A 144179-nucleotide genomic window follows, 5' to 3' on the forward strand; every position below is an offset into this window, starting at 1 on the left:
ACTGTTAATTACGGATGCTTTCTGTCATAATGGGCCAGATTTTCAAGAATCTCAACTGCAAAGCTCCCAAATGCCATGCACAAACCTGGCAATGGTCCATGCAAATTGAATACTTAGTGGGTCCGTGTGCATTCCATTCCAAGAACAGCCTTTGGAAATTTAGCCCCATAACTCCAAAGCATTTGTAGCATCGTAATCTGTCATCATTAGCAACAATGCTTGACTTGGTGCTCAACATTCTTATTAACCATGCAATTATGAATGCAGACAATGTTTAATCACTTTTACAAAAATACAGCTGTGTTGTTGGGGAGCTGTCATCTACTGCTCATTAATGATTGATTTCTTTAAATCTAGACTGTTAATTATAAAGAATTCATTATTGGTCATTAAGGGATATTAAAATAGTAAACCCTTACAAGATGCGTCTTGTCTTGCTGCATTCAGATGACTGAATCACTCCCGCCAATATGGGGGAGGAAACAAAAATATTCACTCTTCCAGACCTCTGACAAGGAGATGGGGTTGAAGAGAGGCAAGGTGAAGAAAGGAATTAAGAAAAAACATCTTTTTACTGCAATAAAACATGGATTATATTTTACAATGGCAATAATTTACCCCAAATAATTAGTTCAACTATTGTCTAGCTTGTTCAAGCACTGACTGAGCTGTAGATACCAATCAATTCCATTCAGATTGTTAATGATGGACTATTTTGAAAACTTATACCTGTTTCTCCATACCTCCCATACACTGGAAGACACTAATTCCTTTCCCACATTGCATACCTAATTAAGGATGAGTCAGGGCATTATTTTGTGGCCAAACTTCCCCTACACCTTGGATGCAGAGAGCTGCCCCATCAAATGTCTCCTGAACATACTGTGATAAAATGCACTTCTACTTCTCCACTGCCAACCTTACAAAGATAAGAAGTTTCAAAACCTGTTAAGACACTAGACAGATCAATGTCATGCCCTTCGTGGATTTCCAGTTCGGCTGCTCACTGTGCCCACACCTGGGGCTCTTTATTTCCTCACTTGCTCAACAGCTTCCAGGATCCAGACCCGAGGGAGAAGGTTTTAAAATTATAACTCCTCATTCTTTTGTTCTGGGGCACCATTACTCCAGATCTTCTCTAAAACATCTTCCTTAATTCTTTTCAATAACATTCTGCATTTTTTTTTCTGATAACAAGTATAATATGTATTTGTTTTAAAAAACTTTAAAAAGCACATAGAAGAAATTCAAAGCCATCTGTAGACCTACACCCAGAAATAAACACTGCTAACATTTTATATTCGCTTCCAATATTTCTCCTATGAGCATTTTTTATATTTGCAGGACCCTGGGTGAGTTACCTATCTTCCCTATGTTCAATTTCCTTCTCCATAAAATAGAGAAATAATAGTATCTACTTCATAAGGTGATTGTAAAGATTAAATAAGTTAATATTTGGAAAAAAGTTAGAAGAGTGTTCAACACAAATTAAGATTTATGTGCATTTTAGCTATCATAATTTTATAAATTGTTGAGTGAGAAACAATATTAGGAAAATTCAAAAGGAAACAAAGACATCATAATTAACTAGTAAAAATTTGTAAATGTTAAAATTCTCAGGTGATGCGATGCTGCAGGTCCAGGGAGCAACACTTTGAGAACCACTGCCTTGTGTTATATAATTAAGATAAAAACTTAATAAGAAATGGGAGTTTATATGGTCTAGTGAGCATCCCCCAGGGAAAAGGTTTCAGAGGGATTTGAGAGGGGTGTTGTGCCACCAGCAATGACGTGGTACACAGAAACGATGACTCATACTAAGTAAAGGAGCCACGAGGTACTGCTCACCTATCTCTTCTCCTTCTCTTGTCTGAGTCATTACTAGGTAGTAAATCTTTTAGTTACACATCCATATTATCTTGCCCAGGAAATTCCAGAATCATGCTTGAAAGAAGTCACTAGTAATAGAAAATGCAGGACTGAGAAAAGCAAATACTGAAACTCCCTGTGCCTAAGTAAGCATTCAGGACAACTGAGAAAATCTGCTGTTCTGTCTGATTTTGCCATCACCCCAAAGTGCCCAGAAGATAGAGAAAAACAGGGTCAACATGAATATTTACGCATTTTAAAAAGCTTCATACTATTGCTATTGTTTTATATTCAGCTTTTACTCTAAATAATATATTATTAGCATTTTCCAATTTTCTTTTAAAAAATTTAACCTTTAATCTGTTTTATAACATTCCGTCATATGAATGTACCATAACTTTTAAGTAACCCCTTTTGTTGTACTAGTCCATTTCTGTTGCTTGTAACAAAATCGATGAAACTAGGTAATTTATAAAGAAAACAAAATTTATTGCTTGGAGTTTTGGAAGCCGGGAAGTCCAAAGTCCATGGAATACATATGGCAAGGGTCTTGGTGGTGGTAACAGTGACCCAGGTTTCTCACATGGCAGAAAATGGCAGAGCAGAAACAGACTAACCTCTTCGTGTGCTATCCTTTTAAAGCCCTCAGAACCATGCCCATGGCCACCATTTTTAACCCATTCCTACAAACTAATCGCTTCTTCAAGGCCCCACCTTTCAATTTCCATAATAGGATTTCCCACCTTCAGTAGTTATGGTGGGGATTTAAGCTTCAATGAGGTTGGGGGGGTTATCCAATCTACAGCATTCTGCCCCAACCTCCCAAAACTCATGCCCTTTTCCTATACAAATACATTCATTTTGTCTCCAAAGTCTTAACTTGTTTCAACTAAAAAATTTAAAGTTCAAAGTCCCATCAGTGAAGTCAATACAAGTTATCTACTGCCAAGATACAATAGTGAGAGAATCATAGAGTACATATTCCCATTCAAAAATGGAGAAATAGGCCAAAAGAAAGGGGTAACAGATCTTAAACAAGTTCAAAACCCAGCAGGGCAGGCATTAAATCTCAAAGCTGGCAAATCATCTACCTTGACTCCGTGTTAGGCATCCTCTGCATGCTGGTATGTGGGTTGGGTCCCCTAGTCACTGGGCAGCTCCTCTTCTGTGAGTTTCCTAGTCTTAGATCATGCTTTAGCTCTCACAGGCTGGCAATGTACACTGGAAGCTTCACAATTCCAGGGTCTCCACGGCAGTTCCACTCTCACAGCTCCACTAGGCCTGGCGCTGTTGGGGTTTCTCTGCTGCAACTCCAAACCCACATTTCCTCTCAGCGTTGCTCTAATGAAGACTGTCTGCAGTGAATCCACCCCTGGGAATGATCTCTTTCTGGGCCCCCAGGCTTTTCCACACATCCTTTGAAATCAGGGTGGAGGCTTGCAAGCCTCCACTGCTCTGACATTCTGCAAGCCTGCAGACTTAACACCATATGGACACTGCCAAAGCTTCTAGCTTGTGTTCTCCAAAGCTACAGGTCCAACCACACTTGGGGCCAATTTAGCCATAGCTTGAACAGCCAGAGAAGCCAGGGTGCTGGTGCTAGAAGCAACTTCCCTAAGTGGCCTTGGACAGTGAACCCGTGGAGGACACCTCGGGCCTGTTCTTCAAGACCATTCTGTTCCCCTAGGCCTCTGTGCCTATAATGGAAGACATAGTCTCCAATATCTCTGAAATGCCTTCAGGGCCTTTCATTCTCTACCATATGGCCAGTCTGCTGTAAACTTCGCAAATCTTTACACTCTGCTTCCCTATCCTCTGTAGCAGTCTCCTTAAAAAAATGGTTGCTGGGCTACACCCTTACACTTTTCCTGAAAATGCTCTCTGCTTCTCTACCACATGGCCAGGCTGCAAATTTCCTAATCTTTATGTTCTGCCTTTGCTACCATAACTCAGCATAGGCTGTTACAAGTAGCCACGCAGCTTTCTGAATGTTTTGCTGCTTAGAAATTTCTTCTGCCAAATACCTTGGGTCAGCACCTTATGGCTCCACATTCCATAAAACTTTTGAGCATGAATAGAATGCAGCCAAGTTCCTTGCCAGTTCATTGCAAGGATGATCTTTTCCCCAGTATCCAATAAACTCCTTCTTATTTCTCTCTGAGACCTCCTAAGGAAATATGGTCTTTATAGTCCATATTTCCACGAGCATTCTGGTCACCACCATTTAACCAGTCTCTAAAACACTCCTAACTTTCTCTCATTTTCTTGTCTTCTATACTTTCACCAGCAAATAGGCTTTTTCTAGCCCATTCTGCCAAATTCTTCCAGTCTCTCCTTAACACACAGTTCCAAAGCTGCTTCTACGTTTTCAAGTATTCGTTATAAGGAACACCCCACTTTTCTGGTACCAATTTTCTGTATTAGTCCATTTCTGTTGCTTAAAAAAGGTACACAGAACTGGGTATTTTATAAAGATAACAAAATTGATTGCTTACAGTTTCTGAGGCTGGGAAGTCCAAAGTCCAGGGAACACAATCGAGTGAGGGTCTTACTGGTGGCAACAGTGGCCCAGGAGTCTCACATAGCAGAAAATGGTGGAACAGAAAGAAACTAACTTCCTCACTCACTCTCCTTTTAAAGCCCTCATAACCATGCCCTGACCATCATTTTTAATCCATTCACTACAGCATGGCCTACAATCTAATCCCCTCTTCAAGGCCCCACCTTTCAATTATCATAATGGGATTTCCCACCCTCAGTAGTTACAGTGGGGATTTAAGTTTCAATGAGGTTGGGGGTCATCCAATCTATAGCAGCATCATACTATTGCTATTGTTTTATATTCAGCTTTTTCTCTAAATAATATATTATTAGCATTTTCCTATTTTCTTTTAAAAACTTTTAATCTGTTTTATAATATTCCATCATATAGATGTACTGTCATAACTTTTAAGTAACCCCTTTTGTTGGGTGTTTTTACTTCTTTAGTTTTCTCTATTATAAATAACTCTGTACTTATTTTTTATCCATTGTTTATCTTTTATTCCTTTCATGGACACAATCAAAAATTCTGATTTGGAAGTTGAGTGTCATAAGTACAAAAAGTTTAGAATCAGTGCACTAGAGTTTGGTAATTATATTAAAAACTCTAGAGTCATTACAGTAGGTATTCTAATAACTTTTGTCCAACCAAAGTAAAAACCGGCAGACTTCCTTTGTTGGAAAAGCCATCCAATTGCCTATCACATAACATTGTAAAGCATTTGTCTCAAAGAGGTTGAGGTAACAACAGTAGTTCTACAAAATGATTTGTCTATTTCCACAGTAAATTTTGGTTGTGAAGATGTTGATATATTATTTTGTAAGACTATTCTGGTGCCTGATACATAAAAGGATAAATAAATACTTCGAATCAATGAATGATTAAATGCATACACTTATTAAAATAAGCAGAAGTCATGCTTAATATTGGTTAAATCTCACAGTAATGGAAGGAAATAAGTAAAAAACTTACCTCTCTGTGTAATGTGTGCATTGCTGGGACCTATTTGGTTTTCATATTTTCCCGTTGTCAGGTTACACATAAACTAAGTTAGAGTTAGTCTCCAGAGGTGAAAACAGAACATCTGAGTGATAGCACACATAGCTATCATATTGAGACCATCTGCAGTAAAACTGTCAGCTCAACTCTGTCCTCACTATGGCTCCTGGACTGCTCGATCATGGGTGATTTCTGATGAAAGGATCTCCTCTCATTAAACAAGGCTATAAAGGGGGCATCTCTTCTGATGAGTGATTCTCAATCCTTGCTGAATTACCTGGGGAGCTTTTAAAATGGGGAGCTTGCTAGAATTACATAAATTGCTATTAAAAATCATCAACGCCCAGGTTTCATCCCAGGATAATCAGGGCCACCAGTGTGCCAAGGGGTGGGCATTAGTCCTTCCTACAAGGTCCTCCTGTGATTCCAGGGTACTACCACAGTTAAGGAACACTGCTTTAGAAGATGTAGACAATCATCCTAACAGAATCTCAGGCACCCGATGACTTCAAGACAACTGTGACCTCAAAAAGTCCTCCAGGCATCACTTTGCTGCGTAGAGACAGATTCATTGTTCTTTCAAGCATTGATTACCTCTGTCAGAACTAGAAGTAATATACCTCTCTAGAGGCCATAAATAAAGCCTGTCAAGTTGCAAACCTGTGGAATAATCTGGCAAAGAGTGACGAAATGCCAAACAAGGGTAATTGGTGGTCATTCCTGGCACTAACGTATCATTGAGATAAATTAGAAATATAGTACCAGTTATTTTGGATTTTCAACATCTTTTTATAGTAACTACTAAATTGGAATGGAGACACTTGCAGTCAAATTGATAGTGCCCTTAAGTGGCAAGAAAATCTCTTCCCAGCTCCTTTGGACCCATTATCTGTGAAATTTCTGTGATGTAAATTGTACCTTATCCTGCAGAAAGCCACCATCCCTGAAGCCTGCCAGTTCATTCCACTGAGAGTCAAGTAAACTGGACATCACAACTGCTTTAATTCCGTAACTGAATAATGAAGGTGTGTAATTTTGATCTAGAAGTGAGTGAATTAATTATTTTATTTAATTTATTATATGCATATATAAGTAAATGTATATAATATTATATATGTTTATTTTTATATATGTAAATATATATGTTTTCTGATATATACATGTCATACATGTGTCTTCTAATAAGCTATGTGCTTTGGAAATTGTATATAGTAAGGCCCATATTTTGAACATAAATAGGTATGCATTTTTAAGAGTAAACAATTTTCATCACCTGGACTAATTAATTATTGAACAAATATCTAAAGAAAATTAATTTGAAGGGACACCACACAATTAACCTGCCTGGGATGTCCATGTGAATCATTCTACCCCAAGCCCTTGCCAAACAGTGTCATATGAATGAATACAGATTTGTGCACACTCATGGCAAAGTTACCCAATTCCCTGGCCTCTAAAACTAGTCTTTTGCTATCATGTGTCTTGAGTGTTAATTGTGAGTAAGGTATGGTGGCAGAGGAAATTGACTCTGCCATATTGTGCTTCCCCTTCCAAAATACATAGTTGTTACTGAGAAGCAGCGCCCCAGCCAAGAATGACATTCCTGCGTCTAGGGGGGGCGCCACATGACTCATTCTCACCAATGGCATGTGATGGAATTTGGATGTGTTGTCCCTTCCAAAACTCATGTGGAAATTTGATCTCCAATGTGGCAATGTTGGAAACTGATTGAGTCATGGGGGCAGATCCCTCATGAATGGATTAATGCTCTCCCTGGGGGAGGGGGGAGTAATGAGTGAGTTCTCGCTCTAGTAGTTCCTACGAGAGCTGATTGTTTAAAGGACCCTGGCACTTTCTCTCTCTCTCTCTCTTGCTTCCTCTCTCGCCATGTGATCTGCTTGTACCCCCTGGCTCCCTGCCACTTTTCCACCATGAGCAGAAGCAGCCTGAGGCCTGTGCCAGATGCAGCTGTCCCAGAATCATAAGCCAAATAAACCTCTCTTCTTTATAAATTACCCAGTTTCAGGTATTCTGTTATAGCCACACAAAACAGACTAAAACAACATCTGTGTGAGGATGATGGGGGATGTGGTTGGGACAGTGTGCCTTTCCCACCCACTCCCACAGTGTGAAAACAGAGGAACTGGAAACCACATGATGAGGATGACAGGGCCACAAGATGGAAAGAGACTGGGTTCCTGAATCACCACTTGGAAGAAAGCTACTCATAAACCAAGAATAGCTGTTTTGGAGATGCTGAGTAAATTTCTGTAACATCGGACCACTATATACTTAAGAGTTTGCTTCTACAGCAGCTAGCATCATGCTGATATGAATGCTGTATCTGGCCCTATCACACCTACTACCTAAAACCTTTTAGTAATGCTTTTTTTAAAAAGTTTGTTGTGACTGATATGAAACATTTGTAACTTCTATAAACTATAAATAAGTACTTAATGAGAAGGCATATTTTGTAATAGCTGAAGTTCATAAAGATAACTATGTTTAAAAAGAATAAAAGGTTTTTTTTGCTCAGCTTTTTAAATCTCCCATGAAAATAAATTTTGAGCTTAGTAATTAGAGTTAATTTGTTTCAAAAATGAAAATTTAGCTTCAGAACTTCTGTTAACTGGAGCTCAGCTCACCACTATAGTTCTAAATATGATGTGTGCCTCCCCTCACACATGTTCTCATGGGTTTTTTCACAGTATTGGTCTTATACAACATTTTTTTATATATATAAAACACAAGTAATTCATGTTCTATCTCCTCTTACCATGTGAAAAAAAATCTTTTTATGCAAAAATTTACAGATTAGAATTTAACATACCACCAGTGAGATTCCTTTTCTGGGAGACGGTTCTACCCTAGAACCAGAAAAAAAAAAAAAAAAAAAAAAAACCCAGGAAGTTTCATGGTAACACTACTATGCCAGAATTAAGGAAAGTCAGTAGCAGGGCAAAAGTATCTCTGATGGCCCTCAGATCTCTAAAAGCCACTAGAAAGGTCCCCAACCACTCAATAACAATGCAAACCACGCAGTTAGCAAAAAGAAACACTGCTAGGCCAGGCTAGATTCTTGTTCAGGGCATTTTGACTAACTAGATACAGGACTCTAGACAAGAACTCAACATTTTTTGATCTCATTTTTCCTGTTTGTAAGCCATAAATAAGCATAGGTAATTCATATGGTCCTTTCAAGTTCAAAACAAAACTTCTGTGAAAATTGATCACTTCCCTGGAAAGTGAGGTATAGGAAACCAATAGATCTATCTCTCAAGAATGATGCTGTTGTCCAGTCTTCTCGGACACGGCTATGGCAGCCACAGTTCTTCAGTTGTACCTGGGAAATGATGTAATGGTGTAAAAGCAGGGACCAGGGAATGTGATTAACCTACAGAACTGTTATTTGGCAAACAGATTTTTCAGGAATATAGTTGTAATGTGAGCTATAACCCTTAGAAGAACATTTTTCTTCAAAAGTATTTCCATTTACACTCATTCAGGAATTGACCAATATGGAAATTTCTCTCAGGACCACCTCATATTATAAATTAGGTACTTCTGGAATCTTTATTAATGTTTGAAGCATTAATATTAGAACAAACCTAATAATTAAATGGGAGGATGTATATCATATCAGATCTGCTCAGGCAGATTTCTAGGGTAACCAAGTCTCGCTTTCAAATATAAACAACAAATGAATAAAGGAGAGAAGTCATTTCCTCCAATAAAATTAGGCTTACATCTTTGTATGGGACTGAAGCTAGGCATTGTCATATGAACAAATGAGATCAATAATGGTGCAAACGAACAGTAACTTCTAGGGTTTTAGGGTCTTAAAAAAAATTTTTAAATACACACACACATACACACACATGTGCGCACACATACACAACTTTGAAAGAATTATGTAAGCCATGTCTACAAAGCCTTCAACAACAGAGTTTATAATGGAAACTCTGATAGACCTTTAATGATAGAAACGTTAGCACATCCTGTAACAATATTATAAATCATTTCTAAATAACAATATCGATAAGATGAGCATTTCAAAACCACCCAGGACACCTCTTTAGCTAATTAAAACTACAGAGTGGATGCGGCTCTTTTATCATTAACAATATTGTTGCTCTGATCATCCCACAGTGAATGGTTTTACTTTAGTAATAACCCCAATCCGATATTCAGTTAGCAATTACCACATCAGACTTTATCTACTGGTAACAACTGGTTCGGAAGATATTGCCCTGCATGCATTAACTTCATCGTGCTAATAAAGTTCCCTGTTATAAAATGCAAAAATATATTAACCTGTCTAATGCAATATAAAAACCATATACATCTTTCTTGCAAAATGACGATACACCAGCATTTCATTTCTATTTTAAAACTTAAGTGGGTAAAGTATATTAGAAGAACAGAAAGTAACAAGCTATAATCTGCAGTGAACACAATAACATAACTAAGTGCCAACAAATTTTCCTGCGAGTAATTGTGGCTATTGTAATTTATACACATCCCATTACCTAGGTGTCTGCATAACAATGAGAGACTGCTCATTTCCAAACACTGAACACTGTGATAGAAGCAGCAAACACACATTTCTTTTGCATAGAATTCAGAGAGGCCACTGATGACTCCAGTTAACTCTCCTAGAGCACCTCACACGCATGGATTGATGAAAACATTTAATAAAGATGTAGATGTGACTAATGATGACAAGCCAGTATCCCCAGGGCACAATCCCTGGCACAGAGTAAGCAATTCATAAAAATTTGTTTAATGAAAGAGAAAAGGAACTGTGTTAGTCTATTTCTGTTGCTTATAACAAAATACTCAGAACTAGATAATTTATAAAGAAACAATATTTATTGCTTACAGTTTCAAAGGCTGGGAAGTCCAAAGTCCAGGGAACATATCTGATGAGGGTCTTGTTGGTAATGACAGTGAGCCAGGGGTCTCACATGGCAAAAAAATGGCAAAGCAGAGAACAAGAGAAATATGTCCTCATGCATTCTCCTTTTGACATCCTCAGAACCATGCCCATGACCACCATTAAACCATCAATATAATCACCTCTTCAAGGCCCCATCTTTTAATTACTATAATAGGATTTCCCACTGTCAACTGTTACAGGGGGAATTAAGCTTATAATATATGGACTCTGGGGGACACAATTCAATCAATCCACAGCAGGAACTCTATTGTCTTGCTCAGGAGTAATAAGCATTCTGGTAATGGGTGCAGGATCTGTCCTGGAAATCCTTTTTCCCTTCCACCTTCCTCTTCCCCTCCTGAGCTTGCCCAACTACCATCTCCATTCCTAAGTGAGGAATCCAAAGCAGTAATGCCTCACTTTCCCTTTGTCAGTACCTATCACCCCACCATCACTAACTTCCCTGTCCTAAAATTTCCAACGTGACACATCATCCTTGCCTGAACTGGACTCGGCGCCTGGCTTGCTATATTTCTTCACCTTCTGACCTCAAGTTCCCTAGTGGCTTGTTCCTCTTCCGGCATTTTATTTTATTTATTTATTTATTTTTTTATGAATGATAAAGTGTGTATACATAGAGGCTGTGTGGTTTATCCAAGTCAGAGAAAATCAGAGCTAAAGCTAGAATGAAAGCTGACAACTTTCAGATCAGCTGGTTCATTCACACAACCATAACAACTCCATGAAGCCATTTCTAGGCTTTTAACAGAGTGGTTCTGAACTTTAAATGTGAAGATGTTACATTGTTAAAATCTCAGTGGAAAAATGAATCGTGTGATTAAAACTAATATACGTAACATTTTTCTCTCCTTTCTCCAAGGATTCATCCACAATAATCAACTCTTTATTAATGCAATGCTTTGACTGTCTACAGGAGATGACTTTGCTGCTGGTATAGTCAAGTTTGGGAAGCCCAAAAATCCTAGTGAAATGAAAAAGAAAAAAAATCGTCTACAACTTAATTAAACCTAAAGCAAAATAAACATGTTGTCAATTCCGTAGTTAAAGCAGAGCAGTCACACACCCACTGCCAGGGGCAGACGAGTGTATATGTACACAAAGCGCCTGGGCCCTGCCCTGGGATGTTGGTCAAAGGAGAGCATTGTGTGAGCTAGAGCCCATTCCTGTTCAGCAAATGGAGGTCTGTCCACACCGTCCAGGCAGGAGTGCTCAGCTCTCTCTCGGGAAAAGCAGCATTCACACATACCATAAGTACTGGCTGGAGGCCTAACCAACAGTCACGGGAATGTGGAGGATTTATAGACTGAAAATGTGCACACTGACAGCAGCACAGAGTTCTCTCAGGAAACATGTGTGCTGCGACTGCACTGTGGGAAGCCTCGGTGGGGCCCCTGGAGCTTGGCAGAAACCCTTGTGGAGACCCAGTGTGGACATGCACAGATCAGAGCTGTAAATCTGGTAACAAACACTCCTCTGTGACCTTACAAAGATTGTGAAAACATAGGGACTTTCAAGGCTGCTATGTGAGGAAAGAGGAAGGCCATTTGGAAGCTGACTCTGATATAGAATTGTTTCTAGGCTTCCAGATGTACCCAGGAAAAGCCAGAGCTGGGCTTCCCCTTCAGTCCCAAGAGCCAACTGTGTCCACAAGAGGTAACCTGGAGAGAGCAGTGCCTCTGAAAGTGAACACACTACTTTAATGACAATTTCTTGTCAGTCCAAAATGCTAGCCAAGGACATCTCTTTAAAATTTATAATGAAACTTTCTTTAAAAAAATTTATCCAGCCAAAATATTACTCCATTTCATTAAATTTTATATTCTCCATTAATTGCAGGGTCACATTCAGGAAGCAACAAGTGGGCTAAAAGAAGAAGGCAGAGGTTTCCTAGAAGAACGTCTAGTAAACAACTCACAACTGTACTTTGCAATTCAAGACAAAAAACTTTATTTACTCGGCCCCACACGTGCTTAGCCTGTGCTCTGGGCTTTCATAGTGCTTTCATTTTGGAATCCAATTCCAGAGTTTATGGCCTCCACAGTTTTACGGTCCTTCCCAAGGAAGCTTTCTTCACCTATTAGTATGCATTATGGTTCCTCCTCTTGGAACAGTTCTTGTGAAAGCCAAGCAATTTTTATGTAATACACACATAGCTTGAATGGAAACTTTTCAATGGATTTGGATACGACTTTTCTTTTGTTTTTTGATGTGTGTGTGAGAGAGACAAACCACACACAGTTCTAACAGTTCTACCTCCTCATTCTACCTGGTTTAAATAAGAAGTGGGAAGAAAGAGGTAAAAATACTCAAAATGTCATTTTTATTCCAAATAGAGTCCTGTATTGCTTGTCTTGTGATTTTTGAATAAACTATTAGTTTGAAATTACAGCCCATTAACAGTTCATTTGCCTCAACTTAATCCTACAGTGACACCAGAGAGAACGGCAAAAATACCAAAAAATCTCTCAGGCCAATGTTCTGTAATTAAAATGGCCAGTCACTTTATTTCCCAATATATCTCTTCTCAAGTCCATTTCTCCAATTTACTATCTAACAACTCACCCACCATCATCACAGAGAAATCTGATAACCCAAGAAAGCAAATGTTGTCATCCTGACTTTACCGCTCTGAAATGCTTATCAATTAATATTACCTCTAGGTCTCAGCTAGGAAGAATGACCAAATTCCATAAATCCGCCCTGCCTTTCCCAGAATGGAGTTGGAGCTCATTTTCTAGTTGTGTTTTTTGTTTACATTTCGCCACACTGCAACTTGTAGGCACAAGAGTTACTATCCACATATTAGAACCTGCCTATTTCCAGGTAAACCTCCCTAACTTTAAATGCTGAGATGGCCACTATATCGATTAAACTAACTCTAAGATATAAGATATATCTTGTACCTTGTATAAGGTATATCTGTATGTAAGTTGGGGATAACATTTCCTTCCTACCTCTTTATAAAAGAACTTGGCAATATGTGTTTTCTATGGACTACTGTTTCTAATAATAATAGGAGGTGGTGGAGGAATAATAGTAATAATGACAAATATTCCTCAAGTCCTCATAATGTACCAGGCATCACACTAAGCATTTCTCACTGTGTGCAATCTCATTTAATCCTTAAAACACCCCTATAGGAGATAGGTACTATTATTATTACCACTTTACAGAGGAGTAAACTGAGGCATATGCCTATGTCACAGGGGTAGTCAGGGATTCAGACTCACATCTTTCTTTCTGGTTTCAGCATCCAAGCTCTTAACAACTTAGCTTTGACTCAAACAAAAATGTGTTTATCATAAGTGTGACACACTTATTTAGACTATATAAATATAAATATTTTAAACTGCAAAAGTTTTTCCACTTCTCCAGTATAATATACACATAATTTGTGAATTATAGCTTAATTGAGCACACCATTATAGGAAAATTACAAAATACTCAAAACTTACATCAGCTCAGCCTCCGTTCCATTATCAAGAGAGAAGCTGCTTAAGCATTCTTATTCTGACAATTAAGGACAAGTATGTTTTCTAAAGTGAAGGTTATTTTGACTTTGATAAGTGTATTGCTCACTGTCTGATCATAAAGGGCCAGAGCTGGGGATTAATAACAGAATACTTTGTCCTTCACTTCAGGCCTGATGGCTGGACCTCCCTGGCTGTAAATTTCCCAATATTTGATGGCCCCAGTGTCAGCAGCAAAATGATGCATAATAAACACAACAATACATTGTTTGCCATTTCTTGATTTGGTGCCAAGTCAGAGAAGGAAACAGTACACTTTTATATGGATTTTCTGAAGTAATACACAGACAGAGCGTATTGGCACGATCTGAAGGGGAAAATTAAAGCTTGTTTTTCATCCCACAGTCTCCAAACTGTCCTTTGAAACTGACAATCGGGAGCGACATGAACCCCTGAACCACCATCGTTGGGTTGACATCAGGAACAGCAGAGTACACGGGCTTTCATCTAGTCAGGAAAAAGGAAACAGAGCTTATTTTGAACAGGAAGGAAAAAAAGATATTTGATGAAAGCCAAAGAAACAAGCTGCCTAAACTCTTTGACAAAGAAACAAAGGGAATGCGTTTGTGAAATAATGTGCAGACCTAAAAATAATGTTTCGATAATGTTTTTAATTGTACTATTTTATCAGAACATTTTTGCAAAGTCCAAAGCCTTGCTTTAGAATGAAAAGAGAAGGAGTTTCAAGATGGCGGCGGCTGCCGCGGCTGGCGCGGAGTAGCTGAGGTGGAAAAGGTGGCCACTGGGCCTCAGGCAGCCGGGAAACTTGTGGACCTTCCTCTGGCCATCTCTTAAGGGAGGACTGCTGCGGCTGGCCGGTCGTGGGGGCTCAACGCCACTTTGCCCCCGGCAGGAGAGGCTGCCTCATTTACAGGCAACAGCTTTGAAGTGTGGAGCAGGAAAAGAACTGATTCTTAGCTGCAAAAGTGAGTCTTGAAACAGGGAACACGGCGCCAGGGCTGCTGTGGATGCAGCCAGGATCCCGGAGGCTGGGGCCGCACTGAAGGCGGCCAGCTGCCCTATTCAGGATTCGAGGTTTCAGGCCGGCATTAAAGAAGATTCCTGGGAGCGCCCGAGCGGCGCCGCGACTGAACAGCCCGAGGCGGCAGCGCCGAGAACACGGAAGGCAACAAACCAGAGACAGAGCGAGCGCCCGACCTGGCACAGCACTGTGAGTGATCCCTGGCACAGCTCTGTTCGGGGGGGTGAATGCCCACGCGGCTTCCGCCTGCACCACCAGGCCACTCACTGCCCCGGTGCTGCCTCCATTTTCTCAGGTGCGGGCAGCTCCGCCCTGCTCGGCCATCACTGAGCCCATTTGCTTGGCCTGGCGCGGGGCTTTCCGGACCCTGCGGGCCGACCTCCTCTCCCACTCCCTCCGCGGTTCTCTGGCAGGACTGGGGGTGTGGGGCGTCCCGACCAGTTTTGGGAGGGCTAGGAAGTACGGGCGGGCCGACTGTCACTCCACCACACCCTGGACTCCGGCCCCGGTAAACTTCCTGTTACTGGGAGGCAGGTACCATCTCTGCGACCACCAGTTTGGAAAAAAGCCTAACGAATTTCTGGTTGGGAATAGTGCGGTAGGAGAGTTCCCAGGTCTGCTTGAACCTGCCGGAGAGCAGGCTGCAGGTGGGCACTAGACTCGGTTTATACCGGGGGGATACAAAGGTGAACAAGACCCGAGAAAGATCTACACAGTGCTACAAAGGCACCCAGAGAGACCGGTCGTCTGTGCCTAGCAGAAACCTGGTAGACTTCCTGGGCGAGGCGGTGCTGAGCAGGGTCTTGAAGGCCCAGCTGATAGACGAGGGGTGCAGAAGACACGCCCCAGCCCAGCACAGTGTGCACAGAGGGGGGAGACGTGCGGCCAGGGAGGCGGAGTCTCGACAGAAACCACACACCCGGTGGGGTCGCCACTGCACGATCTAACAGCCTGGGCCAGAGCACACGGAACGGGGAGAAGTCCTGTACAGAAAGTGAAAGCTCAACAGAGATCACACACCCTGTGGTACGTGATCCACCAGCCCAGCAGAGTACAAGCTGACCAGAAAGGTGGATCCCCGGAGAAGCCCAAGACCCGAGGCAACCACACACACAAGACACTAGAGGCCAACTGAGCAGTCACGGCGGGAGCCATACCAAATTGGCAACCACAGCAACATCCTAGTTAGTCATTAGTCTTAAACCGGTGGACTGTGAAACCCCCTGCAACAATGAATAAACACCAAAAAAAAGACACCAGAAATACAAAAAATCAAGAAAGTACGCCACCAAAAGTTAATAAATCTCATACTCTAGATCCTATAGAACAAGAAGCCCTTGAAATAACTGACAAGGAATTTCGAGTGATAATTCTAAGGAAACTGAATGAGATACAAGAAAACTCAGCTAGACATCATGATGAAATGAGGAAAAGTATACAGGATCTGAAAGAGGAAATATACAAGGAAATCAATGTCCTGAAAAAAAAAGTAGCAGAACTTGCTGAACTGAAGAAGTTATTCAGCGAAATAAAAAACACAACGGAGAGTTTAACCAGCAGGCTTGTCGAAGTTGAAGAGAGAACCTCTGAACTTGAAGATGGGCTGTTTGAAATAACACAAGCAGACAAAAAGAAAGAAAAAAGAATCAAGGACATGGAAGAAAATCTGAGAGAGATATCAGACAACCTCAAGCGCTCAAATATCCGAGTCATGGGTATTCCAGAAGGGGAGGAAAACGGAGATTCCATTGAAAACATATTCAAAAAAATAGTGGCAGAAAACTTCCCAGGTATAGGAAAAATCACAGATCTTCAGATCCAGGAAGCTCAACGATCTCCAAACGTATTCAACCCAAAAAGGCCTTCTCCAAGACATGTCATAGTCAAATTGGCAAAACTCAGAGACAAAGAGAGAATCTTAAAAGCTGCAAGAGAGAAGCGTCAAATCACCTATAAGGGAGCCCCAATCAGGTTAACATCAGACTTTTCATCACAAACCCTAAAAGCTAGAAAGGAATGGGATGATATTTTCAAAATACTAAAAGACAAAGATTGCCAGCCAAGAATACTCTACCCTGCAAGGCTATCCTTCCGAAATGAGGGGCAAATAGTATATTTCTCAGACAAACAAAAACTGCAGGAGTTCACTACCACAAGACCACCCTTACAAGAAATCCTCAAGGGAGTACTGGGTTTGGTTCCTGAAAAATAACTACCACTGCCATAAAAACCTAAGAAAAATCTAAACCCACTAGTACAATAAAAATGGCATTCATGAAGAGAAAACAAGCTAACAAAAACACTATCTACAACCTAAGGAACCAACAAACAAAGAAACCAAACAGTAAATCAGAAAGCAAGGAACAAAAGACACCTAAGACAACCAAACAACCAATAAAATGCTAGGAATAAATCAACACCTTTCAATAACAACTCTTAATGTTAAAGGCTTAAATTCCCCAATTAAAAGACACAGACTGGCTGACTGGATCAAAAAGCAGGACCCAACTATATGCTGCCTACAAGAGACCCACCTCACCCATAAAGATTCACACAGACTAAGAGTGAAAGGATGGAAAAAGATTTACCATGCAAACAGAAAAGAAAAACGAGCTGGAGTGGCTATTCTTATATCTGACAAAATAGACTTTAAACTAAAAACCATAAAAAGAGACAATGAGGGACACTACTTAATGATAAAAGGACTGATCCATCAAGAAGACATAACAATCATAAATATGTACGCACCCAATGTTGGAGCAGCCAGATTTATAAAACAAACTCTATTAGACCTAAAGAAGGAAATAGACACTAATACCATAATAGCAGGGGACCTGAACACCCCACTGTCAATATTAGACAGATCATCTAGGCAAAGAATCAGTAGAGAAACACAAGATCTAAACAAGACTCTAGACCAATTGGAATTGGCAGATATCTACAGAACATTCCACCCAACAACCTCAGAATATTCATTCTTCTCATCAGCACATGGATCATTCTCCAGGATAGATCACATATTAGGTCACAAATCAAGTCTCAGTAAATTCAAAAAAATTGGAATTATCCCATGTATCTTCTCAGACCACAATGGATTAAAACTAGAAATTAATAACAAACAAAACTCTGGAAACTATACAAACACATGGAAATTAAACAGCATTCTACTTAATGACATATGGGTCCAAGAAGAAATCAAGCAGGAAATCAAAAAGTTTATTGAAACTAATGAAAACAATGATACATCATACCAAAACCTGTGGGATACTGCAAAAGCAGTATTGAGGGGAAAATTTATTGCATTAAATGCTCACTTCAGAAGAATGGAAAGATGGCAAGTGAACAACCTAACACTTCACCTTAAAGAACTAGAAAAACAAGAACAATCCAATCCTAAAGTTAGCAGACGGAAAGAAATCATTAAGATCAGAGCAGAACTGAATGAAATTGAAAACCAAAAAACAATTCAAAAGATCAACGAATCAAAAAGTTGGTTTTTTGAAAAGATAAATAAAATTGACAAACCATTAGCATGGCTAACAAAAAAAAGAAGAGAGAAGACTCAAATAACAAAAATTAGAAATGAAAAAGGCGATATTACAACTGATTCATCTGAAATACAAGGAATCATTCGAGACTACTATAAACAACTGTACGCCAACAAATTTGAAAATCTGGAGGAAATGGATAAATTTCTGGACACACACAAGCTCCCAAAACTGAACCATGAAGACGTAGATAATCTGAACAGACCAATAACAATAAAGGAGATTGAAGCTGTTATCAGAAGGCTCCCAACAAAGAAAAGCCCAGGACCAGATGGATTCACAGCAGAATTTTACCAAACATTCAAAGAGGAATTGACACCGATTCTTTACAAACTATTCCAAAAGATTGAAACGGACGCAAATCTCCCAAACTCATTCTATGAAGCAAACATCATCCTGATACCAAAACCAGGTAAAGATATAACCAAAAAAGAAAACTACAGGCCGATATCCTTGATGAATATAGATGCAAAAATCCTCACTAAAATACTAGCAAACAGAATACAGCAACACATACGAAAAATTATTCATCACGATCAAGTGGGATTCATCCCAGGGATGCAAGGTTGGTTCAACATACGCAAATCAATAAATGTGATACACCATATTAATAAACTCAAACACAAGGACCATATGATCATCTCTATAGATGCTGAAAAAGCATTTGATAAAGTTCAGCACTCATTCATGACAAAGACCCTCTATAAGTTAGGTATAGAGGGAAAGTATCTCAACATAATTAAAGCCATATATGACAAACCCACTGCCAATATCATCCTGAATGGGGAAAAGCTGAAAGCTTTTCCTTTAAGAACAGGCACTAGACAAGGATGCCCACTCTCACCACTCCTATTCAACATAGTGTTGGAAGTACTAGCCAGAGCAATCAGAGAAGAGAAGGAAATAAAGGGCATCCAGATTGGAAAAGATGAAGTCAAACTGTCCCTGTTTGCAGATGACATGATCCTATATATCGAACAGCCTAAAACCTCTACAAAAAAACTCTTGGAATTGATAAATGATTTCAGCACAGTAGCAGGATACAAAATCAACACACAAAAATCAGTAGCATTTCTTTTCTCCAATAGTGAACATGCAGAAGGAGAAATCAAGAAAGCCTGCCCATTTACAATAGCCACCAAAAAAATAAAATACTTAGGAATTGAGTTAACCAAGGAGGTGAAAAATCTCTATAATGAGAACTACAAACCACTGCTGAGAGAAATTAGAGAGGATACAAGAAGATGGAAAGATATTCCATGCTCTTGGATTGGAAGAATCAACATAGTGAAAATGTCCATACTACCCAAAGTGATATACAAATTCAATGCAATCCCCATCAAAATTCCAAAGACATTTTTCTCAGAAATGGAAAAAACTATTCAGACATTTATATGGAACAATAAAAGACCACGAATAGCCAAAGCAATGCTCAGCAAAAAAAATAAAGCTGGAGGCATAACACTACCTGACTTTAAGCTATACTACAAAGCTATAATAACCAAAACAGTATGGTACTGGCATAAAAACAGACACACTGACCAATGGAATAGAATAGAGAATCCAGAAATCAACCCACACACTTACTGCCATCTGATCTTTGACAAAGGCACCAAACCTATTCACTGGGGAAGGGACTGCCTCTTCAGCAAGTGGTGCTGGGATAACTGGATATCGATATGCAGGAGAATGAAACTAGATCCATACCTCTCACCGTATACTAAAATCAACTCAAAATGGATTAAGGATTTAAATATACACCCTGAGACAATAAAACTTCTTAAAGAAAACATAGGGGAAACACTTCAGGAAATAGGACTGGGCACAGACTTCATGAATACGACCCCAAAAGCACGGGCAACCAAAGGAAAAATAAACAAATGGGATTATATCAAACTAAAAAGCTTCTGCACAGCAAAAGAAACAATTAAAAGAGTTAAAAGACAACCAACAGAGTGGGAGAAAATATTTGCAAAATATACATCTGACAAAGGATTAATATCCAGAATATATAAGGAACTCAAACAACTTTACAAGAAGAAAACAAGCAACCCAATTAAAAAATGGGCAAAAGAGCTAAGTAGGCATTTCTCTAAGGAAGATATCCAAATGGCCAACAGACATATGAAAAAATGCTCCACATCACTCAGCATCCGGGAAATGCAAATCAAAACCACATTGAGATACCATCTAACCCCAGTTAGGATGGCTAAAATCCAAAAGACTATGAACGATAAATGCTGGCGAGGCTGCGGAGAAAAAGGAACTCTCATACATTGTTGGTGGGACTGCAAAATGGTTCAGCCTCTATGGAAAATGGTATGGAGGTTCCTTAAACAATTGCAAATAGATCTACCATACGACCCAGCCATCCCACTGTTGGGAATATACCCAGAGGAATGGAAATCATCAAGTCGAAGGTATACCTGTTCCCCAATGTTCATCGCAGCACTCTTTACAATAGCCAAGAGTTGGAACCAGCCCAAATGCCCATCATCAGATGAGTGGATAAGGAAAATGTGGTACATCTACACAATGGAATACTACTCAGCTATAAAAACGAATGAAATACTGCCATTTGCAACAACATGGATGGACCTTGTGAGAATTATATTAAGTGAAACAAGTCAGGCACAGAAAGAGAAATACCACATGTTCTCACTTATTGGAGGGAGCTAAAAATTAATATATAAATTCACACACACACATACACACATACACACACAAACCGGGGGGCGGGGAGGAAGAAGATATAACAACCACAATTATTTGAAGTTGATACAACAAACAAACAGAAAGGACATTGTTGGGGGGGAGGGGGGGGAGGGAGAAGGGAGGGAGGTTTTGGTGATGGGGAGCATTAATCAGCTACAATGTATATCGACAAAATAAAATTTAAAAAAATAAAAAATAAAATAAAATAAAAAAATAATTAAAAAAAAAAAAAAAAAAAAGAATGAAAAGAGAAAACGCTATTCTAATGCATGCAAAAGAAATCATATTCTAAATTACCCAAAGACTTCCTATAAGGAAAATGGTGGTAATTATGGTTCCTAAATCCACTTATCTACCAAAGCATATTATCAGAAATCCAAGAAACACAGATACACAATGTTTCCTAAGGCAAGAATTACTTTTTAAAAAAATATGTTCTGCCCGATACACTTGCTTTATTCAGTATCAGGTTAAGTTTGCCCATTCAATTGTTCTTTCCAGAAAGGATAATGAAAAAATCCAGGAGTTCTTCTCAGGGAGCAGAAACAAAGCCAAACATTTGAGTCATAAAATACTTTTTTATATGAATCTCATGTCAGAAGCACTTACACATCAGTCAACTAAATTCTTACTGGCAAACTCAGATGTACAGAGCTTGCAGTAGAGAAATTTGGATACTTTCCAGTTTCTCTGAACTCTACATCTCACCCAATGAGCTCAAAAATGACCCTACACATTTCTGGGGGGAAAAAAAAAACAGAAATGAAAATCCTTCTGCCGTTTAGCTTTTCATATTCCCAGAACATGGGCAACACCTGAAAGTACCTGATAACATCTGCCCAGCCCTGGAGACCTGCTCCAGTTCCCAGGACAGTCAGCCCAAGACAACTCTCCATCTGCAAGGTCCCTTGGAAGAGGGGATGGACTCCAAACTCCAAAGGCTGCACATGCTCCCTTCAATCTTAGACCTTCACCCAGGAAACATTAAGGGGTGCATTCGAAATGGTAAAAAGACTTCTCTGGCCCAAACTTCACCTTACCTCCCGCCATCATAACTTAACCATAAGACCATCAGAATTCAAGGGATAATTTTTTCCCTCGGAATTTGCTGTGATTACCAACAATTGCAGGCCAATCCCAACCATGATCTTTATAAATGTTGTATTCATTCACATTTTCCAGAACTGAAGTCTGAGTCGCAGCCAACATTCAAACTGCTCTCCAGACCCTTCTCTCCCTTCTTACCTCCTACAGAATACTACTTGCAACCAGGACTCTCACCTAGGAATATAGTCCCTAAGACAAATCAAAATTACTCTTCTCTTTTTCCCCATCATCCTTTATCTTCATTTCATGCAGATAACAGATGTGGAAAGAGCATGAAAGGAGTGATAGTCATTGAAGAACAAACCAGGGCATGCATGTGGACTCAGGGCAAGGCATCCCTCCCAATTTCCCTTGCTGGGTGTGGGTGGTGTGTCATGTATGTATAAGCCTTGGATCTTTGTTGGCACCAGTAGCTGGAACACATCTCTCTCTCCAAATAGCAGCCTCCTGGAGTTTCTCAGTATCAACAGCAGGAAGACCCTTCAAAGCAGTGGGCCAGAGCCATCACCCTGATACTGATACGCAAGGCTGGTAAAAAAGAAAAGAAAATGCCTTTTCACTGCTAACCTGGTTTGAGTGATCCAGCACACACACTGGGGCTCAGTTATGTGTACAGGACTACCACACTGGCCAGACCCTATGGACACCTAACAGTGAATGAGGCCCAGCCCTTCCTCATGGATCTTACAATCTAGAGAGAAGGATTTAGACGAACGTATACATGATTAGACACAAATTCATAAGCCAACACTCAAATTAATGTACAAAGGGCAATAATAAAATGGAATGATTTTTTCTTTTTCCTTTAAATAAATATTCCAAATGAATGTTATCTCTTTCAAAACATTCACAGTAGTGGGGAGAACACATTCCAATTCACATTTCTATTGTTCAGGTTTTAAAAACTCTCTCTGTTTTCTGAAGAGTTGCATAAAGGGTTGGGGGAGTGGAAGCAGGGCAGGGAAGAGTATTTTTGTCCTTAACATTGTTTTGAATTGCAGATTTGTGGTGATAATAAAAATGACTGTATCTTAGTTCAATTATTTTAAATTTTTCTATAGATAATGCACCTTGTTATTGTCTGCCTCTGGGCAAACTACCTCCATATCCCCCACACCCACCCCAGCCTTTTTTTCCACTGCTTCTGAAGGGCACATTCATTCCAATAGGCTCAATGATGTTTCATCTGTTCTCTGCAGCAGATGCAGCCAGAGTCAAGTGTAATGAATACAGTGGGAGATCAAGCCTGGCAATACTGCTATAGGGAAGAAAACAAGTATGGCTTTACACCGACACTGTGGTTGTCATATGCTGCCTTTGAAAGCAATTCCACCAGAAGAATCACTGAAATGTTTTGAGCAAAATCAGAATTGATGGAATATGTGTGCAATCTCCTATATTAGTCTAGGCAGAACATGAACAAACAACTTCAAAACCTCAGTAGCATGATGCAGCAAAGCCAAGTTCTTACCCATGATGTATCTTTAACATATATTATCAGAGGGATCCCGCTCCTTGTAAATTCTCCTGGGTCTAGGCTGACACTAGCCTCATCTCAACATTTGCTTCCACAATAGAGGTGGCAGTGAGAGTGGATTCTTTTAAAGCTTCCACCTCAAGATGAAACAAATTACTTCTGCTCACATTTCATTAGCCAAAGAAAGTCTCATGGCATGTCTAACTTCCAATGGTATGAAGAAGTATAAACCTGCTCTGTTCCTGGAAGGAGAAAGGCCAGAATATTGGTGAACAGCCTATGACTACCACACCTGTCATACATGATCATTCTGTAAAGAAGACAAGAATCATTTGGACTTACAAATTATGAAAAGTTAGTTTCTAAAAACACATCTTCATTATTATATGGTCACTCCCCATGTATTAGATTTCTTTATACACAGAGCTGCAACACAGATGAAGAAGACATCTGAATGCTAGTGGCCACTTGTGCAGCACAGGCAGATTTATGAGAGGCATCTGTATGCCTGACAGGGGATGCAGCGTGGCATAAGAGAGGTGGGAGACTCACATGTGCCAGGCACTGTGCTAGACACTGTACATGTGGTATCTCATCTACTCAACCCAATAACCTACAAGGTAGTTGCCACTATTCTCATCTAGCAAATGAGAGAAATGGAGACTTGGGGAGCGTAAAATTCACCGTGCCAACCAATGTCAGGCAGGTAGATGTCAAAGCCAGTGTTCAAACTCAGATCTGCCTAAATCCAGAACCCATGGAGTGAACCATGTAAGGAAGTTCAGCCCATACAAACTCCCTTCTTACTTTATCTGTACCCCTTCTATAGTCCTTCCAATTAGGCGATTTACTTTTATTTGAGAATGCACTTAGCTACTTAAAGGCAGGAACTTAGCTTCATTCTTCTTTGTATGACTGGGAATGACTAGCAAATGCTCCCGCCTGGGGTAGGTGCTCAAGAAAACATTGGCTGTTAAATGCACGTTGAAAGTCAAGGCTGTTCTCTAAATAATATCCCCTTTCCTTTATCCTAACAGCACATGAAAGGAGATTGACAAGAAGAAATGTTTCCTTAGTGATTCTCAAAAAGGCAAAGCAGTCAACCTTTTCTCTTATCAAGAGTGTTCTCTAAGTGAAAAAATAGAGAGCAGCTTCCACAAGGCAGACCTGAATGTGAAGATAACAGTCAGCTGGCCTCCACGAGCCGTTCCCACTCCCAACAAGCTCTTGACAGGAACATGCCTGCCAGGGAAACAGAGAGAACCTCATTTTGCTAGGGAACAACACACAGCTGCACAGTTCCCTGCTCCACTTAATCCCAGAGACAAATTCACAAGTTGTCCTAAATATATCACTCTACTGGGGAATTTTTTTTTTATTTCCACCCAGTGTCTGCTGTTTGATGTATCACAAATAATTCATGTCTCTCTCTCCTCTCTCTCTCTCTCTCTCTCACACACACACAAACACAGACACACACGCGCGCACACACACACACGCACGCACACACACACACACACACACACTTTCTATCTTAAACAAGTTCCGTTCATTTTGAGTCTCCTTTAAAATGGCCATGCGGGACACTGGAGGTCACAACATGGTACTGTTTCTTCACAATGGCACCATGATTCTCTCCTGTATTGATGGATGGCTGCTGTCACTGCTCCTTCCCAGAATCCTTTCCCAGCCTTTCTTTAAAACACATGAGCTATGTTTTTAATTGGGCATTTCATTAGAGAAGAATGAGGCATAAAGGAAAACAAGGTGGCCTGTGGTCATTTGTTTTGCAGAGATCACTCCAGCCATCAGCGTCTGTACCCTGCTGAAGTAGTTTCAGTTTTCCTTCTCAACCGCAGGTGAAGTGATGCTGACAACACGTTTCTCTCTGTCACAACATTTCACTTACTCGGCAATCTGTAGACAGTCCAAGAGTCGTATCGCCAATGAGCGGTGCTGAAGCACTCTTCCCATTACTTTAAAATCAAAATGGCACATGTCTTATGAGAGGGGCTTAATGCAGGCCAAGATCCAAACTGAAAAGAAAAACGCTAGAAAAACGGAGTCAGGGAGAAAAGAAGGCACTGTAAATCACAGTCCTTGTTATTGGGCCACAGAGAAAGACAGGCTAGTCCATATCCCATTTCATCCTGAGGGCTCGGTCCCATTGCCCTTGGGTTTCAGTCTCCTGGAAGGTCACGCAGGGAATTCTGTGGGCTCTGTGAGCAGTCGAAGTATCGAGTTTTGGCTCAGATTACAGAAACATATTTCATACCATTGGACCTAATTAAATGATTATTTTGGCTGCAAGTGGGGAGAGGAGAAATTAAAGTGATCACTGATTAAAGAATTGTATCCAAGTACCAGGCAAAGATTGGCCCAATGTATGTGCCTCACATAGGAGAGTAAAAGAACAAAAGAATGAAACTAGACACATACTCATGAAAATGCTTATGGCTCCCACAGAAAGATGTTGACTATGGTATAATCATCACAAAATGGCCCATTTTCAGTGAAAGAAGTATTTAAAAGAAATTATACTCAAGGAAATGGAAATGCACTGCCCGATAATGGCCTCAGGCTGCAAGACAGATACTTCAGGGCATCCAGGCCGTGGCATTGGCAGAAAACAAACACTGAAGCAAAGCTGAAACACTTATTGTCAAGGCCAGGGAACATTTACAGTCACGAGGTTCAGATTCATGGGCAATACTGTGAAAGCTCGTGGGAAAAATACACCTCAAAACGGCAAATGTAGCCCATAAAGTGCCCTCCAAGCAATCACCAGTTCACCAATGGGCAGACACGCATCTCCCCAGGCTCTCAGGGGAGTCGGCAGTTTACCAATTACTGTTGATTGGCTGGTTAATAAAACTGCTCAAGCCGCCTACCATTCACCTCCAGCCTATATTTCAGTATATGTTGCAGGGTTTTGCTAAATTTATTTTCAACCCTTTAGAAAAGGTCAACTAGGCTGAGTATGGACTTGACAGCAGTAAGCGCTTTTGCTATACTCCCTGATGATATTAGTCTGGCTGGGTTTCACAGGAAGTGTACGGTTTATCTTTCTTATAAAATTCCTTGATTTGTCAAGTTGGTACCAGCTGTTACCACTTTCATAGAGATCACTGTATAATTTCAAAATATCTTATTCTCTCTACGATTATCCTGATGCTCAAAACTGTCTGGAGCTCTGAAATGTGCTTCTTGCTTCTGTCTCTTATCTGGATGGGTTAATTAACTTCACCCACGATGCTATTAAGCTGTGCTACAACCCGGGCGTCAAGCTTTGCCACAGCACTTGCTATCCACCACGTTTCTACAGACACAAACAGGTATGGCCAAGAGCGAATCTTCATGTTTTGCCTTGTTTTGTTTTTCTTTCTCTTATGAAGAGGAACAATTGTGCAGTAACTAACTGATGGGCCAGAAGGTGGTAACCACCCAAAATCCATTCCTATGATTTGGGGTAAGTCCTGTATTTAATGGCAAAGGCAAAGTTAGTTAAGGAAAGACAGTAAAAATGGAAAAGATTGTGCATATATAAAAAGTAATCGATAAACATTTCATAAAAGAATGTATAAAGAACCTCTTTCCTCATCCTTCACAAAATGCAAATATCTGCCTCTGTTACAACTTGAAGATGCATTTTAATTTTTAATTCCTAATATGCAAGTAATCCTGGTTGTCATCCCACCTTTAATATTGTCCAAGTTGTCCAGTCACAGCTGCTTTATCCTAGGATAGTGTCAAGGTCAAAATTCATAGCCACAACCTTTACCTCCTTTGCTTCTCAGATCTGGAGATCCAAGTTTTAGGAGGAGACTAAGTGAACCTGGTAATAAACAGAGCTAAATTCTCCAGTGAAAATCCCATTCACACTAGAGCAGGGTATCCTAGGTGTCCAGGAAAGGCAGGTGTGACAGTCACAGAGAAGTAGGCAAGGAGGGATTCCTGTGATGCAGCACCATTGGGGTGGGGCTCCAGGGGCTGAGGTCATTTTTGTTTCCGCGTGTCCTAGACTGTTGTCTAGAACAAAGCACATTGCCTCTAGAACAAGGTCCTATTATCCTCTGGTTTACTCTGCTTCTACTCTTCTTTCATGTTTAAATGAAATTGTGGGAGCAGATTTGCAAGTGACAACAACATATGGACAGACCATATATAGGTCTGGAGCTTTAAAAGTAGGGATGGTTTATTTTAAATGCTCAAATTTCTGTAATATTAAATGTGGACCTCTACATATAACAATGAACTTACTAAAAATCAGTTAATTTTTTGTTGCAGACATAAAATTTCAGATATGTAAATAGGCTTGGGATAACCTCTACTGGACTCCCAGCTTTAGGGTCACCGATTGGCAGTTATTAGGTATTTCTTTTTTTTTTTTTTAAGTTTTTTTTATTGAAACACAGTTGACTGTAGATATCTGTAGGGTCAGAGTTGAATATCAATAACTGTGTGCAATATGTGATGCTTAAGTCAGCATAATTAGGGGTCAACCCCGTGGCTCACTCGGGAGAGTGCGGCGCTGGGAGCACAGAGGCCGCGGGTTCAGATCCTATATAAGGATGGCCGGTGCAGGAGACACCAAGCCAAGGGTTATGATCCCCTTACTGGTCACAAAAAAAAATAAGTAAATAAATAAATCAGGATAATTAGTATATTCAATATTATACAATGTAATCATTGGTGGCCCTTTACCAATTCCTCCCTTACTCTTCCCCATTCCCCTTTCCCAACTCTGGTAACCTCAGTTCTGTTCTCTCCTTGTGAGAATTCAATGTATTATTGTGATTATTGTATTTTTCTTCTTTTTTTCTTTCTTTTGTTTATTTTTTTGCTCCCACTTATGAGTGAGGACATGGTTTTTCTCCTTTCGTGACTGGCTTATTTCACTTAACATAATTTTCTCTAAGTTCATCTATGTTGCTGCAAATGTCAGTATTTCATCCTTTTTATGGCAGAGTAGTATTCTACTATGCAAATACTTTCCTTATCTCACCTAACAATGGACATTTAGTTGGTTCCAACTTATTGCTATTGTAAATAGAGCTGCAATAAACATGGGGGGTGCAGGTGTCCCTTCCACGGGATGCTCTCCATTCCTTTGTGTGTATACCCAGCAGTGGATTGCTGGGTCATATGGCAGTTCTATCTGTAGTTGTTTGAGGAAACTCCACATCACTTTCCATAATGGCTACACCAGTTTACAGTCCCACCAACAATATTGGTGGGACTTTCTCCACATGCTCGCCAGTATTTGTTATCTCAATCTTTTTGATAATAGCCAGCCTAAATGGGGTAGGATGATATCTCAATGTGGTTTTAATTTGCATTTCCCTGATGCTGAGTGATGTTGAGCATTTTTTTCATGTGTCAGTTAGTCATTTGTATTTCTTCCTTTGAAAAATGCCTACTCAGATCCTTTGCCCACTTTTTAATTGGATTATTTGGTTTTTTACTGTTAAGTTGTTTGAGTTCCTTGTATATTCTAGATATTAATCCTTTGTGGCATGCGTAGCTTGCAAATATTTTCTCCCATTCCGTAGGTTGTCTTTTCTCTCTGTTGTTTCTTTTGATATGCAGAAGCTTTTTATTTTGATATAATCTCATTTGTTTATTTTTCCTTTTGTTGCCTATGCTTTGGGGGTCTTATACATAAAGTCTTTGCCCAGTCCTACTTCCTGAAGTGTTTCCCTTATGTTTTCTTTTAGGAGTTCTATAGTTTCAGGTCGTATATTTAAGTCTTTACTCTATTTTGGGTTGATATTGGTATATGGCAAGAGGGACAGTTCTAGTTTCATTCTTCTACATATGGATGTCCAGTTTTCTCAGAACAATTTGTTGAAGAGGCAGTCTTTTCCCCAATGTCTGTTCCTGTTGCCTTTGTCAAAGATTAGGTGGCTGTAAGTATGTGGATTGATTTCTGGCTTCTCTGTTCTGTTGCATTCATCCAAGTGTCTGTTTTTATGACAGTATCATGCTGTTTTGGTTACTATAGCTTTGTAGTATAATTTGAGGTCAAGTAGTGTTGTGCTTCTGACTTTGTTTTTTACCCAGGATTTCTTTGGCTATTTGGGATCTTTTGTTGTTCCATGTGATTGTCAGGATTGTTTTTTTTCTATTTCTATGAAGAATGTCATTGGTCTTTTGAAGGGGATTGCATTGAATCTGGAGATCACTTTGGTAGTATGTTTCCACCTTTTTGTGTCCTATTTAAATTCTTTCAATGGTGATTTGTAGTTCTCATTGTAGAGATCTTTCACCTTCTTGGTTAAATTTATTCCTAACTATTTTATTTTTTTGGTGATTTTCTTAAATGGGCTAACTTTATTTTTCTCTGCTAGTTCATTGTTAGAATACAAAAACACAACTGATTTTTGCATGTTGATTTTGTATTCTGAAACTTTACTGAAATCATTTATCAACTCTAAGAGATTTTTTGTAGAACCTTTAGGCTTTTCCATATATAGGACCATGTCATCTGCAAACAGGGACAATTTGACATCTTTTCCAGTCTGGATGCTCTTTATTTCTTTCTCTTGACTGATTGCTCTGGCTAGTACTTCCAATACTATGTTAAATAGGAGTGGTGAGCGTGGGCATCCTTGTCTTCTTACCATTCTTAAAGGAAAAGCTGAAAGATTTTCAGGATAATATTGATGGTGGATTTGTCATATATGACTTTTATTGTGTTGAGATACTTTCCTTCTCTACCTAATTTGCTGAGAGCCTTTATTATGAAGGGATGTTAAATTTTGTCAACCCAAAAAGGTCCTCTCTAAGGTACATTATAGTCAACCTGGCAAAACTCAAAGATGAAGAGAATCCTAAAATCAGAAAGAAAAGAATGTCAAGTCACCTATAAGGGAGTCCCTGCCATATTAACAGCAGATGTCTTAACAGAAACTCTACAGGCCAGTAGAGAATGGGGTGATATATTCATAAAATACTAAAAGAAAAAACTGCCAGCCTAGAATACTATATCCAGCAAGGCTATCCCTCAGAGATGAAGAGGAAATAGTGTATTTTCCTTCCAGAATACCCATGATTTGGATATTTGCATACTTAAGGTTGTCTGATATCTGTCTTAGATTTTCCTCATTTTTTAAATTCTTTTTTCTTTTTTTTTTTTTTTTTTTTTTGTCCACCTAGTTATTTCAAAGAGACTATCTTCAACATCAGAAATTCTTCTGCTTCCTCTAGCCTGCTGCTTAAGCTCTCAATTGTGTTTTTTATTTTGTTGAATGACTCCTCCAGTTCCATGTGTTCTGCTATGTTATTTTTTAAAGTATTAATCACATTGTAAATTTCCTCCTTCATATCCTGGTTAGTTTTGTTTGGTTCATTGTGTTGTCAAACTGCATCTTCTTGTATTTCATTGAATTTCCTTAAGATTTTTACTTGGAATTCCTTTTCAGTCTTTTCAATGCTTTTCTTTTCTTTTCTATGCGATCTGGCACTTGAGAGTTACTATGTTCCTTTGATGGACTCCTATTTTCTTGGGAGTTTTTTGTTTTGTTTTGTTTTGTTTTGTTTTGTATTTCTACTGTCTATACATTGATGTCTGGTCATCCAGTCGACCAGTTGCTTTTTCTATTATTCTCCTTCCCTGGATTCCACTGTGACCTTCTTTGTGTCAATGCAGTTGATTGGTCAGCAGTCTGCCTGTACAGCAGCAGTGACTGCTACAGCTGCTTCTGTGGTAGAAGGCTGCCCTTGCAGCAGTGGTGGCTGTGGCAGTGGCTTTAGCAGACTGCCCACATTGCAGCAGTGGCTTTAGCAGTGCCAGCCTGCTTGCACAACAATGGTGGCTGACTGGCAGTACTGTGGTAGCAGTGACTGCATCAATGGCAGTTGCAGCAGCCACCTGTTTGGATGTAGTGTCTGCGGTGGCAGCCCAGGCATCTATCATGTCCTCAGTGGCAGCAGGGTTACTTTGTGGCAGCAGCAGTAGTGGTGGTGACTGAAACTGCCTCTCTGACATTTGCAGTGTCCTTGGCAGCAGCAACGTTATCTCATGGGGGTGGCAGCAGCACTGGTGGCTGCCTCCCTCACATCTGCTGTTTCCACATTGACAGTGGGGTAACCTTGTGAAGGCAGCAGCAGCAGATGCAACTGCCTCCGTCATATCTATGATGTGTGCAGCGGCAGCAGGGTTACCTCGTGGGGGTGGCTGCAACTACCTCCATCACATCTGCAGTGTCCTTGGCAGCAGTGGGGTTAACTCACAATGGTGGCAATGGTGGAGATGGTTGCAGCCGCCTTCCTCGCATCTGCGGAGTCCACAGCTGCAGCGACTGGCTACCCATAGGACTGCTGCTCTGCAGGGAGCTTCTCTGTGATGGGCAATGGTTCTGGGACCAGAAAAGGGTTCTGGCGAATGAGGCAGCAGTAGCAGTGGACCTATTTCTATCTTCTTCTGTGGGAGGAACATGCCCTGAGTACCTCTAGTCCTCCATCTTCCCAGAAGTCCCCTATTGAGTATTTCAGACTTGCCCCAGCATGACTTGCTTTTCTCCTTTCAATTTACCTGGAAAATGCTCGATGACACTTGCATTTCTTTTCCTCTCAGAATATTTTACAGTCCTCTCCCAGTTAGTGGGCCACAACTGGCATTTCTTCACCATATTGATTCACCAAGTGGATCCTATTTGGCTGTTTGCCTCAATAATGATGAGGACACCTGTAGTTCTGAGCAGTATCCCAGATGCCTCCTGATCTATACCAGTGCATATTAACGGACCAAGAAATCAACAGATAACTCTCTCAGAGCAAACATTTCCCAAATGGGGTAACAGGTCATATTTTAGGCCTGCTTTTTCTCCCTGCACTGACAGTCATCTATGGATTGTCCTACTAACCAGGAGGGAAACTAGGTCAAGCGCTCTGCACGTCAAAGGCATGCTTTACTGGGTAGTAACTGTCAGGCCTAATAATATCCTTCCTCTTAGGATTTCGGATGTGTGATGCCAAAAGGAATGTAAGAGACCCACAGAGAATGAGCAGAAGCAATGAGACAATGGAAGCTACCAGTAGATAGAAGCCACCCCCTTGGATGTTTGTGAAGTAAAATAAAATCTTTGATCTATAAGAAAAGTTTGATTTTTGAAAATTAGAAAAAAGCAATTCAGTCAGAGTCAGTTCTGTAGAAGAAAGTAGGGATTTAATTGAATAATCCTTAAAAAAAAAAGGACATGATCCTAAGAACATGATTCTGTAAAGGGTGAGATAGTAAATATTTTAGGTTTTCAGGGCCATATGGTCTCTGTCAAAACTACTCAACTCTACTATTGTAGCATGAAAGCAGCCTCAGACAGTTCATAAGTGAATAAACATTGCTGTGTTCCAATAGATGTCATTTTTTTCTTTTTTATTGTTTTTCTTCCAAATTTTATTTAATTTTGTCAATATACAATGTGGCTGATTATTGTGGCCAATTACCGAAACCTCCCTTCCTCCTCCCACTCCCCACTCCTTCCCAACAATGTCCTTTCTGTTTGTTTGTCGTATCAACTTCAAGGAATTGTGATCGTTGTGTCTTCTTCCCTCCCCCCCCCCCGTTTTTTTTTGGGTTTTTTTGGGTTTTTTTAGCCCCACAACTAAGTGAGAACATGTGATATTTCTCTTTCTGTGCCTGACTCGTTTCACTTAATATAATTCTCTCTAGGTCCATCCATGTTGTTGCAAATGGCAGTATTTCATTTGTTTTTATAGCAGAGTAGTATTCCATTGTGTAGATGTACCACAATTTCCATATCCTCTCATCTGATGATGGACATTTGGGCTGGTTCCAACTCTTGGCTATTGTAAAGAGTGCTGCGATGAACATTGGGGAACAGGTATACCTTCGACTTGATGATTTCCATTCCTCTGGGTATATTCCCAGCAGTGGGATAGCTGGGTCGTATGGTAGATCTATCTGCAATTGTTTGAGGAAACTCCATACCATTTTCCATAGAGGTTGCACCATTTTGCAGTCCCACCAACAGTGTATGGGAGTTAGTTTTTCTCCACAACCTCACCAGCGTTTATCATTCACAGTCTTTTGGATATTAGCCATCCTAACTGAGGTGAGATGGTATCTCAGTGTGGTTTTGATTTGCATTTCCCAGATGCTGAGTGATGTTGAGCATTTTTTCATGTGTCTGTTGGCCATTCGTATGTCTTCCTTTGAGAAATGCCTATTTAGCTCTTTTGCTCATTTTTTAATTGGGTTGCTTGTTTTTTTCTTGTAAAGTTGTTTCAGTTCCTTGTATATTCTGGTTATTAATCCTTTGTCAGATGTATATTTTCCAAATATTTTCTCCCACTCTGTTGGTGTTCTTTTAACTCTGTTAATTGTTTCTTTTACTGTGCAGAAGCTTTTTAGTCTGATATAATCCCATTTGTTTATTTTTCCTTTGGTTGCCCGTGCTTTCGGGGTCATATTCATGAAGTCTTTGTCCAGTCTTACTTCCTGAAGTGTTTCTCCTATGTTTTCTTTAAGAAGTTTAATTGTTTTAGGGTGTATATTTAATTCTTTAAACCATTTTGAGTTGATTTTAGTATACGATGAGAGGTATGGGTCTAGTTTCATTCTCCTGCATATTGATATCCAGTTTTCCCAGCACCATTTGCTGAAGAGGCAGTCTCTTCCCCAGTGTATAGGCTTGGTGCCTTTGTCAAAGATCAGATGGCTATAGGTGTGTGGGTTGATTTCTAGATTCTCTATTCTATTCCATTGATCAGTGTGTCTGTCTTGATGCCACTACCATGCTGTTTTGGTTATTATAGCTTTGTAGTATAGTTTAAAGTCAGGTAGTGTTATGCCTCCAGCTTTATTTTTTTTTTGCTCAGCATTGCTTTGGCTATGCATGGTCTTTTGTTATTCCATATAAATGTCTGGATAGTTTTTTCCGTTTCTGAGAAAAATGTCATTGGAATTTTGATGGGGATTGCATTGAATTTGTATATCACTTTGGGTCGTATGGACATTTTCACAATGTTGATTCTTCCAATCCAAGAGCATGGGATATCTTTCCATCTTCTTGTATCCTCTCTAATTTCTCTCAGCAGTGGTTTGTAGTTCTCATTATAGAGATTTTTCACATCTTTGGTTAACTCAATTCCTAAGTATTTTATCTTTTTGGTGGCTATTGTAAATGGGCAAGCTTTCTTGATTTCTCTTTCTGCATGTTCACTATTGGAGAATAGAAATGCTACTGATTTTTGTGTGTTGATTTTGAATCCTGCTACTGTGCTGAAATCATTTATCAACTCCAAGAGTTTTTTTGTAGAGGCTTTAGGCTGTTCGATATATAGGATCATGTCATCTGCAAACAGGGACAGTTTGACTTCATCTTTTCCAATCTGGATGCCCTTTATTTCCTTCTCTTCTCTGATTGCTCTGGCTAGTACTTCCAACACTATGTTGAATAGGAGTGGTGAGAGTGGGCATCCTTGTCTAGTTCCTGTTTTTAAGGGAAAAGCTTTCAGCTTTTCCCCATTCAGGATGATATTGGCAGTGGGTTTATCATATGTGGCTTTAATTATGTTGAGATACTTTCCCTCTATACCTAACTTATAGAGGGTCTTTGTCATGAATGAATGTTGAATTTTATCAAATGCTTTTTCAGCATCTATAGAGATGACCATATGGTCCTTGTGTTTGATTTTATTAATATGGTGTATCACATTTATTGATTTTCATATGTTGAACCAAACTTGCATCTCTGGGATGAATCCCACTTGATCATGGTGAATCCCAATAAATGTTATTTATGAACACTGAAATTTCAATTACATATAATTTTCATCTCTCACAATATATTGTTCTTCTTTTGATTTCTTCCAACCATTAAAAAAAAATTATTCTTAGCTCTGGGACCACACCACACAGGTAGCAGGTGGGATTTCACCCACACATCTTATTTTGCTGATTCCTGTTTTAAAGAAATCAGAGTGGCAATGATTGTACATGTGTGCACATGTGCATGCACAAATGTGTTAAACTGACTCTGAAGACAGTTCCAAAAAAGAAGTTCCTAAATGTTTAGCAGAAGTGACCTCATTGCAAAAAGATGATAGCTTCCCAATGTGATTATATTGAAGTGCAAAAATTATTACAATCCATAAGCTCCTTGGGGGCAGAGACTGTCATGCATTTTAGCTTTCCTCACTTGCCTTACAAATAGTCCACATTCAATTTATTTTTTGTCAATTGAGTGCGTTTTAATGAGTTTGTTAAAAGCCATCTCATTACACGATAGTCATCCCTTGAATACTAACTAATGATTCAAAGATTCCTGAGCAATTTAGATCAATATACTTTTTACAGTATTACAATATTACCCATTGTTAACATTTGATATATTCCTTAGCAATTTCAATCTCGAAAACTGCAGCCTGTTTTTAAAAATATCTTCTTAAAATTACTGGAAAACTAAAACCATTCATTCCTTTCCCTACCATGTTATCAAAATTCTAGTTGACAATAGAAATACGCTCTTCAAACTTTGAGCATTTAATCACATTATATAGCCCTATACTTAAGATGGTGTCAAAAGTTAAACTGGTTTTTGACTCAACATCCACACTCTTTCTACAGATTTTTAGTGTGACTCTGCTCAGAGTCAGAACTATAGATAGTACCAGAAACTATATACAGCATCACAGTGTCTCAGACTGATACTCTCAGCACCAGCAACTCAAAAAGAAAGGAAATCCTTGGGTTTTTTCTCAGTTTCACAAACTTTACCTTTGTCCTCAACATGGACAGGGCACACCTTAGAGCATTTTCTAGAAGACGTTTTAGAAGATAAGCTAGGATCATCCAAATGTTGTCAAAACCTCTCACTTTCTCTCTCTTCCTCGGTCCCTCTCCCTCTCTCCCTTACCGTAGTCACTATACACATGTGCACATACACGTAAGTACATTCTTTCTTTCCAGGATGACTAACCTATTATGAACCTTTCTCAGAAAATTTCTTTCAGATCCAATTTTCCTTGACCAAAGCACAATGTAGAGAGACCAGACCCCAGGAATGGTCCAGATTATGATGATGGTATAAAACAGAAATGAGAGCCAAAAGGCTTAGCAAATATGCCATGTTGCACAAGACACACTCACAAAAGCTAAGCTTCTCCTCAAGGACACTGCCAAACATCCCCACAGAACCCTCTTCACAAGTGACACAAGCATTTGGGGTAGTTTTACATGACTGGACCTTAGCCAGTTAACCCAGCATTAAGTTTCAGATGAAACTGAGAACTAGAAGTAGTGCTGTGGTCAATCTCCTGCATACCTGTGAGATTAACATCCACCCTGCCATATCACACTAGGAACCTCCAACACCACCTCAACATGGAACACCTGTGTGTGCTCCTGAGGTAATAGTCAACAAGTTCACCACATCAGGGAGGACCAGGAGCCAGTCCACAGTGACTGATGCTACTCTGCAGACCACCACATAGGTCTCCTAACACAGCAGCTGGGGTACTCTCTTTAAAACATACATCAGACCACATCACTCCCCTTACCAAAATACCCCAGTGGCTTTCCATTATTCTCAGGATTAAACTCCAGACTCGGTCAGCAGAATGAGCGGGATTCTTCACACCCGGGTAGGCTCACCCATAGGCCTGCACCAATGGGCTCCCCTGCCTTCTTGCTTCTGGTTGGTTTGGCCAATGGGGGCACCTGTGGGGGCTCCAGAATGTGGAAGGGAAGGAAGGTATGGTCTCCCTCAACTTCCTCCCTGCTGGCTCACTCGATTGGCTGCATCCCTCCACAGTCAGGAGCTGACCCCTCCCCTTGCCTACCTCCCTTCGTCAGCCCTGAGGTACTGCACTAACCTTTGTTGCTCTTCCTAAAACCTGCCCACATCAAAACTCTCTCCAAATTACCCAATTTGATTGTGTTTTTGGTTTCCCGCCAGAACTCCGGGCAATACACGTGGCCTATGAGGCCCTCTAATCTGATCTCTGCCTCCCACTTCAGCTTTGTCTTGCTAAACCCACTCTCACTCACTCCCCCAGCCACCTCAGCCTTTTCTGTGGTCTTCAAACACCTCAAGCCTGTCCCTGTCTCTTGACTTTTGTCTTTGCCCAGATTGTCTCCTTCCCCATCCCCCTATCCATGACTGGATCCTTTTAATCATTCAGGGAGAAGCTCAATCTATCCCTCCTTAAGCCTTCCCTCACCACACATCTCAGTCTCTAGAACACCATGCTGCTTTTTTTTTTAATAGTATACAATATTATTTAAAATGTTCTTGTTTATTTCTTTGCTTATTTAGTTTCTGTGTCTATAGTATGTATATCCCTGACAGCAAAAATTCTGTCTTGTTGACCCTTCTAAATTCAGAACCCAGAGCCACTCCTGACACAAAGAAATGATAATGCAAAATCATTTTCTGAATCATAATTCTGTTGAATTAATAAATAGTATCTAATGTATTCCATCCACCATGATAGAAGTGGAATATAACTATGGAGAGGCCAAGAAAAAGAAAATCATTAAACTATACTGGAAACTTTAGTCTTTCAAGAGTAGCAGGTTATATTATTTTAATCATCAATGATTGTTTTCAATCAGTAAGTGCCAGTCATTGAGAAAACAGTAGCAAACAAAATGAACAGGACCCCTGCCTTCATAGGGCTTCCAGAAACTTAGGAAGAGAGATAATTAAATAAGGAATCGGGGATATAACTCCCTTCAGGAAGAAGAGGGCAATATGTAGAAAAAGCACCACGTCTTATCCAGAAAAGGTCACAAAAGATCAAAATGCAGAGACTTCTAGACTGAACTGAGTGACAGAGCACAGGTACTCTCAGTGGGCAGAATGCCAGAGTAATCCAAAGCTTTGCAGACAAATCCTAAATTGTAAGTGGTGAGACAGGCTATAAAGAATATTTCCTTCAACTCGTACACCATTCAGGCCCTCCAAGCCTGGGAGCCTCATATTTATTGATGATGAATGTCCTGAGTTTATTATCTAACTCCTTCTTGTTCATGTGTCTTATCTCCAACTCTCTTGTAACTTAGAACAGGAGTCATATCTTATATCTCTCCCCACATTCCATAAAACCCCACAGTAAAGGAAGCAAATAGTTCGCCTTTGTCTGTCTCCACTGAAAATAATCAAGTGATTGGGAAAAACCAAAGGGGAATTAAACAGAGCCAATTATACACATAGCCTTGATATCTTATATAAGAATAATGGGTTGAGTTTGATTACATAATTCTTTTTAAGAATTAATAAAAAATATTACACTATTGCATTGAAATGTTTAATATTAAAAACAAGAATTTATGATCTATTTTTAACTTCAAAATGAAGTGTTCTTATCTCTGTGTCTTTCAATAGGGAAACTGCATGCAGCTGTGGTCCGCGATCAGCTGTGAGAGGCGAGGGTGCTGAGGCCTGGTTTGTCTTCAGACGCCAAGGCCAGAACCTGGTGTCACACTGCCTTGGCCAGCAGATACAAAGCCAGACCATTAAGGTCATAATCAGTCACAAATCCACACTGACTGTCCCTCAACAGAAAAGAAGTCATGAAACTACAGAATCGTAGCTCACATTCAGCTTTCAACCTGCCTTCCACCATTCTATATGCAGAATGAACGAGGCAGCCAAAGGTCTGTCAGGTTAAATGACATGCCATGGTCCCAAGGCCTGTGAGTGATAGAAGAGGAACTAGAGTCACCAGGTTAACCACGTGACTCTTTTGAAAGCATAGCTCAGTTGTTTGGTCACTGGAAACCTCTGTTGAGCTGGGAAAACAATCTCACACCTGTCGTAGCTTTCCTCTAAAATCTGCACCCGCATGCCTGAGGTAAATTGGCTTAGCAGAGCTTCTTCAGGCATGATTGTCACCTTGTCTGAATAGCATGAGGTGATTCTCAGAAAAGGAAAACAAATGAGGAGTTTCTGGCTCAGTGCTGAGGAAAGTTGAAACCCATTCAGCCCTCAGCTTTTCAGCATTGCTAGTGCAGCCTTTAACGGTGATTGCTTCAACAAGCATTGTTGAACTGCATTAAGTCGGGATCAATCCCTTGCACATTCTGAGCCTACAAATGCATGTTTCAGTGGGTTTCAGAAATGACTCACTAAATCAATCTCTTTTCCTTCAAAAAGTATAGCTTGAAAACAGGGGAGTCCGTCTTTTCCTGAGATGTACCCACAATTTGAGCAAAAAATTGATCCTCCTTTTATAGGAATCACCCCCTCAATTTCCCCCCATACTGTTCCTTCTTGATTTCAGCAAGAGCCCCCATAACAGCAGAGAGGGGATTCACCTTCCTCCCAGGCTGTGGCTTTGAATATGACCTCTGACCTGGCTGCCAATCGTCTTCTTCCTGTTGTATCCAAAGAATGCTTTAGGTAATGACTGGAAGGAAAATGGGATTAAAGTGGAAGGCAGAACAGAAGTAATGTTTACAGAATTTAGTCTTGAGAGCGCTAATGGAATCAGAGTCAATCCACCCCCTGGCCTTGAGCCTGCATTCCAGTAAACTAGGAAGACAGAGGCCACAAGTGGGTCAGGGGCTTGGTGAGGGAGTCACATCAGAAAGTCCCTGCTCCGATCTGCTCTAAGATGGAGTTATGGCGAGGGGTGCAGCTAAGGCAGCCCCAGCATGCATGAAAGTGTCACCTGCACTAAGACTGGCTGAGAATATTTTAAAAGTTACCTGGAACTCTTCCTCTCTAAAGAAACCCAGCTACTCTGCACTGGTATACCTGGAGGTAGACAGTAACAGGAGTAGTGTTTAATGGAACAAGCCACACAGCAGAAGGTACAAACAGAAAACAACTTCTTTCGTTTACTACCCATTCAGACTTCATCTGCAAATTCTTTCTTCCCTGCCTCTTGGATAAAATCTCTGGCAGATCCCTTAATTCTTTCAGTCTGTTTTAGGCACAAGAACTGTTTCATTTTAGAAATAATTGCCCAGTCAAACATGAAAATCAAAACCTCAAAGTCTTAAATAATTTAGAGCCCCTTTCCTCCTCCAGCATGTTACTGTTTTAGGCTAGAAACATAATGGTGGGAGGAGGCACGTTGGGCTGCTTCTCTTTTTTCCCAGCTTTCCTCTTCTATCCCTCTTCCTTTGGTCCATAGCCACGGTCTCATTCCTCCAGGACTGAGCCTAAATGAGGCAGGTACTGGGAAAGGACACAGTCTTATCATAGCTGGTCCTTTCATGATCTGACATTTGGCACATGCTAACCCAGCTCTTTGTTTCACGACCCTTTGAAGGGTGACTTGGAGACCCCTCTAGTGACCTCCAGCTGAGGCTCCCTGGATTGGATGTGGATGTGGGTGACACCTATTCCAGCTCCTGGGCCCCCAGCAGCCTCCCCAGATAGACTCTCCTGAGTGTTCACATCAGTGTGGGCTTCTTGGACCAAGTCCTGGTCAACTCCCCTTTACCACCATCACTATAGATCCGCATGCCCCCACAGGGCAATTCACACATTTTAGACCTGCAATTAATGGAAGGCAGTCTTTGTCTGCAGTCTTTGTCATTACAGCCAGGCATACAGCTCTAGCTGCTTCCTCAGGAATGTACCAGACATCTATCCCTATGCCCTGACAAATTCCACAGGAGACTTGTCAATTTTGCAAGCGGCCTTTTTTTAATTGAAAAATAATTGATTAAACATATTTGTAAGGCACAGAGTTGAATATCGACACCTGTGTATAATTGTGATAATCAAATCAGGATAATTAGCATGTTAAGCACTACAAAACGTAATCATTCTTTGTGTCCATTAACCAATTTCTCGCTAGCCCACTTCCAGCTCCCCCTTTCTCACCTCTAATAACCACAGCTCTGTCCTCTCCTTCTGAAAGTTCAATGCATTATTGTGATCTTTCTTTTCTTTCTGACTTTTGCTCCCACTTATGAGGGAAGACATGTGGTATTTCTCTTTCTGGCCTGATTTGTTTCACTTAACATGCAAGTGGACTTCTTAAAGCCCCTCTCTCTCAGCTTGAGCTGAGGGCAGCATGACATGGAACAGGGGAGGAGAAAGCGCAGCTCTCTAACAATCTTCTTGCTAAGGCATTCTCTTCTTTTGGGCCCCAACCTCTTATGCACCCTCTAGGCGAAGTTACAAAACTGATTGTCAGTCACTGCCTTTGCCAGTTCTGCATGAGTGGTCTGGCCTGGCACTCACTTCGAAATGTGGGGGCTCTGTTGTTTTGTTCTCAGCCTCGGCACAACTGAGAGAGAAAGAATCACATTTGGACAGCTGGTTGCCCAATCATGGCATAGCCTGGTATCAAATAGATCTCTGACTTGAGCCAGCGGGGCATGGAAAAGAGAAAGTCTTCCTTACATAGAACATTTCTACTTACACATGAAAGTTCTTGCCCATGAAAGGGTCTCAGGCACTATTATTTTAGACCTCACTATTACAGATGTCACAGGACAATGTCAGGTGCTTAATGGGATCTTCATGGGATTTTTTTTCCTGTTTTCCCAGCTATGATAACTAAGGACCAGAGCTGGGAACAAAGGCCCTAAGCAGCCCACATTCTCAGTGCAGAGAATGTCCATTACTGTGGCCAGCCCCAGGTTACTTCACTGTCTCTATCTCTGTCTCTCTCTGTGTCTCTCTTTCAGCAAAACTGGGAAAGAAAGCATGGTTGGGGGAATATACTAGTTTCCTAGAACTGCTGTAACAAATTGCCACAAACTTGGTGGCTTCAAACAACACATTTGTTCTGCTACAGTTCTGGAGGTCAGAAATGCAACACCAGTCTCATTGGGCCGAAATCCAGGTGTCGGCAGGGCTGTGCTCCCTCCAGAGGCTCTAAGAGAGAGTGTGCCTCCCTGCCTTTTCCAGCCTCTAGAGCTGCATTCCTAGGCTTACAGCCCCTTCTTCTATCTTCAAAGCCAGGAGTGTATTCTCTAGCTTCAGCCTCCACATTGTTTCTGTCTCTCCAGTCAAATCTTCCTCTGCTCCCTCTTACATGGACACTTGTGAGTACATTTAGGGCCCAAGTGGAATCCAAATAATCTCCCCATCTCAGGTCCTTAACTTACTTAATCAAATCTGCAAAGTCCCTTTTGTCAGATAAGAGATACAAGGATTCAAGAACAGGCTCCTGGGATTCGGACCTGGATACCTTTGGGGGCCATTATTCAGAAGGAAAAATAATGTTCATGGAAAGAGCTCAGTGGGTAAGAGCAAGGGCCTGAGGTCAGGTCAATGGGGGCAGATCCCAGCTCCAGTTTTCCATGGCTAAGTGACCTTGGGCAGATCACTTGCCCTCTCTGTGCTCAGAAGATGAGATGAGGTAATGCCAACAAGTGCCAGCACACCGTTAAGTGCTCAACACATGTTAGCTTGGTACTCTTTCAACCCCACCTATCAGAAGTTTTTGCCAATTTCTTATTCAGAACAGAATCCATAATTAATATAATCCTCTGCCAGAACACTTGATGCAGAAACTTGAGTCCTACAGGCCTGTCCATGGAAAAAAACAAGCCAAGGAGTAAATGGAATTATAGAAGTCCTGCCAGGAGCAGCTGAAGGGGGGACATGGAGGTTTTCCACCTGCGGCATGGTGACTATGCTTGTTCTGCTGCCCAGCGAGCCCCGTGCTGAGCACAACACCAGGACCTTCACATGACCCCCCAGACCACAGTCAGGGGCCCTGAAGGCTTTCCCATCTCACCCCACCCACAAATCTCATACTCACAGGAATGGGATGAGAGAATTCCTAGGAGACAAAATCTGTGCTTAATTTTCTTGTATTACTGAGCATCTTGCTCAGCTCAGGACATGAGTATTCTTGCTAAATATTATTCAAAAATTAGAACCAGAAAAACACAGGCAAATTGACTGCCCTAGGTATTACAGGTCATTAGAAGGAATGTGTCATTCAGACCCTCTTTCTATTTATGGATTGCCGAAGCAGGGCTGTAGGACTCAAGGACATGATTTCAAAAACAGAATGGGCACCCAAGGAGGATAAGTGAAAAATCTAATTTGGGCCATTACCATGACGTCTTATCACTGTCCCCTTTTGGTAAAATTCAACTGAAATTCTCTAGGAGTATTTTCTTCCCTGACATTTTGAACTGACTCACGCTAGAGAAGACAGTGAGTAATACAGAGACTTAGGAGGTTGGAAGGAAAGGACCAACCCTGGGCACTCACCTGCAGTGGGCAGAAAAGAGTGGGGGCATTAAGTTTAGATGGCTGAGGAGATCAAACAGGCAAAAAGGGAAAGATGAACAGAAGCTCAGAGTGAGGAAGATCATGACACATGAGCCACCTGGAAAAGAGGACAGCCTGGCAAGGAATAGATTTGATGTCAGGAAAAATAAGATTAGGCAGATAGGAAGGGCCTAATGAAAACAAGAAATAAATTAGAATTAACTTCTTTTTTTAAAGAAGGAAGACATATCTGACCTTTTGGCCATTTCTCATGTAGTCAGTGAGATTGCCAGCATTTTCCTGAGTCTAAAAAGATGGTCAGAATTGTTGACTTCGTGAGTGCATAGCACTGGGGAAGTGCCGATGACTGCAAACCAACAGTCAGAATTTCCAGGAACAGCAAAGCACCTTTACTTTGCAATTAGTTCAAAGACGTTCTAACATATCTAACAACCATTCTCTGGAATAGCATGACCCAAACTCTTCTTGTTTTTAATATTGCGAAACATTCCTTTTCTTATCACAGGGAGCTAACTCAGCATACTCACCTTATCTGACTCCTGTCGTTGGGAAGAACAAGAGTGCTTCAGGTAAGAAAATAAAGATGCTGCTAATAGGAACTGCCTGTGAAGGAGCGGGATGTACTGAGCTTCACCTGATTTATCCTCAGTGATAGTTTCTAAGAGAAGAGAGACAACAGTGAGAACAAATTGCATCATATGTAATGTTTTGCTTCAAAGAACTCTTTGGCTCATTTTCCTGCTGCTGTACATGCTGCAAATGAGAAAGTACCTGGCTGACAACTTTGCTTCTGATTTATAGGAAAGGTCATTTAATTCCAAGTAAGCATTTTGCTAAATATTAAGCTCTCCCATTCTCCCCACCCCTTCCCTAGTCCCTTTATGTTTTCTCAGCATAATTCGAGATTATGGTCTGTACCTATAGCAAGAGCAACTGCAATGTTCTAATGTCTATTGCTCAAGGTGATTTTTAGGTGTAACATACAAAATATTGAGTGGAATAATTTAGGTTATATATCTTTAACTTTTATAATTAGTTTGAATATAAATATGATGACACTATATATCTATCATGCATGTAGCTAGAATATGCATTGAGCTAATTAGTAAATACTATTTGTATCAATGATATTTTCATCCAATAGTTATGGCATTGCTAAAAAAAAGAAGCTATATTCTGCAAAATACAATCATACTAGGGAATTTTTTAAACTTCTAAATTTTGAGCTATTTTTATATAATATTGGTCCAAGTTTTTAAAAACCTGACTAGAATCATTATATAGAAATATTGTATTTTTCAAAATATATCCCTTTAAATGTAAATAATGACCTAATTCTCCTTCCAAGTACTTAAGACATCATTTGCAATTACTGGAGTCCCCAAGGATTGAATGTAACAGTCTCAAAAATAATTATCTTCTTTAGAAGTAAACAAGAGAAAAATTCACCACCACCAGAGATATCAGAAAATAAATGAACAGAAACAGAGATATTTACATCTCTTCAATAAAAGTACACCATCAAGAAGCCAGAGCATAAATAAAAGCAGAGGAAAACCCTTGCACTTGTCCTCAAAAAATTTTGCTGAAGTGTCCAGAACCTCATAATCTATAACACTTTCTATATTAAAATAGTATATCACACCTGCCAAAGACCAAGGTGAAAGCAGAAGGGCATGGGAGATCTTTGCTGTTGTGTAATCATTTACCAAGTAGCTAAGGTACCTAACTGAAGAGGTCTGGCATGGTGGTCTGGCATGTGCACCTGTCACAATCGCAACTAGAGACACCAGCCCTGCCCAGGAAATTATAAAAAGGCAGGTAAAACCTCAATAAAGCCCTGGACTGTCTGCAGCTCAACCCAGTAATTATTATTCCTCTTCAGGTTCTAAAGGCTTACTTTCGATTAATATCACTATTCTCAAAATTAAATTGAGCCCATTTTGCAAGCCAGATTTCATGAGACACTGTATCCCAAGATAATACTTCACCCTGTACAAATGTGTTCCTTCTCCTGCTTTCCCTTGATCCAATTCTATCAACGCAGTTCAGTTCTGCAATTCTATTAAGACCATTATTTTTCTTACATTTGACATATCCACTTGGCTTCTATATTACCTAACCTAGGGGTAAAAAATCTTCCCCGGAGGTATTCCTGCCCTCTATAATAAACCATTTCAGATTTCTCTTTGATATCTGCTCTGATACTTTGTTAATTTGGACCTCAGATGATTTCTGGGGTCATTTTACCCTTCATAATAATGCAGTTGCTTTGTATCAAAACAAATCTCAACAGATTTCTAAAAATAAGTTCAATTTTATTATTTACTGAATTATGCTAATTTCCTAGCATCTGCCAATATTGGTTGTTCTCTAAAGAATGGTCATCCATTATGTTAAACATGTTTTTCAGTTATTTTCCATGTTTTAAAAAAAAATGAGCTTACTCTTTCGGCCATGGCAGAATCATCATTTTACTTAAGATATCTGACTGCCATAATAAGCAACCCCAGACAGCAGAGTAGACTACAGCTTAGTCTAACATCGCCCTTTCCCGAGGTTTAGCCTGAAAGTGGGGTGATAGTTTGGTGAAATGCATCTCTGTAACATTCCTTATACTGAATGATGTGGTCTTCAAAGTAGGGTGTGGTCATCCCTGAGAGTAACACAGAGACATCTAAGGAGTGTGAGACCAATGTTTAGATCTTCAACTTCTCTATGTACATATTCCTGAAATGGATTATCTTGACACATGCCTGAGGTCATATGGGTTCTCATCTCTTGCAGTGGATTGAATTGTGTCCCCAAAAGTTTAATGTGTTAGAGGCTTCAGCCCCATTGTGACAGTGTTAAGAGCATGGGAAATCGTATTATGATAATTGAAATATGGAGCCTTGAAGAGGTGATTAAGTTGATGGTTTAATGGTGGCTGTGGGCATGTTTCTGAGGGCTTTAAAAGGAGAGGGCATGAGGAGCTATCTCTCTCTCTCTGCTCTGCCATTTCCCAATGGGACACCCTGTGTCACTGAAGTCACCACCAAAGAAAGCTCTCACCAGAAGTATTCCCTGGACTTTGGACTTCACAGCCTCTGAAACTTTAAGCAATAAATTTTGTTTTCTTACAAATCACCCAGTTCCAAGTATTTTTATTATAAGAAATAGAAATGGACTAATACACCTCTTTCTCAATACACCTTTTCTTACTTAACAAATGAAAAATATCCATGGCAAATCTTATTCTGATGCATTTTCCCAAGTGGTCAAACTGGATGGCTAAACAAAGGGACAAGGTAAATGGTCTTGTAAGCAAGACATCTTAACAACCTCCCCCAGTCCAATTCATTATGGGATGTATTCCCAATAAAATTTTACTTTTATGAGTAATCATTGATCATAATCTATAATAAATATATGTTTGACTCATTTTTTATGAAAAATAACCATAATGACAACTCAACGTAAAAAAAAAATGTTCACACTTTAAAGACTTAAGGTCATAAAAAATTTTAAAAATTAAAATGACAATATTGTGTAAATTGAATATACTAATTATCCTGATTCATGCATCACATATTGCAAACAGGTATTGATATTCAATGCTGTACCCCACAGACATGTACAATCAATTATGTTTCAATAAATAAAAAATTTTAAAATTAAATTTATATACTTATTTTTGTTCTAGAGAAACATGAGATGAAAAACTTTCAACATAACAATATACTACATAAGAATGCATTTCTGTGTAGAAAATGAAATAGAAATATGATTGATAAGACAAGAAGAAATAATGCAACATTTCCTACTGCTATAAAAAGAGCTTCTTTGGGCCGACCCCATGGTGCACTTGGGAGAGTGCGGCGCTGGGAGCGCAGCAGCGCTCCCTCTGCAGGTTTGGATCCTATATAAGGATGGCTGGTGCGCTCACTGGCTGAGCGCAGTGCGGCCGGTCACAAAAAGACAAAAAAAAAAAAAAAAGAGCTTCTTCATACATTTTTATTTATTTATTTTAAATTTTTATTTAATCGAAATTGATTATACATATTTTGGGGGTTCAACATTGAGATATGTTGATCAAATCAATATTACTAGCATATATATTGTTACAAATCGTAATTATTCTTTATGCCCCTTGTCCAATTTCTCCCTATCCCCTATCCCTCCCTCTCCCACCACTGATAACCCTAGATTTCTTCTCTCCTTCTGAAAGAATAAAGGTTACTTTGTTGATTTGTTGCCTAGATGAATGTCCATTGCTGAGAAATATGATCAGGTCCTCCAATATTATCATAGAGCAGATGCTTCTTCTGTCACTCTGGAATGGGCTTTGTGGAGAGAGACATCCTCTTCTTTTCTTTATCTCTGCTGGTGACTCTCCTTGTTTCAATGCACTCCAGTAGCTGGTGGACCATCTGCATGGTGGTTGTGGCATCTAGCCACTTTTGCAGCAGCCATGGTTATTGTGGTGACTGTGGTGGGCCATCCACATGGAAGTGATAATTTTGGCATGCTCCTTGGCACTGGCAGTGTGCCTGGTTGTGAGGGGTGTCTGGTCCCTGGCTCCATGCCTCAGGTCCCTGGGCAGGCCCTGAGGTGCTGGTGTGGTGTGCCTGGCTGTGGGAGGAGGGTCCGGTCCCCTTCTCCATGCTTCAGGTCCAATGTGGACCCAAGGCACTCGTAGTGTGTCTGAGCCAGAACTAAGTTTTTGAGCTTTGCTTACTTCTAAAGTGAGAGAACTTCCTGTTGGGACCAGTACTTGAGCTGTGTGGTTTAGCTAAATTGCTGCTTTGCTGCTGCTTCCCTGGGGAATGCTTTTTGTGCAGCACAGGTTATAATGGTTGACTTTATAGGTACTTTCGGCTCTCCAGAAACTCAGTGCACCTGGGTTATGCAGTAACTCTGATCCAGGCCTGTATCTTTTCATCAGACTGCACCCCATGCAATTCTATATTCCTGACCAGTCTCCTCTAAGTGGGTCTATGATGATTGGGATGCAGGTCAGCTGTCCTTGCTGTGCCCCAGTGTTCCCCAGTGAGCCTGTCTTCCCCACCACCCATGCTGCAAACACTTCCCATGGACGGGCCACGTGCCAGTCCCTTGTGATGACTCACCAGCCTTTGAGTGGCTCCATTTTTTTTAGTTGTTATGGCTCCTCGCTCCTGTGTGGGTCTGTGGGAACCCTATTACTGGTCTTGCTGGCCTGGGGGCCACCAAGGCTCTCTTCTCCCCTGCTGCCTAGAAGCAACGCCATCCAAAGGGCACAACTGCAGTTTTTTGCCAGCTCCTGCTCCAAGCGCTTAGCAGTTCCAGCCTTAAAGTAGCCGTGGCATGAAATGGTCAGAGCAGTTTTTTATTTCTCTCATCATGGCTCCTCCCACCTTCATGCACTCCATAGGTCTCTCCTCCTCTTCCCCTGAGCTCTAGAGGCCCCAACTTGGCTGTTGTTGCTTTTTTATATAGTTGTAAATTGGTTGATTTGTGAGAGAGAGTGACGCCGGGGACTGTGTATTCCGCCTTCTTGACCAGAAACCTTATTCTTCATATATTTTTAAAACAGATGATAGTGGGAGCCAAATAACTATGGAATTCATATTTGTTTGATAAGTTTTAAAAGGTGATCTATAAGTTTTACTTTAAGATGTTAATACTTACCAAATACTAAAAATTATATTCTTTGGAACATTTAAATATATAATGAAAACTTTTAAGTGACAACTTAAAAATGTGGAAGAGTACTTAATCTGAAGACTATTGTTACACAATGTATAGGCTTATGTCAGAGAGAGAGAGAAAGAGAGAGAGAGAGAGAGAGACTGCAGGCCTCCATACCACCAAGGTGATTGGCAGATCATTTTTGACACACATCTAGAGGTTAAAGTATCTTTTTAGAAAGATTAAATAATTTTACATTGGATATCTCTATTGTGTCTATTATATCCAAAATAAATATAATTTTAAAAGGCCATCATTAGTCAATTTCCAGTTAATACAGCAAGTCAGTAGATCCAATGTAATTCAATTCACTGTTGGCTTCGACCCCTGTAGTTCTGACAGAGACCCATGAAGGCAACCATATTAAAAGAACAGTGAACAGACCAAAGTATACCTAAAACCAATTGAAACACTGAACTTACAAAGGAGAAATGTAGCTATGAACATCTGCATAAAAGGATATTTAAACATGTCAGGATACTTTGGGGGCCCTGAGGCCTGGAGCCAGGTGAAGCCAAACCCAGCCACAACTAAGCAAGCTGTCACCACTGCCCTGGGCCTCTCCAGGGTCCTGAGAAATGGAGCTGGAGGAAGCTGAACCCAGCCACAACCAGGAAAAGAGCACACCAAAAACACCATTTTCACACGGGTAGCCCTCCATAGCCACCACAATTGCCATGGCTGCCACAAAAGCAGCTAGTCTCTGTAGTAGCAGTCACAGACACCATGCAGATGGCATGCCAGACTCTCAACTAACTTCTTTGACACAAAGAGAGGTATCAGCAGAGACCCCAAAAAAAGAAAAGGAGGCCCTCTCTCTCCACAAATCACACTCCAGAGTAATCAAAGAAGCATCTGATTTATGATAATAGGGGAAGACCTGATCACACCTGTCTCAGTACTGGACAGATCATCTGGGCAACAAACCAACAGAGGAACAGTTAATCTATCAGATGGAAAGAACAAATCTACGAAAGGGAAAAGGGGGGCGGGGAAGGGGGAATGGAGAAGGGGAGGGGAAAGGGAGACAGGGGGAGAGATTGAATAAGGGGCATAAAGAATAAGTATAATTTGTAACAATGAATATGCTAATAAAAAAAATAACAAAAAAAAAAGAAAGAGCAAAATAAATAAACAAACAAACATGTCAAGATATAGTATTTGCTACAGAGCAGGGTTGATAGTCTAACTTCCTTTATTTCTAAACATCTCAGCTTAGCTCCTTCTCATGAAAACCTGAGCATTTCAATTCAAGTAAACTGGGCCATTCCCAGAGGCTTATTTCCTCTTCCTTCACACAAACTCATATTTATTTCAGTAAATATGCAGTCCTGTCCTCTCTTGCCTCTCCTCCTCCTTTTCTCTCTGGGAGTGATCTATGGTCTGTATAGAAGCTGACTTTCATAGAACTCTGACATCAGGAGGAATAAGGTATGTTAGCCACAGAAAATTCTCTGCTCACACTGGTGTCCATTAGGATGTAATTTGCCCCAGCTGGGTCTCAATATTCTGCAGGGGCACCCAGTGTTGAAATCTGCAATCCTGCTATAGCCTCAGATGGCCAGGTTGTGCTCTCTGAGCACTTTTCAGCCTAACTATGGGACCTATCAAGCCCAACTATCTTCTCTCAGCTCTTCTGTGCCCAACATGGGGGCACTGGTATGGTCTGAGTTATGTCCCTTCAAAAGTCATATGTTGAAGTTCTAACTTCACCAGTACCTCAGAATGGGACTGTATTTAGAGATAGGGCCTTTAAGCAGATAATTAGGGTAAAATGAGGTCATATGAGTGTGCCCTATTCCAATGACTGGTGTCCTTATAAGAAGAGGAGATTAGGACACAAAAAAACACAGAAGGAAGACCATGTGAAGACAAAGGCAGAAGACAGATATCTATAAGTCAAGGAGATAGGCCTCAGAAGAAACCGACCCCAATGACACCTTGATCTTGGACTTCTAGCCTTCAGAACAGTGAGGAAATAAACTTCTGTTGTTTAAGCCACCCAATCTGTGGTACTTTTTTATAGCTGTCCTAGCAAACCAATACAGGCACTCTCATCTGCTCCCCTTGTGCTAAAGTGGGGTGTGGGGGACTCAGGTGGCTGCCTTCAAAGCCATCAGCCTAAACACCTCCCTCAGTCATCACCAGTCCACTTCTCAGCACCTTGTGAAGATGCGACTGCTCTCAGAGGCTTGCATTATCCTTGCATATGCCTGAGAAAATAAAGTACAGTCTTACTATTCTTAGAAAACCTCCAACAAATTTGATCTTCAATTTCTGTTACTCCCATTCCCACCTTCTAACTGTCTTGACAGTTTTAGCCCAGGAAAGAGCAGGTCGAGGTCTCCCCTTGCAGAGTCTGTGGCCAATGACTCACTCCATTGTCTTCTTTTCCAATAGACTTCCTCCTCCAATTGGTCAAATTCCCCTTCTTTCTGAATTGCAGGAAAAATTGGCTAGAGACAGTCTTCTAATACTATTGATTTTTAATTCTCAATAAGCCTCTTATCTCAATGTTGTCCTCCCCATCCCAAATTTACAAAAATATACTTTAGAAGTTCAAAAGCCGAAAATCAGACTCTTGGGACTTTTTATTCTCTTTGCATTATGGCTTCCACAAGAGCAATGCGAAGAGTAAGCTATTGTCACATACAAAGAACAGAAGTAGTTCAGTTCTTCCATTCATTCATTTATCCATCTTTTTCAACAAGTATTTATTGAGGCCCTACTTCATGCCAGGTGCTGTTCCAGACATGAGTGTAAACAAAGTCCTTACCTATATGGACTTAGTATCTTAGGAAGGATGATGATGACAATAAACATGTAAATAAAAAGATATGTGAGGGTAGTAAGTGAAGAAACATAAAGTAGGGTAAGTAGCCAGAGAGTGAAGGGGGTCACTGGTGGTCAGGAAAACAATTCCATCCTCTTGGCCAGTGCTTTCCCTGGAAGAGAAAACTGCAAGTGCAAAGCCTTGAGGCTGAAGGGGTACCCGTGGTGTTCAAAGAACACCAAGGAGGCCAGTGTGGCCGAAATAAGTAATAAGAGGACTGTGGTAGAAGAGAGATCTGGGTGATGGGTGGGTCACCTAGACCCTGAGGAACTGAAAGCATAAGTTTGAAAACTCAGGTAATTTCATTAAATATTAACCTGCTGAGTTTACATGCTATTGAAGGATGACAGATGCTACAAGACTGCTTTGAGGGAAAAAAAAAAAAAAAGTAATGCAGCTACCAGTGACAAGAAAAGAGAGATTAAGTTATAAATTCAGAAAAGCAACACAGTAAACCAGAATTTTGTTGAAACAATCACAACACAAAAATACTCCATCCAAACAAGGATCAGGCAAGATTGGGGCTGTCATGACTGCTGTGAAGGCTGTGTCTTAGACAAAGGTGCCTGGGCAAGAAGGTGAGTGGGGCTGAAATCCAGTCTGCCCACTCTTTGCCACACCATAGCTGAGTATACAAGGCTGCATTCAACTGCAGGAAGCATGCCTTTTCTAGTTCACACCAAGGTGCCATACAGGCTAGTGTAGACCTAGATGAGTTGTGCATTGCTAGTGAAGCAGCATATTTCTACAACCTTTCTAGAAACCTATTTAGTGATATGTATCAGAATCTTTAAATGTATGCTTTTTTACCCAATAATGCCCATATTAGGTAGTTTTTTCTTAATTCTTTTATATGAGTGTCATACAAAAGACACTCTATTCCCTACATTTTACATAGTTTCTGGCTATCTAGTTTTGGGTTTTCTCTTTGCCCTCCCCTCTACCAATTCTTTCCTAGTCTGAAATGCACGTGGTCTTCAAAAGGTTCATGAGAAATGCATATTATGAAATAACTATGGATGGATTTCAGAACCTTTTACACCAAAATAAACTCGCACTAGCTTGTTACAACACATCTGAATAGGATCCAGTTTGAGACACTAAGAAGGATAAGAAGTCAGTTTGAAAAAAGCCCCTATCAGAGCAACATAAATTCTGCTAAAATTGAAGCAAGAACAAACATCAAATTTATGGTGAAGTTGGGTGGAAGAATGGTGAAATAACTGATGCTTTATGAAAAGCTTATAAGGATGATGCCCCCAAAGAAATCAGCAGTTTACAAATGGATAACTGGTTTTAAGAAGGGCAATGTTGAAGATCAAGAAGACAGTGTTGAAGATGAAGCCCACAGAGGCAGACCATTCACATCAATTTGCAAGGAAAAAATCTTGTGCCCTAATTGAAGAGGACCAGTCATTAACAGCAGAAACAATAGCCAACAACATAGATATCTCAGTTGGTTCAGCTTACACAATTCTAACTGAAAAACTACACTTGAGTAAATTTTTCCCTCAATGGGTACCAAAACCTTTGCATCCAGATGAGCTGCAGACAAGAGCAGAGTTTTCAATGACAATTTTAGGCAAGTGAGATCAAGATCCTGAAGCATTTCTTTGAAGAATTGTAACAGAAAATGAAACATGGCTCTACCAGGATAATCTTGAAGTCAAAGCACAATCAAAGCAATGGGCGCCAAGAGTGAAAGTGGCCCAGTCAAAGCAAAGGCAGACAGGTCAAGAGCAAAGGTCAACAGTTCTTTGGGATGCTCAAGGCATTTTGCTTGTTGACTTTCTGGAAGGCCAAAGAACAATAACATCTGCTTGATGAGAGTGTTTTCAGAAAGAGAGCCAAAGTATTAGCAGAAAAACACCCAGGAAAATTTCACCAGAGGGTCCTCCACCACGACACTGCTCCTGCTCATTCCCGTCATCAAACAAGGGCAATTTTGCAAGAGTTTCAATGGGAACTCATTAGGCATCCACTTTTCAGTCTTGATTTGGCTCCTTCCTACTTCTTTTTGTTTCTTAATCTTAAAAAATCTTTAAAGGGCACCCATTTTTCCTCAGTTAATGTAAAAAAGATTCCACTGACACAGCTAAATTCCCAGGACCCTCAGTTCTTCAAGGATGGGCTAAATGGCTGGTATCATCACTTACAAAAGTGTCTTGAACTTGATGGAGCTTATGTTGAGAAATAACGTTTATATTTTTTATTTTTATCTTTTAATTACACTGTCTCACAAACTTTTTGAAATCCCCTCATAGTGTAGTATATGTGGGTCTTGGCATTATGCTACCTAAAGAGGCTGACTAGGCATCTAAGTTTAGTCAAGAACCATATCTACATGCAGAAACCAAAAGCTTAAATGGCCATACCAAAATTAATAAATCCAAAGACTGTATACAGTCATAAAAGATGCAGCAGCTGAGATGGACAAGTAGGCAGAAAGTCCAAAACTCCAGACCAGAAATTCCAAAAGAAACAGCAGGCAACAGTGCTTGCAAGGACCCAGATGAAGTTCTATTGGGTGCCTGGTTCTGTTCTACTATCTTAATCTGTGGTGGATCCTCACGTTGGTATCCCACACTTTAAGAGCATCATGGCTCATTCTCTTACACTTTCCCAAGTACAAAAGAAGAGAAGAGTAGTGGAAAAACCAGAGAGATGGTATCACAATGTAACTCGAGTCACTGGGAATGATTCTCTGCAGCTCTGTGTTGAGTTGGATTATAAAGCTGTCCACCAGGAGCGAAAGTACAGAGAACAGCAGCATTACTCCTCGGAACAACCATCTCAGTAATATACATACCACATGCCCGGCTGCTTAGGAAAAGAGAGGCTTGTTTCCAGGGATGATTTAGGATGGAATAAGAGCTGTAGGTAGGTAGACCTAGTTTGGACAGAGCCTCAAGATTTTCTTAAGAATTTTCTCCACTGGGGGAGGAGAGCGTGAAGACGGCAGGCAGGATTAGACAAACTCGTGTCATACATCACAAGGGGAATGCCATGGATGGCTTAGACTCTCCAGGACCTACACTGGAAGTGGGGATTATAATAGTACTGTACTTTCAATTTCTGTAAATTGGTCCTTTCACATTTACAAAATGGTTACTAGTCATTACCAAACCCTGGTTTAGCCAAAATCATCTGGATACTTTAGATTGCCACAAACCATATACTCTAACCATCCCAAACAACAGGAATTTCTCAGAGAAGCCACTTTCAAACACAATTAGCCAATCTTAAATCCAAGTAATATGATTAAAACAGAGATGGGGTCAGTTTTCCTGGCATCCCATGCCTGTGAGGGAAGGATGGATACCTAAAAAAAAATGGAGGTTTTAATAAGGAAAGATGTGGTCTTGCAGAGGTGGGGGTCAGGGTGGGGTTATGGGTGCCAAATGTGTCCGGTTCCAGTAGCAGGGAACTGAGGTGGAAACCTATGTAACATTCCTTACAATACTTTTATGAATACAAAATAAAAGTCCAGTTGACTAAAATTAGTGAAAAGAAACAGGTAAATTAAGCAAATTGGCCATTCAGTGAATTGTCTTTCAGCAAATTAACCCAGAACAGAAATAATTGGTAACAAAGAAGAAATGGAATTTAACAGAGATTTAGTAATTGTCCCTGGGGAATGACCTAACAATTGCAAATGTTGGATGTCATTGTAAACAAGCCTTTTAAATTTTAAAGATCACTTTTAAAGCAATACAGTAAGAGATTAGAGTGTGGAGATCATAAATACATACCCACAGGACAAATGAAAGAAAAAAAATAAAAAGCTGTCCTAATGTTACACAAATGGGTTCTAGTGGCTTGGGATAAATTTCCAGTGACAGCATCATGCATGATTCAGAAAGTGCTGTATCTCAAACATTTTAGATGGAAGTGAAGGTGACATGCCTCGCAAAACTGCATTAGAGAATTCAAAAAGTGGCTTTAGTGATAATGAAGATATGAATGTCAAAGATGAGTGTGAAGAGCATGGAAAAAATTAAAGTGGAAAAAAAGCATGTCTCTAAATTTATATTGTTTTATCTAACGTGATTTTAAACATGTGGTACACCTAAATTAAATGTAACAACTAGATTCTTGACTATTTCATCTATGAAGTTTACTTATTTTTTACTTAGAGTTTTTCGGTCTTCTCATTGGGAAAATAGAAGATGGAGGTCACTTTATAGGTGGGTGTTTACAGCAAGCAGTTAGTAGGAAAGATCAAGGGTGGGAAAGCGGGGAAGGGAAGGATGGTCCAGACAAACTAAAAAGCAGATATAGAGTCCTGGAGCAGGAAGAGGCCCCCCACTGAAAACTGAGAGCAGGTTGTGGCTAGAGCAGAGGGAGGGAAGAAAAGCGAAGCGCAGTGTGAGGCTGGAGACACTGCAGGGCCATGGAGAAGGGCTAATCATTTTGTCTTCATCTAAGAGTGAAAGGAAGCTAATAAAGAGGTGGTTATTGCAATAGCCCAAATAAAAGACAGATGTTAGGCATCTCAGTAGACAATGGCCAGATCACAGAGCACAGAAGGCCCTACAGGCCATGACAAGGATTTAATGGAATTTGGTTTTGTTTTGCTAAAGTATAATGAGAGCCACTGAAAGGTTTTAAGTGTTGCAGTGAAATTTTCTGACTTACATTTTTTAAGCAGCAATCTGGTAGCTGGAATGAATGGCAAAAGGGCAAGATTATAAAGCAGAGGATATTTGAGAGGTCCTGCGTTACAGGTGGGGGCTTGGTCCATGGTGGTAGCTGTGGAAATGAAGACAAGTAAATGCATTGAAGAGAGGGAAGGAGGTTTTGAGGATGCCTCCTGGATTTCTGCATTACTGGATGCTGGTGTATTTCACTGAGATAAGGGCCACTGGGAGGAAACCAGCTTTGAGGGAGAGAAAATCACAAGAGAGGACAGAGCAAAACTGAGGTAGAGGGAAACTTTCTTCCTTTGTGCCTTTCTTTCAACTCAATTGAACAATAGCTTGTTAATCTCCTGTGTATTACAGGCATGGAAACTTTTGTGTTCCATATGCTGCATAAACAAAGGAATGTTTCAGGACATATGGTATAATCACCCAAATTGCTCTGTGAGAAGTGGAATTCAGAATAATTTTCACCTCCCGTTTTGCAAGAAAGGAGATACTCACCAGTGTATTGAAGGAAGCCTTGTGCTCATTACCATGCAATGGTGCTTTGTTGGACATCTGTGGATGGAGAAACTGACCGTGGAATACAGAATCCAGGGAAAGGCATTGAAAGATTAAAACCACTGGGACTCAACAGAGAGGACTATTCATACTCCTGATGACCCTAAAAACAGTATCTTTTTTCAGAAGAGAAAACTGGTTTTGATATAGAAATCTAGTGCACAAGAAGGACATTTTCATGTTTGTTACCTGCTCTGCTGGCTTCTCATATGGTTCAATATCATTTCTTTCATTAAGAAATTGTAAGATGGAGCCTTGAGAACAGATGGAGAACATCTTTGTCTACAACACTGAAGACACAAGGCAGTGAGCCAGTGCTATCACTGGGATGAGCACCCACTGAACTCCAAGCTGTGTCACTCCCACAGATGCTGAGAAGACAACTCCCAGTATGGGAGAACACACAGACTTGGGTAAATGCCCTTTATTGTCAAAAAAATACACCTCTGACTCATTCAGCAAACAGGGAGTTAAGCATTCTGGGCCATCTTCTCTAATGTGTGTGTCGTGAGACAGTCAAGGAGGTCACCATGGATACATCTGGCTGCATCTGCCTGAGTTATTTGTATTGAACAGATTGCTACAGGGTGTTTTTTCTGGTCTCATTATGTGTGTGTAATGCCAATTAAATAACAGGAATGAAAATTAAAAAAGAAAATATCTGCCCCTGCTGGGTTTAATCTCATTAGTGCAAAGTCAAATGATTAGTCCTAAAAAGGGCTCCAACAGGCAGCAAAGACAGCAGTAAAGTTGCAAGTGTCTTTTGCATCACACGAAGAAAATGAATCAGAATTTCTCACTCAGTTGAAGACAGCAGAGCCATTCCTTTAATAAGACCATGTTATGGCTAGAGTAGCATCAAGTCTTTACCTAAATGAATAGCAGGGAGACTACTGTGTCACATCTCAAACTTCAAATACATAACATAAAATACCATGTCAGGGATCTTAAGGACAGGTGTCATGTTTCCCTGGATTGATTGTGAAACCTGATAGATGCTTTATAGTGCTTGATGGCTTATATAATCTTCGAGCATCAGACTCATTTTCAAATTAATCAAACCAGCCAGCAATAAAATTGCTACTAGCATTGGGCAGCTCTCAGAGAAAATGTAAAATGGAAGGGTTTGTCCAATTTAGCCTCACAGTCCATTTTAAATGAGGGGCTTGAGCAGTTTAGAAGTACAGCAGCAGGTGACTAGTCCTTAGCTAAGCCTAAAGTGGAATACCAAATTTTCCCTTCCTTCAGAAAGTTTGAGGAATGTCAGCTACAGGTACAAGTCGTTCCAAGAATACTTGGCATGGTCAGCTATGCAAAAATGACCAAGCCCACAAGGTTTTCCTCAGTGACACACTGACATGTATGCTTTCACCTTCAAAGTGCTTTAACACTCATCCCATTTTACGTTCACCCTGAGAAGCAGAATAAACAAGAATTATGCCAATATTTCAGGTGAAGAAAGCAAGGTAAAGATAAGGAACAGAACTCTCTTGACCATCTTTAATTAATTGCACACAGAGCCCTTCAGGGGCCAGTCCAAGGAAAACAGGCAGAAACACACAAACATCTATCAAGAGAAAACTTCACCTGTGATGAGACATGGACACCATGCTTTTACATGGTGCTGTGAAATGAATTACTTTGCTTACCCAGGATAGAGACAATTGGACATTTTCCCAGCCCCTGATCAGTGAAAAGTAACCTTCCAAATCAAGCAATCTAACAGGGGTTCAGAGTGAGGCCTGAGAGGCCCTCAAATCTCCTGAAACATGTGCCAAAGTGTGTGTGTGTGTGTGTGTGTGTGTGTGTGTGTGTGTGTGTGTACACATGCATGCGTGTACACATGAATTCTTAAGAGGGCATGTGCAACTTTCATCAGATTTACTACCACTGTGATCTATAAAAGGTTTAGAACCCTGATGTCTACAGATGAAGGGACCCCACAGTCATTTTGGAGAGACTGGAGAGAGAGCCAGAGCTATCTACCTGAGTGTGGACAGTGAATTCTTTAAAGCAATGGAGACCCAGGAGGCAGCACGCTCTCAAGGGGAGGCAGTGCTCTGGAATGGAAAGATCAGAGATTCTGGGCTCAGAGGGATGTAGGTTTGCCAATATTAACCATGCGATCCTGGCCAAATTATTTAACGTGTCTTATGCTCAGTTTCCTCCTACATGAAATAAAATAATAAAAATATGAAAAATAATGGAAATAATCAATCCCAACTCAGGGTTGTTGCAAGGGATTCAGTGATATGATTTAGATCAAGTTCCTGGCAAATAAAAGACTCTGAATAAGTGTTGATTTATTTCCCCTATTTGGCAGCCTTGAAAAAGGATAAGATTTAGTTAATTAATTAATTAATTAATTAATTAAACAAACAAACAAACAAACAAACAAACAAAATTGACTCTGACTGGTCTGGAAAAATTAGAAGAAATCAAGAGAAGATAGTCAACCTGTGGCCTGACCAGACAATAGAAAAGAGACATGCAGGAACTTCATGGAATGAACCAAGCAGAGGAAAAGGCCTCAGATATCCCTGGACTAGCCCCAGCAGATAGGAGCCTAGACAGCAGGACTCAAACCCAAACCTTGGGACTCCTAGTCCAGCTCTCTTCCCGTTATTTCTCCCTAAATCTTGCTCCCATGCACCTCTGCTGTTTCATGTTTGCATTCTGTCCTTCTCCAGTTAATTATAAAGCTAAATATAGTCAGATCTATTAGTTCTAAACAACAAAAGGTAATGTACCTGTATAAAATAATATCCATATCACAAGCCAACTGTCATAGCAAAATGAATGAGCCAGAAAAGAGGCTATTGGCACATAATGCCACATGGAATCGTCAATGCACAGTGACTGAAGCACTATCAGGGAAAAACTTTATGCTGAAAAGACACATGACAGGTACATTTCCTCCCCAACTTTGGTGGCTGGAGGTAATCTAGAATAGCACTTCCCAACCTTTTCTGCTGTCTGTGCCCTGGATTTCCTAGGACAGTTCTGATTTTAAATTACATGGTGTGACAGTCCCTTTGAATTCCTTGCCACAGCAGAAGGTCCTTGATACTAGATCTCTTGGTAATTGAAAGCCTTAAGGCTGTGCCTGGGTGGGTCTGACAACGAGAAAGTCTCCCCTTGGCCAGAGAAGGAAAGGTGTTGCAGGGCATGACCCAGAGCCCTGGCTTCATGGCTTCCGAAGAGAATACTCTAGGGTAAACACTGACATACAGACCAAGGCGTGTCTTCACACTCACTCGCATGCCCTCCACACTGTTGGGAAGATATTTACTTTTCTCTGTCAAGATAACTAACACTTACACAATGCTATAATTTATAAAGTGTTTTTTAAGGAAATCAGATAAAGATACAAGGGTACTTCAAAAAGTTCATGGAAAGATTCATGTTATCTTCCAATTTTATTTTTCCACGAACTTTTCGAAGTACCTCATACAGTTCTCCCCTTCCTTCCTTTTTCTATATCCTGATGGTGAAATGTTTTAACCCATGCATGCTTGTATACTTTTATTTCATCTATACATCTCTTTAATACTTCTCACTAGAAACAACCAAATTGGCCCATTAGTAGAATAATAGATAAACTGTATTTCATCATTTCATATATATGTATATATATATATCATATGTTTATATACGATATAGAAATAAGATGGTTTTATATTTATATTTGTTATATATAATAAATATACATAAAATAAATACATAAATATATTTTTTAAATCCGGTCAATGTTTAATGTCCTGGCTTATTTAGAGGAACAACAAAAACAACAATAAAACCTAAGAGCTAAGGTGCCTAGATTTTGTTAGAAGCAGCATCAGAGTCACTCGTCTTGTCCCCTAACTAAATATCTATCCTTTCCTCTTCCAGTGCATACAAACACCTGGACACATGCCTCACCTGAAACTGAAGTGACTATAAGGTAGCCAGTGTGAGCGACACTGTTCTTTTCTCTCGTGACTGTCAGAGAATGAAGACAACAGAGTGACAGGCCTAATGAGGTTTGGAATGACTGGAGAAGAACAAGTCTGAAAGCACTGGATTCCCCAGGAACTGGGGTGGAGACAGAGGACAGACTGGAGGGCACGGCTTAGCCCTCAGTCTCTTCCTGGCAGGTGTAAAGCTGACAGAAGCCACAGAGCAAGGGGCAAAGGCTGGAAGGCAGCCGTATTCCCTGCCTCCACACGGCCTCGTGATAGCATGGCCAGGCACCACATTTTCCTTCCCGTTTCTCAGACTGCCCTATTCTTGGTGCTCTGATACACTTGAATAATTTGTACCAGGAGACTGAGAGAAATTCACCTTCTTCTTAAATTTTTGTTTTGTTTTGTTTTCTCAGAAAGTTTTTGTTGGATCTATTCTGGTGTCTGACAATGAGAAAATTTGACATGCCATGCCTTTTTTTGGAAATAGATATTCTGAAGGTAAACTACAGTGGTAATCTAATATTTTTTACCTTGCACATAGCAGCTGCTAAGAAAATATTTACAGGCCTGATGGGATGGGAGGTAGTTCTGGTATCGGAACACTCTGACATCAGTTCAGCTACAACCTGTGTGAGGCGAAGGAAGATCCTTTAGACCTTGTATTAGATTTTTCAACAAAAATTCCTCACTCAGTAAACCCGCCACAGATTTGCCTCCAACAAGAAAATGACTGTGTCACATGTGTTCAGCTATGAGGTAGCAGAGAACAATGAAGTCTCTGTATACAACAGTGAAAAGATCCCCCAGGAAATGCCAGTGCAGCTGGAGGACTCAGTCCTCATATCAACACTTTGAATCCTTTTTGGAAATAGGGAATAAATTACATGCAAAGTAAACAAAGAGAAATGTATCCAATGTGCAGCATTTGGGAAAGAGATAGGTCTTGGGAATTAGCCTAGGCCTTCATGTAAGGGACGATAATCACTCCATGGCCACTAAAAATGTTTCTGGAATCACAAAATAAAGCAGTCACTGGCAGACATGAAGCTTGATGGCCCTCAGTATGATGCAATAGTAAATGGCTAAAGTTTGAGATAATGACAATCACAACCACAAGCACTTTTGAGCACTTGCTCTAAGTCAGGAATACTCAGGACTATTTCTAACACATTTTAAACATGTACTGGATATAGAACTTCAATTATTATACTTTTATTTAATCCTCACACTTCCTCATAAAGTTAAGATAAGGCACAGAGAGCATATTAGTCTGTTTTTGTGTTGCTATAACAGAACACCAGAGACTGGGTAATTTATAAGGAAAAGAGGTTTATTTGGCTCATGATTCTGAGACAGATGCATCTGGCATGGGCCTGAGGCTGCTTCTACTCATGGCTAAAAGCAGCAGGATGGCCAGCAGGTGCAAGATCACATGGTGAGAAGAAGCAAGGGGTGGGGAGGTGCCAGGGTCCTTTGAAACAACCAACTCTAGTGGGAACTAATAGAGCAAGAACTCACTCACTACCCCCTATCCCAAGGGAGGGTATTTATTAATCTATTCATAATGGATCCACCCCCTATGACCCAAACAGCTCTCAACACTGCCACATTGGGGATCAGATGAGCTTTGGAGGCACAATTTATCCTAACTCTATCATTTCACTCCTGGCTCCCCCAAAACTCATGTTCCTCTCACAAAGTACAATCAATCCATCCCAATAGTCCCAAAAGTCTTACCTTGTTCCAGCATCAATTTAAAAGTCCAAAGTCCAAAGTCTCATCTGAGACTAAAGGTAAGACTTCTAGCTGTGCACCTGTAAACATCAAAAACAAATTTATCTAATTCCAAGATACAATAGTGGAACAGACATTGGGTACACATTTCTATTCCAAAAGGGAGGAATAGGCCATAAAGAAGGAGGAATGGGCCCCAAACAAGTCTGAAACCCAGCAGGGCAGACATTAAATCTTAAAACTCCAAAATAATCTCCTTGTACTCCAAGTCCTGCATCCTGGGCACAGTGGGGAATTTGGACCCCCAAAGCCTTGGGCAGCCCTGCTCCCTTGGCTCTACTAGACATTGCCCTGGTGGGGGCTCTCTGTGGGGGCTCCAACCCCACATTTCTGCTCTGCATTGCTCTAGCAGATGCCCTCTGTGGTGGCTCCTCCCCCATGGCAGGTCTCTGCCTGGGCTTCCAGGCTTTTCCATATATCCTCTGATATCTGAGTGGAGGCTGCCACACCCACTACTCTCATGTTCTGGTTCTTCTAGCCTGCAGACTTAACACCATGTGGATGCTGCCAGGGTTTCCAGCTTGCAGTCTCCAGGGCTTCAATTTGAACTGCACTTGGGGCAGCTTGAGGCAAGGCTACTGCAGCCAGAGTGGCCCAGATGCAGAGAACAGTGCCCCAAGGCAGCATAAGACAGCAGCACCCCGGGTCTGTGTCCAGAAACAATTCAGTCTTCCTAGGCCTCTGGGTCTGTGATGGGAGGGGTGCCCTTTGAGACTTTTTAAATGCCTCGGGGCCTTTCTCTCATTGTCACTTGGCTGCCTCATAGCCATGCTAATGTCTTTAGCAACCTGTCTATCTGCTGCACCTTTGGATTTGTCTCCTGAAAATGCTCTCTCATTCTCTACCACATGGCTGGGCTACAAATTTTCCAAATCTTTATGATCTGCTTTCCTTTTAATTAGAAATTTTACCTTTGCCTTATGCCTTTGCTGCCACAACTTAGTGTATGCTTTTGCAAGTAGCTGTACAGCTGTCTGAATGCTTTGCTGCTTAGAAATTTCTTCCACCAAGTATTCTCGTTCACAATTCTTAAGTTCTACCTTCCTCAAAGTCCTAGGGCATGGACACAATGCCGCCAATTTCCTTGCTATGGTGTAGCAAGGGTGATCTTTTGTCCAATTCCCAGCAAGTTCCTCCTTCTATCTGAGACCTCATCATCATGGCCTTTACTTACTATCCACATTTCTGTCAGTATTCTGGTCCCAATCACTTAACCAGTCTCTAAGATATTCCAAACTTTCCCTCATCTTTTTGTCTTCTTCAGAGTCCTCCAAATTCCTCCAACCTTTGCCCGTTACCCAGTTTCAAAGCTGCTTCCACATTTTCATGTATCTGTGTAGCAACACCCAACTCCCCAGTACCAATTTTCTATGTTAGTACATTTCTGTTGCTTATAACAGAATACCTGAAACTGGGTAATTTATAAAGAAAAGAGGTCTATTTGGCTCAGGATTCTGGGATAGCCGCCTCTGGCATGGGCCTCAGGCTACTTCTATTCATGGCAGAAAGCCATAGGGCAGCCCACAGGTACAAGCAGATCACATAGAAAGCAGAAGCAAGCAGGGGTGGAGGTGCCGGAGTCCTTTTAAACAACCAGCTCTGTGGGAACTAATAGAGCAGGAACTCACTTACTACCTCCCACCCCCCAGGAGAGTATTAATCTATTCATGAGGAATCCACCCCTATGACCCAAACAGCTCTCTAAGCTGCCACATTGGGGATCAGATTTGACCTGAGCTTTGCAGGGATGATACACCCAAACTCTATCAGAGAGGCAAAATAACAAGATCACACAGCTAATAAGTGTCAGAACCAGGATTTAAAACCAATCTGGTGGTCTGATTTTAGAAGCAAACTTGTTAATAGCAAACGTGTTAATAGCAAACTTGCATTTAGATCCAATTTAGCATACATAATCCTGTTGATTCTTCTAAAGCAATCTTTCAGAGCATAAACTGTGAGTGACTTTAAAGAAACTGCTTTTTTTAAAAAAAATCTTATTTCCTAGTCCTTTTTATTCTTCCCAAGAGCACCATCTTCCAGAAGAGGAACATTGGAAATAACTGTACATCAGACACCTGAAGCAATGGCCTCAGAATATAACACTATTAAACAATCTCAAGGTGTGTTAGTACTCAAACATTTAATGTTTCATCACCAGCAACTTTAGCCTCTAAATAACCTTCTTTGGAAGAAATATGAACATTTTTTCCCCTGCAAGTATAAAGCCTTATGTTAAACATGTATTGAATATAGCCCCGTTTCATTCTACATTTCTTTCATCTGCAACAATAATCTTGAAGTATAAAATGCATGTGCTCACTGGGGAACTGCAGAAAATTAATTCCCAGAAAATTGTGTCAATGACTGTCACTCACTTTCTCGCTTAAAGGATTGTTCTGTTGTTGCACAGACACATCATTAAGTATTGCTGTGAAAGGAAATAGATAACACATTCTGATTTTGCAGGACTCAAGTCTAAAGGGAAATCAGATCTTGCTTAGTATTGTCATAGTTGCATAATTGCCCTTAAAATCCAGCTGTGAGCCGTGTTCCTACACGTTGTCAAGTAGTTAGTTGTGACCCAAGTCCTTTCTGAGATGAGTACATGAATATCCTTTCCTCTGGCTCAATTATGTGACAGCTGCTCACAGCCTCTGTCATTGTTCCCACTTCAGTTCATTTGTTTTACAGACAACACAATATCTTTGATCAGACTAATTCACTCTTAAATATATTCTCCTTGGGGGCAGGAAACCTATAGTTTACTTTTTGTATCTCATGGTGTTATACAAGCACTATGCACTCAATAAATAATGATTGAATTAATAGTTTAACTATGCCATCAATGGGTCAATAATCCATCATTTCTTCCTAAAAGTCTACAGCACTGCTGCAAATCTTTGTTATGTTTCAGTGCATCCTTATATTTTTCCTGCCCACTGATCCTTTGCTAAACACAAGGGGCACAAAGTGCCTCGTTTCAGTCTGCCATGTGACAGTTGCTTAAAAACATTATCCAGAAGAAGATGAGAGAAAACAGTCATCTGACTCTATCACTGGTTTTATAATGACAACTCTGAGTTCTCTGATCCAGTCATTCTGGCTGTAGCCCTCAAGATGTGAATTCAACTTCCACTCAAGTCAAACTCTCCCAGATGGAGGCAAGAACAACAACAACAACAAAATCACAAGGGTACCAAATCCTCAGTTTTGACGGAAAGTCTTGGCTACCAACCTCAGGAAATAAATTCTGGCTGCAAAGGTTTCAAGGTACCCCAGAGAGAGTCTGTGGAGGCAGACAGGGCACCATAGGAGAGAAGAGCAGTCATAAAGGAAGGGTGCTTGGCACATGAGGAGCAGATGGACCTGGACACTTTCCACCTTCAATCTCTGTTCGGAATTTTGTAGTCTCATCCTAATCACAGAAAATCCAGAGCTTTTGAACATCACATTAAATTGCTTAGCTGTTTCATAAAAAAATAATAGCTTGCACTCAATAATAGGCCCCAGAAAATGGCAGGGATTTTGATTTAATCTCAAAAGATTGTTGTATTGCTCCCACCCAATTAATTTACTATCTACAAACAAATTTCAGAATTACCTACATTATCCCAAACATCTACTGTATTGTAACTACGAACCTAAACACAAATTTGATCACTAAAATCTGCAAAAAATACAGAATAGGCACATTAGGAGTTAAATCTCAGAAATTTTATTCTAAAAGTCTGAACATCACATACATTTTCTGGAGATTAGATTTCATATATCCAATAAATTACTGAGAGGCAATATTTACCATTCTCGGAATTTAGAATTAAGTGAAAGCATAAGGAAACACTAACTATAAACTTTTGTTTCAGGCCCTACTGCACGCAACAAGGAGGTGTCATGCTCCTTTAGGAAATACAAGGGGACACAGTTTGATATTATCCCATCACCAGTTTTTGATATCAGGCAAGCTTCTGGACATCACCACATTACTTGCCAACAACACATATACCATTTGGAGGTTTTGATTCAAGGGTATTTGCCATAATAAACAGGGAAAACGTCATACCATCTGAAGAGCCTCCTTTCCCTATGCCCATGACTGTTAACAAAATAGGGAAAAACACCTAAGACAGGAACTCCATTTGAGTCTGGACCCTTAAGGGTGGATCCATAGAGGAACATTGATCCTAGTATTTGACCAGAGATAGCAGTAACTCACCTAACAATCCTGCCAGCAAGAGGAAAGCTGAACAGTTAATTACCAGACTGGCTTCTGAACCTAAGGGGAATCTTAATAGACAGAACTAATTAAAATCAATACTCATATGGTAATCATGAGAAGAAAAAAAAAAGGCTCAAGAGAAATTTTAAAAAGGAGAAAAATGAGCAATCTCAATTCTTCATGCCAACTTTGCTAATCTGGCTCTCTAGCAAATGGTTACCAACACGCCCTCTGTCTGGGAAGGTCTAAGCACTTGGCGGGAAAGAAAGTATACACAAGAAGCCCACCTAAGGCATTTCCTGAGCCTCTGGGTAATGTGGTCAGAGACACTGCATTTGTGAAGCTGGGGCCTTGCTCACATTAAGTGTTCTGATGCCAGAAAGTGGGAAAGTTTGGTTTTTCTTCTGGCTGTGTGACCTTGGGAAAAATATGTAATCTCTCTGAACCTTAGTTTTTTCAACTGCAAAATAAAGGGGAAAAAAAAAAGATGATCTCTAAGATCCCTTCAGTTGTGTGATTCTGAAATACCATATATCAGAGATGCAGATGAGATCCCAGAATATAGGCTTAAAAATATACAAATAGTGTACTGTATATGTACTAAACATATACAAAATAATGTTTCTTGTTCTGATTTTCCTTTAAAACAGTGGGAGTTGTATCATAGTGTGGTCTTCATTAATAGCTTGCCTGATTTCATACCGATGAGTGACCTCCAAGAAAAATATGGAGTTTGGTTTTGTTTCAAAATATCTTTTACCAAGTGATAAATGAAAGTTTAAAATCATGCTCTAAAACTTGATTGTCACACTGTATTCTGATTTCTCTATTATAGCACTGTACCTTAGAGGCCAGATTCTAGTAGAAGGCAAATCTTCCTGATATGGGAAAAATTGTCCCAGTACAAGATTTTCATGTGGCTGAAATAATATTTAAGTTTTTTTCTTTTTTAACTTAATAATAGGTACTGATGCCAGCCAAGGACAGCTCTCCATGGCTGTCTAACAGGATGATAAGAAATGAATTTGACATATGGTAGTTGTGTGTGGCAGAAGGGGAAGAAACTTTTTTTATCGTATTAATTTTTAATTGTTAATTTTTTTCTTTGGTAGTACATATTCATGGTAAAACACTCAAATCGTACTGAAAGAAATGCCTTTAGAAATGTTGTCTCCTTCCCACTCCTGTCCCCTAAAATCCCCTTTCAGGTGTAGCACTTATGTGACCTTTCAGAGGGACACTAGGGATATACAAGTGACACGTGTATATAGGACTCCCTCACATTTTAAAACACAAATGTTAGCATACTTTACACATTGTTCTACATCTTCTTTTTTAACTTAAACATATATCTCAGATAGTGTGTCTTATCATTACATGCCTCATTATTTTAAAGGCACATATTTGCTTTTACAGACAACATATAACCAGTTTCTTACTGATGGGCATTTACATTGTCTCCAATCTTCTGTTATTACAAGCACTGTACAAACAATGTCTTAGGATATACTTCTCTGTGCATGTCTGAAAGTATCTATGGAATGCATTAGAAAAATAGACTTGCTCAGCTAGAGGTATATGTATTTGTGATTTTGAGAGATAGAGCAAAATGTCTTCTGGAAAAGTTATACCAATTTACATTCTCCTAACTGAAGAATGAATGCTGTTTCCCACATCTCTGTCAACAGAGTGTAGTATCTTTTTTTTTTTTTTTCATATTTACCTACATTGAGGGATGAAAAAAGAATGGCCTTGTCATAGTTTTATTTTGAAATCCATTTATTATGAAAATGGTTTTCTATCACTTCATGTGTTTCATATCTTTGTCGAAGCTGACAGTGATGACCATTAGATTGTGTCCGGCAGACCTCCAGCTAGAGAGAGTGTAATTGACCAAGGGTCCCAGCTGCTGTCCTCTGCTCCCAGCCAATGACTGAGCATGGCAGGGATATTAGGTAAGCTCATTCCTGGGAGACACAAGACTCCTCAGAGGGTGACATTGGCCCACAGATTCCCCGACAACCTTGCAGAAGTTTCCTGAAACTCAACCTTTCTTTCTCTCTTCTTCACTAGGGTCAGACTTGCATCTGGTGGTTTCGCAACCTTCCCAGCCTCTACCCGCTTCCTCTCCATGTCCTCCCAAAGGCACTTCCCCTTGTATGCATAATCCCATCTTGGCATCTACTTCTCACTAGACCCAAACTAACACGTTAGCTGTTCATATCCTTTGCTCATCATTTTATTGTTCTTTTGGGCTTTTCTTTATTGATTTATATGTGTTCCTAATATAATAACAGCTTAGCCCTCTTCTGTCACATGAATTGGGATTATTTTTTCTTAATGGGTCTTAAATCTTTGGCTCAGTTTACATTTTCTCCGTGTAGAAGCATGTCTAAGATTTCTGGGTGGTGTATGGGAGTCTCTATATAAGGTGTAGATGTAAATCCTCTTGATCTGGAGACCTAGGAACTAAAAAGATGATAAGTTGTAGGCCCAATTCACATCAATATACAGAAGTGAAATAAGAGGAAGAATGGGAGACCACAGTAGTCACTGGTCTGCAGCAATTCTAAAATCCTTCTGGGCAGGCATAGCAAGGGTCTGCCACCCTAGGGGGTGGAGAACACTCCTTGAATAGGTCCCAATTACACTCCATGAGAGGAGCTCTCCAGCCATTGCTCACTGTGGCCCTTGGCTCTCACCCACTAAAAGGTTTTTCCTTTTGTGCTATCTTGCTTGGAGATCTCTAACATGTTGAAGAACATGCATCAATGAGGGCTGAGCAACTTTCTCTGTTCACTTCCACCCAAAAGTTGTTTCAGGTCTTCAACAGTTTTAGTTTCCCTCAGTTCAGGCTAGCGGTTCTTACAATGATATGATTCTCCTAAAAACTTAACTTTGTTACCATTTGAGGTCTGTAGGCTCCTTGTGCCAACAGCTATGCCCATAGTTCTCTTCCAGACACTTCTCAGATTTGCTGTATGTCTTTGCTTTCTCACTCCCATACCTCCATCTTCCTCTTTCTCTCTGTCTCCCTCTGACTCTGGCTGCCTAGCACATGGGTGTGTGTGTGTGTTTGTGTGTGTGTGTGTGTGTGTGTGTGTGTGTGTGTGTGTGTGTCTCCCCCACCCCATATTAATTACAGATACCTTAAGTCTATCATACTACAGAACAAGATCCAAGCCTTTATTCTCTTTTCCCAATGACATCTTACCCAAGTGAAAGGACTTTTTGGGTACTGCCCCATCAGTTGGACCCTTATCCCAAGACATCTTAATCCAGCCAAAGATTTTAACAAGACAACCACACTCTGATTCACTATTTACCATGAGGGTGAGTGTAATCAGCCCTTGTTACCCACTTTTCTCTTTCACCAGTTCGGTTTTAAAAGCAGCTGTCTCTTCCAAGTCTCCAAATTTCTGGACTCCCTCCCTTCCCTTTTATTCCTGCTTGCCCTGGTCAGTTCCTTCCTTAGCTGGCCAGGGACAATCAATAGCAACTAACACATGCTGTGAAGATTCTGTTTTTCAGTCTCTTTTTCTAAGGTTACAAATGTATTAGGTAAATGACTTGCCTTCAAAGTTAATGCTCCTGATACTTTCGCAGAGTGTTTTGCCACCATACAATATGAATCACCGTCCTTCTAGCCTCTAGCAAGATTCTTTGCCATCCTCTCCCCAGCAACTAGGCTGATGCAACCTATTTCATAGTTTTGTTATGCCAGCTCCCTCTTTCCAGGTCCTAATTTCTCTATTAGATGGAATAATTCAGGTTATGGGATCAAAATCTCAAAAAGTTCATTTCCTAGCTCACACAACATGTCTAGTGCAGGTCAGCACGGGGACTACTGCTCATCATTGTCACTCAGGGATCAAGCTAACGGGCCTTCACCTCAGCAGACTCTTCTATGATTACAGCTGAAAGAAGGAAATGGGGAGAGCCACTACCTGGCACTGGTTCTTTGCATCCTGCCTGGAAGTGGTGCACTTCATGTCCACTCATATATTAGCTAAGGAAGCCACAAGGCCATGCCTAACACCACAAAGGGAGGGTGTACCATCATCCATTTCTACCATACTTAGTGATCTATGCACTGATACTGCCACAGTTATTGTGTCTTTCCACTCATCCCCCGCCTCTCATTTCCTTCTCCCATTTCCCCCTCCACTTCCTCTTCTTTATCCTCCTCTTTTCCTCAGCTTACTATCTCCTCAGGCTCCATCACGGAAAGTCCTGAGTTGACTTTGATATCACCTTCCATGACAGCCCCAAGTTCCCTCTTACACTAATTGCCAATTATGAACAGCCTTGCAATTCACAAGCACTAAAACCAAAACCCTTAGAGTTGAGTAAAAAGTAACAGAAGTAAATATGAATAGGTTGGAATTTCACTTAAAGAAAACCTGCAATTTGGCAATTTGTTCTGATGCCTGGAGGGAAAGGATTCATTAGTATGCACTGGGTCCATTGCATGAGCCAAACATGAGAGTGCTTCTTGTTCGCACAAAATTCATATACCAACTCCACGTGAAAGTCAGGGTCCTTGGTGCTATCCTGCCAAATCCAAAGCCATGATTTAAGACACATTTACTAGAAGATCCAGAGATCCACGCAAATGAATACCCCTATGATTTAACCACAAGCCTACAGAGTGCTTTTAGTTTTCACTTTCAGCCAAAGACAGTTAGAGCTCAATGCAAACTGATTGGGTGTGGCAGAAATGCTATCTTGTTCGATAAGATACCACTATTCCAGATGACCTGTTGGACCCACTGATAAAGAATTTTCTATTTAACTTTAGTGAAAGTGGTTTAAGTGTTTCTTAAACTTTTTCCTAAAAAATTACCCAAAGAAGTCCTCTTAAAGTATTACCTCTAAATCCGTAGGAACTTGGGAACTTTGCAATCAAATTTATTCTTATTCAGCAAAAGGTCAACTTCTGTGGCCTCTGTTGTAGATTCCATGTATTAGCCTGTAATGCAGTGTTATCGTACTATTGTTTTAGGCCTTTTAGAACCAGGACTACACCAATTGCAAAGACAAGTAACTCGGGTGCTAGTCTTGGTTGTTCTATAAATTCATGGCAAAGTTTTTGGAAAGAGAACTTCTCTAAGATAGGAGTTCCATAACTGCAAAGTGTACTAGTTGAACTGGGTGGGGGGTAATGTGCATCCCAAGTTAATTTTCTGTGACTCACTTATTATCTTGAGCACCAAACACCCACAGATTTAACATTTCCATCAATTTTATCCCAAGTCATGCCACTAATATATCAAAGTTGGAGCATTTTAAAAGTTCCTTTCAGTTGGTCTAAACAAACTCTTAAAGGCTCTTTAAGCATAACTTTTTTTTAAAAAGACACATCACCATTATGACAACTGTCCTTTGCACCCCTCCCCATCACTTCCACCCCACGCCACCACTGAACCAATTTAGTACTGAACTTGCAAATGAATGCGGCCTTCCTTAAGCAAGTTCTGAATTTTATAATCATCTTCCTTGATCCCCCACTTCTGGGCTGCCATCCAGAATGTGACCAAGAAATGTGAAGGGTCATTTCCTGAGGTGAATGCTGACAGTTTTTCAAAGAGATCGTGGGTGGCTTGGACTGCCTCAGCTTCAAAACCACTTTTTCCTGTTTTCATGCTTGATTTTGTGTGTCACTGACCAGTGTGTATAAGAATTGAGGTTCCCTCAGCTGTTCTGGGTGCAGGCTCTGTTCCTCCCAGCTCTCTTCCAGTTCCCTGTGTCAAGCTCTGCTTCAGATAATACCCTTCACTTTCCAAAATTAACCACTGCCACATTCACGTCTAGGCAGCAAAAGAATCACTTTTCTTCCTTCCTGAAGCAACCTTGCACCCTCAGATTTCACTCCTTCAGATATGGACTTTCTCAAGTCCTAAATTGCTATCCCTTCCCTGTATTACTTTAAATAAAACTTTTTAAATAAAATATTTTACCTAAAGAAATCCCTTTGAAAATTTTTTACATTTCTTTAATAAAATCTATCAATTTTCTCCAGATTTTCCAGGAAAAATAATTATGGCTACATGTCTGGTATTTCAATTTCTATAAACCTTTACTCCTACTATATAGTCATATATCTTCTCTGTATATGTTTGAGACAGAAAACTCAGCACTCAAGATCATATCTATTTTCTCTTAAATATTTAGCCTATTATTTGGATATGCAACTGTCAGAAAGAAGAGGATTGCGTGGTTATCAAAATTTGGATATTTTGTTCTCCCTTAAATGTGGCGAACTGAACAAAAGGAAAAAGGGAGGAGAGAAGAATGGATACTTTTGCTCCTTAATAATTCTTTTCACTTAAAAAAATTAAAGCCTCAATATAAAGCCCACTAACATTTGTTTTTAACAGTCTTTTTGATCTCTCTGTATTTTAAAGATGTGTAATTAAAACAAGGTTTAAAGAAATACAAATATCTGGATTACTACTAGTTTTATTTGTTATTAAGTGTTAACAACTTAAATGCAGCTTCTAAGCCTGGTTTCCTACTCCAGGTTTGCACAGGCTCATATTTTAACTTGCCCTGAATTCCTAACTTGGAGACCAAACTTTGCAAGGTTTTCTTCGTGGTTGTAGTTACTCCAGAGATGTTTTACATCAGAAGTCCTTGCAAATTCGCCATTGTACTGTCAAATCATCCTCTCCAGCTTCGTTCTTTTCATTTAAAAGAGAGGCGTGGCTAATTTAAAACTAGTCCTAAATAGTTTAACTCCTCCGTATGGAGTGAAAGCCTAGAGAAGAGTATCCCTGTCCCCTCGCAGGTGTGGCCCGAGCTGGGATGAGCCCCGGAGCGCTGGACTCCAAGCGCCAGAGCGCACGCTGTTCGCGTGGTGTCGTGTTGTTCTGAGCTTTCTCAGCAACTCCAGGCCGGGCATCCTTTCTGTGGGAAAGAGAAGCATGGAGCCAAATAGAGTGAAATTTCATGATCGTCATTTTATAAGCACAAGGCGGTAACTTCCATTTCTTTTCATTTTAGTTATTTGTGGTTAGAGCTTGTTCTTTTCCTGTCGTAGATTGAATAGGTCCTTATCCACCACTGTAAACAAAAGATTAGATACACAACTGCTTTCTGAAAGAGTTTGGAATTATAAAAGCAAGCTTTCCAAAACGTAACATTTACAAATACATTTAGTCATAAATTAGAAATCTCTGAACAGTGTCAGGGTGATCTCACCACCAAGCAGGGACTCCCTGAGCCTTCTCCACTAACTCTCAGATGTTACTGGGAAATACTTCTTCCTTCCTCTTGACATTTCCCTCCCGTGAGGGGTGCTAGTCAGTGTAATCCTGGATCTCTTGCTGCCCCAGACTCATGCTACTCCAAGAGATCAGTAAATTTGGGGAGTATAAGAAGTATGCAAAGCTCAGCCCCACCCTTCTTTTGCAGAACTGGCTTTATTTAGGAAAGCACGTGTTTGGCATAAATGGTGTAGGGGGAGGCCTGCCTCACTCTAACGCTAACTGGAACTGAATGGTGAAATCTCTCTAATGCTGGTGTTCAGCTAAACCTGACCATTTAGCTAACAGACTTTAAACTGTATATATTACATTTTGTGATATTTTGGTCTCCACATGTTCTGTTTTTTCCCCCAACTTATCCAAAACCTAGAAAGGGAAGAGAGGTTTTCTTTAATGGGGGGGCCCAAATTTATATGACATACATATAATTAGGAATTTAAAGGGAAAAAATATACATGTATTAATAGGTTGGAGACTTACAGATGCCTAGAAATAAATATGCATTGTTATACTCTGGTAACTAGAAGAGTTCACCTGCAAGGATATTGTAAATAAATTATGAATTATGCTACAGACATAACTCAGCATTAATATGTTGGAAACCCAATAACAATACACAAATGATCCATACTTTAACCATACTGCATTACTGAAAACTAGTAAGCAACAGAACTGATGTAAAATACATTGTACTTTCCCATAGATATAATGTTAGTGTTCAAATTGTAATCCTGACCTAGAGGACAATATCAGATCAATCAGAGACCTGATCAACAAATTCGAATATTAATTCAAAAGAAATGCAAGTTAATAAGATTTTATGGATATATGCTCTCCAAGAGTATTCTTTGAAACGTGAGTCCATAAGATGTTTCTTTCAATATAAAAAGTTTCCTGGTTAATGAAGCTTGGTGAACACCTGATGCTATTATGTCTTCTCTTGAAGCTTCACGATGTATATAACATATGAAAGACTCTGCGAAGGCCTATTTAATTTGTTTTAGCCCAATATTCATCAAACATACCTAACCATAGAACATTATTTTCAAATAGCATCAGTTAATTCCCATGGAATACACTTTGGGAAATGCTATTTTATAACAGCAAATATCATAAAGACGTAACATTTAAATTCCATAAAGAACTCTGACGGATAGCATATTGCCCTTATTCCTGCATTCCTGGGGTTATATGAAATGCAGGTGTGAGACTCACACTCCACAGAGGTTCCTCAATGAGTTTAAGTAGCAGAAAAACTTATACAATGCATATATCAAACATTACATTGTGAAACTGTGTAGACACTAAGACTACCTGGGGACTTTACGTGTGTAAAATCAATTCACCTCACCAGCAAGCACTGAGGTGGGGCTCTTGGAATGAACTTGACTCTGTCTTCCTAAGACCTTCAGTGTATTACTAGAATTAGAATTAGCAGAGGATTTTTTCTCAGATCCTTCCCAAGAGAGACATCATCTTTCCGCCCTGCTAGTACCACACCTGCCTTCCCGGTTGCTCTGACTGTAATTTCTCAACTTTCACCATCTGGATAATGACAGTCCATGGGAAAGTTGTTAGCTGTCTAACTCTACTGCAGTGGGAATTTCTTTAAATTTCATTTCTGATTATCTAACCTTAGAGTCATGGTTCCCAAACTGTGAACCAAGGCACTCTGGGAGGGTGCAGTAACTTTAACAGGTAATTTAAATTTTTGAGGGAAATATTATTTTATTTGACATTTTTTAGACATAGCACCAACTCTTAGCTCAAAATAGTTTATACTTTCAACATTAGACCACGCTATATTCCTTTTGTTGATGGTCACATCTTTGCAAAGTTAGGTTTTGGGCAGTTGCTGTGATAAAAAAAGCAAGTACAGCTATTGTGAAAATCAATATGCAACAGGAAGTGAGGGTGATTCAGTCTTATTTCAAGGTTTGAGAAGGTAGGCTGTGTCAATCATATCCCATTAGTAAGTAATTGTGGTTAAGAATAAAATATATTTTAATTCATGTTTATTATTTTTTATATAGCTATTGAGTTGTTGGATATAAATACTTAAATTGTTTGGCCCTAACTACTTAATAAACAGAACTGTTAGGTTTTTCTTTCAGCCTAAGTATGCTGTGAAAATGTATTGAAAAACTGAGGACACCATGATCTGAGAAAGTTTGGGAACCTCTGCCTCACAGGTTTAGAGTAAAGAAAATATAAAAGAGATTTTAGCATAGGTAAGGAAATATTCTTTAGATTTTTTATCTCCCCCTTTTGTTAAAAACAAAAGTACCATAACAATGTTAAGAATCTAAAAAGTTAGTATTATATATCAAAAGATAACTTTCTACTGATATACTGAAACCAAAAAAACTAGAAAGAAGGAAATGAAGACGGACGGAAGGAAGGAAGGAAGGAAGGAAGGAAGGAAGGAAGGAAGGAAGGAAGGAAGAAAGGAAGCGTCTTTAAGCTTATAAAAATTTTATCCCTGTGTAAGAGAGAGTAATTAGATGCATTCTCCATTTTTAGTTTAAGGAAGAAACCAATGAGAGATAAATGCCCTCTTCTGATGCTCTAAAGAAGAGAAACTAGTCAGAGGATGGTTTGGCTCTGACGCACAGAAGTTGGGAGAGTCACAATTCCTATGGCTGGCATGATATCTATCACCTGCGATCCATTCCTACATCTTGGTTCTTCAAAGGTCACAGTTATGTGCTTCTCAAACAGTTACAATCACGTCCCCAAGAAATGAGTAGCTTCTCTGCATTCCAAGCCACATTCCTCCCTAAAGAAGGTATGCCTAGACTTGTGGAAGTCTCCATCCTTGAGCCAAGAACAGGGGACCAGGAAGCTAAGAAATTATTCCTGCTCCTATTTCTATCTTTTTCTTGTTGTCCCGTTGTCTAATGCATAGCTTCCTATTCTTCTTTAAGTTCTTAGGGTTAAGGAGTTCAAACAACTCGAGGATAACAGAAATGAGCTGTAAATTGTTGAGTTTAGTCCAGAAAAACAATCATTCTGAAAATCTCCCCAAGGCACAGAGTTCAAAAACCCTGGCTGATGTCACCAGAGGGTAAGGACCTTAATTACTTTCTCTAGCAGTCACCATCTTATTTCTATTCTCCAGCCTTTTTTTCCTCCCTTAACCGACTAGTCACCCTCATCCCCAAAGGCTGCTCCAAGAGCTCCTCTCCTTTATTGGCCCCCATCCCCATCAATCTGTGAAGCACAGTGCTATGTTACAATTTTGCTTCAAAGATTTAAGCATGATCTTCTATAAAAATTCAGAATCATCAAATTAAGTTCTAAGTCATAGTCAGAAAAACTGTTACAAATTTTCTACATCATTTTATAAGCCAACCCCTTGATTCTTTAGATGATGAAAATGGGTAACAGGTTAAATGACTTGCCTAGGTTTACATAGGTTCACACAGATTTAGGGAAATCTAGGCATAGAATCTACCTCTTCTGTCTTGCTATAGGACATAGGATACTTCTTTAAAGTCTCTAAAATAAGCACAAAAGCAAACTGAATACTAATGCCATGTGGGGATCATTCATTGCTGTCAAAGCTCAGGGATTTTTAAGATGGTTCAACTCAGCTCGACAATAACATCATCCCACTCCTCTGAGTAATCAGGGCCCACCAGCCTTTTCTGGTCTTTCACATATGTTTGAGTGTTGTGAGGAGGGGATAGATGTCCACATGGACTGGGTCAGCCTCTGTACTGGACGGGAACCTTATCTGGTGGAAGGAGACTGCTCTAGATGCCAGCTGCTACTACAAAGTGAAATCTTCCCTGGATGTTAATATGGAGAGCTAGCCTAGTCTTATGCGCAGACGTGGGTGGTGCGCCCTCTACTGACAGATGCCCTATATGCAGGTCATGACTCAAGGACCACAAAGATCCTGTGTGACACAACAGTGACTCTACTCTTGATGGGCCTTGCATGTTTCCATAATGAAACTCTTTCCATCAGGAACTTCTTACAAAAGTGTTTATGATCCCACTGTCCCAGAAGCAGCAATACCCCAGTTCTCCCAGGGCTGTGCTACTAGCCAGTAGAAACCAAGGCCATTCTTCTTCTAGGACCTCAAGGTCTCTCATGCCATCTTAGGGAAGCTTTTAGATATAGGGAATATTCTTCCCCATCATGTTTATCTAACACTTTTTCTATGCCTATCAATTCCCTTTTCTTTAGTATATGCAAAATGACTGGAAAAATGTATGATACACATAAGCACTCAACAAGTGTGAGTTATTCTTCTTTCTCTTTAGTCTTTGAAAATCGGCCTTGATAGCACATTACACCGAACCTTGAGCCAACCAGAACCTAACAATAATATCTGATGATGTTGAACATTTACTATATACACATATATTAGTCCATTTCTGTTGCTTATAACAAAAATACCTGGAACTGAGTAATTTATAAAGAAAAAATTTTTTTGCTTACAGTTCCTGAGGCTGGGAAATCCAAAGTCCAGGGAACATATCAGGTCAGAGCCTTGGTGGTGGCAACAGTGACGGCAGAGTATCACATTATGAAAATGGTGGAGCACGGAGAGACACTAACCTCATTCAGTCTCCTTTTAAAGCCTCCTACAAACCACACTTATGACCACCATTTTTAATCCATTCACTACAGCATGGTCCTACGATCTAATCACCTCTTCAAGGCCCCACCTTTCAATTATCATAAGAGGATTTCCCACCCTCAACAGTTACAGTGGGGATTAAATTTGGGGGGGACATTCAACCCAAGGAAGCACGCATTGTCCTAATTGTTTTATATGTAGTAACTAATTTAATTCCTACACGTATCAGAGGAGGTACAACCATTTTCCCCCTCTTATAGATTAGCAAATTGTCACACACAAAAATTAAATAATTTGCCCAGAGCCACATAGCTAATAAGTGCTGGAGCTGGGATTTGAAACTGTGTAGTCTGTCTCAAGAGTTTACACCCTTAATTATCACACTAAACAAACTTTCCGAATTCCCTTTTCCTTGAAGGCAGAAAGAACTTTATTTTAGACCCTCTTAGTGAAGCAAAAGATGAGAGAACACTAAAATAGTTAAACTCCATATTGTTAAAAGGATGTTTCTATCAATGGTAACACATTAATTACAAGGGGCCCCAAAGTACCATAGCACATAAAATACATAATTCTACTTTATCATAATTTTGGAAATTCTAAATATAAGTTACTAGTTATAATAAGCATTAATCCAACAGTTGATTAGCAATCATTTCTCTTGCCTTCTTAGAATTCATACAGTATTATAGAATTCATATTTTCACAATGTTTTCAATGCACATTTATTACTGAAGAAACTTTTATTTCCACATAAAATAATAAATTGTTGTATATGGTTTTGTCCAAACCGTTTAACTTCTCCACTTTTCCTAAAATAAAATTAGATGTGAAATCACTTCCCAATGCCTATTTATCAGAAAGTTTTATGCTTAAGTGATATAATCCAGCATCTAGAGTCATTACTTTGAGAAAAATATTGATTTTAACTGTAAATGCTTAGCATTAGAAACATTAATAGAAGTATACACTTTATTCATTTAACTCTGTTATGATCTGATTAACCACAACTTTAAAAAATGCTTAGTCATATGTATTTTAATTCGTGACCCCTAATTCTCCTGTTAGACTTACAGACAAGTGTATGATGCAAAAATGTCAGCTTGGATAGGTGTGAACTACCTTCTACTGACATGTCCTACAGGCAAGTTGCCAAAATAAGGCCCATCCAAGGGTCCAGATTCCCAGCAAGTATATGTGCATTAGGCAGCAATGCTGCATCAGGCATTAGGACCATGCCTCTCACTTCTCCTGGTATTGCATATGCTCAACAGGGAGCACAGATGCAACATGTCCTAAACTTCATGTGCCCCTTCTTCCCAAATCTCCTCAGCCTCCATCTGCTCTGTCATCACTAGCACTCATGGCCTATGGTAGAAACCTGCCAGGTTCACCTCCCTTCTAATCAGCTGGCATGTAGCCCAACACGATAGAACTCACAGGTCACCAACTCCTTACAGCCCCCAAACCCAAACACCCCTGTCCCCATCTACCCTTTGCTCAGATACTTACAATTTCCACATGAATTACTGCAAAGACCACCTAGTCTCTCTGACTCCAGTCTTACCTCAATTTGTACATATACAGAGTGGCATTCCTTTTAGTTGAAAATATTATGAAACTAACATTTGCACAGTATTGAAAAGAAAGGGGGGAAAAGCTGTGCAGCACAGAAGATACATAAGGAAAAGTGAGCACCAACTCACAACACCTCGGCTCACTTCCTAGGGGCCATTCATTTCTTCTGTATCCATCCAGAAATTTCCCATATATGTTTTCTTTCCCTTTTCATACAGATGCAAACAAACATTTGACTTGGCCTTTCTGGTCTGAACCACTCTTACCATGGATGACAGGGCTGTTCAGATAAGTGCATGTCTGATGACCAAATAGCTATTCCTTCAGAATGTACCTATAGTGCCACTTGTCACTGTTCAACAGTCTCGCAAATGCCATTTTCCTCTCAGATATGGAATATCTTTAGTTGAAGTGTCAAGAGTGGCCTCTTTCTTTAGGAAGCAAACCCTGGGGTTTAAGAAAAAAAGCACATGAATCTGGGAGGTGGTTCCATACAGAAAGTAATGTAGTATAGAGATTAAGTGCACAGGCTCTGGAACCAGACAACCAAGGTTTGAGTCCTGACTGTATCACTAACACACTGTGTGATCTTCAACAAGTTACTTAACCTCTCCGTGCCTTGGTTCCTTGTCTGTCAAATAGGGACGATGACAATAGTATCTATTCGTAGAGTTAACATGATGATTTAATGAGTTAATATTTGTAAGATGATTATAACAGAGCCTGGTATATACTATTATTAAATTATGTGTTAAATAAAATTAAAAATAGCCCATGACACTCGTTATATAAACACATACTCTGACTCAGTGTGTTCCCACTTAGTTTTACTTACAACTCCTCTTCCACATCCTATCTTTATAGGTATTGGAACTACGCAGAGATCACAACTTACCAATTTAATCATTTCATTTTGTGGATAAAATTTCATTTTAAATCTTCAGTATTTGGATTTCAAATTAAGTGTATGATCAAGCATTAATGGTGTGATGATAGTTAACCTTAAAATGGTAAATATTCTTACAAAGAAATCTTTATTCCTTCTGGGTCAGTGAAAAATTATTTACTATGTATTAAATTTTTGCTGCTGCAAAGCAATAGCAGATTGATGAGCTGTTGGGGGCTGAATTATTCTCCAGGTTGAATGATGCCTTTTGGTTGTATTAATCACCTAGCCCAAAACTAAAGTAGACACAGGAGAGCCTTGCTTCTGATGATCCCACACACAGTGCAGCCCAGCCTAGCCCCACCCACGCTTTATGAAAGCAGATTCTTTTCCTGCAGTGTTAAATAAATCAAAGTTTCCCTTCCCAGGTTGTCTTCATCCATCCTGCACTATTCATCAAGATTCCTCATTTACATTGATTTTAAGAGTTTGAATCACAATTTGGAATTCAGTTTAAAATGTCATTTTAAAGCAAATAAAAGCCCACTTATCCTGAGAAACCCTGTGTGAAGAATGCTCCTCCCAGGAGCACAGTTCCACACTGCTGACTTGGCTCTTTCTCTTCCTCCTCATCTCCTCCTCCACCTGACTGTCTTACGTGGCCACCCATCAGTAGAAATTGCCATCACCTCTTGTACCTTAAGTAAATTACTATTTCAATAAATGTGTTATATGTTGCCTATAAGAACTGAAGAACAAATACTTTCTAGTTGATAATGAACTGTTTTCAAAAAGGGATGATACTTACTCATTTCCATTTATCCAACACTATGCTAGATTCTGAGGATACAGAAGTGAATAAGATAGACATGGTTTGTGCCTTGACACAGCCTATGTTCATCTGGGAGGGATAAATGAAATGAGTTATCAGACAATAAATAAAATGTTCACAAATTATAATTACATTAAGTGATGAAATAAAATGAAAGTCTAAAGAAAAAAAAAAGTACTTCTGATTGTCAGCCTTGACTACCACATTATAATCTCCTGAAGAGATTTTAAAAATCCAAAATCACACCCCAGATCAATTAAAGAATGTCAAAAGGTGGGATCAGGCACCAGTTTTTAAAGCTCCCCAAGTGATTCTAAAATATAGCCAAGATTGAGAATCACTGCTTTACTCTTACAGAAAAAAATTACAGTATTACAAACACCTAAGAACAATTTGTTTTTTTTTTTTTTCTTGATAAAGTTTAACTTATTAATACTAATTGGGTGACATTAAGCAAGCTATTTAACCTCTGTCCACATTAATTTTCTCATTTGTGTAATGGGCATGATAATACTATCGTCTTTGTGTGACTACTGTATTAAATAAGATTATGCATATCAAATGTTTATCACAGTAACCTAGAAATTTCTCCATAACTGTCAGCTATCACTACTACCACTGTTGATGTTGCTATCTCTCTTTTTATTTTTTTTGTTGTTACTGTGATTGTTACTTGCTCTGTTGCAGAGGATTGAAGTTTCTTACGGCCTCAAAATATCCACGGCATAGACTTGGCACCAGCACTTCAGCAGGCTTTTCTTGGGCCTTTAACAACCTGCAAAGATTTACCTTCAGATTTTTCCTTGTTGCTTGTAGCTCCCTGACACCATTTTCCTGTTCCACACATTTCCTTCTCACCCTGAAGAAAAAGAATTGCCAACCTCTGCACAAAAGAGATAGGAGGGTACGTGATTTCCCTGAGGCTGTGAGACACTGTGAGGATAGCTCTCTCCCTGCCTTTACCCCATCCAAATCTCTGGCTGCTAACTTCCCAACCCAACCTAGAATTCCTGTCCCCTAATTAGTGCCCAGTTACCATTAAACCTATTTATTTGCTAATAAGCTGCGCAAGTTTCTACTTTTCTTTCCTTACCTCTGAATAAAGTCTCAGAAAAAAAAGCTTACACTTTTTTTCCCAACCATGTAATTTATATATAAAATGATGACATGCACTATTTCCACATAGCATCCAACTTACTCATCTACAAAATGAGAATACTGACAACAATTATCAGGTCTTTGCTTAAAATATACTGCCACACATAGTAGAGGTATAATACCTCCACACACGCAAAATATATATCTCTGTGACAGAACTATGATCCAGTCCCAATTGATGGCATGCTTGTTTTAGCAATATCAGATACCAGAAAATTATGTTCCTATAAAAGAGTGTAGACAGACACACATTGAAGCTCGCTGGGGTGTAGTTTTGCATAGATGCTTTTGTGTGATAAAATCAATTGTATATCTGAAAACTCCCAGACATGTTCAGAGTCCTCACCAGCATTATGCAGAATGAATTAAAGCCTATGGCCATCCATGTGATAGATTATTAATAGTAGTTTTCACTTCAAATCACTTCTCAGTTTTACATATAAGAACTGAGATCCACTGTGGTTAGCAAGGTAGAGGAAGCAAATAACCAATTTATCAAATCAGTGTACTGGAAGTAGGAAGCACACAGCCTCTACCACAGCTGTGGGAGGCCAAAATGGGATGCCTAACAGACAATTATGAAATGTTTATTACTAAGCCATGAGAGAGCAAAGCATTGCCCTTGCTTTCAAATTTTGTTATACAGATGAAAAGAAAAAATATTATGTAATTTTTCTGGTGGATGTCAACTTACAGATCCACAACATGGCACTGACCACCTAAAAACAGTTGGTGCAGTATTATGGGCCACTGGATTCAGAAAATTCAGATTCACAGAAATTTTTTCTCTTTGTCCTTCTCTCGCATCTTGTCTCACTGGGCCCAGGCCTTCTCCCCTCCTAATTATAAGAATAGGCTCAATGCTCTCTGATCCAGCAATCAGTCTCCAAAGGTATTGCACCTCGTTCAAGTGCCTGATATAGACTGGGCTGGAAACATCAAAGGTACTGTTAGCCCTGTATATCAAGACCTTTACTTCAGTTGATAGATACAAGATGGGCAAAAGGAAAACAAATAACAAACAAATAAACAAATACAATGAAAGCATCAGGACATTTTCCAAATGTCAAAATAGTATCGACTGCAGTTTAGGTTTAAAATTTAGTTCCTGCATTAGCCATTTAAGTATTTGTCTCAAATCATAAACAAAATATATCATTTAATGTATATATATATATACTTTTTTTTTTTTTTTTTTTTTTTACCAGTAAGGGGATCGCAACTCTTGGCTTGGTGTCGTCTGCACCACGCTCAGCCAGTGAGCGCACCAGCCGTCCCTATATAGGATCCAAACCCGCGGACTTGGTGCTAACAGCACTGCACTCACCCAAGTGAGCCACGGGGCCGGCCCTATCATTCTATATTTTAACAATTTTAATTTTCAGGACATCCTTTAACTTTATCGATTTCTGTTTGGAGGATACACTCTGACAAAGAACACTTGCCTCTGGGCACATATTACACAGTGAAATAGAAAGAGACAGTACCTACCAAAAGAATTTATAATCCTTGGGAAGAAAATAAATATTCCACACTCACACTTGTTAGTATGCATAAGCACATAACCTAATTGTGTAAAAAGGATTTAATATTCTGGATGCTGATGCTCCATCAATTTAAGCATCAATGATCACATAAAAGGGGGCTCAGTTATTCAAGAAACTCTTTCGGTAACTTTCTACTTAAGTCTGCTGTTTATAAATTATCAGCAGGAAATGCACTACATGCCAGGGATTTCAGTAAGTATCCTAGTTCATCTTGACCCCAGGCATCAGTGTACATCGAAGGACAAGCAATAATCCTTGAGAAATGTGCTGATAGCTGGATCATGTTGCTTAAAAATGAAATGTCTTTTATCACAATGAATGCCTCAAGGAAATTTTGTGCATATCCCAGGTCCAAACACTTGGTGCTTCAGAATCCCCTGAGAACATGCTTCTCTCCTCCTGTTTTCAGAGAGAATGTGTGGTGCAGAATTCTGATATTTATAGTCTTTGTCAATTCAGTATATGATGCCATTAAAATATCTCACATAAATCAATAACTTGATGGGGAGAGTATTTCTAATAAGCCACCAATGGCACAGAGTTGGTATAGCCCACGGAGAAGCCAGGGAATACACATCGGTACACAACCCATGGGATCACTACTTACATGGAATTGGGGGTGCTGGTCACACAGGACACAACGTGAATACAGCCTGAAGAGCTGGTCACACAGGACACAACGTGAATGCAGCTTGAAGAAGTGAAGAGTGGATGCCCCAGACCCCTAACCAAACTCCACTTTTACCTATTCTATGTTGAGCTTTCAGGTAAGATTTAAGGAAAGTCTGAAAACACCAATCTAGGTTACTTTGAGAGAAATCACAGTGCCTTAAAAAGCTATGTTTCCTCTACTTGTGCTTTTCCTACTTGTTCAGGAAAAGTAAAGAGGGAAAACATATACGGTGCACGTGTATGTGCCACACACTATGGTAAGGGCTGAGTGTTTTAACATGCATAATTGCAACTAATCATTAAAACAATCCCATGCTTTCCTTGTTATTATCTCAATTTGCAGAATCTTGGTGAAAAATGAGATCCAGAGAGGTGAGGGGGCTTCCTGAGGATGAGCGAGGCAGTAAGCAAAGAGCAAGAGTATAAAACCTGAGCTCTAACTTCACCATTTGTGGTTGGTGATTATATCTTACTTTCCAAGATGGCAGGACTTGGGGTGGCAGGGAGCTCTCTCAGAGCACCATGCAATGGCAATCTGTTGAAATTAAAATGCTGTCATTTGAGGTTAAATTATACAACATCTTGTTCCAGATTACTAGATTGTCTAACATAGACAAGCAGCAGCAGAAGCCAAAGATTTAAGAAAACTTAGATTTCTATACATTAACTAAATTTCTGACAGAAATTAGGGGAACCATGGTTGTTTTTATTTTAGCTGGAAATTCTCTCACTTATTCTCTTTATTAGGAGAATAAGTGAGAGAATTTTAGACGAATCCCAGGGAACCTGTAGGCAGTCCCCATGCAGTCCCTTCCCCATAGCAGCACTGAGCTGTCATTTCTTCCTTCCACCAGCCCGGCCTTCCCTCCTCTCAGGAACCCTTTAATTCTAAAACCCTGCTTACTGTAGAGGGGCAGGTAAAAGTTGAGAGAATTCAAGGGGTTTTTTCCATTTTAAATGAGGGTTCCATAGCAGCATGCTAGAGTTTCTTGCTTGGTGGAGTACGTGATACTGTTGTGAAGTCACAGTTTTCATGCTTTGTGTTTGATTTTTCTACTCTCCTTCACCCTGCAATCATGATTGTATCCCCAAATGTCATCAAAAGTAGGGCAGCATACAACTACCATTGATCTAAATTCAAGAGGTACCTTTGAAATGTAAAAATCCTTTATCTCCACCAAGTTTTAAAGCCTTGATCTTGCTGTCGTCTCGCTTCCTCCTTTCTCAATGCCCATCACTGGGACCAAGCCCTCTACTCCATGACATGAAGTAACAAGTGAAAATACATTGGGCAAAAGGGGAAGAGAAGAGGACAGAAGGGTCATGGTTAGGGTTGTAGGAGTGTCCCCTCTGTGCATAGACCCTAAAGTACGGAGACTGCATGTGTGTGTGTGTGAGAGAGAGAGAGCGAGAGAGAACATCTGGCGGCATCTGGGTATAGAGGATGCAGGTGCTGTCAACGTGAGTGAACACATTCAGAATACACACAGAAAGGCAGGAACCACTAAGGGTGAAAGGAATTAGAATTTGTTGAACACCTACCTGTGTCAAGTCCTACCTGTGTCAAATCAGTCTAAAGAACTCAGTAAACATTTATAAATCAAACACTTTCTCCCACTCCCCAAGCATCTCGATATCCTGAGTATCTAGTGTGTGCACTCTCTGACCTACTTTCTTTTTCTCCTTTCTTCTAGCAGACAAAGAGCAGGTTGAACTAATCCAAATGAGATTTGAAATCGCAAGTGGACTTTGATTATCATTGTCACTCCTTTCTCCCATTTTCATAAATAATCCAGTTGGCCATACAGAGCCATTTAAAAAATAAATTGGTGTTCTTAATGACACAGCTGGCATAGATTGTTACTCACCCTTGGTTACTCTCACTTGTGAAACTGATCTATATGTAGATGTAAAAATCTCCATATATTACTGCGACATTCTTAAATGGTCACAAACTGAGCTATGAAAGCACATCTAGCAATAAGGGCTGTCTTCAGCTAAAAGGTTAATTCTCTTAGCAGTTGAAAAGTCTGCCCTCTCGGGCATATCTCAAAGCCGAGAACTTATTACATAAGGCACAGTCTCATTGGGCATGCAGAGTAAATAACCTCGTTAAGAATGTACTGTGAAGAACTGCCGTTCAAATGGGGTCGAAGGGGGTGAACAAGGTGAGGGGAGGAGGCAGTCAAGCATAGGCTGCTATGGGGTGTAATTTACGCTGCTTTAGGCATATAAATTTGGGCATGTCGAGTGTTAAGGGAGCTGTTTGCTTGGCACCAGGCAGGGGCTAATGAAAGCACCCAATGAGGAGACCTTAGTCTAAGGATGCTGAAACCCATTCCAGTGAAGTAAGGGGATGGTGGCAAGGGCTATGCAGGTCGGCCCGCCTGCTGACCAAGGCGGTCACAGAGGCCAGGCTTGAGACAGCTGTGAAAGAGCTGAATTATTTAGCCTTTTTCATTAGGATTGGAGCTAAACAGCAGGAGGAGTGTGCTGGACCACCAATTAGGTTAGTTAGGAGGTTATTCCATTTCAGATCTGAAGTAGAGGTGAGGCAGAGCCTGGAGGGGGCAAAACACCAAAGGTCATTTTGGGCATCGGGGGTTCCCCTGCCTACTGTGGACCAGGCCATTCCCATGACCTAGCACTTCTGTAGGTCTTAATTTCTGGCGCCATTGAAATTCTGGCCTTCTCTCTCAGAGAGGAATGTCATAACCCATGATGCCCACTGAATTTAGTCAATGCAATTTCACGATTTTACTGCATGTTGAGTTTTATTGACAAATGCTATTATTATCATAATACTCTTTTTAAGTAAACCATACTATTAACAAAAGCATATTTTTTCTAATAGCTGCCCTCCTTAGAGTTCACAGAATGAACTTCAGTGGCAGGATCACTCACAAAGACATCTTGGGCAGGAAATTTTCATCCTGGCTCCTACATCAGTTATGCTCCCAGAGAAACCCTTCTCCACACTGAAAATATCCTAAATCCTTGATAGTAAAAGTCCAAATAATTAAGCATGCTAGCACTATGCTATGCCTCAAGTCAATAAATCACTACGAAGAATTTAGTATATGACAGAATTTAAGAGAATTTTAGCTACCCAACTGTTAGTATGACCTTATGTTTTACTGTATTATAACTACAGACACTCATTGGTGAATGCTCTAAACCTAAAATACATAAACTGCACTTAAAATACACAAGCTCTACTTGAAGTATACTAATGCCATTGAAATATGCAAAGAATCCTAGTAAGTACAACTCCAGAACCTTATACCCTCAATTTTGCTTCTGTTTGGAGGCTATATTCATATTCTCCTATGAGATTTTCTAAGATTTTTTGGATCTCTTTTTTCAGGCCATAAATAAGTGGGCAGGAAAAAATTTATTATTTGGCATTAAATTTCTTTTTAATAACTTTGAGAATTTATACTGTATTCTTTTGATTTTTATTAGCAAACATTTAGTTTTGCAATAGCACTTAATTACAAAAATATGTATTTTAATAAGTTTATTAGCATTAAAATAAATGTTTTTCTTTTAATTTTTGTACGTCAGAGTTAGTACTTCATACTTTAAAACCGAGGTCACAGGTCTATGTGTCTTACTGTAGTAGTAATATAATCTGTTTTAAAACATGCTCTCTATATTTTTTTCCCTTTCTTTGTTCTGAGTCATTTTTTCTTTCAGCTTAAAATACATTTTGATTTCCGTGTTGGTGTAAGAGAAGAGTTAAATCCATGTTGTTTCACTGAAGCTCACTGGTGGAATAGGATATGGATAAGAATAATTTTACTCCTTCATTAAAATTGATCATTTTGGTATTTGTTGGGGTTAGGGGTGGGGAGAGGATGGCTCTGTCCTCTGCCTCATGGCAGCTTTCTTTCCAAATGGAGAATGAGCAGACATGAATTGCAGCCTGACCCAGGACAACAGCTCACAATAGGTAATACATGGCACTTGGTGGATTAATAATTTATAGGATATTTTTCCATGTTTTCTTGGAATACAAATGAACATATTCTTGTTTCATTTAAAGTGATTTCTCACTCTAGAGTGAAGAAACGCTCAACACAAACAAATTCTATGCAATTTGTTTTCCGATTATATTACTCAGAAAATCAGCTAAACAACTGGAGTACTCAGCAAAGACAGTCACATTCCACATACCAACCACTTATAAATAATCTCCCTTTACACAAAAGTCCCAGTAGGTTGGTAGGTACAGCTCCACCATTACACAAACACACACATACAAGTATGCACACATACACACCCACCTGCACCATGTCAATATAACATTTTTCAGTAAAGACTTCCATTCTGCATTAAATGTGTGTGTGTTTGTGTATGTGCACATATAGTTTGCATAACAACAATTTTATGGATACAAATACCATATTCATGTTTTCTGCCAGCCAATGTAACAGCACCCTGATGGAATTCTGGCGTGGAGAGAAGGGAGGTGGAATATGACCACATGAACCCAACAAAAGTCTGAAGCCTGTCTTTTGCCATGTAAGTTCACCTAGAAAGAAAACATTTTGTTGGGGACAATCAATTAGCTTTGTTTAAATACATCATTAGAGAGAATTCTTTTTCCCTCTCAAGGCAATAGATGAGGTTAATCTACAAATATGTGTTACCTCTTGAAAGATTTCTATTAATTTGGTTTAATCTCTGATGGTGTTGATTAATGATGCTCGTTCTAACAAGACAGTATCCCTCCCCCTTTCCCTTTCTTACCTTGCCTTGTACTACTGAAACCACTATTAGAGAATGCAGGGACATAACTTCTGCAATTAGGAATAATTCTGTATAAAATAGATTCAGAGATGACTAAAATCATTGTAATACCTGGATGATTTTGTGCTCAAAGATTTTTGTTAAAAATTAACTGCTGGTTTTTAAGGAAATAAAATAAAAAATATTATTCATGCTGTCTGAAAAGAAAGAAGGCTTTGTAAAGGCATTAGTAAAAGGATATGGGCAGAAAGCGAAAGGGAAAATATGTTAGACAAAATAAAAAATTGAATTTCTATAATATGAAGCAAGAATGAAACTTAAGCCCCGGGCTCTCAGAGATCCAAGAAAAAGGCTGAGGGTTTCAGGGTGAAATACCAATTGAGAAGATATTCAGCTAACCATTATAACTATCTGGGGTAATGAATGCAACTTCAAACGTCCATCAAAAGGCAACTAGCAGAAGTCAACAAATTTTTCTTAGAACTAGTCTTACAAACACTTGTTCTCACACACACACAATGTCCCAAGCATTTAATAGCTGTGCTTGATGAATCATGTACCATTTTCCCTAGTCCTTGGATCTAAAGAAACACGAAAAAAACACAAGAAAACATTGTAAATTCTTCAGTTTCCGGTAGTACAGACAAGTTCTTAGAAAATTCTATTTAAATAAACAATAGGACTTTATACCTAATCATTCTCTTTTTTTCAAAAATTAGTTTTTTTAAAGCTAACGTTTTGAAGAGGACTATAGAAGCTCATTTGGAGCTTAGTGCAGAACGGCATTTTAATTTGAAAAGAAGAATAACTCAAGAGAATCAGCTGAAAACCTATTAGAATTAATTTTTTTAAAAGCTCAGTAAACATGTCTTGTTACACTGTACATTTTTAAAAATCACCGTTCCTAAAACAACAAAAACTGTTAGAAAATGTATTGGAATGATAACTCAAATTTACAATAGCAATAAAAACATGATACCTAGCAATAACATAAAGAACAAATGTACATAATCTAATGAAAAAAACACAAAGTTTGCTAAGAAATGTAGAAAAGACAAAATGAAAAGGGATGTCATGTTCATGGGGAAAAAACTTAGTCTTGTAAAGATGTCAATTCTCTCTAAGTTGATTTACAAATTTTGTGTTTTAATTAAAGCCCAGAGGGATTTAATTTTCTTGGAACTTGGGAAAATGTTTAAATTATCTGGAAGAAAAAACAGGTAGAAATAAATAAGAAAAAACTGATAAAGAATAAAAATGAATAAGAAAAAAACTGATAAAGAATAAAATGAAAGAAACTAGTTCAACCAGATCTGAAAATATAAAGCTACAATCATTAAATTTGCAAACAGCATTGACAATCAATAGTGCAGAAACAATGGATAGTGTATAGAGTGGAGTTGTTCAATAGAAATGTAATATGAGCCATATATAATTTAGAATTTTCTAACCAACATTTTAAAAAGTAAAAAGGAAAGGTGAAATTAATTAATTTTAATGTTACTTACATATCATTAATATAGCATATATCATATTATATATTTTTATTATTGTTCAAAATATTATTTCGATGTCATAAATATCAAAAAATTATTAATAAGATGATATACATTCTTTTGTTGTTGTTGTTCTAAGCATTTAAAATCAAGTATGTATTTTATACTCACAGCACATCTCAGTTTGGCCTAGCTGTAATTCAGGTGCTCACTAGCCATGTACAGCTAGTGGCTACTGTATTGAACAGTGCAGGTATAGAGAAAATTAATGTGATAAAAGTACCATGAATTCAATAAATGGCATTACAAAAAAATTATGCTTAGATTAAAAAAGAGAGAGAGAAATAAAAATTTAGCTAATACACATTATCACAAATGATGAGCAGTATAAGCTCCAAGGAGAGAAAAGAGTTAAGTGCTTTAAAAAATCAAAACTTAAAAACATAAGAACAATATAAGTGACTCTTTGACCTCCACAGAAATAAAAATTCTCCAATCTTAAAAGCAACTTAAGAACTCTCAAAACACGTGGTCAATAGATTGGGTTATGTAAAATTTCAAAACTTTTTCACGTCTGAAATCAAAAGCCAACTGATATAAAACAAATATTTGCAGCAAATATGACAAACAGGGTTTTAATAATTTTGAGGAGCTCATGCAAATCAAAGTTTAAATCAGTAAGGACCTTAACAGATAAATGGACAAAGAACAGGAACAGACAATTTAGAAAAGAAAATAATCACCTGGTGAACAAACAAATGAGGAAAGGGGGCCTATCTCAAGAATAATCCCAGAAATGTAAATTTTAAAATGATTGTTTAATGTTCCTTCCTTCCTCCACCATAGCTAATGCAATGTATGGCATTGCTAAGGTCAGCATCTCCTTCTAGTCTCTTATAACTTCATCTTTGCTACAACCATTATGTGTGTGATTATGATTACTGAATGCTATGACATTGTATCTTCTGCCATTTAGAAGGATTCTGTATAAAAATAGATTCAAAAATGACTATATTCATTTTAAAACCCAAATAATTTATTTTTTATATTTTATTTTATTTTATCATTATTTAATGATAAAATCATTTTGTGATTTTGGAACGATTTTTTGTGGCCTTTTACCAATTTCTCCCTAACCACCCTTCCCTCTTTCCCACCTCTGGTGTCCTCACTTTCGTTCTCTCCTTTTGAGACTTCAAGTAATTATTGTGATTGTTGTGTCTTTTCTTTTTCTTTCTTTTGTTTCTTTTTTTTTTTTTTCTTTGTTTTTCAGCTCCCACTTATGTGAGAGGATGTGTGGTATTTTTCTGTATCTGGTTTATGTCACTTAATGTAGTTTTCTCTGTGTTCATCCATGTTGCTGCAAATGGCAGAATTTCATTCCTTTTTGTGGCAGAGTAGTATTCCATTGTGTATATATACCACATTTTCCCTATCCAGTCATCCATTCGTGGACACCTAGGCTGGTTCCAACTCTTAGCTATTGTAAATAGAGCTGTAGTGAACATGGGAGTACAGGTATCCCTTCTACATATTGATTTCCATTCCTTTAGAAATATACCCAAAAGTGGGATTGCTGGATCATATGGTAGTTCTCTGTAGTTGTCTGAGGAACCTCCATACTGTTTTCCATTATGGCTGCACTAACTTACAGTCCCACCAACAGTGTAGGAGTGTTCTCCTTTCTCCACATCCTCGTCAGCATTTGTTATTCTCTGTCCTTTTGCTACTGGCCAGTCTAACTGGGGTGAGATGGTATCACAATATGGTTTTGATCTACGTTTCCTTGATGCTTAGTGATTTTGAGCATTTTTCCATGGGTCTGTTTACCATTTGTATATCTTCCTTTGAAAAATGCCTCAGCTCCTTTCCCCACTTTTTAATCAGGTTACTGTTTTTTACTATTAAGTAGGTTTGAGTTCTTTGAATATTCTGGATATTAATCCCTTGTCAGATGCAAAGTTTGCAAATATTATCTCCCATTTTGTAGGTTGTCTTTTCATTCTGTTAACTGTTTCTTTTGCTATGCAGAAGCTTTTTAGCTTGATATAATCCCATTTGTTTATTTTTCCTGTTGCCTGTGATTTTAAGAGTTTCAATAATTATTGTGATTGTTGTATCTTTTTTTGTTTCTTTGTTTTCCCAGCTTCCATTTTTGAATGAGGATGTGTGGTATTTCTCTTTCTGTACTCTTGTTCATAAAGTCTTCACCCAGGCCAACTTGTAGGGTAGATCTCTTTTTTGTCTCTTTTATGGTTTTTAGTTTACAGTCTATTTTATCTGACATAAGAAGAGATACTCTCACTCACTTTTGGGTTCCATTTGCATCGTACACATTTTTTTCCATCCCTCCACTGTTAGTCAGTGTGTGTCATTATAGGCAAGTGAGTCTCCTGAAGACAGCATATAGTCGGGTCCATTCTGTGTCTTTGTGGGGGGAGTTTATTCCATTTACATTTAGGTTTAGTATTGAAAGGTATTGTCTTACTCCTGGCATTTTATCAATTTTCATTTGGATGTTTTAAATACCTTTGTTTCTTTCTTTCCCTTTATTTGTTTATTTATTTATTTGATGTTTGTTGTTTTTTTGTGGTGGTAAAATTTAGTTTCTTTCACTTTTTCCTTTGCATTTTTGTTCTACTAGTGGGTTTTGTTCTTTCTTGTATATTCCTGTTGGTGATTATTGTTTTTCAGATTCCAGATGCAAGAATCACTTGAGAATACCTTTCAGGGCTGGCTGTGTAGTGGTGAACTCCTGTAGTTTTTGTTTGTCTGGAAAATACACTATTGCTCACTAATTTCAAGAAGAATAACCTTGTTGGGTATAGTATTCTTGCCTTGCACTTTGAATATGTCATCCCATTTTCTTCTGGCCCATAGAGTTTCTGTTGTGAAGTCTGCTGTTAGTATGATAGGGTCTCCCTTACAGGTGACTTGACACTTTTCTCTTGCTGCTTTTAGGATTCCCCCTTTGGGCTTTTCCAGTTTGACTAAAATGTGTCTCAGAAAGGATCTTTTAGTGTTGAATCTGTTTGGGGATCTTTGAGCCTCTTGGATCTGAAGGTCTGAGTTCTCCTTATGTCTTGGAAGTCTTCCATTATAATTTTGTTGAATAGGTTTTCAATGGCTTTTCCTTTGTCCTCCCCTCCTGGAACACCCATAATTTGAATGTTTGTGCACTTAAAGTTGCCAGCTAGCTCTCAGATTTTCTTCATTTTTTTCAATTCTTTTTTCTTTTTTTTTTTTTTTCTTTTCTTTTTTTTTTTTTTTTTTTTTTTGTCTGCCTGGATTATTTCAAAAAGACTATCTTTAAGATCAGAAATTCTTTCTTTTGCTTGTTCTAGACTGCTGCTTAAGTTCTCAGTTGTGTTTTTTATTTCATTGAATGAATCTTTCAGTTCTATGAGTTCTGCTACATTCTTTTTTAAGGTATTAATCTCTTTGTAAATGTCCTTCTTCATATCCTGGATTTTTTTTTTCTTGTTTCATTGTGTTGTCTGAGCCTTCTCATATCTCATTGATTTTTCTTAAGATTGTTGCTCAGAATTCTTTTTCAGTCTTGATCAAGGATTTTCTGCTCTATAGGGTCTGGTATTTGAGAATTCCTGTATTCTTTTGGTGGTGTCATATTTTCTTGGATTTTCATATTAATGGTATTTCTACATTGATGTCTGGTCATCTAGTAGAGGAGTTGCTTCTTCTACTACTTTGGAGTGGGTTTTGAGAAAAGAGACTTCCTCTTCCTTTTCTGTTTTTTCCTGGTGACTCTCTTTGTGTCAATGCAGTTAAGTGTCTGGCAGGCCACCTGCACAGTGGCTGTGGCTACTGCTGTGGTGGCAAGCTGCTTTTGCAACAGTCATGTCTGTGGCAGTGGCTGTCTTGGGCCACCCATTTAGAAGTGGTGTTTTCAGCATGCTCCTGTCTCCTGCCAGGTGGGGAGTGCTGCCCTCAGCTCCTGCCTAGGACCCTCTGTGTGCTCCTGCCTGCTGCCAAACAGGAGGTGCTGCCCTCAGCTCCTGCCTAGGATCCTCTGTGTGCTCCTGCCTGCTGCCAAACAGGAGGTGCTGCTCTTGGGTCCTGCCTAGGACCCTAGACATGCTTCTGCCTGCTGCTGGGTGTTGGAAGCTGCCTTTGGCCCCAAATTATTTAGTGCTCAAGAATTTTGAAAGGTAGAAAAAAAGCAGCAGGAAGGATTGTAGCATACCAAAATGGAAAGGACCTTAGAAATCTAAAAAACAGTAAAGGAATGAAAATGATCTGCCACATAAAGACAAGGTACTTTTATTTTCCGAAACCTCACAACTACAGATATCAAAGGTGACCTCAAATGTTCAGCTTCTGCAATAACATACAACAAAAAACAGTACAAAGAATAATGATCAAAGAGATAATATTAATAGCCATGTTTGCAGCAGTGAAAGAAAAGCATCAGTTAAGATATTAAGACTAAGCCCACCCAAATCATAATAATTATAGCAAAGTCTAATACAGTACCTACTGTGTGCTTGGAGCACATAATCTTCTAATCTTGGTACACATAATCTAATCTAATCTTCACAATAACTCTATGATGTAGGTATTATTAGTATTCTCAGGAATTAATTCTCCCATTTTTCAAACAGGGCATTTGGAGTACAGAGGGTTAAGTAACATTTTTAGGAACACAATGTTAGTAAGTGTCTGGATTAATTAATATCCTGCCCATAGGACACCTAGCCACATTCTAAAAAGCAGTCTAAATTTTAGCTAATTAAATATTTAATGAATTCTTACTATTGTTAGCATATTGGTTCTAAGGAGGTGCAATTTATGATACAATTAAGCTTTATTTTATACGCTGAAGTAACATTTGTGATACTGTGGAATTCTTACATATGCCAAGGTAGAAAACAAATAAAAATGATTTTGTAAGATGTAGAACAAGCTTTATTATATAAGTTTTTGTAGAGGTTTATCTTCTTTTCAAGTGTTGTGGTGACTTACATAAATGGCTGAGTCTTTGATCTGAAACACAAGCTTGGAGCATTAGTATCACTGGAATAAGAAATGTATTTTCATTTACTCCTTTGCTGCAGGGAAAAGGGAACAGGGAAGATTATCTCATCAAAGAAGAGAGTATGATGTGAAGAATATCTCACAACATAAGAAGGGGTGGTGAAAAACCTGTTCTTTCCAGCCCCTGAGGATTTGGAGAGGAGGGAGAAAGAGGAAAGGAAAAGAGACAGTAAACAATACCTTCCTGACCATATTCTCCAGACTCAAGTCATGGAGAAGAAATTGTGATAATTAGGTTGAACAGAAAACTCAGAGCAGAGAAGAGCTGTGGCCACATTCCTCCTTGTGACTAAGAGAGCAGATTGCTTTGCAGAGTCCATCAGCATGCACCTTTCCACATCTACCCCAACCTGCTGCTTCAGATGGGGAGTAACAGATCAGTGTATTAAGGAAGCGAAAGTATCTGAATTAGGGCTCTTCAGCCACACTGGACTCCCACGTAGAAGGATAGTCTCACATATAGTAGAGTAGGAGACTGGAGTCAAGGATGGTCTACCTCCAGGGCTTATCTGAGGGTTAGTCATGATGGGCTCAGGGTTATAGAGAAGGTTACCCAGCTTGTACACTGAAAGGAGACACAATCGGATCTCAGGCAGTGGGCAAGAGCCAGCAGTAACCAAGCTTGGTTACCAAGTGGGTTGATAACTCCAACAGACCCATTATGAATCCACCAGCCATAGATGTGATGATCAAATGGCAACAACTGGCAGAAAAGGACAACCTAAGAAACCAGAAGCCCAGAGGAAAGGATAAAGCCCTACAAGTATGGGTCTCAGCTAACCCTCTTCCCTGTCACTTCAAAAGCATCCAATTTTCACTCCAAATACCATAAACCCAGACTCCATCTTGGAGACAACTCTGGAAGGGGAAGAAAAACTGAAAGATGTAAATATTTATTTGAAAGACACAGTTGCCATGTTTTAAATTTCTGAGGAAGACTAAAATTTTTATGTTGGAATAAATTTTCCTTGTCTTTATATATATATTCAGAAGGGCAGGGCTCAGGAGGAAGAAGAAACTTACAGAAAAAAAAAAACATTTTTGTGAGTGAGTATATGAATATAGTATGTTCCTGTTATTACCTCACCTCAATAACATTTCACATGGAAAAAATAGAATCTGCCTTATAGAGAAACCAACTTTATGAAGGTGTTTCCTCACACAGATTATCATATTGTGGCAGAGAAAAGGAGAGAGAGAGATACAGAGATAGAAAAAGACAGAGACAGGGATAGAGAAACTCTGCTTTGGAATTAAAGTTTCTTTGTTGAAAAACCTGACAAAATTAAAGGCATTAACTATTCCTTATTATGTACCAAGCACTATTTTAAATACTTTCAAGACTGAGCTCATTAAATAATAACTCATAATCACTCCATGAAAGAGAGTCTCTTAATCATTTCCATTTTACAGATTCGAAAAGTGAGTCCTGGAAAGGTTAACCAACTCACTATGGTTGTACAGTGTGCAAATGGTAAAGCTCCACAATTTACCCTCTTATTGTCTACTCTATCCTGCCTTTTTGGTAAATGAGTCATTTCTAGGCTAAGTATGTCCACTTTTCCACTAGACCTCTGTTAGCTAGAGGATGCTCATCAAAGATGAGAAGTCTTTCCCTTTCAAAGGGTGCTACTCTTCTAACTGACCTCTTTCCTGAGCTCCAAAACCTGCCTGCTGGATGTCCCCAGTGAATGTGCCATTGTCACATCAACTCAGCATGCTGCAAGCTGAACAAAGCCTCTTGCTCCCAGAATCACTCCTCTTTTGTATTCTCCATTTCTAATTGACACCAGCATCTTCTTAAGCCATACCCAGGATTAATCCTAAAACCATCCTTAGTTTCTCATGCTTCACATTAATCTGTCATTAGGTCCTGTAGTTTCAACCTTTCTGTGATCTTTCAAATTCTGCCTCACCTCTCCTTTCAGCTCACCGTAGTGGTTAAGAACATGGGCTGTAGAGTCAGAACTAGTTAAAATCCTGACTCCACCATTTCTTAGTAATATGACCTTGTGTGGTCTAATTAACCTTTCTTTGCCTAAGCTTTTCTCAGTCTGTAAAATAGGGATAAATAATAGTACCTATTGCTCAGGGATTAAATCTTGTCTGTAAAGCACTTGAACAGTGCCCCTTATATAATAAATTTAAGTTTTTATTATTCTTGTTTATGCTCTTTTTTCATTACCCCACAATGGTATGACTTAGGTTCAGCCTCTCTTTACCTTTAACCTGGGCAGATTATAGTACATCCATAGCTACTTCCAGAAACCTACTTCCAACTCCACACTTCCCCAATCCAACCTGCATATTGCTCTACTAAAACAGAGATTTGACATTGTCACTCTATAATTCCCCAGCACCCATCAAGATAAAGGGCAAATCTCTCCAATCTAAGAGAGCAACTGAAAAGCATGTGTGAAGTTCACAGTTCAAGGGCACAGACTCACTAAAAGACTGAGACCTAATCATAGCATTATAGAACACTTCTCCTTCCCACACCTTACTACCACATTACTAAAGGCCTATTTGCAACAGTTCCTTTCACCAAACACATTGTATCTGATTATCAAGAAAAAACTAGAAGACATACCTAAAAGCAAAAAACACAGTTTGAAGAGATAGAGCAAGCATCACAACCAGATTCAGATATAACAGGGATGTTGATATTATCAGACCAGGAATTTAAAAGAACTCTGATTAATATGCTAAAGGCTCTAATGAATAAAGTAAAAAGCACACAAGAACAGATAAGAAACATAAGCAGAGAGATGGAAATTCTAAGAAAGAATCAAAAATAAATGCTAGAGGTCAAAAATACTGTAACAGAAATGAAGGATGCCTTTGATGGGCTTATTGATAGACTAGACTTAGCTGAGGAAAGAAGATCAGGCTATGTCAATAGAAATCTCCCCACATGAAAAGCAAAGAGAAAAAAACTGAAGAAAAGAAAAAAAGAACAGAATACCCAAGAACTGTGGGACAACTATAAAAGGTGTAAATACACATAAAGGGAATACCAGAAGAAGAAAGAGAGAAAAGAACAGAAGAAATATTTGAAACAATGATGATTGAGAATTTCCCCCAAATTAACATCAGACACCAAATCACAGATGCAGAAGCCTCAGAGAACATCAAGCAGGACATATGCCAAGAAAACTACACCTAGGCATATCATTTTCCAATAAAAGAAAGGTAAAGATAAAGAAAAAGTCCCAAGAAAAGCCAGGGGGGGAGGGGGGAATACCTTATCAATAGAGGAGCAAAGATAAGAATTACATCCAACTTTTCAGACCATGCAAGCAAGAAGAGAGTAGAATGAAATATTTAGAATGTTGACAGAAAAAAAGCCACCATCCTAGAATTTCATATCTGCAAAATAATTCTTCAGAAGAGGAGAAACAAAGACTTCCTCAGGTAAACAAAAACTGGGGGAATTTGTTGCCCAGGAGACCTATCTTGCAAGAAATGCTAAAAGAAGTCAGAAATTTGGGCCTACATAAAGAAAAGATGAGCATCAAAGAATTAACAAGTAAATGTAAATCGAAACTTTTATTTTTCTTGTTGTTAATTGATCTAACAGATAATAGTTTATTCAAAAAGTAATAGCAACAATGGTTCAACATTTGGACATCAATTAATATAATCACATCAACAGGCTAAAGAAGAAAAATCACATGGTCATATCAATAGATGTAGAAAAAGCATTTGTCAAAACATGGACCATTCATGATAAAAATTTTAAAACTCTCAGCAAACTAGAAATAAAATAGAACTTCCTTAACTTGGTAAAGAGCATCTACTGAACATCTGTAGCTAACATTAAACTTAACAGTGAGAAACTCGAAGCTTTCCCACTAAGATAAGGAACAAGGCAAAGATGTCCTCTCTTATCTCTGCTTTTCAACATCACAGTGAAAATCCTAGCTAATGTAATAAAACAAGAAAAGGAAATAAAAGGTATACAAATTGGAAAGAAAGGAAGAAAACTGTCTTTGTTTGCAGATGACATGATCATCTATGTAGAAAATCTGAAAGAATCAATGCAAATCCTCCTGGAACTAACAAGTAATTATAGCAAGACTGCAGGATATGGGTTAATATACTAAAGTCAATTGCTTTCCTATATAACAGCAATGAAGAAGTGCAATTTGAAATTAAAAACACAATACCATGTATATTAGCACCCCAAAAGATTAATACTTAGGTATAAATCAATGAAAATATGTACAAGATCTATAGAAAACTCTAAAATCTAATGAATAATATTTAAAAAGAACTAAAAAAATGGAAATGATTCCACATTTATAAATAGGAAGACTCAATATTGTCAAGATGTCTGTTCTTCCAAAACTGTTGTATAGATTTAATACAATCTTAATCAAAATTCCATCAAGTTTTTGTGAATATTGACAAAATAATTTTAAACTTTATATGGAAAGGGAGTGAAATAGATGGTCCCAGCATCACTGTCCCCTACAACCAATCAATTTACAACTATTAAAAAGTAAAGAATGCCAACCTGGCACTATTTGAGCTCAGGGGAAGAGAAGGACCTGTGGAGTTTGGGAAAGAGAAGATGCAGCAAGCAGGAGAAGGGACCTCTCTAACCATTTCAAACCCCAACACTTCAGGTCTGGACTGGTAAGGAGTGGGAAGAAGTTGAAACACATGAGGCAGGAGCCTTTTCATGAAGTTGCTTGGAGGCTACAGAGGAAAAGAGGGCCTCAGAGTGTATTATGCCAGCCCAGCCCCCAGGCCAGCAACACCATTGACAGGGTTCCCACGGATCCACATAGGAGTGAGGGGCTGCAGCCAAATGAAGAAAGCAGCCACCCAGAGGGCAGTGAGTCATCACAAGGGATCCATGCATGGCCTGCCCCACAGGAAATATTTGGAGTGTGGAGAGTGGGGGAGGCTGGCCAGCCAGGAGAACACTGGGGTGCAGCCTGGGCAGTTGATCTGCCTTCTCATTTGATTTTCAGTAGGGCCCAACTTACTGAAGACTGGTCAGGACCATAGAACTACATGGGGCCTGGTGTGATGGAAAGGCAGAACTAAACCAGAGTTTCCACACAGCCCAGGTTTATATGACTTCACAAGATCCAGAAGTAATTAAAAGGCCAACAATTAAAATCTGATCCATGTAAAAAGCCTTCCCCAGAGAATCATCAGCAAAGCAGCAATTTAGCTCAACCACAGGGCTCAAGTGCTGGACACCGCAGAGAGTTCCCCCAGTTCTGGAGCTAACCAAAGGACAACAGATTAATTTTAGTGCAGAGTTTAAGTGGTGGTTTTAACAAAACTCCAAGATGGAACTGATGGGAAAAAAAAAAACACAGACCAGAGACAAAATTCTTATATTAACCAATAAAGGTCTAACACAAACGAAGAATAACTATAAAACCTAGAAGAGGTAGAAGTTTCCACAAATGCCCAGGCATCAATGTAAAGACACAAAGATCAAGAAGGAACAGAGAAATATGCTATTATCAAAGGAAATAAATGAAGCACCAGCAATGGATCCAGAGGAATGGTGGATTTATGAAATGTCAGGAAGAGAATTCAGGCATAATCTTCTAAAGGATGCTCAGGGAGTAACTGGAAAATACAGATAGAAAATTAAATATCTGGATAATTAGATATCTGAAAAACAATCCAGGAGCAGAATGAGTAAAAATTGAAAATGGAATTGGATCAATTAAAGAAAAAAACAAATAGAAATAAAGAATACATTATCTAAACTAAAAACTCCATTAAAAGCTCCAACAGCAGACATAATCAAACAGGAAAGACTCAGTGAGCTCAAAGATAAAACATATGAAATTGTCAAGTCAGATGAACAAAAGGAAAAAAGAATAAGAAAAATATGAAACAGAAATACAGCACATATGGGACTCCCTCAAGTGAAATAACCTCTGCATAACTAGCATACCCAAAGGAGAGGAAAAGGAAGAGACGTAGAAAGCATATTCAAGAAAATAGTGTCTGAAATTTCCCAAGTATGGAGAAAGATGACAGCATCTAGGTACAGAAAGCATAGAGGTCACCAACTAAATTCAATCCAAGAAGGAACCACACAACACACTTCACAATCAAATTACCAAAGACAAAGAAAAAAATACTGAAAGAAGCAAGAGAAAGGAAACAGACAACATTCGAAGGAGCCCCAATACATCTCTCAGTGGATTTCTCAGTAGAAATGCTACAGGCCAGGAGAGAATGGGATGATATATTCAGCGTGCTGAAGGAAAGAGACTGTCAGCCAAGAATTCTCTATCGAGTAAGACTAACCTCCAAACATGAAGGAGCAATAAAGCATTTCCCAGACAAACCAAAGCTAAATGGATTCATCAACATTAAGCCCACCTTACAGGAAATGTTAAAGGGAGTTCATCAACCTGGAAGAAGATAGCACTAAGGAACAGCAAGAAAACATTTGAAGATACATACATAACTCACTAGTAAGCTAAGTTCACAGACACCCTCAGAATACCCCAAATGTTGTAAAAGTGGTGAATAAACCACTTACATACATCCTTAGTATGAAGACTAACGGACAGATCTAACGAGACAATAACGTATACAACAACCATGTAAGTAAGAGATAGGCAATATTAAAAGATGTAATTCAAAACAACAAAATGTCAACAAATGGAGGGGAATGACACAAAAGCATAGAGTTGGCTTTGGTTTTCTTTTTTCTTAGATATCAAAGTTAAGTTGTAATTCGTCTAAAATAATCTGTTATAACTATAACAATTTTTTTGTAAGCCTCATGGTAACCATAACATAAAAACTCATGAGACATACTAAAAACAGTAAGAAATCAAAATACGCTGCCAGAGAAAACCACTCAATCACAAAGTAAGACAGTAAGGCCAGAAAAAAAAGAAGAAAAGGATCAACAAAACAACTAGAAAATAAGTTTTAAAATGACAGTAATAAGTCCCTATATATCAATAATAATTCTAAATGTAAATGGATTAAACACTCCCAATTAAAAGACAGAGTGAATCAATGGATTATAAAACAAGAACCAACAATATGCTGCCTACAGGAAGCACACTTCACCTATAAAGACATGCACTGACTGAACGTGAAGGGATGGCAAATGAAATCTCATGCAAATGAAAACCAAAACTAGAGCAGGAGTGCCTACACTCATATCAGATAAAATATACCTCAAGCCAAGGAAGCAAAAGCAGATAAGGAAGGTCATTATATAATGATAAAGGGATCAATTCAGTAAGAGGATATAACAATTCTAAATATATGCATACCCTATTCCAGAGCACCAGTTAGATAAAGCAATTACTATTGGACCTGATGGGAGAGACAGACTCCAGCACAGTAATGGGACTTTAACACACCATTTTCAGCAAAAAACAGAACATCCAGACAGAAAATTAACCATAAAACATTAGAATTTATCTCTAGACCAATTGTACCTAAGAGACATATATAGAACATTTCACTGAACAGCTTCAGAATACACATTCTTTCTCAACAGCACATGGAAAATTCTCTAGAGCAGACCATATGTTAGGTCACAAAATAAGTCCCAACAAATTTTTTAAAATTGAGTCATGTCAACTACCTTATCCAACCACAATGAAATAAATCTAAAAATCGACAACAAGAGGGACACTAGAAATTTTACAAATACATGGAAATTAAACAACATGCTCCTAAACAATAAATGGGTCAAAGAAGAAATCAAAAAGGAAATTAAAAATTTCTGGAGAAAAATGAAAATAAAAACACAACATACCAGCACCTATGGGAGACAGCAAAGGGAGTTCTAAGGGGAAGTTTATAGCAATAAATGCCCACATTGAAAAAGAAGAAAGTCTTCAAATAAACTACCTAACATTACACCTCAAGGAAGTAAAAAAGCAAAAACAAGCCAAAACCAAAATCAGTACAAGAAGAGAAATAATAAAGATAAGAGTAGAAATGAATGAATTAGAAACTAAAAACAATACAGAAGATTGATGAAACAAAGAGTTGGTTTTTTGAAAAGATAAACAAATCAATAAAACTTTAGCTAGACTAACAAAGAAAAAAGAGAGAAGACTAAACTAAATAAAACCAGAAATGAAAAAGGAGATACTACAACTGATACTGCAGAAATAAAAAGGATGAGAAGCAACTTCTGTGAACAACTATGTTCTAACAAACTGGAAAGCCTGGAAGAAATAGATAAATTCCTGGACACATACAGCTTAGCAAGGTTGAATCATGAAGAACTAAAAAACCTAAACAGACCAATAACAAATAATTACAATGAAGCAGTAGTTAAAAGTCTCCCAACAAAGAAAACTCCAGAACCAGATGGCTTTACTGCTGAATTTTACCAAACACTTAAAGAACTCATACCAATTCTTCTGAAAATCTTCCAAAAAATTAAAGAGGATGGAGTACTTCCAAATTCATTCTATGTGGCAAACATTAACCTTATACCAAAATCAGAGAAAGATACAACAAAAACAGAAAACTACAGACCAATATCCCTAATAAGCACAGGTGCAAATATACTCAACAGAATTCTAGCAAACAGAATTCAACAGCACAATAAAAAGATCATTCACCATGATCAAGTGGGATTCATTCCAGGGTTGCAAGGATGGTTCAACATAAGCAAATCAATGAATGTGATACATCACATCAACAGAATGAAGGGAAAAAAAGCAAATGATCATTTCAACAGATGCAGAACAAGCATTTGATAAAATCCAACACTGATTCATGACAAAAACATTCAACAAACTAGGTATAAAAGAAATGTACCTAACACAATAAAGACTATATCCACAAATCCACAGCTAATATCATACTGAATGGATAAAAACTAGAAGCTTTTCCTCTAAGATCAGCAACAAGACAAGAATGCCCACTTTCCCCATTCTTCTTCAACATAATATTGGAAGTTCTAGCCAGAGCAATAAGGCAAGAAAAAGCAAGAAAGGACATCCAAATCAGAAAGGAGGAAGTCAAACAATGCCTATTTGCAGATGATATGACCCTATACAGAGAAAACCCTAAAGACTCCACCAAAAAATTAGTAGAACCAGTAAATGAATTCAGTATAGTGGCAGGATGCAAAACCATCACACAAAAATCAACAGCCTTCCTGTATGACAACAATGAAATAGGTGAAGAAGAAATCAAGAAAATAATCCCATTCACAATAGCTACCAAAAAAAATGAAATACCTAGGAGTAAATTTAACCAAGAAAGTGAAAAATCTCTTCAATGAAAACTATAACACATTGGTGGAAGAAACTGAAGAGGACACAAATAAATGGAAAAACATTCCATGTACATGGGTCAGAAGAGTTAACATCATCAGAAGGTCCACATTACCCAAAGCAATCTATACACTCAACACAATCCCTATCAATATACCAATGACATTCTTCACAGAAATAGAAAACACGATCTTAGAATTTGTATGGAACCACAAAAGACATATAGCTAAAGCAGTCTTGAACAAAAAGAACAAAGTTGGAGGCATCACACCTCCAGACTTCAAAATAAACTGTAAATCTATAGTAACCAACACAGCACAATACTAGCCTAAAAAGAGACAAATAGACCAATGAAACAGAATTGAGAGCCTAGAAACAAACCCACGCACTTACAAGCCAACTGATTTTCAGCAAAGTTGCCAACAATATACAGTGGGGAAAGGACAGCCTCTTCAATAAATGGTGCTGGGAAAATTGGACATCCACATGCAGAAGATGGAAACTAGACCCCTATCTCTCACAATACACAAAAATCAACTCAAAATGGATTAAAGACTTAAATTTAAGAACCAAAACTATGAAAATACTGGAAGAAAACATGGGGAATATGATACACAAAATGGGAGTGGCCAGTGCTTTTTTGAATGAGACTACAAAGGTACAGACAACTAAAGCAAAAGTACACAAGTGGGACTACTTCAAACAAAAAGCTTCTGCACAGCAAGGGACACTATAAACAAAGTGAAGAGACAACCTGCAGAATGGGAGAAAGTGTTTGCTAACTACACATCAGACAAGTGGCTTATGTGCAGAATATATACGGAACTAAAACAATTCAACAGCAAAAAAACAAATAACCCAATTAAAAAATGGGCAAAGGACCTGAATAGACATTTATCAAAAGTAGACACACAAATGGCCAACAAGCACATGAAAAAATGTTCAATATCTCTAATCATAAGAAAAGTGCTCGTTAAAACCACAATGAGATATTTCACCACTGTTAGAATGGTATTACCAATAAAGAAGAAAATAACAAATGCCAGTGAGGATGTGGAGAAAAGGAAACCCTCCTACATTAATGGTGGCAATGTAAATTGGTACAACCATTGTGGAAAACAGTATGGTGGTTCCTCAGAGAGTTAAAAATAGATCTATCCTATGACCAAGCTATCCCACTGCTGGTTATATACCCAGAAGAAATGAAATCAACATATCAAAAAGACTCCTGCACTCTCATGCTCATCACAACACTATTCACAATAGCCAAGAGATGGAATCAACTTAAATCCCTACCAATGGATAAACGGATTAAAAAAAATCCAAAAACTGTGGTATATATACACAATGGAATACTTTTCAGCTCTAAAAAATAAAATGAGGAGTTCCAGTCAATATAGTGGAATAGACAGTCCCCAGTGTCACTCTCTCCCACAATCAACCAATTTACAACTATTAAAAAGCAACAACATCCAAGCTGGGGCCACTACAGCTCAGGGGAAGATGAGGAGAGACCTATGGAGTTCATGAAGGCAGGAGAAACCACAATGAGAGAAAGAAAAGATCACTCCCACCATTTCAAGCCTTGGCCACTTCAAGGCTGGAACTGGTGAACACACAGAGCAAGAACTGGTGAAATCTGCAGCTGTGCCCTTTGTATGAAGTTGCTTAGAGGTGGCAGGAGAGCGGAGGGACTTGGTGGCCACCAGGCCAGCAAGACCACCGACAGGGTTCCCGTGGACCCATAGACAACTGAAAAGGAGCCTCTCAGAAGCCAATGAGTAGTCACGAAGGACTGGCACACAGCCTGCACAGTGGGTGGTGTTTGGAGTGTGGGCAGTGGGGGAAACGGGCCCACCAGGGGAATGCTGGGGCACAGCATGTACAGTTGATGTGCACCCCAGTAGCTGGCGGAAGCTACTCACCAGCATCTAGGCTTTTCCTAGCCTGATCCTCCAAATTCCTGCAGCCTCTCCTCAACACCTAGTTCTGAAGCTGCTTCCACATTTTCAAGTATTTGTTATAAGCAGCACTCCACTTCTCTAGTACCAATTTTCTGTATTAGTCTGTTTCTGTTGCTTAGAATAAAATACATAGAACTGGGTAATTTATAAGAAAATGGAATTTATTCCTTATAGTTTCTGAGGCTAGGAAGTCCAAAGTGCAGAGAACACATCTGGTGAGAGCCTCAGAGGTGGTGACAGTCACGGCAGAGTATCACATTGTGAAAATGGTGGAGCAGAGAGAGCGAGAGTCTCGCCACTCTCCTTTTAAACTCTCAGAACCAAGCCCATTACAACCATTATTAATCCATTCACTAGTTATGGTCCTCAGAATCTCATCACCTCTTCAAGGCCCCACCTTTCAATTACCATAATAGGATTTCCCACCCTCAACAGTTACAGTGGGAATTAAGTTTTGGGTGACACTCAACCCAAGGCACAGTCCTTATTGACTATAGAAAACATACTGTGCTTTAGATTCCCAGAGCTTGCTCATTTTATAACAGCAAGTTTATACCCTTTGACCAACAGCTCCCCTTTCTCCCCCTCTCAGACCCTGGCAACCACCCTTCTATTCTGTTTCTATGAGTTAGACTTTTTAGATTCTACATATTTTTTTAGATTCTACATATAAGTGAGATCATGCAGTACTTGGTCTTCTGTGTCTGGCTTATTTCACTTAGCATTATGCCCTCCAGGTTCATCCATATTGTCACAAATGGCAGGATTTCCTTCTTTCTATGGCTGAGTAATATTCCAGTGTGCATGCACGTGTGTGTGTGTGACATTTTCTTTATCCCTTCATATATCAATGGACACTTAGGTTGTTTCCATATCTTGGCTATTGTGAATAATGCTGCAATGAATATGGGAATGCAGATATCTCATTGAGATACTGATCTCATTTCTTTTGGATACATTCCCAGATGTGGGATTACTGGATCATGTGGTAGTTCTATTTTAATTTTTTGAGGAACCTCCATACTGTTTTCCATAATGGCTATACCAATTTATATTCCCACCAATCAACAACTACTTTTTTAAGTATATTGGAATTACCTAGACACAGGTGCTTATTGTGAGATTTTAAAGGCATATGATTCTACTTTGAATGGGAGATGCTGAGTCACCAGCAAATGGAAAATGGTAGGTGATTTTCAAGAGAAATCAGTGAATTCCTGATTTTCTCCTCACTACACTGCTCTGGCCATGCTGACCAATTTCCAGGCAAGGCCATACATCCTTCTACCTGAGAGTCTTTGGTTGAGTTGGCTGTTTTTTTCCTCTTGAATGCCCTTCCCCAGATGTCTGCTTAGCTAACTCCCTCACCACGTTCAAGTCTCCCTCCATGAGGTTACTCGCACTGTAATCTGTTCTCTTATACTGCTTTACTTTTTCTTTTTTTCTAGGGTATTAACCACAATCTAGTAATACTTAGGTAGGATGCTCTTTTTATATTTTTGTCTCCACCTGCTAGCATGTAAGCCCTGGAAGTGTAGGGATCTTTGTCTGTTTTATTGACTGATATACCTTAAACCCCGAGAACAGTTACTGGCATGTAGTTGGTGCGTAATATTTTTTAAGTAAATGAATGGGGGGGGATATTCCAACTGAAATTAGAAAAATACAGAGATTGGGGTCTGGAGGAAGAAACTTTGGAACCAAGCAGAAAGAGCACGGTATCGAGTAAATAGAATGTAACAGCCAGGATACATGGAGAGAGAAAAAAACGTATGTGTATGCTGGTGAGAGAGGGGATATGAAGTCAGCTATGAGGAAGGAGGTTGGAATGCAATGCAGTTTTGATTAAAGCTAAAAGAGAAGAATTATGGCCCAGTAGAAGAGACTTATTACTCCTGAGGAATCCAGAAAAAGGCTAAAGACAGTAATTTAACTTGGGAATCAAAGGTAGAAGTGTATAGGTACTAATCATTTATAAGTTAAAAGTTCAGGGCTTTGGAAAGAGGCTAGAGAAAAAAGGGCATTTAAGGAGAGTGCTGACAAGCAGGGCCTGGAAAAGATTATGCTTAATATATTTATACCTGAGCTGTCACCAAAAATGGTAATGGTGCGATTGAGTGCTTTAATTAAATCTGAGCTGTGCTGACCATACAATGTGAAAGTGTAAGTATTATGGTACTTCAGTGGAATATGATTTGTGTCTGAAATTCCCTCACTCTCTGGCTGTTCATCTGGATTTTGTGAGTTGGACTACTCTGAACAATCAGTGTTTGTGGCTGGATGATGGTAGAGGAGGCAATCTGGAAGGAATATCTCCAGGGATATTAGAAACAGGAGTATATATAGGGCAGGTCAAAATCAAGGATATGAGGTAGGACAACTTCACTGCGCATGCACACACACACACGCATACACCCCTATAACTGCTGTCTACCCAATGAGGACCAGAAGGGGACATATTTTATACTTATTCTGTTTGCCCCCTGGAACATAGCAGAGTGGTAAGTAAGCACTTGAAATTGATAACACTGATATTGGAGGATGGCTGGTGGTATAGGGAGTATCTTTTGCAAAGGGTCCAAGCGGGTGGGATTTGAAAGGTAATAGTTTCCCATCCCACCCCACCACACTCAATGCTGAAAAAGAACTGCAGACTGAGCCAGGACTATTAGGAAATATCACCTGATTGATCATGTAAACCTACTTAGACATCAGTGTTTTGTGTCTTACCAAGGGAAGGAGTTCTCTAAAAGCTGCCTTCCATAATTGGGTCCTCAGCAAAAATGAGGAGCAGTCTGGACAAATGAAGGCATTTGTGGTAAGTCAAACAATACCACCTGTCTTCATACTCAGTGACTTGGAAGAGGTGGAGAGTGCATGGATTGAAGGATCAAGGTGAAGTGGCACTGGCATATAACTCCTTCATTTTATTCTTCAGATGATTCCTTTTGGAATGACTCTTAATTATAAGCAAGTGACTGTGAACACTATCATGCATAGTCTTTTAAAGTCAGAGCACCCTTTTCTCCTTGTCCCTGAGTCTTACTAATGAGCTTTGATCACAGACATCACCCCAATCTTGTTTGGCTTTGATTGCTGACATAATGGATACTTCGTTATTTTCTGTAAACTCTATGACTATGTCTCCAATAACCTAATTAGCATTGAGGTTAATTTATAGGGAGAAAATTGGCCTCATGAAAGAAGGACAGACATGTACACAATGTCATTATGCACTAAAGGCTGGACACCAAAAGAGGAAAATATAAAATATGAGAAGATTATTGCGTTACTGATTTTTTTAGGATTAATAAGACCAAGCTGTGTTTAAGTGCTTAATGAGCAATAACATACTTACCCTGATGTGTCTCATTGTGAAGAACATTCTGGAAACAGCCAAAATCTTCTTCATTAGTAAGACACTGGGGTAAGCTTTTCTCTTCTTCTACGTTATTTATTCTTTGGTGCTTTGGAAAAATAGAACTTTAAAAGCTAGAAGACAGAACTTCATGCTCTCCCTGACCCAAAGACATGTACAAAAGGATAAAAGAGACCAATTTAGATGATATCAGTGGATTAAACACCAAGCACATTAGCCCATTGAGTATGTACTGTGCCAGAAAAACAAGAGAAATATTTGCTTTGCTGAAACAAAAATACATAGAATGTATAACATTAATCATTTCATATCAGTTGCAAGATGAATATCACTGATTATATTTTTTAGCTCTCTAAATAAAAATTGTGAAGAAAAAAATGACTCAATATTCTGGCTGTCATAGCAATAATTCTAAACAAAGACTATGAACCATAATGCAAAAGGACTGGTTCGTAAGTTTGTGATTTGAATCTCAACCTGAAAGGGAACCAAAAAGACAAGCATTCTTCAACCCTCTGCACAGCCAAGCCTCTGGTATGAATGCTTTTGATGTAAACAGTGAACGATTCTACCAGTTTTGCTAAGCCCCATGAGTGCTTCCCATTAGTGAGCACCTCGGTCAGTCTGTCTTTTTTTTTTTTTAAATGATGATGATGGAAGAAAATAAAGAGCAAAGACTAAAAGATGTCCCCAAGTCTGAGGAATTAGTTGTAGATTTTGAGTGTGAGAGGTTTAGAAAAATGGAAGTAGGAAATACAGCAAAGAAAGGGTGTTGTGGGAATTTTAGAGAAATTTTCTCATGTGTTGGGCAGTTTTATTTTCAGCACACTCAAAAAGGTATAATGAAAATGGTAGCTATGGATCTGGTCCCAGAATATCTCAGGGGAAGACTGGCCAGGAAGATGGCTGGAGGAAAGATATGGAAACTGTGGGAAGACTCCAGGAGCTAAAAATAGATTTGATTTTTCTGCTTTGTCCAGTTTCTAGGTAAAGCTTCCTTTTGAGACTGAAAGAATTTAACATATATTTCTTATTTCCAGGCTGAATGATGAAGCAGAATACAACTCACCCCTGGGGTGCTAACAATCTACACACCTTTGGCAAACCCAGGGCTTGGCAGTACAGCGTGTTGGGGACAGCTAGATGCCTAATGCCTCATAGTGATGCTTGGAAGAGTGAAGTTAAAACAACTGACCTCTGAAAGAACAGTTTGGGGAAGGAAGGCAAGAAATGGTATCTTCTTGTTAACAACATGCTTAGTTTTCAGTTGCTCTCAAGGGCAGCTTTTAAAGCTTCCTTCCATCTCTGATGGCAATTATAAAGACACTTGAAGTTTTATTTAATTTTCATACTTTTTTCTCTTTTTCCTTTTGGCTATTTCCTTCAGTTCAAGGCATTTATCAGGGCCCATTACCTGTGATTTATATTAGCTTGTTATTTAAACCTCCTTGGGCCTCAAAAATGTAAAGCCTTGTAAAGAAATGAGTCATAGATTTCTAGCATTGGAAAGAGACAATGAAGGTCAACACTTATTATTTTTATTTACTCTAAAGTTCTTAAGACACTTTACAAAGACCATTGCTCTTGAACTGGAGAACAAACGAAGTCTAAAAATAAAGAATCTAGCAAGTGTGAGAACTGAATTTGCTCTAAATTCTGTATCCCTGACTTTAGGTTCCTAATATTTAGAATTATTAACTAAATCTGATGATCTGGGATTACAGGAAGTGACAGCCTTCACGGGGTCAGGGGGCCTTTCAGTGGCAGACTTGAAGACTTGAAGCTGCCATTTGAGGGGTTGCTCTCCTGCAGGCAGTAACTGGGCTGTGCAAAGAGATGGGAAAGCAATACTTAGTACTAGCTCTTTGATGCTGAAACAGGGAGTCCCCATAGCTCTGGCCAGTCCCATGATAGATAACTGGTTTTGCCTACACACTTAAAATGGACATGCATAATTTCCTAGAGAAATTGGGAGGCAGTTAATTATCCCTGAAAAAGGAAGATATTTCTTTACATTTCCGCAAGAAGCAAAAAAGAATGTTGGGATATGCTTGTGCTATGCCAAGATCTAATATTAAAATTTAGCATGTGATAGCTTTATAAATCTGTGAAGGGAGGCTGGATTTTACTGGGTCATTTAAAGTCCTTGCTCAGAAACTATATTCTATTGTAGATTACCCTGATAAAGGACCCCAGAGTCCTTCTAATCAAAGGATCCTCCATAGCTGGGAGGCAGGATAGTCCATGAGTGAGGTCTCGTGCACACATGCATGCACTATCAATTGAATGGAACAAGAGTTTATTTGGACCTGTTATGTGGCAGACCTTGCGCTAGATCCTGGGGATGTAAAGACAAAGTAGATTTGGTCCCTGCCTAGACAGGGGAAGAAGAAACAGGTGTTGATGGATATTCTGCTGAGTGTGACTTGTGTTTTCCTTTCACTGCTCCAGTTGTAGGAGAGCTGAAATATGACTTTTTTCATCCTTGGTAGGGTAAGTCATTTTTTCTCATTAAACATTATAAATATTTTTTATTTTTTAGGAAAGTTTTAGGTTCACAGCAACGTTTAGAGGAAGGTACAGAGAATTTCCATATACCTCTGCCCCACACATGCCTAGCCTCCTCCATTATTAGCATCCCCCATCAGAGTAGTATATTTGTTACAATTGATGAACCTACATTGACACATTATCACCCAAACTCCATAGTTTACATGAGGGTTCACTCTTAGTGTTGTACATTCTATGGGTTTGGACAAAAGTACAATGACGTGTATCCATATCATAGCATCATCCAGAGTAGCTTCACTGCCCTAAAAATCTATTCTCAGTCTATTCATCCCTCTCCCCCAAACCCTGGCAACCATTGATCTTTTTAGTGTCTCCATAGTTTTGCTTTTTGCAGAATGTCATATAGTTAGAATCATGCAGTGTGTAGTCTTTTTAGATTAGTTTCTATCAATTAGTAACATGGATTTAAGGTTCTTCTACATCATTTCATAAATCGATGGCTCATTTCTTTTTAGTGCTGAACAGTATGCCATTGTCTGTAGGTACCACAGTTTATGTATCTACTCACCTACTGAAGAACATATTGATTGCTTTCAGGTTTTGGCAATTATGAAAAAAACCTGCTATAAATGTATGTGTGCAGGTTTTTGTGTGGACATAAGATTTCAACTCCTTTAGGTTTTCAACTCCTTTAGGAGCACTATTGTTCAGTCATATGGTAAGAGTATGTTTAGCTTTATAAGAAACTGCCAACATGTCTTCCAAAGTGGCTATACCATTTTTCATTCCCACCAGCAACGAATGACAGTTTCTCTTGCTACATATCCTTGCCAGCATTTGATGTAGTCAGTGTTCTGGATGTTGGCCATTCTAGTACATGTGCAGTGATACTCCTATTAATATTTTTTAATTTGCATGTTCCTGATGACATATGCTGTGCAGCATCTTTCTATATGCTTATTTGCCATCGGTATAACTTCGTTAGTGAGGTGTCTGCTCATGTATTTGGTCCTTTTTAAAATTAGATTGTTTATTTTCTTATTTTTGAGCTTTAATATTTCTTTGAACATTTTGGATAGTAGTCCTTTATCAGAGGTGTCTTTTGCAAATACTTTCTCCCATTCTGTGGTCTGTCTTCTCACTCTTTTGACATTGTCTTTTGCAGAGCGGAAGTTTTTAATTTTAATGAAGTCCATTTTATTAATTATTTCTTTCCTCGATTGTGCCTTTGGAATTGTATCAAATATGTCATTGCCATAACCAAGTACATCTAGGTTTTTTTCCTATGCTACTTCCTATGCTATATTTTCTTCTATGCTTACAGTTTTCATTTTTCATTTAGGTCTGAGACCCATTTTGAGATAATTTTTGTGAAAGGTGTAAGGCCTGTGTCTAGACTGATATTTTTGAACATGGATATCCAATTGTTCTACTATGATTTGTTTTATTTTATTGTAAACTGACAATTTATAGTTATGTATATTTGAAGCAGGAGCTGAAAGCAGCCCCTTCCACACAGAAACAATCGTGAGAGCAATGCCAGGGGTCCTAAGCAGGAGCCTAGAGCAGCCCCACTCTCTACCCAGAAGCAGGCAAGAGAGAAACACCCTGGGTCCTAGGTAGGAGCTGAGGGAAGCCCTCCCACCCCACACCCAGAAGAGAACACACTGAAAATACCATTTCCGCACAGGTGGCCCAAAACAGCCACCACCACAGCCATGGCCACCACAAAAGTGGCTTGATGCCATAGCGGTAACCACAGTCACAGGGCAGGCAGCCTAGCAGACACTCAACTGCGTTGACACAAGGAGAGTCACCAGTGGAGGCTGGAAAAAAGAGGATGACTCTCCCCTCAAATCCCCCTACAGAGTACTAGAAGAAGCAACTGCTCTACAAAAAGACCAGACATCAATGTAGAGATACTAGTAATATGAAAACCCAAGAAATAATGGCACCACCAAAAGAATACAGTGATTCTGAAATACCAGACGCTATAGAGCAGAAAACCCTTGAAATGACTGGAAAGGAATTCTATCCAACAATCTTAAGGAAACTCACTGAGATTAAAGAAGACTAGACAACATAATAATATGAGAAAAAAATCCAGGATATGAAAGAAGAAATTTACAAAGAGATTAATACCTTAAAAAAGAATGTTGCAGAATTCATGGAACTGAAAGATTCACTCAAAGAAATAAAAATACAACTGACAGCTTAAGCAGCAAGTTAGACCAAAAAGAAGAAAGAATTTCTGATCGTGAAGATAGTATTTTTGAAATAACCCAGGTGGAGAAAAAAAAAAGGAAAAAAGAATTTTAAAAATGAATAAAAACTAAGAGAATTAGCAAACACCCTTAAGCACACAAACATTCAAATCAAGAGCGTTGCAGAAAGGGAGGAGAAAGGAAAGTGTATTGAAAACTTATTCAGTGAAATAATAATGGAAAACTTCCCATGTATAGGGAGGGACATGGGCCTTCAGATCCAGGAGTCTCAAAGATCCCCAAACATTCAACACAAAATGATCTTCTCCAAGACGTATTATATTCAAACTGGCAAAGCCCAAAGACAAAGAGAGAATCTTCAAAGAAGCAAAAGTGTGAAGTCACCTATAAGGGAGTCACTATCAGACTAACAGCAGACTTCTCTACAGAAACTCCACAGGCCAGAAGAAAGTGGGATTATATATTCAAACTACTAAAAGAAAAAAACTGCCAGCCAAAAGTACTATACCCAGCAAGGCTCTTTCAGAATGAAGGGAAATGGTGTATTCTCCAGACAAACATAAACTGTGGTTCACCACCACACGACCAGCCCTACAAGAAATCCTCGAAGAAGTCCTGCATCTGGAACCTGAAGAACAATAATCACTACCACGAATACACAAGAACAAAACCCACTGGTAGAACAAAAATGCAAATAAGAAAGAGAAAGAAACTAAACCTTACCACCACAAAAAAACCATAAAGACAATATAATAATGCCCCCACTTTATGTCTGATTTTAGTAATTTCTGTCTTCTCTCTTTGTTTCTTGGTCAATCTAGATAAAGGTTTGCATATTTTGTTGATCTTTTTAAAGAATCAACTTTTGATTCTGTTGATTTTCTCTACTGTTTTTAATTCCCTATTTCATATATTTCTGTTGTGATCTTTGTTATTTACTACTTATATTTGCTTTGGGTTTAGTTTGCCCTTCTTTATCTATTTTCTTAAGGTAGAAGTTTGCGTTACTCATTTGAGATTTTTCTTATTTTTAACATAGGCATTTATAAATACAAATTTTCCTCTAAGAACTGCATGAGGCCTGCATCCTGTAAATTTTGATATGTTGCACTTTCATTTTTATCTCAAAGTACTCTGTGATTTTTCTCTTTAGCCATTGTTTATTTAGGAGAATGTTGTTTAATTTCCATATTTTTGTGATTTTTATGAATTTCCTTCTGTTATTGTGGTCAGAGAACCTATATGCTATGATCTTAGCCCTCTTAGACCTTTTAAATGTATTAAACTTGTTTTTGGCCAAAAATTCTTTTCAAACTAACTAAAACCATTTTTTAAATTTTTATTGAATCAAAATTGATTATACATATTTTGGGGGTTCGACATTGACATATGGTGATCAAATCAATATTACTTGCATATATATTGGTACAAATCATATTTATTCTTTATGCCTCTTGTCCAATCTCTCCCCGCTCTCCTCTCCCTCCCCCCTCCCACTTCTGATAACCCTAGATTTCTTCTCTCCTTCTGAAAGAGTAATGATTACTCTGTTGATTTGTTGCCTGGATGATCTGTCCAATGCTGGGAAGTGTGTTCAGATCCCCCAGTATTATCATAAAGCAGATGCTTCTTCTGTCACTCTGGAAGGGGCTTTATGGAGAAAGACATCCTCTTCTTTTCTTGGTCTCTGCTGGTGATTCTCCTTGTGTCAATGTACTCTGGTGGACCATCTGCATGGTGGTTGTGGTATCCATCCACTTTCGCAGCAGCTGTGGTTATTGTGGTGGCTGTGGTGGGCCACCCACATGGAGGTGATGTTTTTGGCATGCTCCTCACCTAGTTACTGATGGCTCCCAGCTCCATACCTCAGGACCCTGGGGGGGGCCCATAGCATTGGTGTGCCTGTTTGTGGGAGGGGTCCAGTCCCCAGTTCCATGTTTCAGGACCCCAGGTGAGCACCGTGGTGCTGGCAGTGTGCCTGGTTGTGGGAGGAGGGTCCAGTCCCCAGCTCTAAGCCTCAGGGCCCCAGGCAGGACCCATAGTGCTGTCAGTGTGCCTGGTTGTGGGAGGGGGGTGTCCAGTCCCAGGATGCATGCCTCAGGACGCTGGTGGGCCCCAATGGGTACTCTTTTTTCTTTCAGTTCTGTGTTGGATTATTTGCTGTTCCCGCCACTTAAACTCTGCACTGGAACTAATTTGTTGTCCTTTGCTTACTTCTAGAGTGGAGGAGCTTCCTGTGGGGACCAGTACTTGAGCTCTGTGGTTGAGCTAAGTTGCTGCTTTGCTGCTGATTCTCTGGGGGAGGCTTTTTGTGCAGCACAGGTTTTAATGGCTGACTTTGTAGGTACTTATGGGTTTAGTGAAATCAACTGCACCTGGGTTGTACAGAAACACTGGTCTGGGCCTGAGTCTTTTCATCAAACTGCATGCCATGCAATTCTATATTCCTGATCAGTTTCCTCTAAGTGGTCCTACACTGACTGGGAGGCAGATCAGCTGTCCTTGTTGTGCCTCAGTGTTCTCCCAGTAGGCCCATCTACCCCACCACCCATGCTCCAAACACCTGCCATGAGATGGGCTGTGCTCTGATCTCTTGCAATGACTCACCAGCCTCCGAGTGGCTCCTTTTTTTCATTTGTTGTGGCTCCTTGGTCCTATGTGAGTCCACGGGAACGTTATTAGTGGTAGTCCTGGCCTGGGGGCCACCAAGGCCCTCTTCTCCCCTACCACCTCCAAGCAGCTTCATCCAAAGGACACAGCTGTGGCTCTTGCCTGCTGTGGCTCCACAAGCTCAGCAGCTCCAGCCTGGAAATGGCCAAGATTCAAAATGGTCAGAGCAGATTTTTCTTTCTCTCATGGTTGTTTCTCCCACCTTCTTGTACTCCTTAGGACTCTCCTCCTCTTCCCCTGTGCTCTAGCGGCCCCAGCTTGGCTGCTGTTGCTTTTTAATAGTTGTAAATTAGTTGATTTGTGGGATAGAGTGGCCCTGGGGACCATCTATTCCACGATCTTCCAAAAATTTTTTTATTTGTAATTATATATTATTATGTATCACAAAGTTATGTTATAATTGATGAGTACAATGTGGAATAATTAGATTGAGCTAATATGTATCCATCACTTCAAATACCTATTTTTTGAGAGAATTTATTTGGTGAGAATACTCTCAGCAATTTCAAAATGTAGAATGCACAATTATTAACTATATTCAGAGTGTTGTATAATAGATCTAAAAAAAAATTTATTCTTTCTGTCTAACCAGATTTTAACCCTTTGAGCATTATCTCTTCATTCCTCCCACCCCCAAGCCTCTGTAACAATTATTCTACTCTCTATTCAGAGTTCAAGTGCATGAAATTCCACAAAAAAAGTATGATCATGCAGCATTTGTCTTTCTGTGCCTGGCTTATTTTACTTAGCATAATGTTCTGCAGCTCCATCAATGTTGTCATAAATGATTGAATTCCTTTCTTTTTAAATGTGTAATAATATTCTATTGTATTTCTATACCATCTTTTAAAAAATCCATTCATTTATTGATAAGTACTTAGGTTGTTTCCATATCTTGACTATTGTGAACAGTATTGCAATAAATGTGGGAGTACAGACATCTCTTTGACAAAGTAATTTCTATTTTTATACCATTGTAGCCAGAAATAATACTTGATATGATTTCAACCTTTTAAAATTTGTTAGGACTCCTTTTGTGGTCTAACATTTGATATTTCCTGGAGAATGTTCCATGCGCGCTTGAAAAGAATGAGTATTCTGCTGCTGTTGGATGGCATGTTCTGTACATAGCTGTTATGTCCATTTGATTTAGAGTATAGTTTATGTCCAATGGTTCCTTATTAATTTTCTGCCTAGATGATCTATTTATTGCTGAAACTGGGGAATTAAAATTCCCCTACTAATATTGTATTGCAATCTATTTCTTTCACCAGATGTATTAATGTTTGCTTTTTACATTTAGGTGCTCTGAGGTTGGGTGCATATATACTTACAATTGTTATAGCCTCTTGTTGAATTGATTTCTTTATCTTTTTATAATAACCTTCTTTGTCTTGTTTTACAGTTTTTGAATTAAAGTTTATTTTGTCTGACATAAGCATAGCTACACCTCTTTCTTTGAGTTTCCATTTGCATGGAATTTTTTTTCCATTGTGTTTAATGTTTTGAGTTTTTGTAGATCCTTTGCTTCTTTCTTTCTCTTTTCCTGTCTTTCTTTATGACCAAGTCGTTTTCTTTGGTTGTATACTTTGATTCCTTTTTATTTTTGTGTATTTACTACAGGTTTTTTCTTTGTGATTACCATGAGGCTTACAAAAAACATTTTGTGGTTATGACAGGCTATTTTAAGCTGATAAGAACTTAACTTGGATTGCAAAAAACAAACAAAAGAACTCTACATTTTTACTCCATTCTGCCTTCCACCACATTTTTAATTATATCATAATTTACATCTTTCTGTACTGCATATACCTTAACAAATTATTTAGTTCTTATTATTTTCAATAGTTTTGCCTATTAACTTTCATAATAAAGATATGTGATTTACACACCTCTTTATAGTATTACAGTATTCCGAATTTGACTACATACTTTTATCACTGATTTTTATACTATTAGATGTTTTCTTGTTACTCATTAGCATCCCTTTCTTTCAGCTTGAAAACTCACTTTAGTAATTATTATAAAACAGTTCTGGTGGCGAAAAACTCCCTCTGCTTTTTGTTTCGCTTTGTTTTGTTTTTTGTCTGAGAAAGTCTTTATCTCTCTCTCTCTCTCTCTCATTTGTTTGTTTGTTTGTTTGTTTGTTTGTTTGTTTATTGGTTATGAAGAGATTCAAAGCTGATTGTCATTCCTCATGCCCATGATGTGAGGGACACATTCATACTGGCAGCATACCCATGACCACAAATTGCATTTGTACCCCATGTCCCCCACCCAGTTATCCCCAACCTCCCTCTCCCTCCCCCTTTCTGCCCCACTCCACTTTGTAGCCCAAGGAATGTTCTCTCCCTCTGCAAGTCCAACGCACTACTGTGGTCTTTCTTTCCTTCTTTCTTTCTCTCTTAGCTCCCACATATGAGTGAGTATATTCGGTATTACACTTCTGTGCTTTGCTTATTTCACTCAACATAAGTTTCCCCAGGCTCATCCATGTTGTTGCAAATGGAAGAGTTTCATTCTTTTTTATGGTAGAGTAGTATTCCATGGTGTATATATACCAGTTTCCTTATCCAATTATCCATCAATGGAATTTAGGTTGGTTCCATGTCTTGGCTACTGTAAAGAGAGCTGTGATGAACATGGGAGTGCAGGTTTCCCTTCAACATGATGATTTCCATTCCTCTGGGTATGTACCCAGAAGTGGGATTGCTGGATCTTATGGAAGATCTATCTGTAGTTGTTTGAGAAAACTCCATACTGTTTTCCAAAGTGGTTGTACTAATTTACAGTCCCACCAACACTGCAGGAGTGTTCCCTTCTCTCCAAACCCTCGATAGCATTTGCTATTCACTGTCTTTTTGATTATAGTCTAACTGGGGTGAGATGGTATCTCAACGTAATTTTAATTTGCTTTTCTCTGATGACTAGTGATGTTGATCATTTTTTCATGTACCTGTTGGCCATTTGTATGTTTTCCTTTGAAAAATGTCTATTCAGCTCCTTTGCCCATTTTTTATTTGGGTTATTTGTTTTTTTTACTGTATAATTGCTTGAGTTCCTGGTATATTATGGATATTAATCCCTTGTTGGATGCATAGTTAGTAAAAATTTTCTCCCACTCTGTAGGTCTTTGTTTAACTTTGTCGATTGTTTCCTTTGCTGTGCAGAAGCTTTTTAGTTTGATATACTCGCATTTGTTTATTTTTTCTTTTACTGCTTGTGCTTTCAGGCTCATGTTCATAAAGTCTATACCCAGACCTACTTGCTAAAGTGTTTCACCTATATTTTCCCTTAGTAATGTTACAATCTCAGGTCTTATACGTAAGTCTTTGATTCATTTTGAGTTGATTTTAGTGTATGGGTAGAGATGCATATCTATTTTCATTCTTCTGCATATGTATATCCAGTTTTCCCAGCACCATTTGTTGAAGAGACAGTCTTTTCCCCAATGTAGATTTTTATTGCTTTTGTCCAATATCAGATGGCAGTAGGCCTGAGGGGTGATTTCTGGGTTCTCAATTCTACTCTACTGGTCTGAATGTTTATTTTTATACCAGTACCATGCTATTTTGGTTACAATAGCTTTGTAGTATAATTTGAAGTCAGGTAGTGTTATGTCTCCGGCTTTGTTCTTTTTTGCTCAGGCTAAAAATAGCTTTGACTATTCAAGGTCTTTTTTTGTTCCATGTGAAGGGTAAGATTGATTTTTCCATTTCTGTGAAGAATGTCATTGGTATTTTGATGGGGATTGCATTGAATCTGTAGATCACTTTGGTTAGTATAGACATTTTCACAATATTAATTCTTCCAATTCAAGAGCATGGAATATCTTTCCATCTTTTCGTGTCTTCTTTAATTTCTTTCAGAATTGGTTTGTAGTTCTCATTGTAGAGGTCTTTCACCTCCTTTGTTAAATTGATCTAGGTATTTCATTTTTTTGTGACAATTGTAAATGGGCTTACTTTCTATATTTCTCTTTCTGTTAATTCATTATTTTGGTATATAAATGTAACTGATTTGGGGGCATTTATTTTTTTATCCTGCAACATTACTGAAGTGATTAACCAGCTCTAGGAGTTTTTTGATAGAATCTTTAGGTTTTTCTGTATATAGTATCATGTCATCTGCAAATAGGGAAAATTTGACTTCATCTTTTCCAATCTGGATTTCCTTTATTTCTTTCTCTTGCCTGATTACTCTGGCTCATATCTCCAGTACTGTGTTAAATAGAAGTGGTGAGAGTGGACATCCTTGACTTGTTCCTTTTCTTAAGGGAAAGGCCCTCAGTTTTTCCCCATTTGGAATGATACTGGCAGTGGGCTTGTCATAAATGGCTTTTATTGTGTTGAGATGTTTTCCTTCTATACCTAATTTGTTGAGAGTCTTTATCATGAAGGAATGTCAAATTTTGTCAAATGCCTTTTCAGCATCTATTGAGATAATCATGTGGTCTTTGTCCTTCAGTTTGTTGATGTATTGACTTTCATGTGTTGAACTATCCTTGCATCCCTGGGATGAATCCCACTTGATCATAGTGTATAATTTTTTTTAATGTGTTCCTGTATTCTGATTGCTAATATTTTGTTGAGGATTTTTGCATCTAGGTTCATCAAGGATATTGGCCTATAATTTTCTTTTTTTGTTGTGTCTTTATCTGGTTTTGGTGTCAGAGTTATGTTGGCCTCATAGAATGAGTTTGTGAGAGTAGCTTCTGTTTCAATTGTTTGGAATAGTTTGAGGAGAATTGGTATTAACTCCTCTTTAAAAGTTTGATAAAATTCAGCTGTAAAGCCATCTGGACTCAGACTTTCCTTTGTTGGAAGATTGCTAATTACTGTTCAAACTCCTTGCTTGTTATTGGTCTGTTCAGGTTTTCTATCTCTTCTTGGTTCAGTCTTGGTAGTTCATATGTGTCTAGAAACTTAACCATATCTTCCAGATTTTCATATTTGTTGTCAAACGGTTGTTTGTAATAATCTCTAATAATTCTTTGTATTTCTGTGGTATTGGTTCTAATGTCTCCCTTTTCATTTCTGATTTTTGTTATTTGGGTCTTCTCTTTAATTGTTGTTGTTGTTGTTGTTGTTGTTGTTGTTGTTGTTGTTGTTGTTGTTAACCTAGCTAACAGTTTGTCTATTTTATTTATCTTCTCAAAAAACCAACTTCTTGTTTTGTTGATCTTTTCTATTGTTTTTTGGGTCTCTATTTCATTTAGTTTTGTTCTAATCTTAATTATTTATTTTTATCTACTAAATTTAGGTTTGGATTGCTTTTGTTTTTCAAGTTCTTTGAGGTATAGTGTTAGGTCATTTATTTGAAGTCTTTCTGTTCTTTTGACATAAGCATTTATTGCAATAAATCTGCCTCTTAGTACTGCTTTTGCAGTATCCCACAGGTTTTGGTATGACGTATCTTTATTTTCATTAGTTTCTAGAAGTTTTTTGATTTCCTGTTTAATTTCTTCTTGGAGCCATAGGTCATTCAGGAGCCTATTATTTAGTTTCCATGTATTTGTATAATTTCCATATTTTTGCTTATTATTAATTTCCAGTTTTAGTCCATTGTGGTCTGAAAAGATACTCAGAATGATTTCAATTTTTTAAAATTTGCTGAGGCTAGATTTGTGACCTAATTTGTGGTCTATCCTGGAGAATGTTCCATGAGCTGATGAGAAGAAAGTATATTCTTTAGCTGTTTGGTGAAATGTTCTGTATATATCTGCCAGGTCCAGTTGGTCTAATATATAGACTCTTTGTTGATTTGTTGCCTGGAAGCTCTGTCCCATACTGAGAGAGTGGTGTTCAGGTCACCCACTATTAACGTATTAGGGGCTATTTCTTTCTTTGGATCTAACAGAGTTTGCTTAATATATCTGGGTGCCCCAGCATTGGGTGCATATGTTTACTATTGTTATGTCTTCTAGCTGGACTGATCCTTTTATTATTATATAGTGGCCTTCTTTGTCACTTTTTATGTTTTTTGGTTTAAAGTCTATTTTACCCAATATAAGAATAGCTACTCCTTCTTGTTTTGGGTTTTCATTTGCATAGTATATCTTATTCCATCCCTTCACTTTTAGTCTGTGTGTGTCTCTATATGTGAGATGGGTCTCTTGAAGACAGCATATACTTGGGTCTAGCTTTTTAATCCAGTCAGTCAGTCTGTGCCTTTCGAATGGGGAGTTTAATCCGTTCACATTTATGGTGGTTATTGACAGATATTGTTTAATTCCTGTTATTTAATTGCTTTTTGTTTAGATGTTTTAAATATCTTTTGATCCTTACTTCCCCTTTTATTTCTCTTCTTAAGTGTTCATTAGATATTTGAGGTGGCATGATTTAGCTTCTTGCACTTTCTCACTGTCATTTTTGATTTAACAGCAGGTTTTGCTCTTTCTTGCATATCCATGGTAGTGACATTCATTATTCTGATTCCAGATGAAGGACTCCCTTGATAATTTCTTGTAGGGCTGGTTGTGTGGTGGTGAGCTACCACAATTTCTGTTTGTCTGGGAAATACACTATTTCTGCCTCATTTCTGAAGGAGAATCTTGCTGGTAAGGAATTCTTGGCTGGCAATTTTTTTCTTTTACTATTTTGAATATATCATTCCACTTTCTTCTGGCCTGTATGGTTTCTGTTGAGAATTCTGCTGTTAGTCTGATAGGGGTTCCCTTATAGGGGACTTGACACTTTTCTCTTGCTGCTTTTAGAACTCTCTCTTTGTCTTTGAGCTTTGCAAATTTGACTATAATGTGTCTTGGAGAGAGTCTTTGGGGATTGAATCTGTTTGGGGACCTTCAAGCTTCCTGGATCTGAAGATCTGCCTCTCTCCCTACCCCCTGGGAAGTTTTCTGTTATTATTTCCTTGAATAGGTTTTCAATTCCTTTTTCTTTCTCATCCCCTTCTGAAATACCCACAATTCAGATGTCAGAGTGCTTGAGGTTGTCTGCTGTCTCTCTTAGATTTTCCTCATTATTTTTAATGCTTTTTCCTTTTTTTTTTTTTTTTTTTTTTTTTTTTTGTCTGCTTGGGTTATTTAGAAAAGACTATCTTTGCAGTCTGAAATTCTTTCTTCTGCTTGCTCTAGCCTGCTGCTTAAGCTCTCTGTGGTGTTTTTTATTTCAATAAGTGAATCTTTCATTTCTAGGAGTTCTGCTACATTCTTTTTTAAGGTATTAATCTCTCTGTAAATTTCCTCCTTCATATTCTGGATATTTTTTCTTGTTTCCTTGTGTTCTCTAATTGAGTCTTCTTTTATTTCTTCAAGCTTTCTTAATATCTTTGCTTGATATTCTTTTTCAGATATTTCAAGGATTCCCTGTTCTATGGGGACTGGAATTTGTACATTAGTGTATTCCTTTGGTGGTGTCATATCCTCTTGTTTGTTTGTAGTTCTAGTACCTTTTCATCGATGTTTGGTTATCTGGCAGAGGACTTGCTTCTTCTATTACTCTGGGGTTGGCTATGAGGATAAAGACTTCCTTCTCTATTTGTAGGCTCTACTGGTGACTTTATTATATCAATGTAGTCAAGTGAGTGGCAGGTTGCCTGTAGAGTGGCCCTGGCTATTGCTGTAGTGGTGAGCTGTCCTTGTGGTGACAGAAGGTGTGGCAATATCTACATTACACCACCTTGACTCCTGTTCTACCTTTCCATGGCTGTAGACTGAGCCCCTGGTGCTGTGCAGATCTCAGCTCACCTCACTGCCTGCTGGGCTATGTTTGCTTCCCTCGACCCCCAGGGACTTAGACAGGACCCTGGTGCCACAAGGGTCTGATCTTGGCTCACCTCAGCAGCTGCTGGGCTGTGTGTGCTTCCCACCAGTCCTTAGACTGACTCTTTTTTTTTTTTTTTTTCCTGAAGGACAGCTTTCTCAGGTACAGTATTGCTGGTTGACTTTTTTTTTTTCCTTCAGCACTTTGAATATATCATCCCACTCTCTCCTGGACTGTAAGATTTCTGCTGAGAAATATGCTGCTAGACATTATGGAACTGCCTTATATTTTATTTGCTCCTTTTCTCTGGCTGCCTTTTTTCAGGATCCTCTCTTTGTCTTTGATTTTTGACAATTTGATTATAATATATCTTAGGATAGTCTTGTTTGGATTGAATTTGATTGGAAACATTTGACCTCATACTTAGATATTTCTGTCTTTCTCCAGGTTTAGAAAATTTTATGCTATTGTTTCTTTAAAAATGCTTTCTACACTTTTGTCTGTCTCTTTCCCTTCTCTAATTCCTATGACTTGAAAATTTGACCTTTGATGCTGTCACATAAATCTCATACACTTTTTCCTCTTTTTTAATTCTTTTTTCTCCTCTGACTATATATTTTAAATAACCTGTCTTCAATTTCACAGATTCTTCTGCTTGATCAATTCTGCTCTTGGTGCTCTCTTTCATTCTTCATTTCATTAATTTCACTGAATGTTCCAGAATTTCTGTCATTTTTTATATGATTTCAATCTCTCTGTCAAATTTTTCATTTTGGCCATTTATTGTTTTCCTCATTTTGTTGAGTTGTTTCTCTGTATTTTCTTGAAGTTTGCTGAGCTTCCTTTAAAGTTATTTTGAATTATTTGTCAGGCAGTTCATTTATTTTTATTTCTTTACGGTCAATCACTGGCACTTTATTTGTCCCTTCAAAATAAATGCCAGTAATGACCCTTTGGTGATGTTATGTTTCACTGATACTTCTTTATCCTTGTGGCCAGACATTGGACAAGTAGGTACTTATTCCAGTCCTTGTAGACTAACATAGCCTGGGAAACTCTTCACTGTCATTCCACCCAGAGATTCTGGGAAGGCCATCTGGTATGATCCATGAGCAGGCTTGCTGCTGGAGTCCTTGGCTGGTTGGATTGGAGCCTGGATCCACTAGGGTGGGCCTGTTGATTGTATCTTCTGGGGTGAGCATGGAGCCCATGTCCCTTGGGGCTGGCCTGAAGCCCATGTCTACAGGGGATGACTTGGAACTGGGATAGGCCTTAAGCCTGAGTCTGCAGAGACCAGCCAGGCTTGGAATGGGCCTGGATTTTAAGTTCATGGGGGCAAGACTGTGTTCTTGATCCACAGTGGATATTACTCTGCAGAGGTGTTTGGGAAACCTCAGTTCTTGGGGGCCAACCTGACACTGGGCCTAATGAGGTGAGTCTGGGCCTTGGGTCCACTGAAACCTGGGGCCACTGGGACCAGCCAAGGATCTGGTGCCAGCCTGGAGCTGGAGAATGCTTGAAGACTGGGTCTGCAGGGACCAGTCTGGAGCCTGCGATCACAGATGCTGGCCTGGTACCTGGAGCCACAGGGGCTGGCCTGGAGCCTATGGCCATGGGGACCAGCATGAAGCATGAGCCCACTGGATGCCACCATGGTACCTAAAGCCAGTTCTGCTGACCTGGTGCTGGGCAGGCCTGAAGCCTGGGGCTATATGGGCCAATCTGGCTCTAGGCTGGTCCAGAACCTGGAGAAAGCCTAGAGCCTGGGGCCACACTGCCTGGCCTGGTGTTGGACAAGCCTAGAGCCTATATCTTCAGGGGCTGGTCTGAAGGTTGGGTCCACAGGTGCCAGCCTGATGATTAGGTCTGTGGGGGCAGCCCTAGTGCTGGGGTGGTCCTAAAGTCTTGGGACATAGGAGTCAGCCTAGTGTTAGAGGTGTTCTGGAGCCCAGTGCCAGTGGACTGGACTGGCACTGGGGTGAGCCCAAAGGCTGAGGTCACTGGGGCTGACCTGGCACTGGGGAGAGTCCAAGGACCAAGTTTCTGGCCTGAAGCCTAGGGCTACAGAATCTGGTCTGGGGCCAGAGTGGGCTTGAAAGCTAAGACCATGAGTACTGTCCTGGAGTCTGGGGTCACGAGAGCCTGCCTGGTGCTGGGTTTTATTGGGGTGATCCCAGTGCTGGAGTCTAAGGCAAAGTTTCATGCTCACTTCCCTCTCCTTTCCCTAAGCAGAGGGTATCTCTCTTTGTGCTGTTCTACCTGAAGTTGGCAGAGGGGTAACTTGGGTAATACCCTTTCTACTCTCTTCAATCTGTCTTTTCTTATTTCTTTGCTACACCGAAGTGCTGCGATATTTCACCTGGTTTTCTTTGCTATTGTGAAAGTACTTTTGTGTGTGGTAGTTGTTCAAATTGATGTTTCTGTGGTAGGACAAGTGCTGAAAAATCCTATTCTGTCATCTAAATCCATCCCTCTCATTCCCTATGTTTTCTTCTAGGAGTTTTACAGCTTCAAATCTTACATGTAAGTCTTTAATCCATTTTTTGTTGATTTTTTTTATGTGTAGTGCAATGTAAGGGTTCAATTTCATTCTTTTGCATGTGGATATCCAGTTTTCTCAACACCATTTGTTAAAGAGACTATCCATTCCCCATCATGCATTTTTGGCATACTTGTTGAAAGACAATTGATCATATATACCTGGATTTATTTCTGGGCTCTGTATTCTATTACAATGGTCTATATGACAGTACTACACTTTTTTTGTGGGGGGAAGGCTGGATGGTATGGGGATCCAAACCTATGACCTTAGTGTAATAAGGCTGTGCTCTAACCAACTGAGCTAATTGGCCAGCCTATACCGTACTGTTTTCATTGATGTAATTTTGTAATATATTTTGAAATCAGGAAGTGTTTTTCTTTCTCAAAATTGATTTAGCTATTCATGATCTTTCATATTTCTACATAAATTTTAGAATGTCTTTTTTCAATTTCTATAAAATATGTTATTGGGATTTTGATAGGGGTTGCATTGAATCTGTAGATCATTTTGGATAGTATGTGTATTTTAACAATATTAAGTCTCCCAGTCCATAAACATGAATCATCTTTCCATTTATTTCTGTCTTGTTTAAGTTCTTTTATCAATTTTTCTTCTTGTTGTTTTTAGTGTACAAGTCTTTCACTTCCCTAGCTAAGTTTATTCCTAAATATTTTACCCTTTTTGGTGCTATTGTAAATAGGATTTGTTTTTCTAATTTCTTTTTTAGAGGTTTTGTTTTTATTATATAGAACTACAACCAATTTTTGCATGTTGATTTTGTATCCTGCAACTTCACTTAATTTGTTTATTAGTTCTAATGGCTTTTATGGAGTCTTTAGGGTTTTCTATATATAGGATCATGCCATCTCCAAACAGGGACAATTTTACTTCTTCCTCTCTGATTAGGATGCCTTTTATTGGTTTTTCTTGCCTAATTGCTCTGGCTAGGACTTCCAGTACTAAGTCCTAGCCAGAGCAATTAGGCAATGCTCTGATGAATAAAAGGGGTGATAGTGGGCATCTTCACATCATGACACATACATTCTTGTATGTTGTCTACTATTTATTAGATCCTGTAACGTAACAATCATAGTTAATTTCAACATCTTGTCATGTCTGAGTCTCATTCTGATTATTGCTCTCTCTCTCTTCAGACTGTTTTTTCTTACCTTTTGGCATACCTTGTTACCAAATTTCACATATATCAGGTAATAGGAAGTGAGGTAAATAGGTCTTTAGTGTGAGGATTTATGTAATCTGTCTAGTAGACGGGTCATGTTTATTGTTTGTTGTAACTATAGGTGCCAGAGGCATCAAATTCTTGTAGTGTCCTTGTTTTGGTTTCCTCTCTTGACTTCAGCTTCACCAAGTACTCTCTCCTCCTCAGAAAAAGTCTGTGTCTTCTGGTTCTTTCAAATATAATCCACTGTTATTATATTGATCCCTACTGGGGTGGTGGGTAAAGTGTGGGAGAGAGGGGCATTCCATAATTTTTCAATTAAATCTCATCAGTCTTCTTGTTCGTCTGTCTCTGAAGCGCGAGCTTCACAGTGTTTTACCACAGATATGGCTTTTTTTCCTTTCTCCTCCCTACGCCTTTCCCTTCCAATCTATTTCTGTGAAGCCCTAATTCCTATCAACTATGTCTCCCTTAGCCCACCCATAGGTGAGACAGGAAGGCTAGAGGAAACAAGTGAGAGAAATGTCCTTACTGCAGCTGGGATAGGGTGAGCCTTTTCCCTTAGAGAGTGGGCCTTGGTTATGGAGAAGGGTCTGGGTATATTTCTCAATGATTACTTTTCCCCTCCCTACATCAGAGTCATAGAGATCATTCTCAGATCTTTGCCATAAAAACCTGGTAGAATCTTGGAGGTATTTCATTCCCATGAAAGTGTGAACCCCCCTTAAGACTATGGTCCCCCCAGGTGTTTCTCACTCTCAAATTAGTCCACACTCAGCCTCTAGCAATTCATCAAAATTACCGTTTAAGTGTTCCTACAAGTTTATGGCTCCAGAGGCTTCTGCTTGAGATAAACAGATTTTGTATATCACGTTCTGGATGTGCTTCTCTCTCCAGATTTTATGGTGGCAGTTTGTCCTGAGACCTGACCTCAGTTCTCTGATGGGTACAAGAAAAGTCATTGATTTTCAGTGTGTCCAGCTTGTTCTTGTGGTAAGGATAAGAGCGATGACTTGCAAGCTTTTTATATATCAGAGTGAAAATGGAAGTCCATCAAAAGGTTTTAAGCACAGGAATGATGTTATGTTGTATGCCTTATTGTTTTAAAACACCACTGTGTGCATTATATCTCTCTTTGGGACCTCAAAAGAAAATAGACTCAGATATTTAGGTAGGTTCCCTTGACAAACACTGTCTTAATTGCAACCCAGCACTTGCAAAATAAATGGAAGAAGAGCATGCAGTGGACACTTTAATTCTACCCAGCAGTATCTGAAATGCTCCATACAGGAGGTAATCTTGGAGTGTGAGGATTTGTTCTGCACAGGATCCATGGTAATTTTGTCAAAAGAACTTGTCCATGTTAGCCATGCCTCTAGTCTAATCACTTTTACATTGGTATGCCATAACAATGTGGTTCATCTGTGTCAGTAAACCCCTTTCACTCACTTCCTTGCTCAGGATATGATTGATATCATCTCCATTCATTGCTTATGTTAATTTCACCCATCCTTCTGTTGGAATGCCCTTACCTTGCCCAACCTCCAGAGTCCAACTTGTGTCACATACCAAATGAAGCTTTCTCTAACTAGAATCTCTTTCTATTTTCCCCTCCTTCTTCGATCCCTATTATGCACACAATTAATATCAAAGAATGTAGAACTGCTTTTTTTCTTAATTGAACTAAGTTTTAAATTTCTTCAGTTACCCTGGAGTTCCTAGAACAGTGTGAACACATATTGGATGCATAATAACTGTTTGCTAATTGAGTAAGAGACTCATAGTCATTGGCTTTGGTGGGCTACTTGTTTTGCAGACTGGTGAAATTTATAACAGGGTCACAGACAATTAATTGGGCTAACAGAATGAAAATTTACCTGCAATGCTGACTTCAATTACTAATAAAAGTAACTTTCTTTTAATGTGTGCATATATGTGTATTTATGTATCTGTGTGTGTATAGCATAAAAAGTTTTTATTAAGAAAAATAAAGTTAAGCCTAATGTTCCTGTTCCGTATGCTTTACTTATTTTACATTTTAATTGATGTCATTAGAGTTAAATTGTAGCTTTCCTACAGTCCTGTGTTAATTCCTTTGAAGAAACATCTTTAGTAGAAAAGGAGTTACACTAAACTAAATTGTTCGTTAATGTTATAAGAGGTCACCCAATTTAATAACTATAAATACACATTCCAAAGAGCACCTTACAAGGGAAGGATTTTGTTTTTTATTTTTTGACGAGACACTAATTAACATCAATATCTGCATGTACCCACTGATTAGCATGCAGAAAAGCCAGCACCAACTAATGAAACAATATGCCAGCAAACACACAGCAAAGATAAGCCACATTAGAAAAGCATACAGCAAGGTGCTCTGGCTCTGCAGGACTTCTGTTTTAGACTCCCCCAGCATCATTTTTTGTTTTTTAATTAAGCTCTTCAAATACATGCTTGTACCAAATAAAGACGAGGGTGGAAGAGCAAAAACTCCAATAATCCCAAACCCTTTGTCTTAAACCATAAGTTTAAATAAGGCTTCCAAATCAGGTTTCTGATTGATTATGCTATTGGGTTGTTTCTTTGACACCCACCTGGGTGCTATTTAAATCCAATTCATTGATAGGGACTTTAAGCCATTTTCTTCCTTCGGAGCTTCCTTTTTCTCCTTCATCAATCACTGAAGTAGTAAATGGCAGCTGATCCAATGAGGAAGACAATAAGGAAGAACAGAAAACAAGTAACTGCCCCGAAGTTTAGACTTTGGCTGTCTTAACTTCTCTGCCTTCCTTCTGGTCATTTCACTTTCATGTGCCAAACAAAGACTTTTTAAAGAATTTTAAAATGTATTCCCTTAAGGGATTTCTTTCAAAATGAAACCTTGCTTTGAACATGTCTTTTGTGCATGCTCTGCAGGATGGCTGGACAATTTCCAGTGCTGCCTTGGCCTGTAGATGCTCTATTTTCTTTTTAACAATTTCCATCCCAAACACAGTATAGAGGCAGCTGACACACAAAAATCTTCAGTAAGGTGTAGTTTTAAGGAGCAGCCATGGGCAGAGCTTTGATTCTTTATCTCTTAACAACAGACAAACAAGTCCACAGAAAGTCACCACCAACGCATGAACCAGGAAGAAAAAAACATCAGATTCAAAGCCTTCTTGCACTTCAGAAAAGGGTCTTTTCCTCTCTGTTTGTTTTTCTCTCCTTTTCAGTTGCAAGTCTGTGCACTACCTGCTTTTGCCATTACTGGAATTACTTAACTATCACATTTCCTACAAAATTTGTTCCTTCGTCTCAAAAGCAGAACACATTGAAGGAATTCTTCTGTGCCATATCACCCAACTCAGGAGTGTATCTGTGCTTGTTCAAATCAGAAGTTTGAACTTTGTGGGTTTCACATATAACCATTGTATTTTTCTTTCTTCAAGATTTCCAACTGATTTTTTTCATAAGTTTAAGACATACCCCTTTTTGTTTCTGAGAGTTAAGTACAATGCAGAGGAGATAAGAAAGGATAGGAGATATACCAAAGATATATTCTTTTTCTTAACAGCTTTATTTAGATATCATTCACATACCATACAATTCACCCATCTATTCCTATATTTTATGTAAATAGAATTATACAATATGTGGTCCTTGGTGATTAGCTTCTTTCACTTAGCATAATAGTTTCAAAGTTCATCTATTTTGTAGCATGTATTAATATGTCATTTCTTTTCATGACTAAATAATACTCCACTGTATGGGATATCACATTTTATTTATCCATTCATCAGTTGATGAACACATGAGTTGTTTCCACTTTTTGGCTATTATAAAAAAATGTTTCTATGAACATTTGTGTTCAAGTTTTTTGATGGATATGTTTTAATTTTATTAAGTATACAGCTAGGAGTGGAATTGCTGGATCATATGGTAATCTCTATGTCTAACAATGGCCAGACTGTTTTCCAAAGCAATGTTGTATCATTTTACATTCCCACCAGCAAAGTACAAGAGTTCTGATTTCTAAAACCTTCTCACCAACACTTCCTGTTATCTTTTTATTGCAGCCATCCTAGTGGGTGTCAGGTAGTATCTCATTGTAGTTTTAATGGGCATTTCCTTAACAGCTAATGATGTTGAACATTTTTTCATGTACTTATTGACTATTTGTATATCTCCTTTAGAGAAATGTCTGTTTAAATTCTTTGCCCATTTTTAATTGAGTTGTATTTTTATTGCATTATAATAATTCTTTATATATTCTGTATAAAAGTCCCTAATTATTAGATATGTCATTTGCAAAACTTTTCTCTCGTTTTATGGGTTGTTCTTTCACTTTCTTGAGGCTGACTTTGAAGCACAAAAATTTTTAATTTTGAGGATGTCATGGGTGCATTTTTGCTGCCAGGCTCTCACTGAACTTGCAGCAATATAAAGCCAGAAGTTCACACTCATACCATTCCTGTGTATCCACATCTAAGCTAAGAATCATTTTAAAGATTACAAAAGAATGGCTAAAAAGCACTCCATAGTGATCTTTGAACGAAACTTTATTTCAAGATATTTCACATCTCAGGAGCATAACTTTCTCCCACCGAAACCTATATCTGAAGTTTGCTGATCACTGGACTCTACAGAAAAGGAGGACAAACTGAGGATTTCAGAGCCAGGCCACAGATGGACATTTGCCCATAAGAGTTGATCCAAATAAGCCCTGGTTACTGTAACTACTGCCATTCAAAACCATGAGTTTTGTTCAGTCCGAAAGGGATTTCAAAATGAGAGATGCCATTTGGAAGAATGTAACCAAAATTCAATCAAAAAGTTTATTTCAAATTTATTTGATTGTAAAGTTAAGTTTTGTGCAATTTTCTTTAACTTAAATCAGTTAAATGAGTTGTGCAGATACTGACCAAATAATACAGATCCTCAAAAGCCAAGTTACTAATTTGAGTTGTTTCAGTCAGTAGTGCTATTGAGAGTTGTTTCAACAAAGGAGAGAGAAGACAGAAATGGATTTAATGAGTCTAGGGTACATGGTGAGCCAGCAATGGGTTATTATGCTCTAAAGTTGCCTCTCTGTAAATAGATCAATTTTCACAGTACTTGTTTTGTAAAGGGGAATAGTAGGGAAGTCAGGTAGGGCTATAACCATTTGTTCTGCTACGTGGCCACAATTTATCTTTTTGTTTTCTCGCTGTTACTACAGCCTTGATCATTTAAGGGCCATACCTAAAAGTAACCACTCACAGCCTCACTAGATGAATTAAACCTGCTGGGGTGACGGGGATTACTGTGTGCTCACTATGCAGGTAGAAACAGACAATTCAATGCTGTTGGTAAATTGCCAACACCCCCCCCCCAAAAAAATTCTAACCATTTCTTCTGCCAACAACAAAGATTTCTAAGACACTATGTCTAACATCACCAGGAAAATGCCTTTAATTAGATTGGGGTTTTGTTTTCCAGATCCTTTTTAAACAAAAACTCCTCCTGTTTCCCACCAAGAAAAAATAATTGAAACCAATAAATCAAATCTACATGCTCAATTCTATAATTCTACTCTCATCTTCCAAAACATAATCCATGGGAAATTTCTCAGGGGGAGGAAGAGGAATTTTCATTAGAAATATGAATGTGACATTGAAGAGCATCTTCTAATCTTCCAACAAAAACTTCAGGATCTTTGGAAAATTATGTCTTAACTTTTTGACTGTGTTCCCAAGAAAATATCCGGGTTATTGGCAGAGCAAATATTGCTATATGATGTAATAACACCTTGGGTTCATACAACTCTGTCAAACTTCAAATGCACTTGAGAATATTGTCTTTTGCATGTGCCTAAGACCCCAAGAAGAAAGAATGGTTCGACTTATTGTAATGACTCAGAAGTTGAAACACAGAGTATCTCAACAACAAAAGTAATTTTTGACTCTATGATTGCTTTATCCCTGTTGTTTCTAGACTTTCTAACTCCTAGACCTTCTCCTTTCCTGTTGCTTCTCCCCTCCCACCCCACAAACTGGGGAATATCCAGGGAACAGCCTCTCTGCTCATAGACTATAGTTGCTGACCCCCAAGTGAGCTATTTCTCGAGGCAGTAGCTCAGGTGTGACTATTTGGTAGGGACTAGGGACCACCAACTCAGGTCATCTTGCTCAGCATCCAATCAAACTCATCAAGCTCTCAAGGTTGCTGTTTACATCTCTACAGCCATCTGCCAGAGGCCCCAGAGATATTCAGTCAATAACTGCTCTGCTCCAACACACACACATACTCTACTGCTTTTTATTGTCCTCCCCAGAAATGGCCCTTCTTCCAGAATCACATCTCTCTTCCTTTTCTTTCCGGATCATACCTGGACATACCTGGAAGTTCTGGCAAGCATGTGTCCTTATCCCTGGGCCAGGAGGAGGGAGTTCAGGGTTTTATGGGAGCCCTCCACTTGCTGTGGCATCTCCCAGCAAGCAGATCCCTTCACACAAATGCCTATTCTCAATCTCTCAGGCTCAGTGAAGCTTCCAAAGACACTGGAGCACCTGCCCAGGACCCAACCCCTCTGGCACAACCAGTGAAACTGCATAATGAATGGGGCAAGAGCTACAGAATCAGACAGATCCAGGTCTAAGTCCTATCTCTAACATGACTAGCTATTTAACCTTGAGCAAATGCCATAACCTCCAGATGCCTAGATGAGCTAATATGAAAAATATGAAAAATAACAATACTTTCACAGGTTGCAGTGAGGATTAACAGAGGTAATGTATGTGAAGCACTGAGCACAGAGCCCGGTACTGAGGCCTGGCATGTAAGGAGCACCCAGTGAATTGTTGTGATATGATTATTAATAAACAGTGAATGATCTTCAAGGCCATTGCAAATACATGAAACTGTGCTTTCCATAGACCCACCCATGGCTGTGGAGCAGTCCAAAAATGGTTCTGCATCTGGAATCTCCTCTGTCTCAGGAAACTGCAGACGGTTAGAATCCAATTATATAAACTACATGAATGGTGACAGCATACCCTGACTAGGACCTCCCTACTAAACTCTAAAAAGTTGAGTTAGCAACTCTAAGCACATACTCTGTTTTATTCAAAGAAGAACTTATTGGGCACCAACTGGGTATAAGGCACTCTGCTTTAGTTCTTCTGGGAAAACCAGGATGGATAAGTGCATTTGCTTTTCTCAAGGAGTTACCACTTACTGAGAGAGTTATACATATGGTTATATGTAGTGATGAAAGACAAAATGCAGTTCAATAGAACACATTCACAGAGCCCTTACAAAAGCACAGGCCTTCCATGGGCCTCACATGCACAAAATCTTCAAGACTGACACCTGGTGGGTATGCCTCAGGCCCAGAAAGCACTGCAAAGAAGAGGTACAAACATTGATTCCTCTGAGCAGAGAGATTGGCAAACCTCATCCCCCAACCCCAGCCTATCACTACTGGACTTTCTGCCCTCCACGTGTGAATGGAATGTGGTACAGCTGTCAAATGTTTGTGTTCTTACACACAGGTGTTTCTTCTGTCTACCTGGGCTAAGAGGGGCCCTGAGACAAACAGCCAATGCTGTTTCCCTTTGAAAGCCTGCCACTTTCTAGGTATTTAGGAGGCCCCTCATCCAGGGCCTTACAGCCCTTTTCAAGAATGGCCAAGATGTCCTCTCCCAACAAAGACGGAGTTTTCACATTTTTTGGCAAGTCCAAGTATCTTAGGAGGCAACAAAGCAAAAGCTGAGAGTGAGAAGGTCATCCAAAGACATGGACAGGAACTGTAGGGCATATGGTTCCATCTGGACAACTCAGCCAAGCAATGAGCAAATCCTGACTGATGGGGTCCCATGGAGTCTCAGCTCCTTCCTATCAGCCTGCAAGGGAGTTGGCTGTTCTTTCTCCACTCCTGGTGAGGCTGCAAATGCCAGCCCCAATCTGGACAGGAGACACACCTCAGTTAGCACCCGGGTTAGAAGGGGTGGTAAGCAGCTCCTCTCCAGCCTGCTGAGGTATTCACAGAGGGGGCCCAAGTTTAGAGAGCAGCAACTGCTATCCTATCATTACTCACTCCTAGCTCGACAGCCTCAGGACTCTCATCCACCAGCCTGGAAACTCCTCCAATTACACAGCTGGTGGCCCTGTCAAGAACTGGAAGCATCTTCACTGGTTTCACCCTCCAGCCTGGCATTCCCCAGCCAAGCCCCCTCCCCTACCCCCACAACACCTTTCACATTGTAGCCAAAGATCTTTCTAAAACAAAGCACTGATTGCCTCACTCCCCTGCTTCAAAAGCTCCCATTTCTCCACCAATCTTCAAAACAAGATCTAAACTGTCTGTTTCAAAGTCTAATGCACTTCATGACCTGCCCTCACTTCACTCCAGCTGTCTCCTGCTGTGCCCCCCTTCTTCTCTATGCTGTGGTTTTCATGCTGAATTCCCTCCAGTCCCACGAGCATGTGATTTATATTCTCACTCTCTCCCCCTCTCTTCTAAAGCCCTTGTGCAAATGCTTTCCTCTGAATATTACCCACTCTTCAGCTCTAACCCCTCATACTCTTGCTCAGCAGAGCTCTTGCAAGGCTCAATTTAAATGATATTTCCTTCTGGGAGGCATCTTTGCCCTCACACCCAAAGACTAAGTGAGGAATCCCTTGTTTGAGTTTACAAAGCACCTTATACTTCCCATGGATTTTCATGCATTACACTGTATTATGCTTTGGGTTGAATATGTCTCCTAAAGGTCCATGCATTAGAAACTTAATCCCCACTGTGAGTGTTAAGAGGATGGGAAATACCATTATGGTAATTGAAAGGTGGGACCTTTCAGAGGTGACTAGATTATGAGGATTGTGAATAGATTCATCCGTTCATGGAGTAATGGGCATGGTTCTGATGGCTTTTAAAGGAGAGCAAGTGAGAAGGTCTCTCCTGCTCAGCACATTCACCCTGTGAGGCCCTGTGCTCCTGCACAGAGTCACCACCCACAAGAATGAGGCCCTCACCAGATGTGTTCCCTAGACTTTGGATTTCCCAACCCAGAAAACTGTAAGAAATAAATTCTATTTCTTTATAAATTACCCAATTTCATGTATTATAAGCAACAGAAACAGACTAATCCATTATTTTTATCTGTATTGATTATCACTCCCCACACCTCACATGCACACTCTATGTTGAGCTCCTTGGGAACAAGACTCTGCTATTCACCACTACAGGCATCTCTCTTAACCTAGCACAGTGTTTGACACATAAGTATACGGCCTCTAAATACCTACTGGGTGAGTGAATGATAGCAAAGTGAATAAGCATCACACATGAAGAAAGAACTTTATTATAGGAAATGTAAACTTAGGATCAAGAAGAGACCTAATAAAGCATCTAATTCAACCCTCTTTCTTTTACAGATAAGGGAATTAGAGCCCAGACTAATTAAGTGATTGCTAGGTTGGCAATTAGAATCCTAGTGTGAGTGAAACTCAGATCCCTAAATTCCCCAGCAAAAGCTCTTGCAAACACCAAAAAATTCAAGAATCCACCATGAATGGGAAAATTCCTTCTTTTCAGATAACGTTCTTAAGCTCCATCTTTAATCAGGCTAAAACTCAGTAGTATAATGGTAGTATTTTCTCCAGAAGAAACCCCATCTTGAACCTATTCTGCTATTATAGAGACACTCACTCTAAGGATTTCATGCTTTTCTTTTAAGTTCTTCTTGCTCCATGTTGAAAGGATGGACATTGACATCAGACTATTATGCCATCATAGTTCCCTAAAACCTCTTCACAGTTTAGCATAATAAACAGCAGCAAGAGAGATCATGTGCTCTCCCTGTAAGTCCTATTCCTGATTTATTGAGTAATTTGTGACAAGTTGATATATAATAATACTATTATCTGTAGGACAATAACTAACAAATTTATAACACCACATTTGCTTCCTGTGGAGGTTTATTTTAACAGTATATTATAATCAAAATTCCTGCAAATTGATGAAATTGAGCAGATTGGATTGAGCTGAACTAAACTCCCAGATCTTTTCAAGCTGCAGTGCCTGAGAGCAGAGAGAAGGTAGTGCCCTTGATCCTTGGCAGACGGTGAACAATCAGAGATCAGAGGCCCCTGACTGTTAAGCACCAGCTGGCTGAGGGAGACCCCCCACCCAAGAATGAGTGAGATTATGCTGCCCTTTGGATTCAGTAGGAAATCATAAAGTGATTGCTTTTAATAAAGTTACCCAGGATCCCACTGAGCCAAATTCCTGGCCACTGGTATTGACAAAAATGATAGTTAAAATTCATAATCACTTTTTAAGAAACAAAAGTTCCCCTTTCCAAAATAATCTTTCTTTGAGACTTTTCCTGAGTTCAAAAGAACCTGACTTCCACTTCCTGATGGAGGCTCCCTTGGCTCCACGGCAAGGGGCAGCAGCACAGTCTGTTCCTCTGGGCCCAGCTGCAGACAAGCAAAAGTTCTTTGCCTTCCATCCTCTGATCACCCCCGGTCCCTTGGAAGACAGCTTCTCCCAGGAGAGAACAACGCTAGAACAATGCTGGAAACCTTCAGACATGTCCTGCTTCTCAGCGTAGGAAGAAACAGAACAACTTTGCCTCCAGAAATATCCTGAGACACCAGATGTTTGAATGGGTAATGTCATATTCAAGGAACACTCTATTCAGAGACTCTGCAGCCAACTCATCAGCTACATTAATCTGTTATATGGAGAAAACAACAGAATTATTGCTCTCTGGGGAAAAACAAATCATAAATAAACAAATAAATTTGATATGAGGACTGAGAAACATAACCAATTGTTCTACTGTCTTCTCCTTTATTCAAATTAACCATTCCACATTCTTTCATGGAGTAGCCTAAACAAACTTCTTTTGCAAAATGGTTTTTAAACTAAGGGAATGATATACTTTTAAAATCTAAAATAGGACACAATTACAGATGATGAAATTCTCTATTAACCAAAGATATCCCCTAGTAGATCCCACTTCCCACCTCACTTGATCACAGAGTTCTGCAGGGGCTGCCCTCAGAAGAATACTGACCCCACTCCCCAGCCTCCGCCAAGTCTAGTTCTGCATTGCAGCAGCTCCTCCCACACTGCCCTTTGTCCAAAGGCCTTGACTGAACAGAAGCCACACTATCTTTCCAGTTCTGTGAACGTGGCTTTTACAAGGGGCATCTTTATTGTATCCAAGCAAACATATCTGCCCTTGGAAATGCTCTTTTTCAAAAAAGCTAGAATAAGGTATGCTCAGAGCACTGATACATTAACAGTGCTTTAATGTATTTAAACATTACAGATGTCACCTTTTTTAAGGGAAATTTTATTGTGCAACAGGAAACAGAGTTTCTTTTATACTGACTCCCAGCCCAGCTCTGTTATTCTTTTGATGCATAGGAAGATTTTCAGAAATTGCCAGCAAGAGACTTCTGAAGGCTAGGTTGTGTGTTTACATGCTGGTCTCTTTGGTGACACAGACAGTGTCTTGTTCATCTTTACAATTATGGACTCTTCATAATTGCTCAATAAATTCCTGGTGAATGATGACTAAATGACCTCACTTAATAAGAAACAGGATAGCCAAAGAGATGTTTACAGCAATATGTTGGTCATTTACCCCCAGACTCCCACCCAAAGGAGGAATCACTTTTATAATAACCTGACTTCTGTGTGAGTTCTGGTGACAGGAAGTTTGTTTACTACTTGGAGCCCACCGTCTTGCTCTAGAAATTCCAACTGCTTATATTGAATTGAAAGCAGCTTCCCTAACATTTCCATTTGATTTGGTACAAATCAGGCTTGAAATCCACATCTTAAAATCATCCTGGAGGTTCTGCTTGTCTTTTTATTTTAGCAGTGGAACATCAGCTACCTCTGCTGACCTGAAGAACTTGGACTTGCTAAAAGAATGATGGGAGTAACAAGGTAAGAAGCGGACCTTCACATAGACTTTCCCATCCTGGGAGGAACAACACGAAACTTATGAAAACCTTCCATTGCTTAGGCAAGAAAGCCACCTATGCTGCAAGGACCATGATAGAAGAACATTCCTTTGCATTCTGAATCTTAATGTGGCTAAGGTCTTGCCATGTCATTTAAAAACATTTGGCCATTTATTCTCAAACATCTTTTGAATGCCTACTAAATTTCACTCACTGCATTAGGCATTGGACATATAGAGATTGAAGATGTAGTCAAGGCCTTCAAGGCACTCACATTCTAGTTAATAAATGTAATACTATGTGATAAATGCTCTGATGTTCATAGAGTTCTACAGAGAAATCTTCAACTCCATCAGCAAAGGTCATTGAATTCTTCCCCAAAGTGGAAATTCTTGACCTGATTCACTGGATGAGAGTTAAACCTTGCCAGCCAAGAAAAGGAAGAGTAAGTGAAGCAAAAGGATCAGCCTGTGCAACAGCATGCAGGGTACAGAGACTAAATATGTTCAGGCTTATGAGTGGTTTGATGTGCTTGGAATATGGGTTGAAATAAAGGATTGACAAAGAGGTGAAGCTGCATATGCTGAGGCTTGCTCATGAGAGATCTAATATGCCATACTATGAAGAATAGCCTTTGTCCTTTAAAATGGAATCATCTAAAACTTTGAGAAGTGAAGTAGCTATATGATATCTACACTTAGAAAGATCACTCTGGTGGCTTAGTAGAAAGTAAATTGGACAGGGCAAGAGTAGGCCAAGGAAGAAGAAATAGTTGGTTGGGATGACCTAGGACAGAAAGAAGAAAGAAGAAGTGGAAATAGAGAGTAAGGAACTGATTCATGACACAAAAAATAAGTATTATCAATAGGACACAGTAGCCCTTTGGACATGGATTGAGCAGAAGGGAGGAGTCTAGGGCGATTCCAAGATTCCTAGCTCATGTGAACAGGAAGAGACAAGCATATTCACTAAGTCGTTTTTCTTAGTGTTATATTCCACACTGAAGCAGGAAGAGAAGCAGGTGAGATAGTAAGAAAGGTAAAGAGCTTAGTTTAAAGCCTGTTGTTTTTGAGAAGCTAAAGGAACATCCAAAGGGATGGGTTCTACAGGTAGTGAGTGATATAGGACTCCAGCTCAGAGAACGTATAAGATCTGTAGTTGTCTTCTTTAGGAGTCAACAGCTTGCGAGTGGTAGCTAAAGATATAGGTAGTTTTCAAACAAAATCATCCTGAGTGAGAAAAAAGAGAAGAAAAAAGAAAAGGATTAATCCTGGAAACATTGAGATGTAGGATATTGTCAAAGGAAAAGCAGCCCACAAGGAAACATG

Source organism: Cynocephalus volans, chromosome 2 (assembly GCF_027409185.1).
Source record: "Cynocephalus volans isolate mCynVol1 chromosome 2, mCynVol1.pri, whole genome shotgun sequence".
NCBI lineage: Eukaryota > Metazoa > Chordata > Mammalia > Dermoptera > Cynocephalidae > Cynocephalus > Cynocephalus volans.